The sequence below is a fragment of the Grampus griseus genome, assembly GCF_964374135.1.
Source record: "Grampus griseus genome assembly, chromosome: 20".
Lineage (NCBI taxonomy): Eukaryota > Metazoa > Chordata > Mammalia > Artiodactyla > Delphinidae > Grampus > Grampus griseus.
The window spans coordinates 25827131-25968179 of NC_139014.1; the positions used below are offsets into that span (position 1 = coordinate 25827131).

General features: G+C 46.4%; 1 protein-coding gene across 2 annotated transcripts; it reads left to right on the plus strand.

Annotated features, from left to right (window-relative positions):
• Positions 1–52892: 52892 nt before the first annotated feature.
• HNF1B (HNF1 homeobox B) lies at positions 52893–105600 on the plus strand. Of its 2 annotated transcripts, none has more exons than XM_082679989.1 (9): positions 52893–53249; positions 57847–58046; positions 62799–62985; positions 64441–64676; positions 84013–84173; positions 89094–89229; positions 92868–93062; positions 95500–95618; positions 104641–105600. In XM_082679989.1, exons 1-9 carry the CDS (start codon positions 52906–52908, stop codon positions 104659–104661), a joined length of 1599 nt encoding a protein of 532 aa, XP_082536115.1. In that variant the 5' UTR covers positions 52893–52905; the 3' UTR covers positions 104662–105600. The 2 variants fall into 2 exon arrangements, with proteins under 2 accessions (XP_082536115.1, XP_082536116.1); XM_082679990.1 differs by having other exon boundaries at positions 89097–89229.
• Positions 105601–141049: the final 35449 nt, after the last annotated feature.

The following is a 141049-nucleotide window of genomic DNA, read 5'->3' on the forward strand; positions in this document are numbered from 1 at the left end:
TTAAGTTTAATTAGGTCTGATTTCTTTATTTTTGTTTTTATTTCCATTACTCTAGGAAATATTGCTGCGATTTATGTCAAAGAGTGTTCTGTCTGTTTTCCTCTAGGAGTTTTATGGTATCTGGTCTTACATTTAGGTCTTTAATCCATTTTGAGTTTATTTTTGTATATGGTGTTAGAGAATGTTCTAATTTCATTCTTTTAAGTGTAGCTGTCCAGTGTTCCCAGCACCACTTGTTGAAAAGACTGTCTTGTCTCCATTGTATATTCTTGCCTCCTTTGTCATAGATAAATTGACCATAAGTGTGTAGGTTTATTTCTGGGCTTTCTATCCTGTTCTGTTGATCAATATGTCTGTTTTTGTGCCAGGACCATACTGTTTTGATGACTGTAGCTTTGTAGTATAGCCTGAAGTCAGGGAACCTGATTCCTCCAGCTCCATTCTTCTTTCTCAAGATTGCTTTGGCTATTGGGGGTATTTTGTGTTTCCATACAAATTTAAAAATTTTTTGTTCTAGTTCTGTAAAAAATGCCATTGGTAATTTGATAGGGATTGCATTGACTCTATAGATTGCCTTGGGTAGTACAGTCATTTTAACAATATTGAGTCTTCTAATCCAAGAACACAGTATATCTTTCCATCTGTTTATGTCATCTTCAATTTCTTTCATCACTGTCTTATAGTTTTTGGACTATTAACTTTTTAAGGGCATCATTTTGCCAAAGAAACCTCAAAGCTGGCCTACAGTGGTCTGTGAGAGTTATCTCCAGGCCCCCAAACTCACATCACAGGAAGAGAGCTGCTAAAACAGTGCAGCCCCCAGAAGAGGCATCCTTCATGATGTACGTGTCATATGGTCCATGAAGGACAATTCACGGAAGAGACAAGCAGGAGCCACAGAGGGCAAAGGGGAGCCTTCCAGAGGGAAGAACTGGGGAAGATATATACTTGCTGCTGGAGCAGGTCGTCCATGTAGTTTCTGGCAGAATATGAAATGTACTATGTATGGACAGATGACCATTGAGAGTTGTTTCCTGTTCTTTTCTTTTCCAAATGAGAGTTTTTAACTGCAATTACCCTGTCTCTCTCCATTACAGTTTACTGAGTGCATAACAGTGGTTAAATTTACCATTTAGCCTCAATGGACCACATATGACCAAAAGAGCTCCATTTACGAGGTTCTATTCCAGAGAACCAGACTGGGTAAAACTGTAGCTTGTCATTTTGGGAAAAGAGGTTGCCTGTGTTTATGTAGAGTGGGTATTTTTTTTTTTGCGGTACACGGGCCTCTCACTGTTGTGGCCTCTACCGTTGCGGAGCACAGGCTCCGGACGCACAGGCTCAGCGGCCATGGCTCACGGGCCCAGCTGCTCCGCGGCATGTGGGATCTTCCCTGACCGGGGCACGAACCCGTGTCCCCCGCATCGGCAGGCGGACTCTCAACCACTGCGCCACCAGGGAAGCCCGAGAGTGGGTATTTTTGAAGGTATATTTATGGGGTATAGGTGAGAGTGGATATTGAGTAGGTAAAGGGGGTGGACTGTACTGGATAGATGTTGTTTATGCGACTCAGTATCCACTCACTTTTCTTCTGATAAAATAACTCCTTCATAAAGCAATTATACTCCAATAAAGATGTAAAACAAAAAAAAAAAAAAAGGAAAAAACCTCCTTCAAATGTAGTTTGGTTGGCATCATGATCCTGCCCCCCACATCTAGAGATGGGCCTTGATCCTCTTCGGCCAGTGTGTCTTATCCCCTGGCTATATAAAGAGAGCCAATGAAATGTGATACCTATGCTAAGTCTGGAAAGAGAAGAGCCCCTCACGGTTCTCTCTCCATCTCTCTTCAACAGAAGTTACTGGAAAGAGGACCTGCCTTCCTCTGGATGGCATCTTAAGATGTGAGGCTTGTGGTCACTGGGGGAGATGGGGAGGAGCTGGCCCTTGGTGACGTTGTTAGAATCTAATCTTCACCTGAATCAATCCTACCTCAGACCTTTTCAGTTATGAAAGTTGAGAAATAGCCCCATGTGGTTTAAACCAATTTGAGTTAGGTTCTCTGTCACTTGCAGTGTAAGAAGTTCTATCAGGTACACTAGCTGGATTGGTGCTTTTATCTTTTAATAATAAAACCTGTTATTTATCAAGAGCTTTATGGTTTAAAAAGCATTTGCATAGACAGACCTCTTGATCTTGTCACCTCTCTTGTAGGGCAGTCAGACCTTACGGTATCATCCTCTTTTTACTAGATAAGGAAACTGGGATGAGATTCTACTTTGCCCAAAGACACCCAGCCAGAAATTAGAGGAGCTGGAGCTTGGACCCAGGTCTGACTCCAGGAAAAAGTTCCCCGTTGCAGCAGAGGTTGCTCAGAAGCCATCACAAAATGTAGCAAGTAAAACAAGATAGACAAGCACCCAACCCACCTGATTTCCTCTTCACCTCAAATTCTCCACAGCAGAGCCTGGATATCAGTTCCTGAGCACCAGCACACTTGCTTCTGCGGGAGGGGAAATGACTCCATTTAAGATATCTCTGGTGCAGTCAAGCGGGAGGTCATTTTCCCCTGTGGTTTCATTGATTTTATGACAAGGGCGTCTGTGATCTTAGTTGGAAGTATTTATGCATCAAGGAGAGAAACTCGGGGGACTCAGTCGTGTCTGTAGGCCAGTCACTCCCAGGAACCTCCTTAATTTAGGGATTCCTCTCCCCTGGCCCCCCTTCCTCTCTCCATCTTCCTTTACACGGGGCAGGGCTGCGTGGGTGATGTATTTTTGAGACTGGAGCTCCAGAGCCCACGTGGAGGAGTAAATTACAAGTGAATGCACCTCCAGGATGGGGCAGCCTCCCTTGCCCTGGCGGCACTTCAAAGCTTCTTGAAAATTCTCCAAGGAGAACAGTCTTGGGGGGTGCTTCGTGCAAACCTCTCATGGCTCTGCCGGACACCTGCGCAAGGATTCTCCGTGTTATGCAGGCTTTCACCCATTTGTTTCTCAGGCATTTAGCCACGCCCCTTGGCAGAAGGAGGCACTGAGACACAGGGAGGCCGAGGCTGTAAACTGCAGATGTCCGTGCGGGATTCCGTCTGCCCATCTACAAACGGCCAGGATCGTGTCTTGTCTATCTTTGAATTCTCATCTCTAGCACAAATTATGGCCATAACTGGGACCCAGTACCTTTCTGTGGAAAGGGTGGACTATTTTGTTATCCTGGTCTTTATGCCAAGTTTGATTAAAGTCCAATTTGAATTTCCAATTCCATTAGGCCACAGAGAACAAAGAATTCAAGATGTTCATAGACATGGGGTAGTGTCCAAACTGGCTCCTCAGTAACTTCCAGACGTCCAAATAAAACACTTTACATTAGTAAAATTGCTTACAATTTACAAAGCCCCTTTACTTATATCCTGCCGTTAATCTCTACAACCCATGAGGCTGGCATAGCGATGCCCATCTCAGAGATGAGGAAACTGAGACACAGAGAGGTTGGGTAATTTGCCAAAGTCACACAGCTGGTAAGTGACAAAGTCAGGACTCAAACCCAGGTCTTTTCATTCTGAGTCCAGTGTTCTTTCCACTGCATCATAACAAGGGGTGTATTTTTGTCCCTGCCTTCTGAAGGTCCCTGGAGGGTCTACTGGAGAAGGAGGAAGATGAAATCAAGGATGAGAAGTCCCTGACTTCCTGGAGCAATGGAGAGGGAAGATGAGGGTTGTCTCCACGCTTCTCCCATTTCCTGAGCACCTAGTACATGCCAGTCTTCCAGCTACACGCATACCTGCTTCTAGGGGAAGATTTACAGGGAAGCTAAAGCTTTAAGGCCCTCCCTTGTGCAGACCCCTCTAATGGCCCTGGGTCATGGGTGCCATCAGTTCACTACACAGGACACCTTGAGATACCCTGAGCTCCTCTGTAGAAGAAATGTGATAGAAGTTTTCCAAATTTGACAACAACCCTGAAGAAGTGCCTGATGTTACGAACAATGAGTTGTGAAGCTGAATAATAAGAACCAAATTTTAATCAGCCATGCTAAGGAAAGACTGAATTATCATTGTCTTCTGACTATATAAAATATTACAAAATCTTTGTCATGCTGAGGAGTGATCAAAAATGTGCAGTCAAAATGTAGGAAAGACAGGGTTTTTTAAAAAATTAATTTTATTGGAGTATAATTGCTTTACAGTGTTGTTAGTTTCTACTGTACAGCAAAGTGAATCAGTTATACATATACATGTATTCACTCTTTTTTTTTTAAGATTCTTTTCCCATATGGGCCATGCAGAGTATTGAGTAGAGTTCCCTGTGCTATACAGTAGGTCCTCATTAGTTATCTGTTTTATATATGGTGGTGTGTATATGTCAATCCCGATCTCCCAATTTATGCCTCGCCGCCTTTTCCCCTGGAAACCATAAGTTTGTTTTTTACATCTGTGACTCTATTTCTGTTTTGTAAATAAGTTCACTTGTACCCCTTTTTTTAGATTCCACATATAAGCAATATCATGATATTTGTCTTTCTGTGTATGACTTACTTTACTCAGTATGACAATCTCTAAGTCCGTACACGTTGCTGCAAATGGCAATATTTTGTTATTTTTTATTGCTTAGTAATATCCCATTATATATATGTACCACATCATCTTTATCCATTCCTCTGTTGATGGACATTTAGGTTGCTTCCATGTCCTGGCTATTGTAAATAGTGCTGCAATGAACATTGGGGTGCATGTGTCTTTTTGAATTATGGTTTTCTCTGGGTATATGCCCAGTAGTGGGATTGATGGGTCATATGGTAGTTCTATTTTTAGTTTTTTAAGGAACCTCCATACTGTTCTCCGTAGTGGCTGTATCAATTTACATTCCTACCAACAGTGCAAGAGGGTTCCCTTTTCTCCACACCCTCTCCAGCATTTCTTGTTTGTAGATTATTTAATGATGGCCATTCTGACCAGTGTATGGTGGTACCTCATTGTAGTTTTGATTTGCATTTCTCTAATGATTAGTGATGCTGAGCATCTTTTCATGTGTTTGTTGGCAATCTGTATATCTTCTATGCAGAAATGTCTATTTAGGTCTTCGGCCCAGTTTTTGGATTTGGGTTGTTTGTTCTTTTGATATTGAGCTGCATGAGCATGATACAAAATTAATACACAGAAATCTCTTGCATTCCTATACACTAACAATGAAAGGAGGTATTTTAAAGAGTGTGTTTAGGTAGTTAAATTTTTTAATTGTCATTTTTTTCTGGGTTTTTTGGTATTTATCAGCTTTTAAAATGTGGGGGTTTTTGGTCATTTCTAATTTTACGTAAATGTTCATTTTGTACCTAACTTCTGATTGTAAGTTTGCACTCTCTTTTCTTAAAAGGGCCCTGTCAATTCATAAAAGCATGGTGCCCTGTACAATTTGGATCTGTCCCTTCATAGGTCATCTCATTTCATTATCATAGTAACTTAGTGAAAGAATTACTATTGTTATCTTCATTTTACAGATAAAGAAACTAAGGGTTTAGAGATGATAATTTTGCCCCAGATCCCACAAACTGGAAAGAAGCAAAGCCTTGTATCAGACTCAGATTTGACTTGAAGCCTGTGCTTTTCCTACTATGTTACTACCAGAACCAACATTTGTGGGAATTCGTCCATGGTCCAGCCCTTTAATGTCTGGGGAAACAGTGGCTTTTAACTATGTACACAAATCCTTTGATATTCTTCCCTCCCTAATTCCCCTCCCCTTGAGTGGGGCTGGACTTCGTGACTTTCTTCCAACAAATAGAATATGGAGGAAATGATGGTGCATGATTGGGTCTTAAAAGGCACTGTGGCTTCCCTCTTGCTTTCTCTCTCTTGGATCACTCACTTTGGGGGAAGCTAATTATGCCAGGCAGCCTTACGAAGAGATGTTATGGTGAGGAACTTAGGCCTCTAGCCAGCAGCCACATGGTCTTGAAAGCAGACCCTCCGGCCCTGGTCAAGCCTTCAGATGATGCAGCCCTGCCAACATCTTGAGTGCAATTTCATGAGACACCCTGACCCATAGAACGAGCACTGCAGCCTCAGGAATCCAACCTCGGAGCCAAACATCCCCAATCCTAATGGGCCCTCACACTCACCCACAAGGTGCAGAAATAGGCTGTACCATGTTCTCTGTGACCAGAAACTCGATCTGTATGCAGTGGGCCAATTCCAGCAGGTCTGAGGACACCAGAAAAACAGCAAAAGACACTTGGTCTGAGGGAAAGGGACGCACACAGAGGCTTGGGGCAACCACTGCATGTGTCCTGAGGGGAACTGCCATGCCTGGGTTACTCTTGCATGTGGACAAACCACAGGGCTCTGCACAGGCAAACAGGCTTGACAGTGACTTGGAGATGTGGGAACTGTTCTACGCAGTGGCTGGGATTCATTGAGGGGTCGAGAGCCTGACCAAAAACGAGGGACTTTATGGGAAGGATGCCAAGATGAGGCGTTGCAGCCTTGTCCGGTGGCCCCATTTGAAACAGTCTTCTCTCTGCCCTCCCATTTCCTCAACGTCAAGTCAGGCAGGCTGCATCTTCCTTTGCAGGGTCTCCAGGGCCAGGCTTGCCAATACTCAGCAGAGTGGAAAGTGCCCCCAGGGGATCAGTTTTGTTTTTCCTCTGTGAGGTGAGCTCTTCTGATTTGAAACGAGTAAATTTCCTTGCTCATTTAAAAAAAAAAAAAATCTGCAGACACTCCCTTGGGCTGACAAGTCCACCTGATTTGTCATTGGTATTTAGGGATTATCTGGGACATTTAGAGAATTTTTGTTTGTCTGGGACTGAGAGGGTTTCCCGGGCTATGAAGCTTTCAGTGTTAAAACTCATACAATCTGGGCAAAGAAGACAGTTTGTTACCTATTGGCAGTTAGATAAGTGTGAAGCCAGGTAAATACAGATAGGTTTTTTTGAAATAAAAAATTAATGATAATATCTAACACCTTCAGGAGAGCATATCTTTTTTATTTATTTATTTATTTAATTTATTTTTGGCTACATTGGGTCTTCGTTGCTGTGCGCAGACTTCCTCTAGTTGTGGCGAGCAGGGTCTACTTTTCATTGTGGTGTGCGGGCTTCTCATTGTGTTGGCTTCTCTTGTTGCGGAGCATGGGCTCTATGTGTGTGGGCTTCAGTAGTTGTGGCACGCGGGCTTAGTTGTGGAATCTTCCTGGACCAGGGCTGGAACCCGTGTCCCCTGCATTGGCAGGTGGATTCTTAACCACTGTGCCACCAGAGAAGCCCAGGAGAGCATATCTTAACAAGAAATAAAACCCTTGGTACTGAATTTCTTCAGGAAAGTTCAGCGCTCTTTTGGGGGGGAAGGACAGAGTTCTGTTTCCTAGACTTGACCTCTTTGCCTTAAAGTTCTGTTAGCAGCACATGCAGACGATAACTCACCTGGAGGACCGTGCTTTTTCTAGAAAGACAAGTACGGTGAGAGGTAGGTTGCTCTGTGAGTAGACATACCTGCGAGGGAGAAAGCTGTTTAATTGAGATGGTAGCAGGGCTCTCCGAGGGACACCTGACTTTCACAGGCTTGCATTCTTCTTGAATATGATTATCAGGCTACAAAATTCATTGTGCAAGAAAAATAACTTTTTTTTAAGCACTTAGCTTCATTTCCATTAGGAGTATTAGAAGTCTCCATTGTACTGTGGTGGTGGGAACTTGATCTTAGCCAATTCTGGAGTCCTACTCTTTTCTTCAAGGTTGTGTATAAGTTCAGGGTGGCATTGGGGGTGAGGGTGGGGTGCTAAGGTGCAGGGCAAGGGTGGGGCAGTGGCGTCTGTTACTGAGAGCAAATACTCCTTGAGCCCTTGTGCTACACTAGACCCTAAGTGCTTCAGATGCATTCTCTCTGTTTATCTCAGATCAGCATTGATCTGCACTATTTTTATCCCCATTTTACGCATGAGGCACAGAGAGGGGAAGAGACTTACGCAAGGATGGCATAACTAGTAAGAGGCAGAGCTGAGGTTTGAAACCCAACAGACTGATTTTAGAGGCAGCCCACCCAAGGTCATCCGTTTAACGAATGTTTATGTATCGCTGTTACCTGACCCAGGCCCTCAGGATGGAGCAGTAAGCAAAGCAAACAGAGCCCCCTGCCCTCAAGGAGCCCCCATCCTGGCCTCTATAACCCACTGCCTCTTTTCAGCAGCCATGAGACATCCACTCCTCACTTGGTCCTGGGGGAGCATTTCCCCCGGTTCCCACTCTAGAGGGCTCTGGGTCCAGCGACCTCTTTTTCCTTCCACGCTTCTCCTAGGAAGACAGACACTCGTTCTGCTCTGTACACTGTGCTGGCCAGAGGGACGCTTGCAGGGCTAAGACTTCTTCCAACTGCTCTCGAGCCCAGGGCACCGTTGCTCCCGCCACGTCAGTGCCCAGGGAACGCCTGCACAGGGGCCATCAGGCACATCTAACTTGCACACCAGCCACTCCTGGTCCGGGGCCTGATCCCCAGGACCCACTGGATATCTGGCTCAGATGGGCACAGGGGCTAGTGCTCCACTTCCCAGGGGGTCCATACCTGCCTCTTTCCCCCTCCCCCTCTCCTCTTCCCGGCAGGCAGGAAACTGGCTCTAACTCACCTGCTTTATTCCACGTCCTGAGTTATTTCACAGCCACGGATTTTGAGTTTCAAAAACTAAGGCCTTCTCTGCTCACTCCAGAAAAGCCCTTCCCTCCAACCGGACGTGTGTGGCTGATTCCAAGAGGCACAGGGTCAAGCGAGGAATAACTGCGATATCAGGTGGACAAAATCAGTGTTGATACCGCAGCATAGCAGCCTGTCCTCATCTCGACGTCTCAGGCCCCGAAAATAAGCACTATTCGTGTATTATTAATGTTCACCGTACTTCTTTGGCATACACCCCTCTCTGTGCCTCGGTTTACTCACTTGTAAAGTAGAAATAATAATAGTACTCACCTCGAAGATGGTTGGGAAGATTAAAATGAGTTCAAAGGTTTCAAGTGCTCAGAACAATTTCTGGCCAAGGGTGGGTGCCATGTTAGCCGTTATCATCATCGTGATAATTTCGTGTCCTTTTTGTCTTTCCCTTTACATATATGCCAAGGTAAGGACAATGTTTTAAAAGTTTAGTTCTGGGCTTCCCTTGTGGCGCAGTGGTTGAGAGTCCGCCTGCCGATGCAGGGGACATAGGTTCGTGCCCCGGTCCGGGAAGATCCCACATGCCGCGGAGAGGCTGGGCCCATGAGCCATGGCCGCTGAGCCTGCGCGTCCGGAGCCTGTGCTCCGCAATGGGAGAGGCCACAACAGTGAGAGGCCCGCGTACTGTACCGCAAAAAAAAAAAAAAAAGTTTAGTTCTGTATCCTCAGCGCACACCAGGGTCTGGCACATAGTAGGTATTCAGTATATATTGAATTTTAATTGAATGAACAAACTGTTGTATCTCATTCTCTGTCTCTTAAAAAAATCAGATTCGATGCAGTAAAGTCACTTCTCCCCACACTCCATCCTCTCCCATTCCTTTCAGAAGATGATGTTCCTTAGAATGTCAGAGCTGGAAGGGACCTGGGAGGTCGTGTGGTCTAACCTCAATTTACAGAGAAGGGTTATGAACCCCTGGAAGGGGAAGTGAGGTGCCTGTGGTTACCTGGTTATAATGCAGCAAAGGAAGGATCTGCAATCCAGCAGGCAGGGGCAGTTTCCTCACTTCTTTTGCACCGCCATTCACCGAGAAACAAAGCTCATCCCTTCCTCGTACTCATCACTCACTGACGACACTTCACAAATACTCCAGGCTCCGGGGTGGGAATAGTACAGACCATGATGCTAGATAGATCAGGGTGCAGACCCCAGTTCCCCCACTCAGTGGTTGTGTGCCCTTAGATAAATGAAGCCTCACTTTACTTGCTTATAAAATGGGGACAATAAACCAGAGTCTGCAGGAGTTTCGCGGGGATTAGATGAAGGAATGTGTGACTTTCTAGCACAAAGTAGACATGCTTGTCTCCTCCCCGCCTCCCCCACCCTCCTGCTTTGGTAGCAAAGCAGAGAAATAGGAGACAGGACCAGGACCCTTATTCTCCAGGAGATGATAATCCAAGATATAACTGAACATCTTTCTAAGGATGAAGAAGCTTGAGCAGAGATGTGCTGAAGGGAATGTCACTGGAGAGGGAAAGTGAACTGGGGAGGTTTTATGGAAGAGGCAATCCCAGTTTTGAAGGAGAGAAAGCAGATAGATCCTCACCAGGGTGGATGGAGCACGAAGCTTTTCCGAAGGGCTTTTTAGAGACCCGCTCCCCCAAAAAAGTAGCTTCCCCCCCTCTATCCCCCTCTCCCAGCTTGGCTTATTTGTGGCGCTTACACCACTGACACACACTTGTCTTTCTATAATTGTTTCTCCAACGAGAATGTCTGCTCCACAGTGTTCAGTGCCATAGCTCCCCTTCCTAGAACAATGTCTGGCACATAAGAGTTGTCCAAAAAAATATTTGTTGAACGAATAAGGCGTGACAAGGTGCAAAGGTAGAAACTGGGTTATCTTGGGAAGAAAGGGATAGTCTGACTAAGGAGATAGTCTATGTTTAAAATATTGAGGAATGCAGTGGATAGGGCTAAGGTACAAAGGCTGAGATTTGATCCTTTCCAACAGCAGAGAGAAGAGCTCAGCTGTGGAGCTGGCGCGGTGGCTTCCCTCTCCAGAAGGCCCACATTCCTGACCTTTGGCCCCTTTTACTCTCATACCAGCCGGTGAAGCTTGAGAGACAACCTCCACCCACCCAAGACTCCAGGTGCCTTTAGGTCAGCCCTTTACACAGGGATCATCTGTAGTCACAACTCATTCTCAATTGCATTTGACTCTGGTGAGTGTTGGTCCAAAGAGAGTGAAGTGTTAGAAAAATCGGACCCTCAGAGCCCACAAAGAACTTGGTTGAATCACCAAGCATCTTGTTTGTGTTAGAGGGTGAAGTAACGTCTAGGATCCTTCATCCATAAAACTGTCTGCAGTATTGAAAACATGCTGCAGAAAAACTCCCTGGTGACCAGGAATGTCCCTTCCAACGTGGGACGGGACTGGAAACATTCTGAAAACCTGAACGACCACTAGGGTTGCCTAGGATTGCCTAGGGTTGCTTCTGTCCAGTAGGGGGCGCCATTGGTACAAATTGTGTCAGCTACACATTGACTCCATTATTCTGATTACGGTCTGGCTGTGTTTACAGCTTTGCAGACCCTTGGCCCTGGTTTTTAACACTGAATAGGGGACAGGTGTGCCAGGAGAAGAATGTAGCTTTGCTCAAACACTGAAGGATAACGCTTTCCTGGTTGGCACCCTATTGACTGTAACTAGTTCTCTTCCTACAAAAACTTTTTTGTGGTTTCCAGTTCTCACCATGTCAGATTGGCTTTTCTCCTAAAGAGGTTATTTATGTGACTTATCCCAAGGATCAATGTTTGGTGTCCCCAGAATCACTGTATTAGAGGAATGTGGAGCTGTCTGAATTGAGGGAACCCAAGCGCCATCCACTGGCTTGAGGAAAATCTAGATGAAGTAGGGTCAAGCCCAAGAGATGAACTTACCAGGACTGCAAGGGCGGTTATTTTGGAAAACTGCTCTTGGGTTCCCCTGTAAGCGATACACAGTCATTTGAAGAAGAAAGCTTCACCCTAGAAATCCCAAAGAGGGGTGCACGAGAACTTCCGAATGCCAGATATCGTGTGGGTGTTTACCCCCTTAGGCACGGAGTGGTAGATTTGCATCTCTGGAAGCTCTGGGCTCACAGAATAAGAGATGAATAAAGGGTGCCCTCCTTACCTCCAACCCTTCACCCCTTTCTAAGCAACAAGCCCCCACGGCTGGCTCAGCTCCACCAGATCCTGCTTGGGCCACCTTGGGATGCCCAAGTAACTACATGGGTCAGGAAAGCACCAAGACTCTTGGGAACATGCAGATACTCTGATCTTTTCTGGAGTCTCGGACCTTCTCTGTCCCCGACAAGCTGGCTTCTGGTTCTTCTAGCAAAGGAGGGCAGTGAATTCCCCAAAAGTTCCGGTGCTCCTCGTGGCTTGAGGACTTTGAGATCAGGCATCCAGGCTGACTCGGTGTGTTAGGACGGCCAGGAAGTCCCTTCTGGCCCCTCAACTCCCTCACCCTCCCTCCACTCAACTCCAGCAGATGGAGGTACCAGAGAGAGGCTGGGAAACAAAGGTGGCTTTCACCCAGACCCAGCTGAGAGGGGATGACCGTGGCGGGGTCTGCAGCCCCGAAGCAGGGTGCCGTCCTGTGACTCTGAGCTCAAAAATGTGTGAAATTTCTTTTTGCTGGGTATTCTACATCAAGCGGAACCTGTTCTCAGAGAAACATTCCATTTCACAGACCCTAATGGCTTTCCTCTGTGCCGATGCATTAATGAGGCTCCGGCTTGTTCTAATCAGAAGGAAGCCATGCAGATAATTGCCTGAATTTTTAATTCAGGGTTATGATAGGGGAATCAAAGTCACACTGCAGTTGCTGAGGCTGCCTCTTGTTCCAGGCCATTGACTTTTGCAATTTTCTTTGATTTCCCCCCTCCGTCTCTTTCTCCCCCACCCCCACTTTCTCTCTGTCTCTCTGTCTCTCTCTCACCCTTTCTCTCTCTCCCTCCCTCTCTCTCTCTCTCTCTCTCTCTCTCTCTCTCTCTCTCTCTCTCTCTCTCTCTCTCTCTCGCTGAGACTTGGTGGAGACTGACAGTTTCGGGATGGGGCAGGGTTGGAGGAATAGGGGCAGCCTTGGGGTCTCCTACACAGTCTTTCTTTTTCCTCCTTCTCTTTTTAACCACCCCCGCCCTGCCATGAAAGGGTGGATGCTGCCTGCACCTGTCACCCCAGGGCTGGTTCTAGAAGAGTGCCCGGCACTGGCCTCCCCACGCAGGGTCTCTGTGCCCATAAGCCAAGACAGGAAATTTGCCCCAGGAGAGGATCTCCTTTGGCTGTTTACTTCTCATTTCATATCAGTTCCTTGGGGCAAGGGAGAGAAATGGAAAGGCCAAGGGGAAAGAAATCAGGTGATCAGGGCAGCTCAGTGACTTGCTCTAGATGTGCTGGGACCCAGGGCAGGTGGGAAGCTGGAGGAATCCAAACCTGGGTCTTTCCTGAATTAACTCACGTAACAATCACTGAGTGCTAGAATTCTGAAGAACTTACAGATCTCTGAGAACTTATAGGTGGTGGAAAGAGGTACATGCAAACTGGTTGGATTGTATGCCACCAACCAGCAAGGGCCAAGCGGCTGGTACAGAAGGAGGCTCCCTGACGTTGGGCAGTCTTCCCAGAGTATCCGGCACCTTGGAGTGATAGAGAATTTGCTAGGGTGAGACAGCCTTTCTGGCTCAACTCCAACCAGGCAAGCTGGCTTTTCCAGGAGAGTGACTATTCCTACAAGGAACGTTTCTTCTCCCAGCATCCTCCAGGGCTGACTATACAACACTACCAGCAAATGTTTTCACTGGAAGCCAGGAGTCAGCAGAGTGACTCTGTCCCTTCCAGACAGGGCTGCTGAATCCCTGGGTACCGGTCACATGGCCTTAAGAGCAGAATTTATTTCCACATCTCTGTTTCTGTATAGGTTCAGTATTCTTGAGAGAGAGAGAGAGAGAGAGAGAGAGAGAGAGAGAGAGAGAGAGGGAGGGAGCGGAAATGCCTGCACCATGACTGAGCATCTTCTAGGTACCAAGGCCCTTTTGCCATTATTCCATTTAATCCGGACAAGTGCCTTGTGAAGAAAAGATGACTGCCTCTACTTTGCAGATCAGGAAAATCAGATTCACCAGAAAGAAACAAAAATTTTGCCAACACCTGCACCTCACCCTCCAGTGGAAGTTTTCTTCTGTGGAATCTTCTGTTCTCTTTAAAGTTGTGTTCTCAAGGTTTGGTAATGCTACTACTAACAGTCTTTTCAACCGCAGGCTGCAGGCTTTCAGAAATTATAAGCAGCAGTTAGCTTTATTATGCTAGTGGAATTTGCCCTCTATGGGGCTTTTGTTTCCTCAATAAAATGTCACCTCATGCTTGAAGAGCACCCCTCTCCCCTGCGTGCCCAAGCAACCTTCAGTATGCCCTGCTGTCATCCAAACACTAAAGGAGAAAGAGGAGAAGACTCATCTCCATCCCATTTAGACCAGTGGACCTCATCTTGGCTCTATGATGTTTTAAGACACCACAGAACCTCTCAAGAGATGTTCGTGAACCTCTGTTGAACTCTTTATGCAAAATCACTCTTCATTTCTTTTAATTAAAAAAAAAAAAGGCATGTGCTTTGGAATACCTTTATGCAGAGTTAGGGTCTCATTTATTCAACCATTCAGCAAACATTTAATGAGCACCTACCACTTGCCAGGCTGTGCCAAGCACCAAGGGTGCTGAGATAAAAGACTGAGTCCTGCCCGAAGGTGCTGAGATAAAAGACTGAGGTCACAGTTTATCAGGGTAGATGGATGAGTAAAGACTTACCATGCAGGGTAAGGGCTGAGGTAGAGGCAAGTACAATATATTGTGAACATTGACAGGGATCCTGAAATCAAGCTAACAACATGATGGGTAAACTCCAACAAAATTGAGAGGAACAGCAAGAGCCCTTATTCCTGAGCCCGGGGTATAGACCCAATCAGGAACAAAAGATCCCATTCTAAACTTGGGTCCCTTCCCATCTCAAGAGCCATCTTTCCTTAGCTCCCTGGAGACCCGGACTGCTCCCCAGGTCCCGTGCATTCCAGCTCCAGCCCTGTGAATTTGGAGTTAATGATTAAACTGGGCATCGGTGCCATGGCTTCCTTGGGGTGAGTTGGGCTGCTCAGCTCTGGAAACTGCCAAGCTCCTGGCTCTACCCCAGCCCAGGATAGGCCAGAGACACAGCCAGCACCCATACCCAAAGGCAGCTCTTTTTCAAAGTCGGCTGGCGTCTCAGTGACATGCAGTCCCCAAACCTCCTGCTACACATCTAAGACACCATGGTACAGTAGAAAGGGGGTGTATGAGGAGGTGGGAGTCTTGGGTCCAAATCCTGGTTCTGTTACTAATCAGCTGGGTGACCTTGGGATAGTCTCTTTACCTTTTCTGAGGTTCAGTTGCCTCATCCATAACAAAAGAAGGTTGGACCAGAACGTGCCATGCTCTCTCACACTTCTGTGCCTTGGCATATGCTGTTACCTTTGCCTGGTACACCCCTCCTATCCCCTGTGCCTTCTTACTCATCCTTCAGGATGCAGCTGAAGGGTCACCATCTTCAGGAAATCTTCGCCAACCCTCTCCCTACAGGCTGAGTTAGGTGCCCCTCCTTTTAGCCCCACAGCACTCTGTGTTCCCCTTTATCATAACACTTAGTCCATTGTTATTATTGCTTCATTTGTCCCCACACCCCCACCCACGAGACTGTGAGCTTCTTGAAGACAGAAGCTGTAGTTTATCTATTTTCATATCACCAGTGCATAGAACAGTGCCTGGCATCAAGTGTGTGTTCAGAAATTTTAAGTTTCATCCAATTAGAGTCATTATGATTACCGATATTTGTGAACTTATTTCTACCATTTCGTTTTGTGTTTTCTTTTGATCTTTTTTTTTTTTTTTTTTTTTTTGCATTCTACCAAATTGACTATATTTTCTTTTGTTTGGTTTGGAAGTTTTGTATTTTATTTCCATTCTTTTGGTAGGAACCTTTAAAATTTTAACATAAATTCTTCTCTTACTGACTATAAAGTTAACCAGTATCTCCCCCAATAGAAAAACTTTAGAATACTTTACTTTGTTCTTCCTAAATCCTGTGCCTTGCTATTTTAGTTTCATTTTATTTTTAAACTCACTCAAATTACTTTTAAAAAATTTTTTAGCCGATGATTATTTAGATATAGCAGTATGCTTACATGTATACTTTATTTTTGCTCATATTGCTTCTTGCAATACCACTCCTTCTATCTGGACTCAGTCCTCTTCTTCTTGAAGTGCATCCTTTAGTAGTCCTTTCAGTGAGGGTTTGTGATGATAAACTCTGTCTTTGCCTGAAAATATCATTATTTTGCCATCTCTCTCAAATAATACTTCAGCTGGTTATAAATTTCTACACCAATGGTTATTCTTCCTTTGCTCTTTGAAGATTATTTCCACTGTGTTCTGGTACCTTTGGTGGCTGATGAGAGATCTTGTTTCAGTCTAACTGACATTCCTGTATAGGAAATGTGTTTGTATTTATCTCTGGTAGCTTTAAACATTTTTATGTTCTGTTTTGTTTTGGTCTGTATTATTTTCACAGCTTCATTATGCTGATGTGCCTAAGTGTATAGTTGCTTTTACTTATCCTGCATGGGACTCAGTATACTCCCTTAACCCAAGGACTCATATCTTTTTTTCAAATTTGGAAGCCAGTGTCTCTCTAAATATTGCCATTTCTACATTTTCTCTAGACTCTCTTTTAGAATCTCTATTAAGAGTATGTTGGACCTTCTCATTCTATATTTCATGTCTCTTAACCTCCTTCCATAAAATACATCTCTTTACTTATCCATTTTTCATTTTGGGTAACTTCTTTAGATCCATATTTAATATCACTGATTTTCTCTTCATTTGTAGCTGTTCTATCATCTAGCCAATCCATTAAGTTTTTGGTTTCAATGACCTATATTTTTCATTTTTAAAAATTCAACTTTTTCAGATATCCTGATTATTTCTTAGTATCCCATTCTTAGCCTTTTACCTCTTTAAATTTTTTTTTTTTTTTTTTTTTTTTTGCGGTACGCAGGCCTCTCGCTGCTGTGGCCCCTCCCGTTGCGGAGCACAGGCTCCAGACGCGCAGACTCAGCGGCCATGACTCACGGGCCCAGCCGCTCCGTGGCATGTGGGATCCTCCCGGACCGGGGAACGAACCCGTGTCCCCTGCATTGGCAGGCGGACTCTCAACCACTGCGCCACCAGGGAAGCCCTTACCTCTTTAAATATTTTAAACACACACATTTTATAATCTTTTCAGAATGTTCTATTATCGATAGTTTTGTGGATACAGATGCTCCTACTTACTGTCTCTGTTAACTCTCACTCATGTTGCTTTGGTTCCTTGTGTAATTTGTAAGTTTTTATCATGGGCTCTTCTTCAGCAGAAATTATCTTTTGTGAAGTCTCACATAGGCCTCTTGTAGGGCCCTAGTGGTTGTGCTGGTTTGAACTGGTTCTTACACTGCCCCACCTGGATATTATAAATTCAAACTCCACACTGACATATGACACAGGCTTTGGTTTACAATTTCTCATGAGTGTCTATTCTTCCATCCAGAGTCCCAGGTGGGTATTAAGATTCCTTGTAAATTCCCTAGGCTGGTGAGCAGCTCTCCAGTTCCCATTCATATACAGGGGAGCCCTTAGAATTCACCCCACTTCCTCACCTCTCCTTATCCTCAGGGTTTCTCTTCTATGCCTTCACTTAATATTGAAACTTAGACTCTCCAGAACCTAAAACCTATCTCTGATCTGAGACCCCGGTCAAGCATCATGGTCTCGGTGTCTACTTGCTACTCTAGCTTTGAACCTTTCTCTTTATTTATTTCTTACAAGCTCAACAATGTATTTGGGGAAAAAAATTTTTTTAGTTCTACTTAATCCAGATTTTCTATGAATTTGTAGAGAAGCAAGCCCATGTCAGTCAGTCTGTCTCATTAACCAGATGTCTCCAGAAATTTCTTTATGATGAATGAATGAATGATATCCAAGATTCCAGGTTATAAAGTCTGTAGTTTTAAATGTACTCAAGGGCTTCCCTGGTGGCGCAGTGGTTGAGAGTCCGCCTGCCGATGCGGGGGACGTGGGTTCGTGCCCCGATCCGGGAGGATCCCACATGCCACGGAGCAGCTGAGCCCGTGAGCCATGGCCGCTGAGCCTGTGCATCCGGAGCCTGTTCCCCGCAACGGGAGAGGCCACAACAGTGAGAGGCCCGCGTACTGCAAAATAAATAAATAAATAAAAGTAAATAAATAAATAAATGTACTCAAAGGAGAAACTTGACATCAGAAATAGAAATCCAAGAACCTTGTCTATCTTTCCTCTCTCTTTCTATGGAAATAGACATAGGGTCCAGTGACTCCAGCGGACACATGTTTTAACCCGTAAACCAAAGTTCTATCCCAGTTATATTTGGTGACAATGAACAGAAAATATGCCTAGCTTCTTTGTTATTTAAAATGGAAGCAATTCTATTGACCCAACTTGTGGAGTATTAGAAGAGCTAAAGAATTATTCTAAAGAGCTTTCTGCGTATTGAGATTTATTCCCATCGATGCTAACAGTCAAATGTCAAGGCACATCACTGATAAGCTCTTCTTCATGGGCATTAGAAATGCACAAGGCTTATTGCAAGAAGACTGAAACATGGTCCTCAGAAAATTCCCACTCAAGCCTGAGCAACTAAAGGAAATACTTTCTACAATCTGCCTTTCTAGAATGAAGACAGGCTAATAACTTGCTACACTGCAGGATTTTGTTCACACTGCCTTGAAACCACCCAAGAGAAGACTGTGTTCCTCCATCCCAAAGGTGTGTTCGTCTTGCCCATGAAAATCATTGCAGTTCGGTTCAGTCCTACAAATGTTTATGGAGCTCTCATTGTGGCTCACACACTGTGCTACACCCTGGGGACACAGAGAAAAATAGGACGAGGCCCCTGATCTCTAAATCTCACAGTCTGGGTGATATTGAACATGGATGGGAAATAGAAACTTTTCTGTGGTTTTTTCTTATTTTTCTTTTTATTTTCATTTATTCGCCTACTTAGAATCTTTGACATTCCTCCTAAACAATTCCCCTGCCTCCTGAACAGTGGCAGCAGCGTTTGTGGACCTTACTTCACAGCAGCTTGTAAAGTGTGAGGTGTCTCAACCAGCCTTTCCACATCAAATTCATTTTTCCTTTGAAGCCACAGAAGGGCAGAATTGTAGAACTAGCTAGCAGGAGCCTCCTCTTTCTCTGAAGCCCAGAGCCCCTTCTCTGTACTTCTCTCGGGACACCTGCCACTTTTCACCCTGTATTATCACTACTTGCATATTTGTCTCATCTCCATCACTGGAATCGAAACTTCTTGAGGGCAAGGCTCATGCCTGGTTCATCTTATAGTTCTGTGAAGTTCTGCTTAAAACATTGCTTTTGTCTGATTTGATCTAGTCCAAAGGCTGTTGAGGCCCAAGTCTGTTAAACTGCTTGCTAAAAATTGCACACCAGTGGGGGAATTCCCTGGTGGTCCAGTGGTTAAGATTCCACAGCACTTCCAGTGCAGGGGGCGCGGGTTTGATATCTGGTTAGGGAGCTAGGATCCCGCATGCCACACAGCATGCGCCGGCCATTAAGAAAAAAAAAAAAAAAACACCAAGAGAGTGGCAAAGAGAGTGACAGCAACACCATGTCATCATTATACACTCAGCAAACACCTGTTCTCTAATTCAGTGCTTCTCAGACTTTAATGCACCAGAAATCACTCAGGGAGATTTTTTAAACGCAGGTCCTAATTAAGGAGGTCTAGGGTGGGGCCTGAGGTTCTGCTTTTTTTTTTTTTTTTTTTCCTTTTTCTTTGCGCTACGCGAGCCTCTCACTGTTGTGGCCTCTCCCGTTGCGGAGCACAGGCTCCGGACGCACAGGCTCAGCGGCCATGGCTCACGGGCCCAGCCGCTCTGCGGCATGTGGGATCTTCCTGGGCCGGGGCACAAACCCGCGTCCCCTGCATCGGCAGGCGGACTCTCAACCACTGCACCACCAGGGAAGCCCATGAGGTTCTGCATTTTTAACAGGCTCCCCAGTGACGCCTGTGCTGCTGGTCCACAGACTACCACTGACTAGCAAAGGTCTAATGCAAGACAGATACTGTGCTGTGGACACAGGCCATGTGGGTTGGTGGTAAGAGGTTGGAAAAGAGCAACAAAGTTTAAAAAAGAAAGACCCAGACTGTCAAAGCTTAGAGCTCAAAGGCTACAGGAAAATACAGACAGGAAATATGTGTGGTTATGGTGAAAGTCTGTTCATAGTATCCTAGGTGACGGGAGAAGGAAGAACCAACTATTTCCCTGGGTTAACCACAGGAAACGTCAATGTATTTCCTTGCAGGGCAGTCACTTCCCTCTCTAGTGACTAATGCCAACAATATTTTTTTTCTGAGTCTTCAAGCCTAAGTGTACCAAGGCAGCCTCCTTCAGGCATGCATACTCATGGGCCCAGGGACCCCATCCTCTCCAGTACCCCCAACGCTGCTGCAGTACTGGGGCCATAACTAGACCAGATGGCCCATTAACCAGATGGTTAATCAGATTATATTGACCCAGACTTCAGCCTCTCTGGGTCATCTGAGCCCACCTGGTTTTGAGAAACCATCCTAGACAGGCTGTGAACGCCTGACTTCTTAGTATGATGGTAGGAAGAGGGGGGAATTGTGACAATAAAGGGTGGCCATCTGCCTATTCGTTTTCATATGTGTGTAGCTGGCATTGTTCTAGAGTGAGAGGCCCTTAACTCTGCTACTCTGACTCCATGAACCTGCTGGGGTTTTTTTCTTAAAGAAGGAAAAACACAAAAGCAAAAAAAAAACCTTGTTCCAGTAATAATCTCATTTACATTTAATTACATTGCCCTGGGCATTTTTCTTTCACTGGCAATGATTGTGGCCAATAAACAGTGTCTAGGGCCCTCAGGCCATAATCACTTCCTGCAAGAGAAACTGAGATGGGGTCCCCTGAGCCAGCCCAGAGCTGCATGGGTACCCAGAGTCTGTCCCGTTCCCCATGGGGATGGGCATGCCAAATCTGACAGCAAGTTCTCCAAAGGGTTCTTTGAAATAGGCTGGGAAAGAGAAAGAAGATGAGGAAGTAAGTTCCTCGAAGGGGCCACCCAAGTGTTGTTGCCAAGAAAGATGTAAAGGGCCCAGCTCTCCAATTCTGTGTATTTAATCCTTTCTTTCTTAAAGATTAACGGGGGAAAGGGAGCTAAACTGAGCAGAATGCCTCAAAGTCCACAGACCCCAAGCACATGTTCAGAGGCAGAGCACAAGGATGGTGGCAAGCCTCAACATTAGCATGGGATGGGAGTGGGGTAGCTCTTTCCAGGACACTGGAATTTTGGAGAGGGAGGGGCCTGAGCAGTTGCCTAAATCAGCCCCTTTGTTTAAAAATGGGGAAACCAAGGCCCAGTCAGGGGAAGAGTTGCCCCAAATCACTATGCAAATACCCTTAGGGTATTTTATAGTTTGTTTGTTTGAATAAATTTATTTATTTATTTATTTTTGGCTGCATTGGATCTTCTTGCTGCACACAGGCTTTCTCTAGTTGCAGCGAGCAAGGGCTACTCTTCTTTGTGGTGTGCGGGCTTCTTATTGCGGTGGCTTCTTTTGTTGCAGAGCATGGGCTCTAGACGCGCTAGCTTCAGTAGTTGTGGCACGTGTGCTCAGTAGTCGTGGCTCACGGGCTCTAGGGTGCAGGCTCAGTCATTGTGGCGCACGCGCTTAGTTGTTCCGTGGCCTGTGGGATCTTCCCGGACCAGGGATCGAACCCGTGTTCCCTTCATTGGCAAGTGGATTCTTTTTTTTTTTTTTTTTTGCGGTACGTGGGCCTCTCACTGTTGTGGCCTCTCCCGTTACGGAGCACAGGCTCCGGACGCGCAGGCTCAGCGACCACAGCTCACGGGCCCAGCCGCTCCGCAGCATGTGGGATCTTCCCAGACCGGGGCACGAACCCACGTCCCCTACATCGGCAGGTGGACTCTCAACCACTGCGCCACCAGGAAAGTCCCCCTCTAGGGTATCTTATTTTATTATTATTTCCCCCCCCCAGGGTATTTTAAATGAATTTATTAAAATATAGGGGTAAGTTCTTTTATTAAAATTCCCTTGGCCTATTGTCATAGAGAACTTCAGAACTGACTTATGAAAACTCAAAAGCTGTAAAGCAAACTCAACCATCCTTAACTTTCTTCTTGATATTATTAGGATTCTCTGGATTCACTTGGGGGAAAAAAAAGCATGAAATTCATGAAAAATATATGTGACCATGTGAGTCAGGGGTGGGAAAACTACAGCCCCCTGTTTTGAATACCCATGCATTGAGAATGGTTTGTACATTTTTGAATGGTTGAAAAGAAAAACAAAAAATTACATTTCATGACATGCGAAAATTATATGAGATTCAAATTTCAGTGTCGATAAGTAAAATCTTGTTGGTACACAGCCACATTAGTTTGTTTACGTATTAACCATGGCCACTTTTATACTACAATGGCTGAGTCCAGCAGTTGGACAGACTATATGGTACTCGGAGCCAAAAGTATTTACCATCTTGCCCTTTACAGAAAGAGCTTGTAGGCCCTTCACATAGAGAATAAAGGTTTGGAGTAGGATGTTGGAAGTGATCCCAGGCTTTGCCATCTAAAGCTAGAAACTTCCAAGGGGGGGGTGGGGGGGAGACACATCACTCATGAAGAAAATTCTCTACAGGCTTACAGGGGACCATGTGTGGAGAGGGCAAGGATTAATTCCCTGTGCGGAGAGAGTCAGAACTGTGTCTTTGTGAGCTACCTCTGTCACTTCTGGGCCTTCCATGCATTCAGCAACCTACATTAGCCCTGAATGTCCCTCCATTAGAGCCTTTGGTGGTCCACTCCACATGTCCCTTTAAGACCACTGCAGTTCCTGTGTAGGTGTCACAGGTATACCTACAATCTGAGACCCTGTGTCTGCTATAGGTATCCAAATCAGGAAGCTGTACTTTGATCTGGTATTAACAGTGTCAGAAAATACGATGAATGAAAAAGCCTCTAGAATTTCCTCCTCTGACTCCCTTGGGAAGACTTAGAGACAGCTACCTCTGAGCCTCTTTGAACCTTGAGCAGCATTTAGCATCATACTGCAATTAATATATTGTGTTTTAAGTACTTATTTGTGTCTCTGTCTCCAGGAAGACAGGGGCCTGATCTTTTCACCTCTGGATCCCCCAGGACCTAGGAACAAATGTGGCACATAGTATAAGTATAAGTTTGCTAGAGCTTTTAACAAAATATCACTGACTGAGTGGCTTAAGCAACAGAAATTTATTTTCTCACAGTTCTGGAGGCTGGAAGTCCAAGATCAAGATATCAGCAGGTTTGGTTTCTCCTGAGGCCTCCCTCCTTGGCTTGTAGATGGCCACCTTCTCACTATGTCTTCACAAGGCCTTTTCTCTGTATGTGTATACCTCTGGTTTCTCTTCGTCATCTTAAATGGACACCAATTATACTGGATTAGGGCTCCACTCTTATGACCTCATTTAATTTTAATTATCTCTTTAAAGTTCGTATCTCCAATTACAGTCCTATTGGGTGTTAGAACTTCAGCATGTGAATTTGAGGGGGACATAATTCAGTCCACAACACTGAGTGCCTAATAAGTGGGGGTTTTGGGGGGGGGCGGGGAAGAAGGAAAGAAGGATGGATCCTATGCGCTAAAATATTTGCAAATGGCAGAGCATGTTACAAATGTAAATACTTTACTGTCAGGCAGTAGAGTAAACCATCCCCCTCTTTAACTTCCCCTCTCCTCCTGAAACTAACTCACGAGCCACCAGACATTAATTCTGTTGAGTTTCAGGCAGCAGACATGAGAAAGGGGCCTTTGCTATTCTGGTTTCCCCATGGGTATTGACCTCAAAGCCAAAGACTCTCCGGCCCTATGCAGTTACCTTAGGTCCTCAGGGCAGTAAGATACATGTTTTACATTATCATCTGATGTGTATACTTCACAAAACAATGCCATTACTCTGCCATACAATCAGATTCTTTTAAAATTAACTGCTTTCGGGCTTCCCTGGTGGCGCAGTGGTTGAGAGTCCGCCTACCGATGCAGGGGACACGGGTTCGTGCCCCGGTCTGGGAGGATCCCACATGCTACGGAGCAGCTGGGCTCGTGAGCCATGGCCACTGAGCCTGCGCGTCCGGAGCCTGTGCTCTGCAACGGGAGAGGCCACAACAGTGAGAGGCCCACGTACCACAAAAAAAATAAAATAAAATAACTGCTTTCTGTTTGTGAACCAATAAATTGATTTTATAACCCATTAAATGGGTCAGGCCCCACGGTTTGAAAAATCTTGCTCTATTCCTTCAAATGAAAGCAGAGAAGCGCCCCTTCCCTTTTTTCTCCCAGTTATTAGCCTCCCCTATTAAACTTAACATTTTACAGAAGAGTTCTACAGACGTTGTCTCATTTGATTTTACAGCAACCCTGAGAGGTACATTTTATGGCCCAGATGAAACTGACAGAAATATTAGTTAATTATGCCCAAGGTCATTCAGCCAGAATTCTATTGGGATTTGAACCCATGTTCTCTGACTCATATTCAAAACAGTTTTTGTTTTTTTGTTTTTTTGTGTTACGCGGGCCTCTCACTGTTGCGGCCTCTCCCGTTGCGGAGCACAGGCTCCGGACGCGCAGGCTCAGCGGCCATGGCTCACGGGCCCAGCCGCTCCGCGGCATGTGGGATCTTCCCGGACCGGGGCACGAACCCGTGTCCCCTGCATCGGCAGGCGGGCTCTCAACCACTGTGCCACCAGGGAAGCCCAAAACACTTTTATATATCATCCTGAGTAGTTTTATTTTTGTAAAAAGCAGGAAATTTTGCCCGTTTTTCTTATTCGCATTTTTATTTTAATGTCATAATTGACTGTTCTGACCTTACTTTTTTTTTAATTAATTAATTTTATTTATTTATTTTTGGCTGTGCTGGGTCTTCCTTGCTGCATGCGTGCTTTCTCTAGTTGCGGCGAACGGGGGCTACTCTTCGTTGCAGTGCATGGGCTTCTTATTGCGTTGGCTTCTCTTGTTGAGGAGCACGGGCTCTAGGCGCGCGGGCTTCAGTAGCTGTGGTGCAAGGGCTCAGTAGTTGTGGCTCACGGGCTTCGTTGCTCCGCGGCATGTGGGAACTTCCCGGACCAGGGCTTGAACCCTTGTCGCCTGCACTGGCAGGAGGATTCTTAACCACTGCGCCACCAGGGAAGCCCTGACCTTACTTTCTAATACTAGAAAGTTTTAAACCTTGGTGTAATTTGATTCCTGGTTAGATTAAAGTAGTCTCAAAAATTTTATAACACCTGAGTAAAATTTTTTTCTGGTTATTAAAAAAATAGAAATAAATTATATAAAATTTGGTAAAATATAGAAAAGTTGAAAAAATAAAATCATTCAAAATCTGAATACCCAGAAAAAAATCATTATAGGCACTTTGGATATTTCCTTCCAGTTTTTGTTTTTCCTCTACACAGCCATGTTTTTAGTACTTAGTTGACGTCATGCTTGATTTTATTAACTGAACATTATCCCAGAAGTCTTTTTCCATGTTCTTTCAAACTCATATTTTTAATGGCCCCCAAAACATTGCATGATGTGAATGTGCCACAGTTTGCTTAACCATCCCCTAGTGTTGGACATTAGGTTTGTTTCCAGTTATCACCTTTGTAAATCAAACTTAAGAAAAGGAATAATGACCTTAGTACTTTTCATTGCCCAAGTGTTTTTCCTGGGTCAATTCCAACATTTTCTAAATCTTTTTTGGAAATAAGGGCTAGATGGAGACCTTCAATATTACCTAGTTCAGTGTCTTCAATTTAAAGGTGTGAATTCTTGCAGCAGTTCCCATGGGGCTGTAGAACATTATAGGTGGATGATGGACAGGGCAGAGTCAAGGAAACCATGCCCTTGAACTTAAGAATTCAGATCATCTTAACACTTAGAAATGAAAAATAATTTTATTCATTTATTTGGCCGCACTGCACCGGCATGTGGGATCTTAGTTCCCCCACCAGGGATCGAACCCACGCCCCCTGCACTGGAAGCGCAGAGCCTTAACCACTGGACCACCAGGGAAGTCCCAGAAATGAAAAAAAATTTAAGGAGACTCTGGTCGAAGGGCTATATTCCCACCAGTCACCTGTAACATGGCCCCCACAGCAGGGAGTCTCCATGGAAGGAAGCACCAGAATTTGGGGAAGAGGAAGTGATTGCCCCAAATTACACTATAAGGTAATGAGAGAACAGGGCCCTGAACCCGGATCAAACAATTCTCAACTCAGTGCTCTCTCCACCCCACTGAAGAGGTATAGTGTTAAGTCATAAAGCATAAATGAAAATATCATAGCACTGACCTTCCCACCCCACAAATGGGAAAACAGTATTTGTGCACTGAGGTTTACAGTCTAGCTAAGTTGGAATATAAAAACCAGCAAAGCAATAGCTTCAATGTATTATAAAAATCAAGAATAGATAAATGGAGCAATTTCTATTTAACAGGTTAATTAACTCCCCATGGAAAGAACTAGAGATGCAGCAATTAGAGGAAGAGAGTTAACCATAAAGGCAAGATTTAAGCAGAAATTTTGTTTAGGCTTTACGCCAGAAATATATTTGGTAAGAGTCACGTTTTAATATCAAAGACTTGAGCCCTACTGGAGTACCTGCTTTAACAAACACCCAGAAAATAAATATCTGCCTTTGGTTGGTCTGTAACTATGCCCAGCCTAACTTCCACGACCTCCACACTGCCTTGCCAATTGCTGGCTTCCAGCACAAAAGTTCCACTAACTGCTGCATCTTGGTTCCTAAAGAACCTGCCTATTGCTGAGCTACATTACTAACGTTACTAGTCCCCGCACCTTCCTTTGCTGCTAGCTTTGGATCAAATGCAGGTTACACTACCAACTCTGTGAATTGGTATCAGCTTTCTAGAAGGCAAACTGACATTGCATATCAAAAGCCACAAAGATGTCTGTACCCTTGGGCCAAATAAAAGAAAAGTCAAAAGGAAAAGAAAATTTATTAAAGATGTCCATCGTGGTGTTGCTTAGAACTATCCAACAACAGGTGAACCACGGCACATCTCTATTAAGAGCTACCATTTGTTGAAGCAGTTCTCTGACAGGTCTGGATCTGCTTCAAAACCTCACAGCAGCTCTGTCACAGATGTGGAAACCAAGGCTTGGAGCACTAGGCAGTCACTAAATGGCTAGTGTGGCAGAACCAAGGCTTGAACCAAAGACTTTATTCCACTCATCCCTAGGATTGCTTAGGACCAAGACACTGGAGCGAGCGAGTGAGTCTCAGGAATGAAGCTGGACACCACAGCCTCCGCGATGAGTGTGAAGATGTTGCAGCAAATGCAGAAGAATCCCTCCTGAAAGGACGTTAAGAGACCAGAGAAGGACTGCAAATTAAACCCACAGCTTGATTATAAAGTTCATAAAGTTATGTGAAAAACTGAAAGCAGTCGCAGAGGAAACTAGCTGGGCTCGCATTTAGGGGAGGAAGTGGGTGCGTGCCTTATTCTATTTATATGTCCTGAAATGTTATGCCAGAGTCTTAGCAGCAAGCCTTAAAAAAAAAAAAAACCTGCCTCGGCCACTGGCCACTGACTGGAGACTTATAAATCACGTGGGTGTTTTTCTCTGTCGCCTACCTTTGAGTAACTTCTCCACCCTGCCAGTTCTCTCGGTTTCATGATGCCTGCACCTTGTTGAAACCACAACCTCCCCTCTGGGGATTGCTGAGCGCTCAGCAGGGAATCACGCGGAGGGCTTTTTCAGTAGAGGTGAGAGGATATTGGAATATGACATCACTATTCAAATAGTGAAGGAGAGAGGGAGAGCACCAAACACACTCACATGCCAAGGAGAAAACCAGTGGGCTTTTATGGCTCTGTTTATGGGAAGCGGTCCACCGGCTGAAAGGTCAGGAGCTGACGTGTCCAATGGCACTGGAGCATTACATGAAATTGCAAAAATAGAACCTTATAAAAATTCATAAGCTCATGAAGCACCCACTTGACTCATGGGTTAGGGGTATGGTGGCCAGGATGTTGTCAGGCTCTGGAAAAAAGGAAGCAGAGTCGCTGCATCCTGAGGACTTAGCACTGTCCTACAACCTTCTAGTAAAAGAACGCTGATAACTAGTGATACTCACTGACTGCTTACCATATACATGCATTTGCTGGAGCTCCTCTTGTATTAACTGATTTAATCCTATGCTAAGTACTACTGGTTTACCTTGTACTTTACAGATGAGCAAACTGAGGCTTAAAGAGGTTAAAAAAAACCTTGCCCAGCTGAGATTCAAGCCCAGGTCTGCCTGACAGCAACCGCTGTTCTCTGCAGCCTCTCACTATGCCACACTGCCCGATGGCCTTGACCTCTTCCTGTCAATGACCCTGTGTGGCACCAGGTACTGCCTCCTTCATATGGAAGACACTGCCATTCCTTTAGATCACAGGAAACACTGCCTCAGACCCCCTCCCCTGAGCTATCAGATCTGAGTGAGAAAGTTCACTGAGCTTCCTGCCTTTTCAGTAAAAGAAAGAGGCAATGTGTCCTATGATGGAAAGAGTGTGGCCTTTGGAACGAAATGGATCCAGGTTTGCATGCTGACTCCCCCATTCGGTAACTTGAATTCAAGTGACTGAACATCTGTAAGCCTCCATGTTCTCATCTGTGAAGTGGGGGCCCACTCACAAGTGGTTAGGATTGGAGTCCAGTCCAGTGCCTGGCCTGGGATGCGAGTATTTTCACTTGGTTAGGAATCTGTCCCTTACTGATTCTACAGGAACCTCTACTGTCTCAGTGGCCCCTCTTCCGTGAAACTGCTAGGAGAGAAGAGTTGGTTACTATCCTCAATAATAAGGCAGCAATCACCTGGCATGCACCTCCAGGCTTCTACCTTTGGCCCCTTCCTTTCCCTTCACAAACTTTGCCTGATCCATCCACCAGTGGAATTTCTCTTTCCTTTGATGGGAGTTCTCTCCCTTTCAGCTCTCTATTCCCCATTTGTTGATTTATCTATTATCTATGATTTATCAATTAAGATAAACGTCTTAAGACGTTTATCTTAATCTTCACTGTGATGTCCTCTTCATCTTGATGGCCTTATTTTACCTATCTTTCCCAACCCACTAGCATCTATGTGCCTTGCCTGTCCACACTGTCCTTTGCGTACCCTGGAGTCTGTACAGAGAGAATTCCACTAGGGTATGGTCTGCAAGGGCAGTGACTATATCTCCTTTCCTCACCTTCTTATCCCCCATGGCCTGAGCACTGTACCTGGCATACAGTAGGTGCTCAATAATTGTGTGATAAATGAGTGAATGAATGAATGAAAGAATGAATGATTAACGTGTAGTCTGTATGGCCTGAGTGGAGACTGAGTCATTCTGTAGACGTTTGCAGAGGACCTGTTGTTGGCTGTGGGAGGATAGTCACAGACAGAAGGTCTCTTAGGCTCCCTGGGAGTCAGGCTAGATTATGTGCAGCTTCTCTGTTACGTGTTTTTTTTTTTTTTTTTTTTTGTTACGTGTTTTATATACATCCTCTCATTTAATCCTCAAAAGAACTCTATACGTGTCAGTGAAAGCCACATTTTACAGATAAGACTAACTTGCCTGTTACCCAGCTAAGTGGGGAGTCTAACCCAGGCCACCCTGACTCCAAAGCCAATGTCACCTCCTTACATGGCAGACCACTGAGCATAGGGGTTAAGTGCATGGGCTCTGAAAGTCAGACAATTTGGATTCAGAGCCTGACTCGACTCTTAGCAGCAGTGGAAATTCTGACAACTCATGGGTCTCTTCAAGGCTTAGTTAGCTTATCTGTAAAATAGGGATGGGAGTATTTCCCACCTCAAGGATTGTTGTGAGAATGGAATGAGACAATTTAAGTAAAATACCGTGAGCCAAGCACACAGCAAGTCGTTTGCGGCAGCAGCAGCAGCCGTAGCAGGGGCAATAGTAGTAATTGTAGTAGTAGTGGAGGTACTAATGGTGGTAGTAGTGGTAGTGATGGCAGTAGGAGGAGGAGTAGTGGTGGTGCTGGTATTAATAGTGGTTGTAGCTATAGCAACTAGTGATAGTGGTAGTAGTAGCAGTGCTAACAGAGACAATAGTGATAGTATAGTAGTAATAGTAATAGTGGCAGTAGCTGTAGTGGTGATAGTGGTAGTAGTGGTAGTACTAATAGTGGTAGTAACAGTAGTGGTAGTAGTAGTAGCAGTCATGGTAGTAGTAATGGTAATAGTAGTAATGGTGATAGTAGTCGTGGCAGTAGTAGTAGTAGGGGTAGTGGTAGCAGAAGTAGTAGTGGTGGTGGTGGTGGTGGTAGCAGTAGTAGTAGTAGTAATGGTGATAGTAGTGGTAATGGTGATAGTAGTAGTAGTAATAATATCAGGGTGATTTTAATTTCAGTGTACCCAGAAGCCAAGGCAGTAATTTGAGGAGGTCAAATGGGTTTGTCAACTTGGTGTACTTCCACATTAACCTGGAGACTGAGTGAGTACAGGAGTGGGAGAGGGTGGAATTGAAACCCAGCACCTAGGGACTTCCCTGGCGGTCCAGTGGTTAAGACTCTGTGCTTCCACCGCAGGGAGTGTGGGTTTGAACCCTGGTCGGGGAACTGAAAACCCACATGCCGCGCACGGCTTAGCCAAAAAACAATAAAGAAAGAAAGAAACCCAGCGCCTAAATACTGGAGGCCCTGAGAATGGAATAGGAGAGCTGCAGTTCCCAGGCACAACCATAGAGGGGAGCAGTGACTCAGGACCCACAGTGTCTGAACCCCCCAGGGAAACACACGTGGGTTAGGAACAGAGACCATTTTAGAGACAATTTTATTCCTAGCATTTAAGGCAGACTTCACGAGAGCAAGCTTGCACAGAGGAAAGCAGGAAGGGCAGGGGCAAAGCGGGAACACAGCAGTAGGGGTGATGTTCCACCTGACAGGTAACACTGGGACAGTGTTCGCTCGCGCCCCTCACTGCCCGCTGGGGTGGAAGCAAGGGGGCCCCAGGTTATGAGCAGTTCCCATTTCTTTCTCACTCGTCTGGACCCTAATATGGGAGTTTGAGAACCAGTGGTGTGGAAAGACATGGTGGCCAGAGGATGAGGAGAGGGCTTAAAAGGTCTCAGAGTCATATTTAAAGAAGCCACACACACACAGAGGCGTAAAGTATGTGCCGAAGGCTGAGTACTTGCTGTGGGTGTCAACACCAGCCGAGAAGGTGGCTTTGGAGCAAGATGGATCTGGGTTCAAATTCTAGCTTCATCCCGGAGCTATGAGACCTCAGACGAGGGGGGTAACATTAGTACTAAACTGGTAGTGTTGTTGTACAGATTAGATGAGACAATATCTGTAAAGTGCAGATGGTAACTTCAGTGACTGCTCAGAGAAAGGCAGCTATTACTATTACTATGATTACTATTCCATCAGCACAATGATAGAGAAATTGCTTTTACATCCACTCCCCCAGTCCTATCAGTTATATGGTCTTACGTGGGAACTGTCTTATATTTCGCTCAATTTGTGCCACGTGTGACAGAACTGACTTCCGGACAAGATTTCCAGGCCCCTGAGGGTAAGAATAAAAACACACATATCTCTCTTGACTCTTGCACAATTCCGAGTATAATTCTGCACATAGAGTATTTGGGTGATCAGTGAACTCATCTATTGGTCAGTTGTGAACCTGATAGCTTACAAGTTTTCCACCATGGCATCTAACAAGGCATTCCAACAACCGTCTGTAAGCATCTGCTGTATGCCCAGAATACTGGGGTAGTCCACTCTGGGAAGACTGTCCTAGGTGTCCTTCTTTCCTCATTGCTAAGCGATGGCTCTGGGGGGTCCATTGTACCTCCTTCCCCTGCTGTGACCAAACCGACCCCACTTCTGGACAGGAACACTGACATGGAACAGAAGGGACAGTACAAGAGACTAACTTGGTCCAGTGAATTTAGGCATTTGTTTTTCAAGTTCAAGACCATTTCTTCGGGGACTAGACAGAATTGATGTATCAGTTACTCTGACACTGAAGGACAGAAAGAACTGCAAGTCCTGCTTACATAAACTCAGGAGAACCCAAAGGGGCAAAGGTCCATTTTAAATATCCTCCTCGGCCTCACTGCTCTTTCTGCCTTACTGGTCTCTGTTTCATCATCTGGAAAATGAGGATATGAGACCAGCTGGTCACCAAGGTCATTTGAGGACCCTGGACGTGGCTCCATGTGGAGCCTGAAGGTAGCAGAATTCTGGTTCCTCTCCAGTTACGAACTCCCCATGTGACCAGGACCCAGAGTCATCCTCTCTGCCCCCCAGCTTCTACATGGGCAAATGACCTCTAAGGTTGCTCTAGGGACCATTCCAGCTGGGTCTCTGATGTCACTTCTAAGGTTCTTCCCAGCCCTGCCTTCTCTGCTGCCACCCCTGACTCCACACTGTGGGGGGGCTTGAGTAGGGAGTTTCACTTCTCCTTCTTTCTCTCACTGCTGGGTAATTTCATAATGACACACCCCCTCCAGAGCCAGTCTGGGGCACTTCAGGTAGATGGAGGCAAATACAACTGTCCCTTGATGTCTGTTTCCTTATTCACAAAATGGTAGCACATGCTTCATTTTCAATCGGCAATGTTACCCTGAAAGAAACTTTGAATGGCAACTCCATCATTCAATATCTCAAGCAGAAACTTGCATAACTGACTCCTTTTTCACAAATTACAAAATGAATAGCCTTGCCTCTCCTCCTGTGCTCCTGCCCTCTCTTCCGTCCAGAAACACAGGGGCTCTTTCGAGGGCATTTACCCCTTTAGAGAGGGGGAAAAAGATGGGTATTAATATGAGCTTTCTTTCTCTCCCTGATTCACCCTCATGTCATTGCTGGCTGAACATTTCCCATACGACCAGGCACATTTGAATAATTAATATTCAATAAGCTGAATGGTTGACCTTCAGCAGCTGAGTGACTCCTAAAAATGAGAGTGTTGTAGGAGAAGGCAGCATCTCATGGAGGAGTCTAGGACGGCACCTGAGTCCATGTCCCTTGTTACAGTCACAGAACGTGGATTAGGTCAGAAACTCCCATGACTGCGGCGTGTCACCCAAGTCTCTTCGGAGAGCTTCTTGGGTAGGAGCTGGGCTCAGGTGAAGAGGCAGTGATAAATGAACCATACCTTGGAAGTGGCCATGTGACTGAGATAAAAATGATCTGCTCTGCAGATCATGAAAAGATGAGACCCAGCAGGGCTGAAATTCAAACACCAGGGGAGTTCCATTCTTTCATTCATTCATTCAAAAAACACTTTTTGGGAACCAATAAGTGCCAGGCATTGTTCTAGATTCTGGGATTATGGCAGTGAATGAACCAGACCTTGCTGCCCCCCACCCCCAAAATAGAAGCCCTGCCTTCCTGGGGCTTATAGCTAGTTGAGGAAACAGACAATAAACAGAATTAAGTTGTTCAGTACGTAGGTTGTCAGGTGATGATTAATGCTTTGAAGAAGAAGAGAAAAGGCAAGGGAATAGGGCTCAAGAATATCAAGCAGGGGGTGGGCTACAGTTTTAATAAAGGTGGGCAGGAAAAACCTCACGGAGAAGATGACAAATTAGTAGAGACTTGAGGGAGATATCTGGGGAGAAGTGCCCCAGGGCAGGGAAACAGCAAGTGCAAAGGCCCTGAGGCAGGAATGTGTCTGGTGGGTTCCAGGAACAGCAAGGAGGCCCTATGGCTGGAGTCAAGTACCTCACAGCAGGCTTTTGCTCTGAGTGAGATGGGACACCACCAGGATATTTACAAGCAGAGAAGAACATGATCTGACTTTAGATTTAACAAAATCCCTCTGGCTGTTCTGTAGAGAATAGACTCTAGGGAGCAAGGGCAGAAGCAGAGGGACAAGATTAGGCAATAGGAAAGATGCCTGGGGTGACTGAGAGGATGTTGATGGAGGTGCCAAGAAGTGGTCAGATTCTGGGTTTATTTTGAAGGAAGATCCAGCAGGGTTTGCTGAAGGGTTAGATACAGGTATAAGCGAAAGGGATGCCTCCTTGTTTGGAGGCACAAGGAGGTAGAAAGATGGGTTTGTCATTTACAGAATTGGGAGGGACTGCAGGAAAAGCAGGTTTGAGGAAGGAAATAGGAAGCTGTGTATAAACAGTAGGAAGGGGGAGATACATGTGGCATGCCTGCCCCACCTGAAGGGGGTGGTTCAAAAAATCTTACAAAAGCAAGTCAGCCAGGGAATGCTGCACAAACAATGTTGCGAGGTGGGGAAAGTTCTGATTTTCTGAGTCAGAACACCTGGTTTCGAGTCCCGTATTTGCCACTCTCTAGCCGAGGGATTTGGGGCATGTTACTTAAGCTCTCTATGCTTGAATCTACTTATCTTCAAAATTTGCAGAGATATGTATACACACGTGCACACGTGTGTGTGTGCACGCACACACACACACATATATATGTAAAATGCAAAATATTACTTTGTAAAATGCAAAATATTACACCTAATGCTAGAGGTACAGGGCTAGGAGACCAGACTCTGGAACCACAAAGAACTGGATGTGAAGCCTCTTACTATAAATAAGAGGTTGGGCTAGCTTCTCAACCTCTCAAAAGCCTTGGTTTCCTCGTGTGTAAAGTGGAGATGACACAGCCTACCTTACAAGATTGTCATGAGGATTCTTGAGATAAAAATGTTAAAGCATCTAGCAAAGAGCTTGGTACACAGTAGGTGCTCAATAAATTATGGCCATTATTACACATAAATGTAACTGTTATTATAGGTCTACTTATTTATATGTTGGCCTTCTGAGTGTGTGGTCACCTGTACCACAGGGTGGCCAGACAATATTATTTCAGGGAAACAGACAATATTATTTCAACATGCATTGTAATATATTAATAAATAATTTATTATGTGCCTGTGGCCACCCTGTGTATACTCTCTGAGATTGTGAGCTTCCAGGAAACTGCTGGGAGCTGAGAAATAATAAAAGAGGTTAAACATCCAGTCAAAACTTCTTGAGACAAAGGATCTTATCTTATTTCTCTTTGTATCCGCCACTGCCGGACTGGTCCAATGACTACACTGAAGAGGTACTTTATAGAGAGGTAGGACCAAAGAAAGGGGTCTTAGAGCTCATTTTGCTCAATCATCTCCTTTTAAAATTAAGAAAATCAGAACCCAGAGAGGGCCAGTGACTTGCCAAAGTGGCCCAGCAAGTGAGTAGCAGATCGAGGGCTGGTGTTCAGTGTTCCTGACTGTGAGGTCGATGGCTTTCCACTGTACCTCTCATAAATGTGGAATGATCAGATCCAGCGGTGGCTAAATCAGGGGCATCTCATGACGTGAACCCACATAAGTCTCTTCAGTGGGCTCATTCAGTCTGACAAAGATTCAGAGGGTTTCCTCGTAGGGACAATAGGACGGAGCAGGGGTTCTGGAATGGTCCTCTGAGCCTCCTGGATTTCTCTGGGGCCGGCAGTATTTGCACTGGCCTAGACATTTTCCACCAAACCTCCCCGCAAATATTTGAAGGCCTTGATACAATGCCACACAAATAACCGTATCTAAAGCTCTCCCGTGTAAACAGCCTCGAGTCCTTAGTCAGCAGTGACCAGAGGAAAAAAGCAAAACCCAAACTTAGATCCTTGAAATCGTTTTTAAAAGGTAAACCTCAAAGACCACCTAAAAGGTGACACATCTTTGTTGTGGTTAAAGTCACAAATGTTATTTACACTATTCATTGAAAACTGGGAGAAGAGTGTGTGTGTGTATGTTTTCCGTGATACAGAAGAAATTCCCTGTGGTAGCAAATGCTGTTTTAAAAAGCAACTTTTAAACTTCGAAAAAACATCTGCCTCTCATTCTATCCCAGGCATTGCATGTACCACATGTTAATAACCCCTATCTGATAGGGCTAGGGGAAAGACTTTAGAATTAGATTAAATGGAAAAAAACATGTTCTGTTCTGGACTTATGAGATGGTTCCTGTAACAAGTTTCCCATCCTTGGCAGAGGGAAGAAAAGTACTGTTCCCTCACACATTATCAAATCTGGCAATAGCAGTAAAGAAGCTTTGGACAGGGAGATGGGGAGAAAGTCACATGAAATCTCAGTAATAGTAGTTAAAGTTTAGACCAAAGAAGCCACGGTGGTAACCACATGTTAGAAGTCCCAGGACCATTGCCTAGCCTGACTACCTACCAGTTACCATCTGTCACTCCCTGACCTTCAAATAGTCTTCCTACAATCATCCTTACTTCTGCTCTACCTTCAAACGTTGTAAATTGAGAATCCTAGCTCATCTACTTTGTTTATCTCAGCTGATCATGGATTCGTCAGATCAACTACTCAATTGTCATCAGAAGCCGGGGACAAAATAACCATAATGTAGTATTATTGACAATAAGAGCAACCAACATTTACTGAAGGCTCAGTCTGTGACAACACTGTGCATTCTCTAATCTTCACCAAAACTATGAATTTACACTACTTGAAATTATCTCCATTTTTACCCATGTAGAACCTAGGTCCTAACTAGTACATTATTCTAATTTAAATACATGAAGACTCTTTATAAATGATTGGTAGCATTTCCAGATTATACAAGTCTTAAAAGATTGTATGATCTTAGTTAGTAACTTGCATGTTTCTTCCCATCACTGATACTTGATTGGGAGTAATTCATAAGCCATAACTAGGATCATACTATAAAAATGTTTGAAACCTTTTCCTCATTTAATATATTGAAATCTCTTTAAATAAATAAAGATTTCAAAGTGTCAACAGCGGCTGCGATTAAGGAAAATTGCACTTTCTCATTTTGCTTTAATTTTTTACAATGACTATATATTACTGAGAACAAAAAACAAGAAAGTTACTTTCATTTTTAAAAAATAAAAAAAGATTTTGGTACTGCACATTGACACAAATCCATTGTCACAAAAAGTCAGAAATAATCATTTGCATCTGCTTAGCACTTTATGGTTTGAAAAGCACTTTTGCATACTATATCCCTTTAATCCTCACAGTAATCCTATATGATACAAAATATGATGCCCACTTTCTGGGCAAGGAAACTGAGGCTTGCAAAGTTTATAGTATGTATGACTCAAGGTTATACGTTCCTATAAGGTAGAACTTGAACTTGGGCATCTTGACTCCAAGTGTTTCACGTAATCCACTACCCCAAGTATCTTCCTAAAATTACCAATCCACGTGCTCCGGGTCCTAAATATTTTCTGAATTCTGCTCTGTCACCTCTTCTTAAAGTTTACATTTTGAGTTTTCACTCCAGGGATCTACTATTTTGAAAAGGATATCTGTATTGTAACAGCTGCTCTCAATTGCTAGAAAGACAAAGATAACTTGTTCCTAGCTAGACCCTCTGCAGAAAGATGAAACACGTGTTGCAAGTATGCGCATGCCACCTCCTAGAAGGTCCTCCCTCCCCTCCCTGGCTGCAGACTTCCCTGAACCCTGATTGATCGCAGAGCCCAGGTCAAGGAAGAAACTTCCAGAGAACAACAACCACACTCAGCCCTCACTGTATGTTTCCCACGTGCCAAGCTTCTGCCACTTTCCTTTTTATTAAGTCCCAACAATAATAGTGTACCCATTTTCAGATGCGGAAACTGAGATCTAGAGAGGTTAAGTCACTAGCCCCTGGTGTCAGTCGGTAAGGGATGGAATGGAAATTCAGACCCAGCAATCTGTCCCACTGCCGTGGGCTTCCAACGGAAAAGAAGGAACCAGGGATCCTGTTTTGGTTTTTTAAAGTACAACACACACACACACACACACACACCTGTGTGGGCATACAGGAAGGAAACAGATAAACTGAATAGCAAATGCTTAGAGAAAGAGGCAGTTGGGGATTGGGAAGCAGGTAGTAAATAGGTGAGAAAGGAGACTCTTTATCCAGTTTTGATCATTTTAATTTTTCGTAAAGTTTGTTAGGTTTTTTAAAATTGTGGTAAAACAAACATAAAATTTACCATCTTAATCATTCTTAAATGTACACTTCAGTGGTATTAAGTGCATTCACAGTGTTGTGCAACCATCACCACTATCTTTCTCTAGAACTTTTCTCATCTGGCAAAACCGAAACTCTGCACCCATTAAACAATAACTCCCCATTCCCCACTCCCCCTGCCCGTCAACCATCACTCTACTTTCTCTTATATAAATTTGATTGTTCTCAGTATCTCATGTAAGTGGAATCGTACAGTATTTGTCCTTTTGTGACTGACTTCTTTCACTTAGCATAATGTCCTCAAGGTTCATCCATGTTGTAGCATTTGCTGGAGTTTCCTTCCTTTCTTAAAGCTGAAAAATATTCCACTGTCTGTAGAGATCACATTTTGCTTATCCATCTGTGGACACTTGAGTTGCTGTGGACACTTGGGTTGTGGACACTTGGGTTGCTTCCACACCTGAGCTATTGTGAATAGTGCTGCTGTGAACGTTTGTGTGCAAATATCCCTGCTTTCAGTTCTTTGGGGTATGTACCAAAAAGTGGAATTGCTGGATCATATGGTGATGTTTATTAGTTTTGTAACTTAGAACACAAAAGCTTTTTTAAGTGAATACTCACATAGATTAGAAAAATGTTTAATAATGAGACATGGCAGACAATGGTGAAAATGACATGCTTCAGGGTCAGTGGGGTTGTCGTGGGCACCAGGAACACCTGTCGGGCGGTGCCATTCCTGAGGGCACGGTCAGTTTGGCAGCCTAATCCTCCATCCCAGCCCGTGCCCAGCACCATACCTGTCTTCTTGTAGGTGGGCAGTATAGATGCTCTAAATCCCATTGCCCTCGAGAGATGACTTCACCAGAGCATCTGGGCAAGTGGCAGATCTCGAAGGAAACAAAAGGACTGCTTGGAAAAGGTGCCCCCGTGACAGTGGAGGACAGGACTTTGCCACCTGCTTCCTCACTGTGTGACCTTGGGCGCTTACCTTCTTGAGCCTCAGTCTCCTCAGTTTACCTGAAGACGTTACACACCTTGAATCATCACAGGATTATCATGAAAATTCACCATTCATTTATTCATCCGTTCAACAAATATCACATGCCTGCTGGCCCAGGGTTAGATCACATTTGAAATAGGGACATTTCATTCAACAAACAATGCTTGAGTTTTCCTCTTGAATAATTTTGTATAGTATTTTTGTATTCTTTTGTTTTATATTCTCTAATTAGTTCTACATTGAAGCACCCTAGTCTCATTCCTTTTTTTTTTTCTAAATTTTGATTGTGGTAAAGCATACATAACTTAAAATTTACAATCTTAATCATTTTTTTAGTTGTTATAAAATATATGCCAGATTCCCTGTGTTGTACAATATTCTTATTATAAATTTATACCTAATAGTTTGTTCCTCAATCCCCTACCTATTTTGTGCCCCTCCCCCCTTCCCTCTCTCCACTGGTAACCACTAGTTTGTTCTCTGTATCAGTGAATCTGCTTCTTTTTTGTTACATTCACTAGTTTGTTGTTGTATGTTTTAGATCTGTTCCTTTGTTTTTAAAACAAGTCTCTAAAAAGAAAAAAAAAAGTGCTCAGGTTTCTCTAAGAGCTGCAAACATGGCTTTCTTCCAACGTCTCTATAACCCAGAGGATTGTCTCCCATGACTTACAGGAGAGAACACGTGGGTCAGGAACTTCTGGGAAACTGTGGGTCCCTCTGCTCTCTGAAGAGCTTGCCGGCTTTTCTAATCCATAATGGTCACCTCCAGCTGCAAGGAGAGGTTAATGAGCTGTGCGGGACAGTGATGGGAAACGGTCAGCCTCTACATCACTCCTGACACCACTGCTAAGCGAGGGCCACGGAGGGGAACTAGCCATAGGGTGAGAGAGGTGGACCAGAAAACAATATCCACTTCATTAGCCGGTGACTCCGAATGCGTGGAAAGAGGCCAAGGTCCAGCCTACAGACTGTGACGGAACACTCTTACAACGCTGTGAGGTCTGGGCAAAGGCCGGCAGGGAGAATGCACACTGCCTCAGTTCAGGGGGATCTTGGGACATTTCCCCTTACTCTTTGCCTCTCTCTCTCTCTGTCCCTTTCTCTCTTTCTCTCTCTCTCACCCTTTCTCCCTTCCTATCTTTCATCTCTTTTTCCTTCCTTCTTTCCTTCCCGTTTATCTTTCTTCCTTTCCTTTTAAAGTTTTATTAATCTTATCTCTTTTTCTCATTATTCCCCTTTTCTTTTCTTCCTTTTTTCCTTTCTCTCATCCTACACCTCCAATCAATTTCCTCTTTTTTCCAGATCTTAATTCTGGAGAGGCAGATATCTGCTGACCTGTAGCCAGTTTCCTGCTTATCAAAAAATACAATAAGATGGACTACTTTCATACATTAGAGCACGGGTCCCAAAGGGGAGTGTGCGAGGTGATATATTGTGGGTACAGGATGAAAACACTGCATCTGACTTTTACATTTATGTTAACTCCATGGCCTTTTAATTTTCGTCTTTGGTTTATTATTTTTTTTATTTATTTTCATCTTTGGTTTATAATGAGCATGAAATATCGGTACAGTAGCACATGTGGTAAGTTAGTTACTTAATAGAAATAATGGTATTGAGGGGCTTAAACTTTTTTCCTTTTTAACTGAGAGGAGAAATTGGGGGAAACATTTACAGATTACAGTTTTATAGAAAAGACCCTTAAAATTTAATAATACCTGGTTCAGCGCATCCCTATGTACAGTCAGTGCCTTGACTACACACAGAGGGGGGCTTCCAGGCACACACACGGCCTGAGCTGTGAGGAGGGCTGAGGCTTGACATCCCGAGAAGTAGCTGTCACCAGACCACATGGAGTCTGAGTCTCAGCCCTATGTCACTGATTTGGAAAGTCTTCCCTGGGAAGACTCCTCACTTACAAGTGTCCCCCTACTCCCTTTCACCTTCCCCGCCCTATGATTTTTCTCCATGGTACACTGTCACCCGACATACGATATACTCCCTCGTTCATTGGTTTGGTTGTCTGTCCCCAGCCCTCGCTGCAGTGAAAGCTCTGTGAAGACAGGGCCTTCGTCTGTTTCGTTTGCTGCTGTATCTCCAGTATCGAGAATCATGCCTGACACAGATAAGTACTCAATGAGCCAAGAAACCAAGGGCTGAAAATGACTGAGTTAGGGGCTTCCTTGGTGGCGCAGTGGTTGAGAATCTGCCTGCCAATGCAGGGGACACGGGTTCGAGCCCTGGTCTGGGAAGATCCCACATGCTGCGGAGCAACTGGGCCCGTGAGCCACAACTACTGAGCCTGCGCGTCTGGAGCCTGTGCTCCACAACAAGAGAGGCCGCGACAGTGAGAGGCCTGCGCACCGCAATGAAGAGTGGCCCCCGCTTGCCGCAACTAGAGGAAGCCCTCGCACAGAAACGAAGACCCAACACAGCCAAAAATAAATTAATTAATTAAAAAATAATAATAATAATGTTAAAAAAAAAAAAGACTGAGTTAGACCAAACATGGCTTAAGGGGATTCCTTGGAAATGGGGTCACTGGATCTTCTCTTTTTTCTTTTTTTGAAAAATGGCATTTTATTTTTTTTTAATATTTATTTATTTATTTGGCTGCTTTCGGTCTTAGTTGCCACACACAGGATCTTCGTTGCCGCGTGTGGGATGTTTAGTTGCGGCATGTGGGATCTAGTTCCCTGACCAGGGATCAAACCCAGGCCCCCTGCATTGGGAGCACAAAGTTTTATCCACTGGACCACCAGGGACGTCCCTGGATCTTCTCTTTTTTATCCTTTGCCTTCCAAAGGCTAATTTCATAGCCACCGTGATGCTTAATTATGCTGAGTTAAAATACCCTCTGACTCCCTGGCCTGACTGAACTTCTTGAGGGTAGGAATTGTATCTTTAACATCTGTAAATCCCAAGCATGTCACATATGGTAAATGCTTAATAGATGTTTGTTGAATGAATGAATAAGTGAGTGTCTTCTGGGCCTTGGACATGCAGAAAGGTGGAGGGAGCACCGAGCACATGGAGTTACTAAGCAAGCACTTACAGAGTGCCTGTGGCCTGCTGTGCACTGTTCTAAGCACCATTGAGCAAAACAGAAAATGTGGAAAATTTATTTCCTGTGCCGTAGAGATTTACAATCCACTTAGGGGAGAGAAAACATACAATCACATAATGATTTAGAATAGCTATAAGTGGATTCGTGCTTCCAACAGACACAAAATAATAGGTTAAAATGTGATCAGGTAGGTTTGTAGGCCCTGCCAGCCGGTCCCGCCCGTGAGTATTGAGGACCTACTCTGTGCCGACGCTGCATTTGGTCCTGGAAACACAAAGATTAGTGAACATGCAGCCCTGCTTTGGAGGGGCTTCTGGTCTAGACAGATGGTGAGGTCATTTCAACAACACGGGCAAAGAGCTGGGGCAGAGATGAGCACAGAGGATGCTGGGAGCAGAAAGGAAGAACAAATAGCCTGGGTTTCTCAAGCTCGGCCCTACTGACACTTTGGACCAGATCTTTCTCTGTTCTCTGGGGAATGTCCTGTGCATTGTAGGACATTTAGCAGCATCCCTGGCCTCTACCCACCGGATGCTGTAACCACCCCCAGCCATGACGACACACAATGTCTCCAGACGTTAGGAGCAACTACATAAGTTGTGAGGCTCAGTGTAAAATGAAAATGTGAGGCTCCCTTATTCAAAAACCAGGAAAAAAAGTGTCATTAAAGATCTAAAATACAAAGATTTTTCATTTCTTTTGTGGTCTATCCTCCCTCTCTTGTTTTCTCTCCCTCTCTCTCTCTTCCTCTCCCTGTTTTTAAATTTTCTATTTAATGCCGCATTCCCTGGGGAATGGAGATACTAACAGGGTTAGTGTCTGGGGACCCCGCCCTGTGATTCAGTACACACATGGGCACCCAGCCCACCAGCTGCCAGTTTCCCCCTTGACCAGCCACTGGACCAATGCATTGTGCCCCAGCTGAGGGCATGGAAGTCAGGTCAGGCATCTCCCCTTCCCAGGGCTGCTGCTCCAACCCATGGCAGACAGACACTTCCAGCTTGGATCGGGGATGGCCACCATCATGTCCCTGAGATGCCATGGGACTCCAGCACCCTATCCCAAGCTCCCTGTGCCCACACCAGACCCCTTAAGGGTGCAGAGGGCAGCAGTGGTGGCTGGATGGGAGTTAGGGAGAAACAGGCCTGGCGGGGCCAGGAGCTGGAGCCCCAAACCCACCCCAGAAAGTCAAGGAGGCAGCGGGAGGCGGGGCCTCTTGAGCTGAGGGGCCAAGCCCCCCACGCATGCTCCATTTTCCCATCAGGCTGCCCTGATGAACAAAAGTGCAAAAATAAAATTATTAAGAATTCAAGATGGCAACTACAGAGCATTAAACTTCAAGCGCACCCATGAAGCTAGTCCTGCCAGTCGTTGGCAAGTCTCCCCAAGGGGCCAAACCACCCTCAGCTGAGAACCTCTGAGCTCAACCTGTGGTTGAGTGGGGCCTTCCTAAGGGGAGTTGAACCCTCAGCTGATCCCAGAAGGTCACAGGGGAAAATAATTATTAGAAGGGACAGAAGTAATCAGGAAAGAGTCCTGTAGCTCATGAATTTTAAACCAAGTTTTCAGGGAAGTTTGTAGAATCTGGTTTGGCTGGAAGGCACCCTTCCAGGTGGAGGAAACAGCAGGTGAGAAGGTACAGAAGTGGAAATTAACAAGGTACTGGGAGGGTAAGGGGGTTGAGGATGGGGGTGTCTCAATCTTACTCTGATTATTTCTGAACTTTCCCTTTGCTCCACTGTGGCTTCTGGTAAGATGCTGGACTTCTTGGCCTCCTCCCGTGTGCTGTGCCGTGCCTGGCCCCTCCTGAGGCCCCGGGGGATGGATGCTTGGGTGAATGCACCATTAGCATCTTTGAGGAGGCTCCTTCTATGGCAACCCTCCTCGGTGCCCTGGTTTCTATCCCCTCTGCTCCTGCCCCACTACAGACCATCACTCACCTGCCTGGAGAAGGGCAAAGGCTCCCTGAAGGGAATCCATCAGGGAACACACAGGGCAGCGTTCTCCCTAGGTGTGTCACTTTGGACGATAATAATCATCACAGCTAAGAATTATTGAGAGCTATTGACAGCTACTCCTTTTCTAAGCACTTTACATGTGTTGACTCATTTACTCTTTACAGCTTCCCCGTTGGGTAGATGTCATCTCTATCCCCATTTTAAAGATGGGAACACTGAGGCACGGGGAGGTTTAGGAATCTGCCCGTGGGCACACAGTTTGTGAGTTGTGAACTCAGAATCTGAATCCTGGCACTCTGGCTCCAGAGCCTCATATTTAATTACTTCACTCAATTAATTGTCTTATCTGTAAAATGGAGGTAATGAGAGTAACCTCAGATAATTGTGACGATCATACGGTACAATAGTGGAAATCATTTAGCACAGTGAGGTAGGCACTTAATAAATAGCAGTACTACTGTTGTTGTTATAAGCATTCTAAACAAGAAATGATCAATAAATAACAGCACACACACACACACACACACACACACACACACACACACCTTTGAAAACTTTCCAACACTCCTCATTGCCTAAGGAGAGAAGTTCAGAGTCCCAGGCCTGGCATCCAATGTTTGCTTATGATCAGCCCTGAGCTAACTTCCCAGCATCATCATGAGCAAGATCCCTCCATGGTCCAGACACCTCAGCTTGCCCTCTGCCCCCATCACCTCCTCACCTACTTTCATGCCTCCAAGCCTCTGCTCAATGCTTTTTTCTGCCTGAAATGTTCTCTGAGTTCTTGTTGTCAAAATTCTACTTACCCTTCAAGGCATCTGAGCCCCCATAGAACTTGGCTGGTTCCGCTGCTATTATTAGCACACGCTTCTAATTATTTATTGTGCCAGGCGATTTACATATATTATCTTTCCTGCCAAATTCGACACTGTTTTCCTTTTTACCACTGAAGAAATTGACATTCAGAGTGGGAACTTGCCCAAGGTCACATCTAGGAAGCAGCAGAGACGGGTCGCAAACCCAGATCATCCTGACTCCAGGTTCCACACTGAGTCCCCTGTCATTTCCGCCTCTCGCCAGGAACAGAAAATGTTTGAAGCCAGACAGCACTAAATCTCAATGTAAATCTTGAGCTTTCTGAGCATAAATTAAGAAAACCAAAAGTAGAATAATAGTACTGTCTCATGGGGCTGTTATGAATAAATGAGACGCTTTATGTGAAGCAGTCAGCACCGCGCTTATTGTAAAGGCTGCTCCATCCTGTCTAGCAATAGAAGTGAGTGTGTATGTGTCTATCTCTCCCCCTCCAAAACCAACTCCTTCAGAGCAGGAATTAAATCCATCCCAGCAGTGCTAGACACCTACCGCAGTGCCTAGCACCCCGTAGGTGCTCAGTAAATGTTTGCTGCTTTGTCTCAGCAGCCCTGCACGCTCTTCACCCCCAGGGCTGGGAGCAGGGTCTGTGTCTAGTCACCAGAGCATTAAAGAAGACCTTGGTCCTCCCTTACCTGAGGCCCAGAGGCCACTCTCACGCCCAAGTGCATGTCACAGACCGGCACTCCTGACCAGACAGCACTAAGCAGAGCAGGGGCGGGTCCACCATGAGAGGAGAGGAGATGCAGGTGGGGAGGCACAGGGTGACACCAAGTGGGCAATGGTTCCTAACTCGTGGAGTGGACCCAATTTCTTTCCTGGCATCTTTCCAGCTATCCATTGCTTGAGCATGACCTTGGGACTAGAATTGGGGTATATTATTTTGTCTAATTCTTAGATATTGTATCTGTTCCTGGGCTGTGCCTTGTACTAATCTTGTTATTGTACAAACGCAATATTGTAGAGAGGACAGTGGAGTACAGCTTCAGAAGACTTGGGTCAGTAGAGGGTGGTTCTGGGGCTTCCCTGGTGGCGCAGTGGTTAAGAATCTGCCTGCCAATGCAGGAGACACGGGTTCGACCCCTGGTCCGGGAAGATCCCACATGCAACAGAGCAACTCAGCCCGGGCGCCACAACTACTGAGCCTGCGCTCTAGAGCCCACGAGCCACAACTACTGAAGCCCACGTGCCGCAACTACTGAAGCCCAAGCACCTAGAGACCGTGCTCCACAACAAGAGAAGCCACCACAATGAGAAGCCTGCGCACCACAACGAAGAGTAGCCCCCACTCACGGCAACTGGAGAAAGCCTGTGCGCAGCAACGAAGACCCAACGCAGCCAAAAATAAAATTAAATAAATAAATAAGTTTATTTTTTAAAAAAATAGAGGGTGGTTCTGGAATCTTCAGTGGGTCCTTTTTCCTTTCTGAATCTCAGTTTCCTCGTCTGTGAAATGTGAATACTAATGCCTGCCTTGCCTTCTTTGCAAGATTATTCTGAGGACCAAATGAGGAGGAAGCTCTTTGTACATCATAAAATGCTGTGCAAATGTTATAGCTTTTTACGTGGTTGGTATGTCCTCAGACAGGAAAGAAGACTTTGATCTCTCTCTCTCTCTCTCTCTGTCTCTCTCTCTGTCTCTCTCTGTCTCTGTCTCTCTCTCTCTCTCTCTCTCTCTCTCTCACACACACACACACACACACACACACACACCACACAGAGACACATGCACACAATCACGAGATTTCTCTGCACTGAGACTGTTCAGGGTACTTCTATATGCTCCCCCTTCTCTTTGGGTTTGGAAGATGCAAAAGAGCCAGAAGGAAGGCACTTAATATGGAATTAGGGGGTCTTCAGTTCAAGGCCAAGGTCCACTCCTTAACTGTTTGTGGGTCCTTGGGCCAATCCTTACGCTTTTAGAGCCTCTATTTCGTCATCATTAAAGCGGGGCTGACGCTGCCCAGCTCACAGGTTTGTGGGAGGTATACAGGGGAGAGTATAGCAAAGACACCTTGCTAACACTTCTTTGAATGTTAATCCGAAAGCAGAGCCCAGGAAATCTTAGTAAAGAGTATGGCTTTTCTTTCTTTTCTGAACACTAGCCTGGCCCGTATCGTTGATTCGATAAACACTTATGGAGCCCCTGGTGTATGCTGGGCCCCTGCCAATCTCACTTTTCATGTGTGTAGTAGTAGAAGGGCTAGATTATTGCTCCAGAGTGAAGGCTGTCAATGCCAGGTGTAGTATTTATTAGTTTAATATCATACTAGGTCTCTCATTTTTAATTTAATCTTTTACAAGCTCCTGGGAACACCCTATTTCTAAAACTGAACCGGCAGAAGGAGGTAGGTTGTTGAATCAAAATGAGAGAAATCTCCTCTACCCTTAGGAGTTTTCCTGGCAAAGATCATCTGATAGCAGCTTGTTTGGGAAATAAAAGCACAGAGCTGGAAGGGATTTCTAGAAAGGAAGTTGAGGGCTGGGGTGGTAGTACTTGAGATCTTCCTGTATCCATTTGTCACAAGCTTGTAGCTATCCCTGAAGGGCTTCACAGGTAGTACACACCCAGTGGTGTTTGTCAGTGAACTTACACCAGAAGTCTTGCCTTTAGGAGGAGGGAAGGAAGGGAGGCGGCAGGGAGCCCGTGAGCCGTGTGCTATGATTGAGAAAGCACTTGATTTGAAACCAAGTCCAGCTTGTGCCAGCCCCCCTACAAGGTGTTTTGCTGTGTTATCTAATTTAATCCTTCCAATAACCCTAGGAGGTAGAAATTCCATTATTATCACCATTGACGCATGGTGATAATATAAAGACTCAAATTAAGTAACTTGCCCAAAGCCACACCCACAAACAACTGCTCTATTTGACTCCAAAGCCAGGATCTCCCCAGTGCCCTGTGCTAATATTGATATCTCTTAGGAAAGTCATTTCTCCTCCCTGAATCTGCTTCTTCATCCCAACGATGAAGAAGTGAAGTGAGATGCCCCTCAGGTCTCTTTCAGATATATGGATCTCTGCCTACACCGGTGCTTTATCCAAGGGTTGACAAACGGTGGCCCACAGGCCAAATCCAGCCACGCAGCTGTTTTTAAAAATGGTTTTATTGGCACACAGCCATACGAATCACTTACGTATTGTCTGTGAGAGCGGAGTTGAGTAGTTGTGACAGAGTATAAGCCCACAAAGCCTAAAATACTATCTAGCCCTTCGTAAAAAAAGGTTGCCCACCCCAGGAATATGCTAGTCTATAAGTTTCAATGGTGATAAACTACACATGGAGAATGGGAAAGAATGTACAGGGCCACACATCAGCTGTAAACAGAGGGGGCAGTAAGGAGGTGGCTGCCAATGTTTACACTTTACACTTTGGAATTGCTTATTTACTTTTTACCAAGTTAGCATTTACAGCAACATGCACAAATCCTAAGTGTGTAGCCTGATGATGTATCCACCATTCTGATCAAGATACAGAACTTTTTCAGCACCCCAGAAAGCTCCCTCATTACCCATCCCTGTGAATACATCCCCCAATAACCTCCAATTTACCCTCTATCACCATGGATTAGTTTTTCCCGCTTTTTAACTTCCTATAAATGGAATCACACAGTGTATACCCTTTTGTGTCTGGGAAAGGTATTTAAGCTACAACTTCATTGCTGACAACTTGGAAAATTAAGAAGTATAAATAAGGACACAAAAATCACCCTTAGGGCTTCCCTGGTGGCGCAGTAGTTGAGAGTCCGCCTGCCGATGCAGGGGACACGGGTTCGTGCCCTGGTCCGGGAGGATCCCACATGCAGCAGAGCGGCTGGGCCCGTGAGCCATGGCCGCTGAGCCTGCGCGTCCGGAGCCTGTGCTCCGCAACGGGACAGGCCACAACAGTGAGAGGCCCGTGTACCACACACACAAAAAAAATCACCCTTAATGGCATCATGCAGGGATGATCACTTTTTCATTTATTCAACAAGGGTTTCACTGAGCATCTTTTATGGATCAGGCACCTCTCCGGGCATTGAGGAGTAAGGCATGAGATGGTCCCTGCCCTCTTGGAGCTTCCTGTCTGTGGTGTCTTTTCTCACAGGCTAGTCAACAGTCCCATGTCTGGCACTACCCAGAGTTCTGGCCTGAGGTCATGGATCATCAGCCCAAAGGCCTGGCAATGGACACCCTGGTAATTCCGGAATTTCAAATCATAGCAAAGTTAGGGAACTTAAATGGTCATCCAGACCAACCGGCCATTTTTCAAAAGCAGAATCAGAAAAGGTGCCCAGCCGAGCCTTTGGAGGTGAAGGGTTATCCCGAAAAGAGTGTTGTATCCAGAGCTGGAAACTCAGGCTCTAACACCACAGCCTAAAACGTTCTCTAGGCTGCAACACTGCTCTCTAACAGTAAGGCTCCCAGCCTCCTTCCGACTAGGATAGGGCAGTATTCATGTTTTCCTCTAGAGACGATTTCATTTTGAGGCCTTCTAGAGACTCTCCCGAATCCATGTGAAAGCCTTGGAGAGTAGAGCAGCAGAGAACGGAGGGGACCAGGCTCTCCCTGCTATAAGCAAATCAGGGTAAGCCTGGAAAGTAGGGGGAAGATTGTGTGCACAAGAGCAGGAAAGAAATATCCTTTATGCCGTGAAGTTACAGGAGAGACTGAGTCCATGGCAATCACACTTGCCATTCTGTGAAACTTCCAAGATGGTGCCCAGAAAACCTTTATTCAGTAATGAGCCATCTGGATTTTAACTTATCTTGGATCAGGGACTACATTTCCCATAGAAAATCTTGGGATTTGAGCAGCGAATTCATTGTTTGAGTAGAAAAACCTAATGCGGCCTCTTCGAATTCAGTAACCCTTAAAAGAACAAGCTGGGAATAAAAGAGACCAAAGAGATCGGCCGCCTCTCTTCTTGGCGTGTTTTCATGATGTGCTGCCTCTTTCTAAACATGTGATATCCAGGAACCTGCAGCTACTAACTCATTTAATCTCCACAAAAACACAGTAGAGTATTATCATTATTTTCCACCTAAGGAAACTGAAGCTTAGAAAGATTACATAGTGTGCCCAAGTGGCACAGCTGGCCAAGCAGAGTGGAGAACCCCAATTTAGGTCTGTTTGACTCCAACATCTGCTCTCTATTCTCTGCCGTGGAATCACAGCAGAATTCCCCCTTTTAACTTCCCATCTCCCAAAGCAGTGAACCTGGAGCCCTTTCTCTTTCATCCTAAAGCCCTGCTCAAGAGTCCTGAGCCCCGGTCTCAACCCTTCCATTAACTTATTACAGTAGCTCCAAGCCACCTCCTTCAAATGTCCTATGTCTTCTTTTCCCATTTCTTTAAAATGGGGCTACTATATCAGCCCGTCACTACTTTATCCTGCGTGAAGCATAAACAAGGGTTTTTGAGCTGTACTCTGGCTTGCTCTGTTTAGGGGAAGCTTAACCAAAGGGTTTATTGAGATAGCTCATTTGGTTAGCATTTGTGACCCACATCCTTAAAAAGAGAAGTGGGATACTTACACTTTTCTTTTTAAATTTCCATATGAAGGGGTAGATATTGGATCTGCTCACAGATCCATAGTTGCAGTTACTTGGTTGGTGAGCACCCACATTGCATCAGGTGGTGTATACAAGGTAGATCTGGACAGGAGGGTTACAGGAAGTTGCTGGATATGAATAGCCAGATTATCTGGACACGCATAGGAAGTTTCCCTGTACTCTGTGCAACTTCCTGTACATTCCCATAGTTGGCTTGGGGTAGGGGGAAGAATGGGTTTTCTGACACCTGAATTTTGAGAGGTAAGGAAGCTTGAGAGTCGGACGGGGCACACAGCAGTTGGAACTACAAATCAAAGCTTTGTTGTTAAAAGGGAAGTGATGGCTGGTTTTTTAATGGGTTTTCCAGCTAAACACAGAAACTGATCTTCATTACACTTGACTGCTTCTATCCTGATAGTCAGTGAGAGACAGAGAAAAAGCGATTGTTCTCCAGGGACATTTACTCTGAACACTTCATTATCCCTGTTGAGGGGAGCTGGGTTGGCAGAAAGTGTTCTCCCATTGGGCTGAATTGTGAGGGGCAAGGATCTGCCGTATGTCACAACAGACTAGAAGACAATAAGGTGAAATGAAGAGCCCTTGTTTCTATGAACCTATTACCCCTTTCTCCGGGAAAGACACTGAGACGGTGTAAAGGTCCCCCAGAGCTCTGTGCATACAACCACCCCTTTCTCATGGGTGGCCCAGGCGAGTGGAGCAGTCCCCGTATTTAAGAGGCAGCCTAGCTCCTTAGCAGCCTGACATCTGGAGTTTCAGCCCTCACACACCTGGGAGATTTGATCCGGAAACAAGCAGACAGGGCTGCAGACCCTCCCCACCCCAACCCGTGCTGAAATTACCCCTTCCTCCTAATTGTCTTTTAAAGGTGGGAAGGGAGGAGAATTTGCTTAGAAGCTCCTTTGCAAATTCCCTGCTCATTCTGAATCTCCCGGTCCCTCCAACCCCAGCACTGGATCTACCTGATTCTGAGAATCCTAAACCTCCAGAGGGGCTAGATTTTACTACTGGAAACTGGCTTCCTACCTTCCCGGAAGGAAAAGCGTGAACACTATTGTTAGACCACGGGGTTTCACAGGTGGTCTCATTCATTGCGTACAATGCCCCATCCCCTGCACTTTAGGTTTCAATATTGCACAGATGATGAACGTGAGGCCTAGAGAGGGGAGGGGGTTGTTCTCTGCCCCAGGAACTATGGGACTGTGAGCGATGGATCCTAAAAAGCCCCTGTTCTTCTGCAGGTCCAGTCCAGCCTGTAGGTCTGGGTGCGACTCCTGCATCCTTCCTTCCCCTGGGCGCCTCAGGGAGAGGCAGGTGAATCTCCAATAGTGCTGAAAGGTTCCCGGCTTCCTTCCTGGGCCAGGCCGGCGTGGAAAAATACGTCTTTCCCCCGGCGGCTTAGTCCGCGCCTTCCCAACTTGGCGTGGGAGACGCCTGCCAGGGCCACCTTGACCTCGCCTCTGCAGAACACCGCCCCTGGCCCCGGGAACCGCTGTGTCCTGGAGCTGCGAATAAACCAGAAATCAGTGGGCCCAGAGAACGTGCAGCTCCAACTGTCCATCCAGCTGCAGGCCAAGCTTTGCTTTCACTGCCAGAAAGGAGGCCCAGCAATCCTAGTTTTGCCCCGAAAGCGGAGGCGCTTTGATAGTCCTGGTTTAAACCGGGGAACCCAGTGGCCCAGGCGTCCAGCTTTCCGCGGCTCGGCCAGGCTGGGTGCTGGTGCAGCCCCGCTGCTGGGGGAGCTCAACTTTGGCTACTCCCTCTGGTCATAAATTAGTCGGTTCCTCCTCCCAAGTGTTCTCCGGACCTCCTTCCCGCTGGCCTACGCTCTCGGGCCGGCAGTTGTGCAAATCCAAACCGCTAGACCCAGCTGGTGAGGGCCTGGGGTCCGCAGAGCGGTAACTCAGGTAGAAGTAAATGGGACCACCGCCCCCGCAATCCACACTCACCCCACCTAATACGCCCCATTTCCCCCAGGTCTCCGCGTCCATTCCCCTGCGGTCAGTTTATCCTCCGCCCGCCTGGCTCTCCCGGCCCATCGCCTGCGTCGGTTGGGACGCGTCGGAGGGTCTCTGCTCTTCGCATCCTCCTCCATCTCCTTCTTCCAAGAGCGCCCCAGCTTCCTCCAGCTCTCACCTGAACCCCCGAAGCGCAGTTTCTTCTTCTCTCCGGACTAAAGCCGGACCCGCAGCCGGTGGAAAAGTCCCGGAGCCTTCCACACTAGGCTGCAAGCTACTTGTTTAACAAGTCCAAAGGTCAGCTAAAGTTTGGCTGATAAACAGAACCAGGACAAGAATCTCTTCGGCCCCCTGGCGTGAGTACAATGGACCCTGGCAGCCCCGCTCCCGGCCCGGGTCTCTTGCTCTCCCCGTCTGCCCCTCACGCTCTCCCTCTCTCGGTTTTCCCCCCTCCCCACGATCATTTGCATCGGGCCGAAAGCCGGGCCCTCCCCGCTAATTTGCATATCTTATATGGCCTAATGGTGGCGATCATGGCAAGTTAGAAGTTTTCTGACTCCTCTCGGAGGAGACTCCGGACCCCGGGGAGTAACAGGTGTTTGGAGGCTGAAGGGTGGGGGGGTTCCTGGACTTGGGGTTCGCTTGTGAAACTCCCCTCCACCCTCCTCTCTCGCACCCACCCACCCCCTCACCCCCTCACCCCCTTCTTTTTCTGTCCTTGGAAAATGGTGTCCAAGCTCACGTCGCTCCAGCAAGAACTCCTGAGCGCCCTGCTGAGCTCCGGGGTCACCAAGGAGGTGCTGGTCCAGGCCTTGGAGGAGTTGCTGCCATCCCCGAGTTTCGGGGTGAAGCTGGAGACGCTGCCCCTGTCCCCTGGGAGCGGGGCCGAGCCGGACACCAAGCCGGTCTTCCATACTCTCACGAACGGCCACGCCAAGGGCCGTCTGTCCGGGGACGAGGGCTCCGAGGACGGGGACGACTATGACACCCCTCCCATCCTCAAGGAGCTGCAAGCCCTCAACACCGAGGAGGCGGCGGAGCAGCGGGCGGAGGTGGACCGGATGCTCAGGTAGGCGCGGGCCGAGGTGCGGAGTGTGCGCCCGAGACCCTTGAGCCCCCGGCCTTGTGCCTGAGCGACACTGCGCGCGACCGCTCTTGCCAAGCCTGGTTCCCACCAGAGAAGTCCCCCGGGGGGCGCTCCGCTTCTCTCCCAACACCTGGAACCGTCCAAGTCCCTCAACTGGACGGCCCGAGCCCCGAGGCTTCAGGAACGCCTGCCCAGGCCAGCGCCCGGGACCCGCGGGGCCCTCCCGGCCGGGCTGGGGCTCGGCCTGGGAGAACCCGAGCTGCGGGGCCCTTTGCCCGGAGGTTTGCCCACGCGGCGGAAGGTGCGAGTGGGCGCAGTGAAACCGCTGCGATTCCCAGGAGACCAGGCTCGGGCCCACATCAGCCCCAGGCCAAGCCTTTCTCCGAGGTACCAACTCCGCGGTCCGGGGAAACGCCGCCGGCCTGGGACACGGCGTCCTGCCTCTCTTGGCAGAGGGACAGGCGGCACCCGGGCCGGGATCTGGGGGGCAACTTATCTGGAGTGCGCTCCCATTTACAGCGCCCGTGCAAGACCCCAGGGCTATCCGGAATCCCCAAAGCCCGTTTAGATTCGCGAAAGGAAATGTTTGCACGTTGTCAGGTTAGGGTGGATCCTCAAGCGGCAAAAGAAACCACGTCACTAAGCAAGCGAGGGGAAAATGCGGCCAAGACCCCAGTTCGCAGCGGATTTGGTGGGAGAAAGGAGGGCGTTTCCGGATCTCGTCGCCGACACCCCGGCGTCCCTGGGGAATCCGAGCAGGCTGGCGGGAGGTCTATCTCCCGGCCCCGGGTCTTTTGCTAAAACTCCCCGAGCGGCCCAGGGCTTTGACAGCTGGTTACTAATTATCCAAGGAGCCGAGCGGTCCCCTTAGACCGCACGTCGCTCCCGGCCACTCTGCTTTAGGACCAAGCCCCTCGCTTGGCCTCGGACCCTTCAGAGCCGCGGTCCCTAGACAGGGCCAGGACCAAAGTCGCGCCAGGGACTCGGGCAGCCTCGGTCACCCGCCCGCAGTGGCAGTTTGGGATGGGATATGACCTTGCATTTGAATTTGCTACCTGGGGACCCGGCGGCTTACTCTCTAGCAAAACAGTCAGGGGAATTTCTAGATTTTTTTTACTTCCGGAAATTATGTTGCTACAGTTCTGAGGTTTGAGGTTCTTCCCTCGCGGTTTCGCCCGTGGCGGCGGTTTCTCCCCAGCCGGGGTTAGCGTGCAGGAAGGTGAGAGGGGTCTGAAGAGGAGCGGCTGGGGCGCCAGGGCGGCCCGGAGGTTGACCCGGGCCCGGCGGACCGACCGATCTCCCGCCGCCCACCGGCGGGCCCACCCCCACCCCGGCCCCGGTACCTAGGCCCATCTGCCTGGCCGCAGGCGCCCGCCTTCCAGCTGGGATTTGGAAGGACGTGGGAAGCCCGAGGCGACCTGGGGCGCCCCTCGGCACCCAGCCCCACGCCGGTCTGGACGCGGCAGAGATGTAATATAAACTGCAGCACGTGGAGTTCGGGTGTTATTAATTTATTTCTATAAATCATCAACAGAAAGATACACAAAAAGTCGTGATTAGGTTGAACGGAGAGGCGGGTTATTCATTGGTGAAGTTGTAAACGCGGCGGCTTCGAGGGGGAAGGAAAGCAGAACGCGGACGCGGGGCCGCTCGCTGCTGCCCGAGCACACGCACCGCGCTGCCGGGCCCTCCCAGCCGAGCCCCCGCGCCGCCCGGAGACCCGGCGCCAGAACCGGGCTGCCCCAGGGCCGCCGACGCCGCAGGCCCGGCGGGCAGAGAGCCAGGCCCGGCCCGGAGCCCTGGACCTCAGCGCTCTTCGCTGAGCAGAGCCCCCGGCTCCAGGGGGCGGGGAGCGAGACTAGGGGGCCCGAGACCCCCGCTGAGGCGGGGGGACGCAGGACAGACCCCAAGGTTTCGCTCCCTTTCCCCAGCGGTTGCTGCCTTCCCTCCCCCAACTTCGGGAGTGGCCAGACTTGATTAAAGTAATTTTTCAAGAAATCGCTAGCGGTCCCCAGGTCACTGCACAGTCGGCTGCTGACCGCCAGACGCACGCACTCCCTTTTTGGCCCACCTCGCTCCCCTAAGGCGGAAAGAAAAGAACGGGGCAAGTCACTCTGGGGAGCGCCCGGCCGCTCTTTCCATCTCCTGGAAGAGAAAGGCGAGAAAAGCAGGCCGGGGGCTGCGCGCTGCCGGGTCCCCGGCCCCAGCTCTAGGCTGGCGCGCGGTGGAAAGTTGGAAAGTTGGTTGCTCCCAAGAGGCCGGGCTTGAGGCTTCTTAAAGAAGAATCACAGCGATCTGAGACGGGGTCCAGGACCTCTCTGCTTGTGGGCGGCCGAGGCATTGTTTGGAAAGGAGCGTGCTGGGCTGGCCAGGCGGGCGCCGAGGTCGGGCGCTTGACACCTGCGTCCTGAGCACAATGCCCGGGCGCGCTTCTCCCGTTTTGTGTGTTTATCGGGGTTGGGAACCCCTGATCACGGGCTGTATTTTCAAATTTCAAAACGGAACCGACTCTCGGGGCTCTATCCGGTGAATGCATGAGAATTCTGTGGTCAGAGCTGTAAAGGTGTAACTGCGCCATCTTATCCCCAACTCTGGTCCTTCAATGCGGGCTGAAAGATTTGCTATGGTTTATAAGGTCTTACTGGTTTGGTTTTGTTTTAAAACCTTCCCAATTGTTAAGCTAATTCACTCTTAACAACGGAATCATTCGCTTTTAGAACATTACACAATTTCTGTTAGGTTTCTTAGACACACGAAATAAATACAAGTAAAAAAATATTAAGCAAAACTAAAAAAATCAACGAATCTGTCGAAGCAGCATTAACTTTCAAAATCCAAATACTTTTTCTAACTTTTGAAGCTATTGTTGGTGTCCGTTGAAGGTGTTTTTCTACCCTGAAAATATCTGTGGAAATATTCACCAGAAATAAGATTTTAAATGAGCTCTGATGTTTACACGGGTATGTGCAAAATGTTACATTACTCTCCTCTTACTCAAGGTGAATTCTGCATGCTTGAAACTGGGACGCAGTTCCTCATTTTTTGTTCCTGTTGTTAGTTCATTATTTTGTATTACATGGAAGTACCTTTATAAATACTTGAGAAATATATTAAGCTATATGTAATTAATCTTTTGTTTGTATTTCTCAAAACATGTCTATCAAAGCCTGTGTTTTCATAAATTTAATATTAAAGGCTTGCTAAAATGATCACAATTTTTCAAATGCTTACAAAAATCTCAGTTTAATTACTGGATTTTTAAAACTTCATTACACAAACATAACTTTAGTTGACATGTTATAGATACCATTTAGAAATAAATCGGTTATTTCATCTGCAACACTGTAAATGTTGCTTTTCAGCATTGTGTTTTATTACCTCTGAAACTACTTTTTCCCTTCACTTTTTTTCATGTTCTGTCAGGCTATTATATACATGAACATACAGTAAAGGGATGCTGGGTTTTTTTTAAGTTAAATATGTAGCTGCATTAAACAAATAGTATATGTGGATGTATTGTTTCTTGAATATTTTTGTTCTATACTGTGCACTGTTTTCTTAATTTCTGTTTTCAATTGTATCTCTCACTTTTAAGTCACCTATTCAATAAGCAAGAAAAGATATTGGCAAAGTTGAAAACATTTGGAATCAATTCAAAGGCACTAATACAGTGTTCTAAAGAAGCTTTTTGCATTACCTGTGTTTATGAGAAATGTAAGCTCTTATCCCAAGCTTAAAATTTATGAGAAAGATTAACTTCCAGACACTCTTACCCTGTCAGAGGAGAAATGTAAGAATACAGGAAAACATGGCATTTGGAATTATTCATATCTTATTCCGAAATTGAAATTATTCTCCCTCCTTTTGGTCTTATTTGAGAGGCGGGGCTGTGAAGATTTTTTTTTTTTTTTTTTTTAACTTTACTGGCCTCACCTCAGTGCAGTGATTCTTCAGCCCCAGGGAGGAACATCATTTCTTAAAACTTTTCTGAAACTCTGGAAACTGTTTAACATTTGGCTAAGAAGTCCTCCTTGCTTCTCAGGAGGTGGACACAAAAGTTTTACTCCTGTTTTAGAAGACAAGAAACGGAGACACCCATTCTGAAGGAAAATAATGGGGGGGCAGTCCAGGTGAATTTAGAGATTCTGCCCTCTGTCATTGTCGGATCAGCCAGCCCAGCCCCAAGCTAATGGCACCTGCACTGTCCAGTGGGCCTCTTGCCTTTGTTTAAGTCTCTCACATTCCAGGAAAGTGAAGGAAAGCAAGATAAAGCAGGAACTTCTCTTTCTGCTTCCCCAGAGACAGTGCTGGGGTGCTTTCCCATTCCTGAAGCAGGGAAATCATCTTCCTCTTTGCCCTCCTAATCTCAGATGAAAGGGATGGAGTACACTATATAGGAGCTTTCATCTCCTCTTTTGTTTAGGTTCTATTTTGGCCTCTCCCCAGGATGTAACTGGGACAGGAGGAGAAACAGGGGAAGGTCAGAGTTTTCCACAGAGTTTAGGTAAAACCTCTAGAAAGAGGGTATTTCTCCCCGACCTCTTCTACCAGCATCCTAACCATCTGCTTATCTGTCTAGCGAGGACCCTTGGAGGGCTGCCAAAATGATCAAGGGCTACATGCAGCAACATAACATCCCCCAGAGGGAGGTGGTCGATGTCACCGGCCTGAACCAGTCACACCTCTCCCAGCATCTCAACAAGGGCACCCCTATGAAGACCCAGAAGCGCGCCGCCCTGTACACCTGGTACGTCCGAAAGCAACGGGAGATCCTCCGACGTAAGTGCTTTCATCCTGCCTCTGCCTCAACCAGGAGTGACCTTTGCCCTAACTCTGACCCCTGTGGAATGCCTCAGTTTCCTCTTCATCAACAAGGTCTGCGTAGCCCTTGGCAAATATAAGGAAGCTGGCATGTGGATTTGGCCTTCAGCGCTGCTGTACAATGGGTCGACTTATATCATTTTCTTCTCCCACGATCCCCTAGTACCCAGCCAGTTGCTTTGACAAGCCCTTCAGTGTGTGCAGTGCACCTTGAATATTTTGGTCCCTGCTTCCAACATCTTTCTCTTTGAAACCGAGTAGGTAACAGTGGAGTATCGTCCCCAAAGTAAGCCAAGCATCTCCCCTTGATACATGACCATGGGTCAGTTTCCAAGGAAGACATTTAGTAGCAATCAATAACATTGATCACTATTATCGTTATTTTCCTCCTCTCTGAAAAGAGTATAAAAATTAGAAGGCATTTGTATATACAGATATATTCAGAACCCGATCCTGTTATTTGGGGGGGTTGGGTAGGGGGGGTGCAACTGAGTTCTGAAGCAACTTAAGATGCTTGCTCACATTTACCAAAATCGGTGGAGTTTTGAGACCCCCAGCCGGTGAGCCTATCGGACGGAGGAAGAAGCTGCTAAAGCAGGACACACTAAAAGCATCTGCATTTGCAACTCTGACCCATGAATTCTTGTCATTCCCATTGTCATTCCCCAATTTCCTTTTTGTCCCAAGATTTCTTCTACCCAATAACACAAAGATTTTTGTTTCGAAGTCTAGGGAAGTTTGAACTGCCTTTCAATGATAAGAGTATCAGTGACCTACTGTTTTTACTTTAGGAAGGTACACTTTTACATTACACTTTGATTATTTCGATCCAGCCCTTTTTCTAGGAAAAATTTATATGAGCTTTCACTCCTCCCACACACTATCCTCTGGGCGGTGGGCTTCTCTGTCAAGTTATGAGTTTCTACCACTTTCTGGGCTGGGTTTTTCCCCTCTCACTGGAGGCCTACTTTTTAAAATCACTCTTGTTTTCTGTCACACACTGACCTGAAGTGATTGTTTCAGTATTTATTGTCTCAATGTCTGTGGGCTGGAAAAGACTTCAAGGTGGAGGGAAAGGGTTTAAGGGTTCATCTCTTATTGTCGTGGTTTGCTCTTTTGTTGGAACCATTAGATGGGTAGGTTAGAAGAAGCAAAGTGAGAGCTCTTTGCTACTGAGGGGAAGAGGCCCCTTTTAAACTCTGGGGTGATCCACCATCCATGGTGACTAGGTCTTTAAGAATTTGTGTGTCTGACATGAAGCAACTCCCTGTAATTCCTGGAAAGCCTAAGAAAAATTTTTCAGGAGCCATAGTCTCCAAAGGCCAGAGAACCCTTGGGACACGCCCTCACTCCAATACAAGCCTCAGGCAGCATCTCCAGTTTGAGCTTCCTCTCTGCGTGCCATGGAATTTCCCTCAGAAAGGAGGAGGACAGCCGGAAGCTTCTAAAGAGACAAAAGTCCCCCAAAGTTTCTCAAGATGCTTGAGAATGACATTTTGCAAAAATGTATGACAGTCTCTGCAAAGGATTTTAAAATTATTATTATTGTTTTAAAGTCCCATGAGACATAAAGCTTACGAAGCATCCCTTCATTCTGTAAATATTATATGAGCACCTATGAGGTGCCAAGCACTTGCTGGGCTGTGAGATACACACGTCCTTTTCTCCAGGGATTTACAAGCTAATGAGGGAGATGAGATGTTTGAAAAAATAATGACAGCTGCTTTCTAAGAGTTGTTATAAAAGTATACACAAGGGGCAGCAGAGGAATTGCTAAATTGCCTAGAGACATCACGGAGGGCTTCCTAGAGGAGGCGACATTTCAACCAATTCTTAAAGGTTGAATATAAGACATGCACGCATGGGATAAAATATAGGAAGTGAGATGAATAAAAGAGGGACACAAGTGAACGTGGCAAGTGGTGAGAGTGGGGAAGATAAAAAAAGATGACACGTGATAAATTTTCTTGAGAAACTAAAAATAATAAATGGTAATATTCATGAACCCATCTATGCAGATAAAATCTCCTTGTCCAGGCTGGCTCCTGAGCCTGTAAAGAGGTTGCCAAAGCCAACTGCTTCAAGTTAATTTTTATGGGCAATGAACATTTTCTGTGCCCCTCCCCCAGTTAATCTGGAAGGAAGTGGGGGAGAGTTGGTGGTGGATGGAGGACATGGGGGAGTCTAGTTCTTCAAAACAGGCAGCCAGCAGCCAGAGGCAGCCCCCACAGCGTGGGCAACTGCGGGCATGTCTCGCACCCACCACAGGCAGAACTTCAGGAGTCAGTTCAGTTACCTCCACCCAAGGCCGATTGGAAGGTTTTGTGGGTGTGTTGTTTGGGTTTTGTTTCAAGCGAGAGGTGACGCATATGGTGCATCCCCATGCATATGCATGGTGATGCAATGGTTATGAGTTTAGCGTCTACAGGTTGGGTTCACGTCCTGGCTCCCGCCCCAAGCCCATGAAACTTTAACTGGTCTGAACCTTAATTTCTTCATCTGGAAAATGGGGATAACAATACTTCTTGCACAGAGAGGTGTGAGAATTAGATGAAGTGACACATTTGGAGGATTTTGTATAATACCTTACTGTAGAAATGGTTCAGTAAATGTTCCCTGTGACGACATCTGTTCACATCCAATGAGGAACCTCATACTGATCCTGGGCCCTTGGGATCACCCGTACTGGCTTTGGCTGTTATTCATAGTAACTCCACAGGGCCACAGGGAGGAGAGGAGTCACTGAGACAGACACCCACTGAGCAGGGGACTTCCTTCTCCCACTAGGATCCTCCCCAGAGTCACTGTACTTACATGGCTGCTATGAAGACCAAATAATACAGGACGTGTAAAAGCACTTTGAAAAGTGTAACTTCCGTCGGAACTTGGGCGATCATCATTATCATCACCGTTATCCTGACCAGGGGCAGATGTTCTAAAAGACTATTTAGTGCCCGTAGGTCTTCACCCAGTCCCATTCCACAGGCGGGAAAGCTGAGGGACCAGGAATTAAGGAACTTGGTGGGGACCCTACATTATTTCATTGAGTCAGTAACTTCCTGCCAGTAAATTTGGCAGAGACATTCTCAGGTATCTAAAGGGATCGTTGGGAACCAGTGAAAACAGAGCCCTAAGTGGCCTGAGAATCATCCAAAGTGGGCGGGGCCCAAATCAAAGGTCCCAGTGACACGTTCAGTCCATCTACCTGGGAGACAGCTCGTTAACTTGGCCGATCGGCAACTGGTTAAACAAAGGCCAACACCACCTGCGTCTGGGGTACAGGCTTGTTAGGGGCCCACTGCTCCTTGTGATGGACCAAAATGGAAGTGGATCCTTAGATGGTAGTGAGTTTCGCATTGCTGGAGGTGGATGGGCTGGAAGGCCACGTGGTAGGGTATTGTGGACGGGATTCAAGCACTAAGCAGTGGCCTGACTTTGGACCTTGAGGATTTTCTGAGACCTGTGGGGATGACTCCAGGAAACAAGAAAGAAAAACATCAAGGTCCAGAACCCAGGGACCAGGAGATGAATCTGTTACGTGTCCTTGTTCAGCAGGGTCCTTGGCCTCTATGCTTGTTCATCTGTAAAATGGAATTAATCACCCTGATGAACCCTTTTTCACGCACATGTGAGGAAGAGGACAACGAGGCTGCCTCTTCCATGAGTAAATACCAAATCTCATTGCAACCATAAAGGCTAGGAAATCACCACCAGGCGAACTGCCGTCTTCCATTCATTCATTCAACCAAAATATATTGAGGGTCACAGTGTGCCTGGGTCCTGGGAATTGGACTGACAAGGGACATCATGCCATCTATATTTACCTTTCTCCAACTCATTAAATGCCACTCCCAGGAAGGTCCTGTGTTTGCTATCTCCTGCATTTCCCATCTTTCAAATGTGAGGGCAGGTCTGTAAGACCTTTCCCTCTTGGGCTGTTTCCCTCCTAAATGGACCCCTGGACACACACACACACACACACACACACACACACACACACACACACACACACACACACACACACACCATTGCCTCCGAAATGATCTGAGCTCTAAAGAGCTTCTTCTCTTTCCAATACAAAGGTCCAGTTATATTTATTTCAAAGCAGTAGTCAAAAGATTTGGGGTTTGGGGTTTTTCAAAGAGCATAACATTATAATGTTGATCCCTAGGAATTATGAGGAGAGTGGTGGGGGGAGCTATTTTCAGCCTCTGAACACTTTGTCTAAGTGCAGATTGTACTTTTGAGCATTTTTTCCCCTAGACCTGAGACTTGATGGAGTTCATCTCCTTGACATCAAAACACAAGAGTTCAGGATTCAGAGTGTTGCTTCATGTCTGAGAGCCAGTGAGCCAATGAAATAATAATAATAATAAATTGTCCCGCAAACAATGGTCGGCCACGTTTGAGCTCCTCCAAAGAAAGGAAAGGGGTGGCTTTGGTGGGGCCACCAGAAGTGGGCAGTGAGGGGCCTGAGCCGAGCCTACCCCCTGCGCCCCCATCCGCAGTAACAGCAGGTCCCAAAGCTCAGGGGAGAGGAATAAAGGTGTTTGTTTCCGTTGGTCTATCTGTCTGTGTGTCTGCTGAGTGAAGGCTACAGACCCTATCAAATCTACTCCTTTCTCTTTTCAGAATTCAACCAGACAGTCCAGAGTTCTGGAAATTTGACAGACAAAAGCAGTCAGGATCAGCTGCTGTTTCTCTTTCCAGAGTTCAGTCAACAGAGCCAGGGGCCTGGGCAGTCCGATGATGCCTGCTCTGAGCCCACCAACAAGAAGATGCGTCGCAACCGGTTCAAATGGGGGCCCGCGTCCCAGCAAATCTTGTACCAGGCCTACGACCGGCAAAAGAACCCCAGCAAGGAAGAGAGGGAGGCCTTAGTGGAGGAGTGCAACAGGTAACACCACCAGAAGCTCACCCGAGCAGGCAGGCAAGCACATGGACCTGAGCTCCATCCCCTCAGTCCTGGAATGTTGAGACATTAGTTATCCAGATAAGGGGCCAAGTCACGGTTTCCCAAAGTGTGTTCCACAGAACCCTCATTTCAAGCCATTAATAAATCAGTTTGAGAAGCATCATTCTGCATACTTCCTCTTAGGGAGTTACGACATACATTAATATTTTAAAGGCTGCTCTGAGAAGGCCTGCAGTCAAGAAACCCACTTCACTTTGCTGAATTGGTTGTTAACCATGGGAGGTCTCTCTGTGGTATACCCCTATGAACTATTATCCCAGAGAATGCTGGAGAATGCTGGTCTAAAATATAATGCCAGTGAAGGGAGAATCATGTGTTTGACCTCCCTTACAGACCAGGGAAAAGCTATCCCTTAGCCACAGACTGACTTTGGCCTTGACCAAATGTTACACACATTGGTTCAAAGGAAACTTAGCAGGAGAGCAAGAATTACTCAGATCTTCCCTCCACTCTGCCCACACTGATTAGAGTCCTTTTCGTAGAGTTCATTTGTTCTTAATGACATGGAATTTTAAAGAAAACTATTAGAAATCCTCAAGATATCTTTTTGCTTCATTCCTGCCCCATCCGCCCTGACTCCAACTTTGACTTTTAAAAAATCTGCTCTTTGCTCTGGTTAAGACCTCTCTCTGGGCTGGACTGGCTCTGGCAGTGGGAGGATACAGCCAGGGAGGTCAGGCTGGGGAGTGGGGAGGCGAAACGATCCGCCCATACATGTCACAGTGTCCTCAGCTGTGCTCTGGCCCCCTGCTGATGAGAAGGACCCCCCAGTATCCACTGGTGTCTAAGAATCTCTCTCACACCTGGCACTGGGGTTTCATCAGCAGTTGATAAAACTAGAGACCAGCCGTCTTTTGCGTGGCTTCATTTATACCTCACCTAGCCTGGCCCTTGGAGGGGGTTCTGTTGTGTGAATAAGGAATCTCGCTTCCCTGGTACCTGTGTGTGATGTCCAAACCCCAGAAGACCAGAAGTCGTTTCAGGGTGCTTTGGAAGGGCTTAGACAGAGCCGGGAGCTTGCCTTTTGTAGGGTGGGAAGAATAACCACATCAGGAGGAGTCAGGAGGCCCACCTGGACCTTCTCCCTGAGCTGCCTGCCCCACGGCTTCCTCTCTTTTTCGGGAGCCACACCAGAGGCTGCACCCCTGACTCCCGGGGCAGCGAGCCTGCTCCATTCCTGTGTTCCGCCCCACTCCTGTCATCTCATCAGATAACTACACGGGCTGGCCTTTTCTCAGGACAGGCTTTCCCCCACTCTATCTGTGGCCTCTTCACCCTCCTTGCCAAGGCCCCCCGTGATTGTGCGTCTGGGGCAAGACGCCGGCGGGCCGGCCCCGGCCGCCCTTGCTCACCACCTCCCCTCCCTCCTGTTCTCAGGGCGGAATGTTTGCAGCGGGGTGTCTCCCCCTCCAAGGCCCACGGCCTGGGCTCCAACCTGGTCACTGAGGTCCGCGTCTACAACTGGTTCGCAAACCGCAGGAAGGAGGAGGCATTCCGGCAGAAGCTGGCCATGGACGCCTACAGCTCCAGCCAGACGCACGGCCTGAACCCGCTGCTCTCCCACGGCTCCCCGCCCCACCAGCCCAGCACCTCCCCTCCCAACAAGCTGCCAGGTAAGCCGGGCCCCAAAGCCTCGGCGACCAGACCCTCCGGCTTCTCCCCACGGCTCTCAGGGTGTCTCAGAGGAGGCAGTGCTTTTGGATGGTCCTAGGGCTGGCCTCCTCCTGCTGCTGGAATATTCTCGTGAGAAGAGCGTGTGGCTCTAGTTGGGTTTGCTCTAACTCCTCGCTCGGCCTCCGGGGAGCCCTCCGCCCGCCTCGTTCTTCTGCAGGCTCCTCTCTCCTGCCCTTGCGGCTGCTGACTCAGCGGGTCAGGGCCGCCAACGGATGAGACGGAGCAGGCTGCCTCGCGGGTGTGCCGGTCCACGCCGCAGGCAGAGGGGTCGCCCCTCCGCCCCATCCAGGTGCACCCCCAGGGCTCTGTCCAGCTGCAACGGGAGGAGCCCAGGGCCCTCTGGGGAAGGGCCACTCTGCTTGCTGGCGTCTGTGCTCCGCAGAGTTAGGGCGGGGCGGGTCACTTGGAATCTTGGCGGCGATGAGTTGGACACAATTGGTTGAGTACCTGTGTGTGCTGCCGTGTGCCAGGCCCCCGGCCAGGATTAGACGCCTCTGCTCTGGGCTGTGGGCTTGTCAGGATGGAATCCTACACCTTCCTGGTGGGAAAGCACCCCACTAGGCTGAGGGCTGCCTCGGGCATAGGCTGGGGATGGGATGAGTACATCTTCCCCTGGGGCTTCGTCCTCCCAGGAAAGCCGGCTTCCCGGAGTGGATGTGTTTACTGAGGTCAGTTTGGTGCCTGTGTAGACAGACTGCGGCACAGCCTGCTGCCTGCTCTGGGGAAGGGTTTGCAGAAGGAGAGCCGAGCACCATTTCTAACTCGGGGGACGGCTCTGAAACTGCTCGTCCCCTCACCTGCTGGTTGCCCTTCTGATGGGAGAGGCCTGAGACCTGGGCGCTGACCTAAGTGCTGGGGGCACAGGCTCAGAGCCAGCAGCTGGGCCGTCTCCAAGCATCTGTTCCACACTGCACCTCATCCGCCCAGCATGACCCTTTCAAGGGTCTCTGGGAGCCTGCTACTGTCCAGCGCGAAGCCTGGGGGGCCAGGGAGGGGAGCTTCTCTGGGTCCCGTTGCCACGGAAGGGGAGGGCTCAGCCACATGAGAAGAAAGTTGGGGTTACTCTTGAGAGGGAGACAAACCTCCAGATGAACGCTGGCCTGACACTGGCAAAGTAACTACCCCTGTGCAGTAGTAATCCCCGGATCTGGAGCGGGGAGCTCCCGGGGGGCGTGGCTGGGGTTAGGGGCGTTACTGAGAAGACAATGGCTATTGTGCTGGGACCTGTGATCTCCACACCAAAGTCAGGGAGCCTGCAAGCCAAACAAAGGCCCGGCAGCTTTCTGACAAGCTGGGGTTGTGGTGAGGTCACCAGGCGGTTGTTGGCTTAGGCATTCTGTATGGTGACAGGAGACCCAGAGAGGCGGGGCTGGAGGGGCTGGAGCAGGTATTAGGGACAGGGCAGGGGTCGGGCGGGAAACACGGCCCTGAGACACCACCGAGTCCTCTGAGGAGGCGTATCCCACTGGAAGTGGATTCTCTAGGGTCCCAGGAAGTCGCAACCATTTTATAAATCAGTGAATATTAGAACCGGGAGGAACTTGGAAGAAGGAAACTGAGGCCCAGAAAGAGGTAGTGACTTTGCAGAGTTCCACAGGGTGACGGTAGCAAAACAAGGGCTAGAACCCAGGCGTGCCGATTCCCACCCTGTACTTTCCCGCAGCACAGACAGGCGCTGAGTCTGGGCACCACGTTGGTGATGAGTAAGACACGCACGCGTCTCTGCCCCTGGGGGCTTATGGTCTAGTTGGGAAGACCTCCTGCTGCCGTAGAGTCCCTAGAACTGGCTGGGGATCAAGGTTATCTTTGGGGAGTTTGTGCGTCTTTCTAGCAATTTATGGAGCAATAATTATGGGCCACTGTGTATTTTCAGTGGCTACCTTCCCTTCTCCCTTAATTTTCATTCAGGGTTCATCAAAATAGTCCAGGGACTGATTCTCTGGACTTAGTTTTGAATCCTGATTCTAACCTGGTTCTAATTCCCATAACTGCAGTGTGGTCAATTCACATAACTTCTCTGAGTCTGAGTTTCCTATCTGTAAAATGGAGATATAGTACCTACCTCATAGGGGCCATGTGAGAATTAAACGAGAGAGTGTGTAAACACCATCTTTCCCAATAAACCATAACTACTATTATCATTATTATTATCACAGAAGGCTAAACAAGCGGCAGTGGAAAGAGTGACGGGCAATAGAAATCTATTTCCTTTTCAATTTCATACACGGGCGTTGTTCCTAAGAGGCAGTGAGGTGTGTTCTGGGGCTGGGGTGCAAATGCCGGGATCAGGCCCTGGCCCCCTCGCAGACTGCTGGTGGAGGCAGCGCATGGGTTGTGACAGGCTCCTAGGGAGTGCACCCAGGGCCAGCCTGACGGCAGGGAAGGTTTGATCTGAACTTCTCACGATATATTTCCCAGCACGGTCCCTACAACCAAGGTATGGTCTCTACCCAAGCCCCAAACCTACCTGGATGCAGAAAAGGGCTCTGTGGTGGCCGAGGAGAAACCAACAGCCCGAGTCAGCACTAGCAGCCCCTAAGGCTGAGCTGGGGAGATGAGGTCCCCACCCCCTCCCCGCTTTCCCCTCCAAACACCAGTCTCTGAGCCAGGAGGACAGGAGGCACCTTTGAGACAAATCTTTCCCTTGACCCCTCTTCCTGGAGAGGAGAGCATCCCTTCTGTACCTGAGCCCCTTCCCTCCCAGCCACGCTTACGGTGCTGTGGCCCACTTGCCCACGGTGACCACAGTGTGACCCTGGTCCTGGAATGTCCAGCACAATAGGAGTGGCAGAAGGAGCCCTTTGCCTCTGTCAGCAGAGGCTGATTGGTTACAAGGTGCCCTACAAACACACGGTCAGCAGAATCAGCTGTTTTCAGCGTCGCCCCTCCCGCCTTTACAATCACACGCCAGCATGCAGCCCCGGGTTGTCATGGCTTTGTCTTCCTCATGCATGCTTAATTGACAATTAAGTTGAGTCTTTGAACCAGCCTGGCTGCCTCTGATGGGGCTTCATCTTTCCAGTGAGTGTCACAGGGGCACCCTTTGTTTGCTCTTCTTGGGGGCCTGGAGTTACTGTAGCAGGCTGCGGGCAGCCATTTATCTTCAGCCGGGAAGGGCTTTATCTGCACTCCCCATCCCAGCTCTTGCCAGCAGGAGCTGTCCCTGGTTATAGGCCCTGTGACAGCCTATTCTGAGGCCATTGAGCAGGCCCGGAGTGATGGCCCTGACCTCCATTCTGGAGCGGAATCAAGAGAAAGGCCCCCCAAAGGTCAGAGAGCAGGGCTGTGGCCAGGAAGCAGACTGGTTGGAGACTGGTGCCTGTATTGATCAGTCCGAGGAGGAGGAAGTTGGCATGGGATGGAAGCTGGGCTAGCCTTGGCCCAAGCCCTGGGATCGGCTGCACGATCTGCGGTGGCCTTGCGTACTGTCCCCTTCGCTCCAGTCTGTGGCAAACTCGCCTGGTCGCCTCCAGCAAACTCACCTGGCCGCCTTGCGACAGCAAGAGAGGGGCAGAGGTCTTCATCAGCCATCATTCACCCCACACCTAATGTCCTCCCTCTTGTATCATCTTTCGAGAAGGAGATAGAGGCTCATTCTCCTAGTAAGACAGTGAGGCCCAGAGGCAAGAACAAGACCTACCAGGATAACCTTTGGATGTCCTGAGCCACGCAGCCTCTTTACCCAAGAAGAGGAGACGTTTATTTCTGTGGCTGCTTTCTCCTCACTCCCTTCAAATTCTACTGCTGCCTCTCCAAGCCCAGGAGCTGTGATTGCCCCCATGGTCAGATCAGAGCTTGAGGACCTGAGAATCCAGCCTCCTGCCTCCCCCCGAACCCCTCTTACATCTCCTCCTAACTTGCCTGCAGAAATCTAACCCTGGGTCTTAGACAAACCAGACTCTGGGCCAGGATATCATGTGGTCGCTGTGGTTTTCCTTGACACTGAAATCTGCAGAACCCAAGGAAATCTCAAAAGTGCCCAGTGGCGGGGTCGTGAGTCAATCTGAATAATGAGAACAGCTAGTGCTGATCGAGCGCTTCCTGGGTACCAGGCCCTGGGCTGAGTGCATGCATCATCTTATTTAATCCTCACAACTTTGTAGGGTAGACACCATCCATAACCTTACCCCTTATTTTACAATCAAGGAAGGTGAGATATTTCGTATGTCAGTAATTGGCCCAAGTTCATATACTTTGTAAGTGGCAGAGACAGGTTTTGAGCTGTTACACACTGACTTTCACTTTGCTTTATGCAGATGCCAAGGACTTTCAGGCATGGAAATCAACACACACACACACACACACACACACACACTCCTCCCACAGTTCCTTCTTCTCCTATATTCTTACTGTTCCCCTCTGAATGACAAAGGGGCTTTGTGAGGTGGCTTAAGGGTGGGGTCTCCCAGTCTGGCTAGTTTGCTGCTTCCACCTCCCTCTCAGCCTCCCCCCACCCCGCCACCAACTGTTGCCCCTGACCAAGGTGGATTCTGTGCCCTGCCCAGGGAAGAAATCAAAGCCCCCTCTTTCACAACCCCATCCCCATCTGGGTGGGGATTTGAACTGCCCTTGTAGTCGGCACCGTCTGGGGCACTAAATGCCTTAACAACTTAATGGGGCTTCTGAGACAGTGCAGGCACCTCAGCTCACCTCTGGAGCCCCGCCCACTCCCTGGGCAGCAGACGAGTGGAGGGGGTTTATGAGGGCAGTTGTAAAAATATTCATCTCCGCAGCAAAGACCCCCACAGTAAATAAGCCCCATTGTCCCTAAGTAGTAGGTTCTTTGAGTTCAGAAGAGAAACAGATCCTGCCTTGAGTCATCTGCTATTGTAGAAAACACATTTATACTGATGTGGAGTTCCGTGGCGGCCACGGCTCCAATGTTCTCCTTGTAGGGACTTTATCTGACTGCCATTTTATCTGTTGAATTCGAAGGTCATTTTATCTTGCGGGTACCACCCCCCGGCTGCCACTAGATTGGGCAAGACAATCAGGATACTAATGAGCTTAAGAGGCCCAGCCTTCAGAGCATTCTGCTGGCAGCCTCCCCCTGATAGCGGACCAACCCTGGTCTGCATACAAAGAACCCCGGCTGCCCGGGCTGGTGGGACTCCAGCCTCCTCACAAAGGGGCCAAGGAGATACCGGTGTTCTATCACTGAAGGCAGCCCTACCTGCGTGCCTAATCCCCCTGAAGGACCCTTAGAGAATTCAAGGACTCCTTGATGCCTCCTGTCCGATCCGAGGAGGAAGGAAGCTGCCCGCAAGCACATTGCCCCAGCCCGCAAGTTATGGGAGAAGTGTCCTTGGAGTCCTGTTTGTTGAAGGTTTGATGGAAACTGACAAGAACTGGGAGAGAATTAAGCAGAGGGAGAGAGGCAGAGAGCTATGCAAGGGTCTATGAAGCTAACTGCTGGCCGGGAAGCCACAAGATCAAACACAAACGGGGAGAGGGGAAAAAAATATGTATATATGAAACATAAAAATAAATATATATGAAACATATATATATATGAAACCTAGCCCCAAAATAAAGTCAAATACATTCAATCCTGGTTATCATCCTAGCTGTGCATAAGAACTGTAGTACAGGGGATGGCAAACTTTCTGTAAAGAGCTAGATAGTGACTATTTTAGGCTTTTCAGGCCATACTGTCTCAGTCGCAGCTACTCAGCTCTGCCTTTGGAGAACACACCAGCCATGGACCGTATGTGAACGAATGCACATGGCTGTCTTCTAGTAAACTTCATTGATGGGGATTGAAATTTGAATTTCCTATGATTTTTGCATATCACAAAATATTCTTTTTTTATTTTTAAAAACTATTTAAAAATGTGAAAACCATTCTGAGCTCATGGGTCATACAAAAACAGGCTGCTTGGCCTGCAGATCACAGTTTGCTGACCCGTGCTCTAGGACAACGGTTCCTAAATCTCGCCACATCTTAGAATCAACTGGGAGACTTCCAAAAATCCCAGTGCCTGGGCTGTACCATAGATGCCTGACCGTCAACAATACCGACATTTAATATATGCTAAAGATACTCTGGAGAAATGCTGTTATAAATCCAGGTGGGCGTAGCGACAAAGTCATGGGTATGGAGGTCGACATGAATCCCAACCTCAACTTGGCCACTGATCAGCTGTGTGACTCTGGACTCTGAGCCTCAGTTTCTCAGTGCATAAAATGGAGACACCTGCTCATGCAGATGTGGGAAGGATTAAATGAGATAACATATGCAAAACACCCCAGATGTAGCAGGCTCTCATAAATGGTACCTATTACCATACCTTGCGGAGCCCAGTGGTTTGGGTTTCTTTTTCCTCTTTCCCTCTGTTCCTCTTATAGGTTTATTTCAACCTCAATTTTGAGACAATTTGAGTAGGTCTACTAGATACTCATCTTGGTGTTTGCAGTAGACTCAGGCTGGCTTCTTGTAGTAACTGAGTCTCAGGCTCTCATGCTTCCAGGAAGGACGGCTCTGTGACATCCAGAAGGCATTTACAAGTGCCATGTCCAGCGCCATAGGCTTTCAGTGCAAAGACACTAAACAGTGAGAGAAAGCTGGGAGGAACCGTGGATGGTGGAGGGGATGGCAGGTCATGACCGTATAGCAAGGTCAGGTATGTAAGATGACCCTGAATTTCCTGTACCTAATAAGGCATTTCTCTCCTTTAATGAAAGGAGGTGTGAGTACCCCTGCTCGTCGGTAGTTAGCCCTGGGAACCTGCCACTTAGAGAGGGTGTGGTACTTTCCTGGTGGAGGCCAAATCTGAGAAGCTTCATGACCTTTGTTCTTGGAAGGAAGCTCCCCCAAACTTCACGCAAAAGAGCAGTAAGAAGGGGTGGGGTAGACACGATTCCCGCAGTGAACGCAGGAAACCTCAGATGCTCCTGAGGGCTGATTTTCTGGAAGCGACATTCCTGTACCTGAGAGCAGGCATCTGCTTAAGATACCTCCCCAGTACCCTCTGCTCTGGCTTCAGCAGCCCCGTCCAAAGCACACCTGTGTGAGTTCAGCCACGGAGGAGCTGACCAGCGAGGCTCAGTCTCTCTAGTGCTCTCAGGAAGTCAAGACATTTCTCAGGACGTGACCACTGCGTGTCCCTCCCAAGCTGGAGACACACCATGCATGCCGATGACTTTCCCAAGGGAAATCCACATCCCCCAGGCGAGCTGGTCGCAGGCAGTCCACTGCCAGGACCGCACTCAGATGCGTGTGTCTGGGTAGCAAGGTGTGGCACCCCAGACAGGCTTGGGCCTGAATTGTGGTTCTGTCCCCGTCTGGCAGTGCGGCCTCAAACAAGTTACTTAGCCTCTTTGAGCCTCAGTTTCTTCATCCATAAAGTAGGGATCGCAATACCTATCTCCTTCAGACTACGGAGGGGCTTAAAGGTGATAAAGTGCGCCCAGTGCCCCACACAGTGCCTGACCCAGAAGGGGTTATTAGGTTGACTCAGGGCGTCCAGAGAGAGGAAGAGCTTTGGTTCTCCCTGGGTTCTTGACCGGGCTGTGGTTTGCAGTTTCACCCTGGAAGAGTTACCCTTTTTATGAACCCTGCTTTTCATTTGAGACATCAGGAACAGTGAAACCCAAGTATTGACAAGATCTGCGGTTCTCAGGTCTCCTCCCCAGGCCACATGTAAGGCATCTGGGGAGTTTATTAAAAGTACCCATGTCTCCCCCATCCACACCTTTTAGAATCAGGATTTGGAACAAGGGGTCAGGCGTGGGAAGTTTCAACAAACTCCCTAAGAGATGTGGATATACAATCAGGGCTGGACATCATAGGCTAGATGAGAGAAGGCTAGAGTCTCAAGGGGTTGGCGACAGTCGTGAGGGTCCCCTGCTGAAGTAGAAGAGATGAGGCAGCTGGGCTGAGGGCCCCAGACTCGGATCCAGGAGCCCTGAGGCACTGAGGGGCAGGGGTGACCTTGGGCAAATCACGTAATTTCTCCGGGAGTCTGGCAAATGGGACCTTTCAGCTCTGGCCTTTCAGCCCTGACAGGTTATTATTTGGACGCTGGGGCCCAGGGCTCTGCTGTTTGAAGTAGCAGAGGGAGCTTTGCCATTGTGACACTTTATTGTGAAGCTCATCATCTGTCTCTCTCCCTCCTGGTCTCCCTCACTCCCTCACTTCTTCCCCATTTCAGGAACTGTGTGCCTTCCACCTTTATTAGGGACCATTAGAGCTTTACAGCACCAGCAGATTGGGTGGGGCCAGTCACAATAAACAGATTTAAAATGGGTGTAAACGAGGCACCTATAACTGCTGGAGGTTAACACTTTCAGGGCCTTTGAGTGGCAGCCTGACTGCCCAGGCCTGCCCACCACAGGGTGCCTCTCTCCAGTCGGCACCTGTTGGATCAGGCTGGCAACGAAGTCCAGTGAGTCCTTGCTCAGCAAGGATGGGAAACCTCTGAACAGCATCTCCCATTTGGAGAACATCAGTTTGCATGGTGAGCACAAAATTGGTGCTTAATGTATCTCAAGGTGTCTTACGGATGGAAACAGAAATGAGCCTTCTCCTCCGTCGTCTTGAGAATCCCACTGCCAGGTAGAGCATAGGGTTTGCATCCCTACCTGTCAAAGACAGAGAAAAAAAACCAAGAAAGTCTTATTCTCACCATGAAAAAGGTAGTCCCTGAAGTCTCTACAAATCCAGCTCCCTATGACTTTTTTTTTTTGGCTTTTTTCACCACTGAGTCTCTAGCCCAAAGCCCTGTACCTGGCACGTGGTAGACCTTTCATACATTTGTGGAATGACAGCCTCTCTTGTAGAGGGCTTCCTGTCCAAAAGCTTCATGCATAAATCCCCTGCTTTATAAGTGTGTTATTCACTTTCAAGCTGAGCATGGAATTCGTTTCGTTCGACACAACGTATGTACATATTATTACGTAAAGCATATTCTCCCCTTTGTAGAACCAAGTCATTCAGTTCCACCTCCATGAATACTGCTTAACTAAAGTATACAGTTCACCAAAAGATCCCTCAACGTTAAATGCTACCAGGAGGTTTTCAAGGAACATGTTATTATTTTTTCTCCCTTGTGTTCTGCTCATTTAGCTTCTCCTTGTTTAGTGTATTAGCTGAGTTTAGATGACTCGTTCCGTTCAGTTCTACTAGATTACTTCCTTTTGTAGAAAAAGTTTTTATTGGGGTATGGTTGATTTACGATGTTGTGTTAGTTTCAGGTGTACAGCAAAGTGAATCAGTTATACATACACATAGATCCACTCTTTTTAGATTCTTTTCCTGTATAGGCCATTATGGAGTATTGAGTAGAGTTCCCTGTGCTATACAGTAGGTCCTTATTAGTTATCTATTCTATATAGTACTGTGTATATGTCAATCCCAATCTCCCAATTTATCCCTCCTCTCCCTCCCTTACCCCCTGGTGACCATAAGTTTGTTTTCTACATAAGTTTTGTTTCTTATCTGTTTTGTAGATAAGTTCATTTGTACCCTTTTTTTACATTCCACACCTAAGTGATATCATATGATATTTGTCCTTCTCTGTCTGACTTACTTCACTCTAGATTACTTCCTTTTATAATCTCTTACCAGCATCCCTTGGGCAAGCAAAGAGCAAGAATTACTCTTCCTGAGTTTCTATTGAGCAACTGAGAACTAGAAAAGGGATTGGACTTATTGCAAATCAGTCATTTGGAGAAACGGGAAGGAAACTCCCCAGCTCTGGGCTGCCACCAGGTCTCTGGGGGGACCCCTAAGCACGTTACTGGTGCTCCTGGTCAATGGAAGCCAGTGGTCATCCACCTTCCAAGGTATCAGTGCCCAACACCTGCTGCTCCCTGCGACCGGCATCCCTGAGCCTGCCGGGTGATCAGTGGCTGTCTGTCATGCTGATGGTGATGATGATGATGATAATGATGCTGGAGCTGCCCTCCACGACGGTGCTGAAGGGGCTGAGGTGTGGCCAGGCAAGCGCCCGTAATGAGCTCTGACACTTGCCGGGCCTTCAAGGATCTTCTCCCCGGGTACCACTTCCCAGTAGGGTCCTGCTGATGAATAGGTCGCAGTGGAAAACCTCTCTCTTCTAAGGCAATTTTATTAGCCCTTCAGTCACAATACAGATGTCTGTTTATGGGACCTCACTTTTATGTGGACACCCAGTGGCTCAGTCTGCTGATGACTTTATGGCCTTCCCCGTTCCCCAGACCCACTAGGAGCATCGTCATTCTCCTCGTCAGCCAGGCCTGGGGGCCTTTGTTGCAGCCGCATTCCCCCTGCCTGCAAAGGCAGCCCCTCAGAAAAGACACCCCAGGAGCCAGACGGTGGCAGGGCTGTGTCTGCCTGCGCAGACTTTCAGCCTAACGATGTCCATCATTAACCCTTCTTAGTTTTACCCTAGATTCCTTTGGAGAAAGGCCTTTGAGTTACTCAGGTTGCCACAGTAAATCCCCAGTAATTGATCCTACTGACCCCCAAATAAACCCAAGGGGCCTAAAACTGGGTTCTGACACGGCAAGTCTAAATTTGGGGCTCCCACCAGCAGCCCAAACCCTTTAGAAATGGTCAGCCCATCAGGACCCTAGGTAACAGGTATGTTCTTAGGCCTCAAGAAGTAGGGAATGGGTAGGTCCTTGCAGGCATCCCACTGGCCCTTTGCACTCTGGATAAAGCACTGTCCAAGGTGTCCGGTGTGGAAAGGAAGAGCTGCGACGTCATACTTACTCCTCAGCACCTCCACCTCGTACCTTCCAACATGAAGTTGCTGAAATGCATCCATGCTATCTCTTCATTTTGATTAGATGTTAATCTCTCTTTCCCCTCTCTCCTTCTCTGCTACTCCTCCTTAAAAATACCTGCCTCTCGTCAACCTCAGAAAACCCGGGAGATCAGCGAATAAATTATACCATTTATAATTGCTCAGTCAGAGTTGAAGTGCAGTCAGAGTTGAAGTGCAGGCCATTCATTCATTCATTCATCACATGCTCTTATCGAGGGGGCAGAGCATAGTCTGTACAAGGTGCTGAGGAAGGAGATCATGGAGAAGACAGATGAGGTCCTGCCCTCACTGGGCTTACATTCCAGTGAGAGATGCCGCCAAGAAAACAAATGAAATCATTTCAAACTATTAGTGCATCACGATGGGAGGCTCAGGATATGTGGAGTCAATGTGGGGCTATCGGGGAAGAGCGAGAGGGGCCAGCTTCGGGATACTACTGCTTCGCTGGGAGACCCTTAGCAAGAGATGGTGGAAATGACTTCTTCCTCTCTGAACCTCAGTGTTCCACTCTGTCAAATGGGCATCTGGGACACACTGAGAAGCAGACTGTGTAAAACACTTACAGAGGTGAGGCCCTCTCAGGTACTCGAGGGTTGGCTGGGTTTCTTTCACGTGTAGCAGCATCTCCCGGATGAAGTGTTCATTGCAAACCCTCTCTTGTTTGCCTGCAGAAACCAACTCTCTGCTAAGGAGCAGGCGTGGTAGCCGAGATGGGCTTAGCGGGAAGGACAGGCAGCCCTTTCTACCTCCCCACGTGTGCCATTTTTTCAGGTGCACATTCATTTCTGTTCTCAGCCGAGATGCTTTTGATGGAAGCCTTTGTCTTTTCTTGGTTACATTTGCTTTGATTTTTATAAGAAAACCAGTTTGTGGGCTTCCCTCAAGTATCACTCAACTTTTACTCCTTGAGTTCAAGAGTGTTTACCGTCCCCGCAGGCCTGTCTGTGTTTCTCCTCTTATGAATTGGGCTCCTAACTAAGCCACCTCGGGTAGAAAGGGATCTGGAATTGAAACCAGCCCCATGTTTAAACTGCTTTCATCTTGCTTCAGATTTTTCCTCCCAGACTTTCAGATTTTTAATCTCCTCAACTCTTGGCAAACATTCATCTTTATCCTCAGAGAGAAGGAAATATTAATAAGAACCGGCAATAGTCCTGCGTGACCAATGAGGAAACTGAGGCAGCAGTGCCAGCTTATTTGAAAGCTTTCATTTTTGGAGTTCCCAGTTTCACGCTGGGGGAATTGTTCACATTCTTTTATCCTAAAAGTTCACTAGACTGAATCACATGTGTCTCTGCCTCTCTCCTCAAGAAAGTGACTCGTTTTGGGGAAAAGGGGGAGTGGGTTTATAAGGATGCAGTGCTGGACCCATCAAGACTGGCCTCATTCCTCCTGGTGCCCCTACCCCCAAACCTCTGTTTTGGCTTCATAAGAAAGACAGCTCTGTCTACTTATAATTGATGGACACGGTTGTTTCCTTTTTGGAAGAGCTTTCTCCTCTGCGCTCTCCCTCCTGCCTGATTTTAAATTCCCAGTTTCCAGACCCAACAGTGCTGGGCTGCACTCTGCGTGAGGTTAGGAACACAGGGGAAGAATGTGTGTGACAGAGCCCTGGCCGGTTGAGTAATGTTTACTCTGTTGGTGGCTGGGACGCTCACTCGAGCTGGCAGCGGTCCACCAGCCAGAGGAACATTCCTGCATTATCAGGGATGGGAGATTGGCTTTGAAATGTCAAGAGTGAAAGGCAGCCCACCAGATTCTGGGTGCAGCTCACAGACCCCAGTGAAAGGGACCCCCAGGCTTCAGGCTCAAAGGCCACGTGAGGTCAAGCTGAGCCTCCCACTGCCCAGGAGACCCCCACCTCCCTCTTTGCTTCTTTCTAAAAGAGCGATTCTGGTCATGCTTTCTGGGCTGACGCTGCTGTTCTGTTTGCCCAGCATTTTCTTTCTCAGGAGAACCCAGTGCTTCTCTAACCTTATTTTATTCATTCATTATTCTGGCTTCCCAGGAAGGGAGATCTGTATGCCCATTTTACAGATAAAAATGCCAAGGCCCAGAAGTTGACTGGCCCAGAATCATCAGAGAGTCAAAGCAGAGAGATGAGAGAGTATGAATTTAAAGTGGCTGGACACTGGTGCCCAGTTGATTTCTGGAGTTGTGGAATTGGGGTCTCAGCTGGTTGTTGTTTTTTTTTTTAGCCACACCACATGGCTTGCGGGATCTTAGCTCACCAACCAGGGATTGAACCCGGGCCACGGCAGTGAAAGCGCCGAGTCCTAACCACTGGACCGCCAGGGAACTCCCTCAGCTGGTTTTTTTAAACCATTTTTTAAAATTGAAGTGTAGTTAATTTACAATGTTGTGTTAGTTTCAGATGTACAGCAAAGTGATTCGGTTATACATATATATTCTTTTTCAGATTCTTTTCCCTTATAAGTTATTACAAAATATTGAGTATAGTTCCCTGTGCTATACAATAGGTCCTTGTTGTTTATCTCTTTTATATATAGTAGTGTGTATTTTTTAAAAAATATTTATTTATTTATTTGGCTGCACCGGGTCTCAGATGCGGCACATGGGATCTTCATTGCTTCGTGCGGGATCTTTAGTTGCGGCACGCGAACTCTTAGTTGCGGCATGTGGGATCTAGTTCCCTGACCAGGGATCCAACCCGGGCCCCCTGCATTGGAAATGTGGAGTCTTAGCCACTGGACCACCAGGGAAGTCCCATAATAGTGTGTATATGTTAATCCCAAACTCCTAAACTGATTTTTGAAGCTCGTAGAGAGCCGGATTAGATATCCAGGGCTCTATGGGGTAGTCCAAGTCCCTGAAGCACAGGTTTGTTTATGAAAAGTTTCTGTAGTTAATTACACCCTGGACAGCTCCTCTCTGGGATCCTCCTGGGAGGCAGTTGCTTCCACCTTTGAACACAGGGGCACAGTCAGTCCTATAGAACCCAACATACCCATCATAAAAACCACCGTGCTTTGCAAGGTCACACAATAAAAACCACAGGGCTTATGGGAAAAAAATGGGGTTAAGGGCACAATACTCAAAAGCTTTGTCGTTGACACCTTTTAAAAAAGATAAGAATCTAATAAAAACATTAGCAGAGTTTTACACCTGTTAAATGCCTAAGAAATACATAAACACTGTACAACAATAAATATGGCTCTTTACCTTGAAAAAGGCCTAAAGTTTGCCCATTGAAGTGAGCATCGGAAGGGCTGCAGCTGGTGAGTTATTGTGAGGTGGGGGACGGATGTGGCTTACAGTACATGCAGTGAACTAATGGTAGCTGGTAGATGTTTGAAGAGTGTGAGAGAGAGAGAGAGAGAGAGAGAGAGAGTGTGTGTGTGTGTGTGTGTGTGTGTGTGTGTGCATTTAGTGTATTCCTATGTGAATGGATAAACAAGTTCCTACTGTATAGCACAGGGAACTATATTCAATATCCTGGGATAAACCGTAATGGAAAAGAATATAAAGAAGAATGTATATATGTGTATAAATGAACCACTTTGCTGTACAGCAGAAACTAACACAATGCTGTAAATCAACTATACTTCAATTTTTTAAAAAACAAACAAACAAAAAAGCAATTGTAGTTATTCCTATGTGGCTCCATTCAGCTGGGTGCAGATTTCTGAATCCCTCAAATATGAAATTCATGTTGTACTCAAGTTATTCCCTAATATATCAATAGAATTGGAACCAATCCACACTGTTAATACCAATATGACCGCAGAACTGACTGTATTTTCTCCTTCTGCCAGAAGGGATGCTCCCTTGTTCTCTGGGGCAAGGATCCTCAAAGCACCTGAGGGCTTATTCCCTCATTCAATGAATATTCACACATCAGCCGCTCTGCTAGGCTCTGAGGATGTGCTAATGAGTAAAAAGCCATCTCTTTAAGAGGGAGAGAGAAGGAAACATATCCTCAGGGCATTTTAGTGCAGGGTGACCAGCTCCTGCTGTAAGAGTCTCTACTGTATGTTAAATACAAAGGATGGAACAGATAACTACCAGGATGAATCAAGGAGAGCTTCACAGAAGAGGTGACATTTAGCCCTTTTAAATGATGGGACATGGAGAAGAAGGGAAGAGCTCTCCAGGCACAGGGAACAGCATAAGCAAAGGCACAGAGGCAGGAGATGGCAGGGTCTGGCTGAGGAGTGGCAGGGCTCTGACATGGCTGTATGGGATGTGGTGACAGATGATACCAATAAGGCAGACTGGAGTCACAACAGCCCAATTCTGCCATTGAGGTGTTGGGGCTTTTCCAGAAGGCAGTGAGGAGCAGCGTTAGGTTTCCAAAGAGTGCCGTGACATGGTGCAATTTTGTTCTAGAAAGAAATCCCAGCCTGCAGTAGTGTGAAGAGTGCCCTGGATTGGGTGCTGGTACAGGAGGGCAGCGTATGGAGAGGCCGGCTTCTGGAACCGTAAGCTTCCTTCATGTTTTGTCACTTCTGACCAGTCATGTTGGATAGAAACCAAATGATTTGTCTCTGTCCCACATGCTGTCAGGAGTTCGGAAATGGCATCATCACCCACGGTGCTGAGGCCTGGGAACAGGTGAGAGTAGACATCTCCTCTCCAAGGCCTCAGGGCTGTCTCTAGATTCCAGCTAAGATGCCTTTGCTGCTGGACATACTTGCTGTGGTTCTTAGGGCTGCTGATAGGATGTGGCCAATGAGTGACTTGAGCCAGGAAGTGAGTGGAAAGTACATGACCACCTTCTGGCTTTGTCATTTCTCCTGCGGGACCTCTGTGGCTATTAGCCTGGCATCTTCGGTCAGTCACTATTAAACCAGAGCCCTTGTCGTATGTTCATTTTCAGAGCCTGCGATGGTGAAGGGAGAAGGGAAGATGCCATTCCACTTCTTACAGGCTCCCTGCCACAATGCCTGGCACAGGATAGGTGCTCAATGACGTTTTGTGAACTCAGCCTTCCTAAAAATGTCTTTTAAACAAAGACAATCCCCAAATAGGAGGAACAGATGTGTCTCGAGTAACTGTTGTGTGCCAAGCGTGGCCTGGGTAATTTCACGCCCATAACTCATCCAATGACCAAAGGGATGGAAATCATTAACAATAAAGAAACTGAAGCTCAGGGAGGTTAAGTAATTCCCCCAAGGTCACACAGCTATTATGTGGTAGAGCCAGGATTTAAACCCATGTCACCTGGCACCAGAGCTTATTCTACTTTGGTTCTCCTTTCAAGCGCTCTTCTGAGTTTGTGAAATACACAAGGACCTGGCCTCTCCTTCCTCTAAGGAGAACACCGATTTCTGGTCTCGTAGGCAGAGATCTTGTGATACACCCTCCACCTCCGCACCCCCTTTTAAGGCGGCTGGCTGATTACAGCCACCCTCTCAGGAGCCTGAGTGATTGCCAAATTCCTGGTGAGAGGAGTGTCAGTGGGAAAAGTTACAGGTGCACCTGGAGCGGATGAGCAGCCTCGTGCCCAGCTCTCACCGCACTCTGTTGAGAGTAGTGTGGTGATGATAGCCCCCTCCCCACAGTAGGCACTCCTCTGGCTGAGAGATGAGGGAGCTAGAGCTCACCCAATACACTGATGGCAGAACTGAGTTCAAAACAGGGCTCCCTTAATCCCCAGCCAGACGCTATCTCTCAACCAGAGGTCCTTAAAGGGAGGTGCAGAGGTCTAGGCCCATCTGTCTTTGAGGAGAGCAGCTCCATCATTATATTTCTCATATAATGAAGTTCCGCTGGGGGAGCGGAGAAAACAAGGTTTACAAAGCACAGCAGCCTTGGGCTATGCTGCCGGGATTCTAACAAATGGCTCTTGCCTCCCTCCTGCCAGGCTCCCTTGTGAAGAAGGCTTTTGTTTCCTGCGGATATCTTTGGTTAATTATTTTTAAATAAATAATTATGTAGCCTGGGATAGGGGAGAAGTCTCCCCACGACCCATATTCGATCACCAGAGGACTGGCCCTCTTCCTTCAGCCAAATTAAATAGGCGAAAACGAGCGTCTGTTTGACTTGAGACTGAATCAATGATGGGGACAAGCTGGGAGGTGAAAACACACCTGACTCCCAGCGTTATCACTGCTCTCTCAGGAGCAGAGCATCTTGGGGAGGTAAATAGCTGGTCAGGGAGTCAGAGGAAGCCGGAGAAAAACAGGGTGAAGTCCAGTTTCTCCAAAAGGAAAGAACAAGAGGGCCAGGGGCCAGTTGCTTCCAGGACAAAGCATCAGTGGTTGCAGCAGAGTTGGATTCTTTGGAAATGATTCTCCGTGGAAAGGTAATTCCATTCAGTAGTTAGAACCTACTGTTCATTGTCCAGAATTCTAGAGTCTTAGGGCAAATATCTTGGGCTCCATCCCTACACCAGCTCCCTTCCTGCAGCATCGCTAGCTAGCCGTGTTTGCCGTTTATCTGGCATTCTGCTGAGAGCTTTATAGATGTTATCTCTAATCCAAACTAGCCCTATTAAGGAAGCGTCCTCTTCACTTTATGAGAGGAAACAGCCACAGAGGGAGAGAGTGATTTTTCCCAAGATCACGCATCTGTTAAGAGCAAAGTCAGGATTGGAACCCGAGTTTGTCCAGCTCCAGAGCACACAATCTTCCCGTTAGCCCTCCTTGTTAGAAAATCCTTCGTTTAATTGATCTGAAATCTGTCTCCTCCTTTTCTACTGGACCCAGCTGCCTTCTGAGCTCACAAGTTCCAGATCTCTCTTCTCCTAAATAAGTATCTTGCTGGGAACCCGGTGGCAAATATGAGTGGAGAAAAAGGACCTAATTTAACCCAACGGGATGGAGTAGAGGGTGGTAAAGAGGAGACCTAGGGGCTACAGGTAGGTGCAGAGGAAGTCAGACAGGACTGGGCAGGCAGTGTGGGCTTGGAGACGTGGAAGTCTTTCTTCCTCTTAGCTTCATGGTTCCTGTTCACCACCACCACCAAAATAGAGTGCTCCAGACCTATCACTACCAAACTCCAGTGCCGGCCGTCTGCCAACACCCCCACCCCCAGCAGCCCCTTGAATCAAAAGATGGGGAAACAACCAATAGAAGAAGCCCACAGAGCATGCATCAAGCCACTTCGTAGTCAAACAAGTTGCTCCTGAAGGTTAGAACCCTGCCCTAGCGTTTGTTTGTTTTCTCCCCAGCCCTCTTAAGCTCTAGGTCACATCAGCCTTGGGGAACGTCCTTTGCACAATTCAAGGAAAACCAGCTTGGATCTCCTCTTGGCAAGCTTTGTCTTCGTGAATAAGAGGCTGCTGGTTAGGGCAGCTTGCCTGGCTCCCGGGGGTGCGGAGGGGGACTTCTGCAGGCTCCTCGAGCAGGTGGGGCTCCAGGTGGGGCAGGAGGCAGGGCAGGGGGCAAGCGGACCGACAGAACTCGGATACTTGATACAGTGATGTTTGATCCTGGGGAACTGGGCAAAAGGGAAAACGAAGGAGAAGTTGGTCCTCCTCTCCAAATAATTCCATGCCTAAGGCATTTGGTCTCCATCCCTTGCAGGTAGGAACAGGGTCCCCCGAACCTTTCTGTCCAATCCAAAGCATAAACCAGAACACTGTCTTTCTCAGCTTTGAGCTGAGGGTGAGATGCCCCAGCTACCCCTGGCTTCGTCTTTGGCTGTTTCACGGGCACATCAAGCAGGACTTGGACTCTGCACACTGGGCCCAGGTTCTCTTCCCCCTTCAGCTCCCTTCAGCCGCCTGGTCTCTGCCCAGCACTGTCCCTTTCCTGAGCACAGACCTGCGCTTTGGTTCCCGAGCGAGAGGGAGGGTCAGAGCAGTGACGTTGCACACATGCTTGGTTCTCCCCTCCCTTGCAGACCAAACTGCAGTGGTTTACTAGGCATCCGCCTCCTGCCTGTGCTTGCTGCCTGCCCCACCTCCTAGCAGACACGCCTTCCCCTGGGCCCTGGAAGTCAGCCAAATGGGACCCCACCAAAGGAATGTGAGTTCCAGAACCGAAGACTCCTAGCTTCAGCCCCATCCTGACCCTGCTCCGCCTGTGTCCCCCTGGCCTCTTGGGCTTGGCCAAAATGGTGGTGCACAGAGTCTGGTGCATTTTGTTGTGGCCCTTATAAGGGTTGCTGGGCCAGTCCCTCTCCGTAAAATCCATCAACTCATGCTTTGAAGCCCTGCTTGGCCAAGTGATGCCAGGGAAACATTTCTAGAAGGCATTTTGAAGAACAAAAGAAATACGCCAGCCAGAAAGAGAAGCCCCTAAATCCTAAACGAACTATGCTGAAGCAACAAGAATCAGAATCCATTCATTTGTTCATTCGTTCGTTCATTCATTTGACAGATATTTATTGAGTGGCTACCGAGGGAATACAGCCATGAACAAAACAAAACAGATAAAAACATCCTGCCCTCATGGAGATTACATTCTAGAATTCAAGCAGAGGCCATGCAACCTCTACCCTAGAGAAAGACAGCGGATAGAAGGCAGCTTTTCTTCCTTGTCATCCACCCTAGAAAGCAAGCGTTCTCGGGTCAGGTGGCACTAATCTTCGCTGTTGGGTCTGCCTTGTTTTGCAGGAGTGCGCTACAGCCAGCAGGGAAACAATGAGGTCACTTCCTCCTCAACAATCAGTCACCATGGCAACAGCGCCATGGTGACTAGCCAGTCTGTTTTACAGCAAGTCTCTCCAGCCAGCCTGGACCCGGGCCACAATCTCCTCTCACCTGATGGTAAAATGGTGAGTACACCTGGGCCATTGTAGCTCTGGAGCTGATAAGATAAGAGGCAAAACAAACACAACTTCTCACAAGGCCTGCCTCAAACAATGAACCATTGTAGCCCCACAGGGGAAAATGGGGGCCGTCCAGAGTTGGAACGGAAAGGTAGAGCCGGTGACCCAGCCTTTGGCGGGTGGAAGAGGTGTTCGGTTTGAACCCAGCCAATAAATCTGACAGAGCCCTGCTCTCGTTTTATTGATTGAATGCCTCATAAAGGAGCAAAGCGGGTGGGACACTGTTTGTTTTGGGGCTGCCAGTGACATTTGAGTTGATAAAACGCTCATTCATCCCCCCCAACCCAGGGCCTCCAAAGCCAGTTTTTTAACCCAGAGAGCACCTCACTTTGAAACAAGCCCCCTCTTCCTCTTCACACCCCCCTGGTCCTGGCAAGGAGGGTAGTTAAGTCAGGATTGAGTGGATGGCGAGAGGTGGGGAAGCTTCTGGCACGGGGGTTTTGAAGGACACTGGACGGCAGTGAAGATCACAGCACAAAATGGCAGGTGGGGTGGGGCGGTGCTTACAGGGTGAGTGGGAAACACCAACTTTGAAGTTACAGTGACCCGGGTTCAAATCCCAGCTCGGCATTTAATAGCTGTGTAGCCTTGGGCAGGTTCTAGCTCTTTCTTTCTCATCTATAAAAAGTAATAACACTAGGGTTGTTGGCAGAACAAAGGTGATAACACGAGAGGCACGGTGTTGGGGACGGTAAATATTCAATGAACGACAATGCGATTGTTGTTAGGTGAATGTCAGTATTATTCTCCCTAAATGAAGTTGTCTATACCCATAACCACAGCCCAGCCCCAGATGTCAGTTGAGCAGCCCCGCCCGGTGAGGAATAGACTAGTTGATGTTGAATTTTCGACGTTCTAATCCTCAAGCAACACAAGTGCAGCAGGGGAGGGCGGCTTCCAAGAGAACGCAGCATGACGACACTAGGAAGGGTAGAACGTGGAAAACTTGATTCTTTGGGTCATGCTCTGTGTTTCACAGGAGGGAGGAGCCGTGGGTTCCTGGCTTCCAAGCTCAAGGTGGAGCCGTATGCCTTCCTTCAAGGTGTCTGACCTAGAGGCGGGGGTGGGGGGGGGGTGGGGGGTGGGGGGTGGCGGGCAGGGAGCCGATGCCATTCTAGACCTTGACGTGTGTGCCGTGTAGGCAACACAGGAATGGTGAGTCACAGGTGACTGAGTCCCCAGCTCCCTGGAGGAAAAAACAAAGTGTAATATCCGAGGGGAGCGCCAGGCCTGGCCAACTCTAGTTTGGGGACTTGAGCTGATCAATCCCTGGTAGTGGTCTCTGCAAAAGGAAACAAAAGATCCTCCTAGGGGAGCCCTTTTGCAGCCCCCTTGCCCACCTCTCATCCCTTAAGCTTCTTCTTTGGCTGCCTTGTGAGACCCAAATAAGTTAAAGGATTGCCCAGACTTCCCTGGAGGAGGGGGGCGGGGCTTGCGGGAGAGATCTTGACTTCCCAGCGGAGGAAACAGGTCTCCTCTCCTATTGCTTGAAGGTCCTTGGGGTTTCCCTGTGAACCCTCCCGCCCTTCCTCGTAACAAGCAAACTGCCTCACCCAGGCCGGGGCGCTCCAAAGGCAGCCGCAGGAGACGCTTTTTTCTTCCTCTTCTGCTCGGCAGCGCCCTAATGAGCAGTATGTTATTGGATTGATGATTGACCAAGACAGCACACCTCAACGTTAGCAAACACCTGGAAGCTTGTTTGCAGGGACCAGCTTTTCTCTAGTTTCCAACACCCTGGCTCATATGTTATGTCACTATCACTGGATGCCCAAATTCAAGAGTCTGTTTTCGGTTAATATATAACAAGCCCATCACAGATCCTGGTCCACCAAAGACAGGAGTGGAGTATGGTTTAAAATAACGCAGCAAGGGAACTAGTGTGTCCACGTCGTGGGTTCTGTTGTTTATCAGCCATAGGATGGACGTTGCTTAACTTCAGTTTCCTCATCTGGAAAATGGGGGATAACAATGCCTGCATCACCAGGGTGGTGTGAGGCTTGCCTATAACTCTGCCGTTGTGGGGATAAGACCCATCCAGGGAATGACAGTCTTCGTGTGCTGACCTGTGGTAGGATGTGCATTTGAAATCTTCCCACAGGGATTGGTTTTGGAAATAATGGTGATCCCTTTGAGCTTTCTTTTGTTCTATTTGGCCCCCACCCCATGCCCAAATGGCATGCGTCCACAAAGAGCTGGCCAGGTTTCAGACTGCAGTCTGTGTCTGTTGAACCTTGTGTTTTAGAAAAGCCCATGCTGGATACTTCCACAGTATCAAAGCAGTAGAGCTTAATAGTGAAAAGCTCAGGCCTGGAGGCAGATCGCCTGCTCTTCATGGCCACTGTACCACTTGGGTACATTTCTTAACTTCTCCAAACTTCCGTCGTCTTGTCTGCAAAGGAGAGTTAATAGTACCAACCTTGTAGATGGTAGGTATGTGAAGCACAAAGCAAAGGACTGCAAAAGGCAGCGTTGATACCATTCAAACTCTCTGGATTATCCTGTGAGGATCATGACAGATATTCTTGGCAGCTCCCTGGCTTCCATCAGTCCTGAAGGCAAATAGAAGAAGATGGTTGCATTTTAGAGTGGGAAGGAGCTTGACCAAGGTGCCCCCCAAAATAGTAAGTGGACGGGACTTAAAGCCCAGCAGCACTGGGTTTGAATCCTGGCTTCCTCGCTTACGAGTCAGGTGACACAGAGCTGCTCTCACAACTCTTCTGAGGCTCACTTTCTTTCTCTTTTTTAAAAAATTTTTATGGAAATATAGTTGATTTACAATGTTGTGTTAGTTTCAGATGTACAGCAAAGTGATTCAGTTATACATATATAAATATATATTTTTTCACATTCTCTTCCATTGTAGGTTATTACAAGACATTGAGAGAGGCTCAGTTTCTTAATCTGTGCCACAGAGCAATAATCATAACGCCTTCCCTATGTGTGCCATTAACTATTGAGAACAATCAGTGAAAGCACTTTACAAGCGCGAAAACCATACACATTTAAATTGTTTTTATCATTAGCACCCACGTTTCTCCTTCACCGTTAAAACCAGACATTGAAATGGCAGAGATTACTGTCACTCCATTGACTTTCTCCAAAGGACTGCATTACTCAGGGCAAGTCTGAAGGCAGGTCACTGACTTTTTTTTTTTTTTTTTTAATGACTCTGACATTTTGAAAAACAAGTCCAGCAAACAAGCTGGTTCTCTCTTGTTTGATGTGGTCAGAATTCCTTCTTGGTCATGTGACCCCTAACTCATGTCTTGATGCTCATTTTAAAAACACAAACAAACCTGTTTGGGTTTTTCTTTCTTTCTTTTTCAAATTCACCTTGGAAGCTATGGGGTTGATCAGAAGGGCAGGCAAGAGAGAGTGTCTTCCCCCCTGGGTGCTGGTGTGAGACCTATAGTCTAAGGAGCTCTGGGTCACAAGGGAAGGAAGAAGGAGAGGGCGACTCAAACATCTGATGTATGTATCCCAACCCTAACCCACCTGTCAGCATTCCTGGTGCCATCAAGAATGTCTGAGTTATTTCAGAGTGAGGAGGGACAGTCCTTTCTTAGTAATACTTCTAAAAATTATTTTAAAACTATAAATAGTAAGCTACTTTATCATGAATAAAAGTTTGTTGTGTGTATGTGTGTGTAAAACTGAAAACTCCTTATAATTAATGGGGAAACATTGGAAGCATTTCTGATAATACAGAATCAAAGTAAGTACATCTATTACCTCTGTTACTGGTTAATACTACTGGGAAAATTCTAACCAATGCAATATGACATGTAGACGTATTAGCACTAGCAAGGAAGAGACCCAATTAGCATTATAGGCCTGTGATGCCGTTATATATACACTTGGGAAAATGAAGAAAATCGATAAGGAAAAGACACTATTAGGAATAAATAGAAGGACTCAGAGTGGCCTTGGACAAAAATACACAAAACTCAGTAGGTTTCTCTTACTAATCTGTCATTAACATATAATGGTGAAACAGAGTAGGGGTACCTGGAGCCAAGCCCCATTTAGTAGCTTTGTCATTACAATAGTAGCTTCCTGCCCAAAAAAAAAAAAAAAAAAATTTTTTTCAATGTATAGATGTATAGTAGAGATTTGGGAAAAGTAGAGAAGCCCAATAATGGCTGATCTCCCCCAGAAAAACCTTAGTAATAATTATCCGGTAAAAGTCCTCTGTAAAATGTAAGAACTTGAATTTTAGAGTCAGACAGACTTGGGTTCGAACACAAGAGTTACCATTTACTAGTTGTCGGATCTCAGGCAATCTGCACAACTACTCTGAGCCTCAGTTTTGTCATCCGTGAAATGGAAATGGCAGAAGTATCTGCCTCGTGGCTCTAGTGAGGTTTGTGAGTTAATGCATGAGCAGTGCTTCCTAGAACCTGTACTCAGTGAAAGCTTCCCTGTGCTCCTGCCTGGGCCCTAATCTGCTACGCTAGGGAATCCCAGGGCATTTCTTCAGCTACTATTTTTAGCAATCACATGTCTTTAGCACCAATAGTATAGAGGGCATAGAGCAGAACAGAGGATACTTTCAACATGAGCCAGAGACAATCACATGATACACATGGGCTGAGGAATCTCTAAGGCAAGCTAGTAATTCAAAGGTAGTCAACAAACAGGCACATGAGGGAAGGGATTATGGTCAATATTACTTACCACTCCATCCTCTGTACCTAGAACGGTGCCTACCCCTCACTTGGTGCTTAATAATTGTTCCTGAATGGATGAATGAATGAATGAACCAGTGAATTAGCCGTGCCGAGGAATTGCTGAGCCACGTCCTTTTGGACACTGCTCTTTGCAACCCTGATTCTACTCATGCTGCTCTTGTTTTTTTCTCTCCAGCAGATCTCAGTCTCAGGAGGAGGTTTGCCCCCGGTCAGCACCTTGACGAATATCCACAGCCTGTCCCACCACAATCCCCAGCAATCTCAAAACCTCATCATGACCCCCCTCTCTGGAGTCATGGCCATTGCACAAAGTAAGCTCTGTTCTTGGTCAGATAACTTGGGGGCAGGGAGAAGCAGCATGGGAAATGAGTCAACCTGATTTTAAAAAAACAAAAACTGAAGAACTAAAGAAGATCCCCTTAAAACTCACCCAACACTTGTAGGTTTGATTCAACTCGTTTCGTTCCTTATTTCTCTCCTCAGCAAGATTTGGATTGTTTAGCCTAAAATAAGAGAAAATTATGGAACGGAGTTGAATCCTGGTCACAGCTCACCAGCTGTGCATTGTGGGTCAAATCATTGAAGCTTTATGAGGGTCAGTCTCCTCATCTGTAAAATGGGTTGGCAATCCAATGACCGTGTGTGTAGACATGCCTGTAAATCGATAAAGCATGAGTATGTATAATACTGTAGCTTATACTTTTGTCTGGTGTTCATTCCTATCCCTAAGTATGTGGTGGGTTTTCCAGGAGGTTGGGTTGTGTTGATGTTTCTTTGTGTTGGCCAAGATGGAGCAAGACATGAGGGGCTTCCTTCTTAAAGGGGAATTTTGTGTGGTCGAACGAGGCCTCCTTGGCCCACGGTGAAAACATACTGAGAAGGGACTCTGCAGGAAAGTGTCACAGCATCTCTGAGCCTTGACAGATTTAAGGAGAAATAGGTTGTGTATGCCCAGGACTGAAGACAGGGAGAGGGGTCAGGTCCTTCCAGCCCCAGCAGCTCGCATCCCACAGACAGTCCATCCCCATCCATCACAGATGGGCCATTTCAGGGCACAGGAAGGCTGACGCGGCTGTGCCAGTGGATGTCTCCCTCAGAGTAATAACGTTGATGTGTATTCAGCATATATCAGCCTTATGGTAACAGCTCAGGCCAAGTCTTCCTTGTGACCCAGGGAAGCATCCCTGAGAAGTCTCGGGAAAGATCGAAGGGCAGTACATTGCTTATCTTTCTTTCACCCTGGGGATCGCCTCTCTTCCTAAACCATCTCTAGTCAGGGTAGCAACTCAGATCACTTCTGAAGAGAAGGACTTGTGCTCTCCTTGAGGGCAAAACAGGGCTAGGCCCCTAGGAGACACAGGAGTTTACTGAATAAATCAGTGTGGCTCTCTCTGTCCTCAGCAGCTGGGAGATTGATGCCCTCCCCATTGAGTTCTGTAAAGCGAAGTGGGAAAGGAGAAGCCTTTAGCGGACTCACAAAATAAAGTATTTAAAATCTGCTGCCTTTTCACGGGGCCCTCTCCAGCAATATGGTAACCACGCTAACACCAGGGTTTGAGAATGAGATAGGATAACTGAAACCAGCTTGCTTACCTTCTAGAAGATTTGAAAAGGCCTACGGATAAGATATCCCACCTATATTTTTACAACCAAAATGATACACAAACTGTCCCACTTACCTTCTCTCTTCACACGTCCAGCTTTGGCTGACACACACAGTTATATATTTTCTTAGGCACTATCGGAATTAAAATTTTCCCTGGAGCTATTACATATTTTTCTGTTTTGTTCCTCCTAATTTCTCTCATCCATACTTCTCTACCTTCTTACAATAATCTTAATCTCCTACTGCAGACAGCCAACACCAGAGTATGTTGACCTTAGAAGGGTGTGTGTGTGTGTGTGTGTGTGTGTGTGTGTACTTGAAGCGTGATGAGGGTCACCAGAAAACGTGGCTGAGATGCAGTGGTCCTACCCCATGGAGTGTCAGGATGAAGAATCAGTTACGAGTCCAAACTTGTACTGCTCTCCACACGACAGGCCAATAAACCGAGAGATGAGTTTTGGGGCAAGGAATAGCCAACTCCTGTCCTGTTGAGTATGTGGGCCCTGCCTGGCGACTGCAGAGGCCCAAGGAGAATGTGATAACAGATTACCCAGCAGTGCCAATTCCTCATTCTCTACTCACCTACTGGACTGGATAACATGCTTCTTAAGCAGGAATCAGTGCCCAGAAAACAGATGGAAAGGCCAAGAGTCACACTTCGCAGGAGCTCAAATGACATCAGTGGCTCTCCATACTGGAATTGAGGCACATCAGGGTCACAGACTGTGTTGAAAATAAAATTCCTGGGCCTCACCTCTAAAGTGTCTGACTCATTAAGTCATGGGTGAGGCCGAGGAATGTATATTTCTTAAAGTGCTCCCCAGGATGATTCTAAAACACAGGCAGGTTGCAGAAGTATGCCCTCCACTGTCATCCACTCTAGACAGCATAATTTGCTTTTCTGGGCAGAGATTTCCCAAAAAGAGCAGTGGCAATGGGCTCGGGGAGACAACAGCAAATCCACGGGGCTTCCTCGGGTACTGCGACCTTACGTAGAAGGTAGGAAAGGGAAACAGGAGATCATGGTATCGGGTGAGACACTGCCTAGAGGAGAAGCCGAACCCCTGGGGAATTGGAGATAGCACTATTCTGAGCGCTCAGAGGACCCCACCTCCCCAGTCCCAGCCAGGAGAGCCAGGAGGGGGCTTATTCCTCTTCCCTTCTGCTCATGGGTCTCACCTTTTAGGTTTCTGATAACAGTATCAGCTGGGTTCTGAGCAGGCCATCGTTGAGGTCTTTGTGCTATCTCCACGGAGGACTGCCTCCTCCTGTGAACCTGCTTATGGAACCCTCTCCGTCTCAGGAAAGGCTCTCTAGGTGTCTTTTCCACATTTGCCTAAAAGAGACCTTTCTCTGGGATTCCTCCTTCATCGCATTCTTCCCCCCACTTCCCAGAAAGCAAGGTCAAAGGAACCTTGGCAGTTCCAGGAAAGAGGTCGGGGTGTCTTTCCCCTGATCCTCACATCCCCACTCCCACCCTGCCTCAGGTGCCTTCCCCAGAGTCCCGCCCAGGGAGACGATGGAGGGTGGGTACCAGGGACCTGATCTTTGCAGTGCTGGCCCCAGTTCTAAAGAGACCTTAGGATACAGACACAGTACAGAACCACGGAGGCCCTCATCCTTCCAGAACAGAAAGCAACACCTACTGGAACTGCCAACCTTCAACTTACTACTTACTCCTTCCAATACCTGGTCCTTTTGAGGCCAGCAGCCCTGTGCTGCCAGATAAGATATACCCTTTTCATAGACTGATTGAGTTGCAGTGTTTTATCCCCTCTCTGTTCCAGGCAAGAGAATGAGCATCTGATCTCTTTCGGGTTTTGCACAGCCCGCTAAATGAGGGGCTTCAGGCTCCATACCTCCAGGACTGTGGAGGGGGTTTTGCTTTTTATCCAAATGTGGGTCCCTGAACACTCCTGCCCCCTGCTGGACAGATATATCTGGGCAGTAATCTGCACCTTGGTGTGGATGCCTTTAACCCTGCTCCCTCAGAGCCAGGCATGAATGGAGCAGGCAAGCACAGGGCCCTGCAACCTCAAGGGAGCTAAGTTTGGGAGGTCACAGGACAACTTTGGGAGACTCTCAGGTCTCCTTCAGATCTGTTGAAAGCCCATTTGCATCCACAACTCGCTGTGGAATTTGAGCAAGTCAACTTAATCTCTCTAAGCCTCAGTTTTTTGGTCTATAAGATGGGTCTATAAAATTGCTTTCTGTGCAGTCTCTTACGTAACAGGCTCAGCCCAGTGCCTGGCAAATAGCAGGGCCTCCGTTGATGACCATTCACATCTGTTCACCTGTCCTCCTCCCTGAAGCCATCTCTAATCTTCCCTCTTGTTCACACAGGCCTCAACTCCTCCCAAGCTCAGAGCGTCCCTGTCATCAACAGCGTGGCCGGCAGCCTGGCAGCCCTGCAGCCCGTCCAGTTCTCCCAGCAGCTGCACAGCTCTCACCAGCAGCCCCTCATGCAGCAGAGCCCGGGCAGCCACATGGCCCAGCAGCCCTTCATGGCCGCTGTGACGCAGCTGCAGAACTCACACAGTAAGGACACGGGCAAGTCAGGGAGGGAGCCCAAAGGGACCTCAGCAGCCGAGCTCTTCCCTCTATGGGTCTGAAGCTTCTTGGAAGCTTATTGGTCTGGTCACTTTTCCCTACCTGTGATCAACAAAGCCAATATCTCAAGCATAACTCTTATGCAGTGCTGTGCCTTTTCTGGTCCTCTTCTCTACCCCCAGGATTCCTGGGGGAAGATTTGATGAAGACAATTAAGACCTATATGGAAAGGGGAGCTGGAGATAGAGAGTAAGGGTAGCTTAGATGTGGAACGAACTCATGCCCCCTTTCCCACCCTGGCCCCCGTGGAAGAGACCCCCAGTCAAGCGCAGCCCCTTTTCCCAACGAGCCTCAACTTAGCCTTTTCAGTTCAAAGTTCCAGGCAGCTGTTACCAAATGATCAGACTTGGCATATAATTTGCCTCCTATTTGCCTTCTCTGAAACTGAAAAATCTTCCAGAGTCCCCACACCCTCCAATTTCCACACCCCAGACATCTCCAATCAAGAACCATGAACATGGGCAGAAAATACCGCCTACACATCATCCTGCACAAGGAATATTAGAGTTTCTGCCCACCACACAGAGGCTGCTTCCCACCTCCAATTTCTACACCTACCCCAAGTCTACCTTTCAACCATTTAGTTCCCACCCACCCCCATCCCCCGTGTCTCTCCCCCTACCCCCTCCTGAGCCCCAGACCCCCAGTCCTCTGGCCACGTCAGGCCGTAGTCCCTGGCCTCTGAGTTTGGGGAGAAATCATGGAAAGGATGGCTTCCCTGCTTCAAGCACAGTTACCACAGGGACACCAGGGACGTCTGTGGAATAGAGTGATAGCCTTAGGGTCAGACAGACCTAGCTGTCTGATTAAATCCTGGCTCTGAGCCTTACCAGCTAGGGAGCCATTGTTAAGTTCCCTAGCTACTCTCAGCTTCAGTTTCATCCTCGTAAAATGGAAATAGTGCGCATGTAGAGTGATTAGGGAAATGAAACAAAAATAGGTATGAACTGTGTTTGGTAAGTGTTAAGAGTTGTAAAAATGCAAGTGATTATTTATCAAGGGACTCCTTAATAGAAGGAGGCAGGGATGGGAAAGAGGATTTCAGTTTCTCCTCCGGCTGCCTCAGGCAGAGCTGTGGGTCTGAGGGAGACCAGCCAAGTTCAGCCTTCTTCTATGCTCAGGGCTCTATTCCCAGGCCTGCGGAGCTGGTTTCTAAGTACCATCTCACATTCCAATCACATTTTCAAGGCTTTAAAAAAATCTACCACAGCCTGTAGCAGAGTCTGGGACCACAGGTGTACCACTGCCCTTCCGTCCAGGGCCAGTATGCTCCCCACTTGCCCCCACCCCTCACCTGGACAGGATTCCTCAGTGGCGAGGCCCGGGTATGACAGTCGGAGAGTGGTTACCAGTGACCTGTGGACTGCCATGGCCCAGCTGGCCTGGCTGGCTCTGAAGAGATAGCTCACGGTTGCCCCAGGCCAGGAAATAACCAGCCTCCCTCCAAGGGAAGGGCAGGCTGAGGCATGGGGCTGTGACCTTCACCCCCATTCCCAACTGGAGGACTCCTTGGTAGAACAAGCTGGTCCCTCCCTCAAGGCCAGACATCCACATGCTTTCTGGGTTGGTCACGTGACCTGGAATTTCCATGACTCTTATGGACGAACTAGCGTGAGTCAAAGGTTCCAGACTTGGTGGACACATGCTAGAAAAACAAAAAGTGGGCCACATGCTCCTGGAGGCTTTCTTGGTATCTAGTCTCATTTTGTCCATCAGCCTTCATATCTGTGTGATGTCATAAGGCATTCTAGCGCAAACCGGAACAGCCCAGAATTATACAAGTAATGACATCCGTGTCCATTTACAATTACTAATTAATCTACAGTTGCTAGCACGAGACCTGGTACTTGAGTCACGGCAGAAACGGTAGGCAAACAGGCCAGCTTCTTCATTTTGCCAGCTATTTAGAACTTTTTTTTGCCCTAAGTTCTCAGATGTACCACATATGCCTAAGGATCACTTGTTGATGCCCAGAAGTCTAATACTCTGTTGAAAGTCAGGGGGAAAGAAATGCTCCCACCCCAGAAGTGCCAGCCACCACTGCACACCAGGCACTGTGCAAAGCTGCTGATCTATTTGGTATGAAGTGCTTTAAACACAAGCTCTTCTAATCCTATATCATTCCCATTTTAGAGGTGAGGAAACTGAGGCTAACTGAGTTGATTAAGGAGCCAGGATTTAAACGCATGGCCGTTCTTTCTATCACATCGCACTGCCTTGCCAGACATAACCACCACCACCACCTTCCTTTTATCTGCCTGGGGAAGCAGGAGCAGTGGTGTGGGCTGGAGGTGGCGGGGGTCTGTAGCTATGCTCACGCCTGTGTGATCTACACGTTGATTTTGTCTTCACTCTGTCTCTCTAGTGTATGCACACAAGCAGGAACCCCCCCAGTATTCCCACACCTCCCGGTTTCCATCGGCAATGGTGGTCACAGATACCAGCAGCATCAGTACGCTCACCAACATGTCTTCCAGTAAACAGGTAACGCTGGCAAGAAGATGTGGGGGGAGGGGAGGGATGACTATGGCTACTCATGTGCAGAGAGTGCGGCAAGTGTGGACTCAACCACAAGCGTGATCCTTCTGAGGCTCCCCTGGTACTTGCTAAAGAAATCCCTGAGGTCACAGGGCAAAGAAGATGGGCCACAGCCTGAAGGGGAGGGACTTATTGCTCCCCCCAGCATCCCTGACAAGAGCGCTAGAGTACTGAAGTTTTATCAGTTGCTAGAGACTGGATTACACAGAGCCTGTAGGCACTGAGATTGAGTATCTCCAATGGATTGATCAGTGAGCCACAGCAAAGGTATTTCCAAGGAGGGCTCAGAAAGTCAGACCCCCTGCAGAGTTCCCTGCTTTGCAAGAAGGTCCCTGAGGATTTCCCACCAATAGAGAAAGTGACCAGTGAGTTCTCAGGCTGATTCACCCAGTCCAGGACCCATGTTGGACCCCCAACGCTGTAAGCTCTAGAGAATGATGCAATTCTGCCAACCCATGGGGACTCCCCAGTAGACAGCCTGGCCTTGCCAGGGACCTGCATTTACTTGGTGTTTTACAGAGAAACTTAGAATCCACTTCCTGGTGCACTGAAAGTGGGGAATCCAGAGGCTTAGTCACCATGTCAGTTGATGACTAATGCCCACCTCCACATAGAGGGGATGGGGAGTCAAGATGACCCACGCTGAGGCTGCAGCTTGGACAGCTGGACTGGAATGAGATGGCAAGAGGTAGAGAACAGAACAAGATGTCTGCACACAGGTCACAATTCCAGAGTAACACAATAGGACCTTTTAGTAGCTGGGGTCTGTGCAGTGTGGGAACTGTTTGGCCTTTATTGATTGCTAGATAAGTAGGTGACAACCTTGAACTTCATGTCCAATGCTCTCGGCAGGGTTTGGTCCTGTTGACGGTCTTTTTTTCCCTCAAATCCCACCTCATCCAGCGCCGTGTGTTTCTGAGCAAGTTCTTTCACGGGCTCAGCCTTCTCTGTTCTTCCTCTGCCCCCATCTCCTCCTGGTCCGCCAGCGTCAGACAGGTGGGTTCAATTCCTGGCTTTGCCACTCGCTTGGTGACCTTGACCTCGGTGAGCCTTCACTTTCTTCATCTCTAAAACAAGTCATAACATCTGCTTGTTCTGAGGATTTGATGATGTCGTGTAGATTAAGCGCCTGGCACATCTTGGATGCTGAATACAACTTAGGCATCCAGGCTCTGGAATTGGGGATGTTGGGGAGGGAGAGGTGTGTGGGACCTGCTTTGCTACCCTTCTCTCACCCATTGGAAGATGAAAGGACAGCCCCCATCACCCTGCCCTTCGACTCCCATGTGATTTCCCACTCTTTGTAGCGAGCAGGGAAAACATTTATCTGTGCTCACAAATCTCAGTCAGGGGGGCAGCCAGGCGCAGCAGCCCTGCTTGGGAATACCTTCCCCTTTGAAAGGTTTATCAATCCATCTGCCGCTTGGTCAGCCCTAGATGGGGCTGTGATTAATGATTCCTGTCTTTCCCAAGTTGACTTTGATGCTTGCTTGTTGAAACAAGTCCTCTGAATTCAGGAAATGGTCTCTTAATCAAAATGCTTCGAGATGCTCTCTGAGACTCTGTACCGGCCCCCAGCCGGCTTCTCCCCTCCACCGGACAGAGTGGCCAGCCGACCTTGAAGCCGCCTGGACGGCCCTCTAGAACTACTGTGAAGTTGTTTCCGAGTCCCTGGACATTTCAGGAGTCTATGATGGACTCACTTCTAGGATGATGATAACATTTAGTAAGGATAAAACTTCATATAGCACTTTACAGTTTACACTGATACTTCTCATGAATATTATCTCACCATTTTCTGTTTTACCAAAACCTCCTAAGAAGTACAAAGAAATGAACTGAGGCTCAGAGATGCAGGGTCACCTGCCCAAAGTCACACAGATGATATTCGGGAGCCAAACTTCTGGACTTTGGTCTTTGATTCTAAATCCTGGACTCTTTCCACTTAAATAATACTTGTCTTCCAATACCCATCTTTAAAACACCCGTGGTGATCGCTGCTCTTGTGGTCTTTACCGGTCAGGAACATGAGTAAAAATTAAGCCCACATACTGTATTCCAGTCAGGAAACTTTCTTCCTGCAAACTACAGGAGAAGAGGAAATAGGAAAGACAGAATGAAGTAAAAAGAGGGTAAAGATGCTGTCTCCTGGCAGCAGAAGGAACCCAAGGTGAAGAAAAGTTGTACAAACTCTGTTCCAAAGGCAAAGGGTCAGAAGTGAGTTCTGGAAGAGAATTGGTGGCAATTCTGCTTTTTTTTTGTTTTAAAGTAGTATTTTCCAAAAAGAGTTTCAAGGCTATTGCTAGGAATCAGGGGCCCATGGCATGAGGAGAAGATTCCATGGTCACATTTGTTGGGGAAACAGCTGGGCTCAACAGAAATCCCACAGGGCAGGGCATCTCAGAATCTTTCCTGTGCTGATGTGGGCAGTGAATAGAGACCCATGCTGGGCAATGCTGCTTTAGAGACATCGTAGAATGCTAGGAAAAGCCAACAGGCCTGAGCCAATCCCAGCTCCTTCACCCCTGCTACACGACCTTGGGCAGTTAATTCATGGCTGTGAGACGAAGTTTCTTCATCTCTAAAGGGGAAAATCCCACCTCCCTCTTACAGAATATTCAAAGTGTCTGAAGACCATGCATAGTACAGAGTCACGTGCTCGAAGTGATAGCTTCCTCCCTGTTCCTACCCCCTTTCTGTCTGTGATCCTTTAGGAGACACCTTCCATTAGCTCCTTCAATATTTAACTCACTGCTTGGTCTGCATGTGATCAAACGAGGTTCTGACAATAACATTTCTCAGGGTTAGAACCGTCTCTCGAGCGCATCCTGCCTCTTGGGCCCAGGCTCCAGATCCCTGCTTCCCATTCTCCTGCTGGCACCAGGATGCCCTCTCACCCATCTCCCAGGAGAAAAGCAAATAGTTCAGGGCCTCTCAAAGCACCCAAGCCCTTTGTGTGTAGCGAAATGCCTGGGCTTTAGTAGATGTTCAGTAAATATGAATGAATGAATGAATGAATTCAGATCTAGCATTTTTTGACTGCCTCCCGTTTGCCACACAGCACTCCAGATGCTTGTCCATCTTAATTTCCTGGCTAATCCTCCCACCCATCCTGCGAGGTAGAAATTTGTATGCCTGATTTATAGAGCAAAAACCTGAACTTCAAAGATGGGGAAGAATCTGCCCACACTCACATGATGGTAAATCTGGAGTTGGAGTTCCAGACTTTGGTTCTTCTCACTCCACATCCATTAAACAACACTCACCTTCTAAGATCCATTTTTCTAACATTTAATTTTTTTTTTTTTTTTTTGCGTGTGCCATGCCACACGGCATGCGGGGATCTTCCCCTACCAGGGATCGAACCCGTGCCCCCTGTGTTGGGAGCATGGGGTCTTAACCACTGGACTGCTAGGGAAGTCCTAAGATCCATTTTTAAAGTACTCATAGAAATGACCCAAGGTTATGCCAGTATAAGGCTAAAGCCAGCGTTTGACCTTGAAGCTGTCTGATCCCAGTGTTTTCCATTGTCAAGACAGACATGCCCCAGGGCCTCGCGGATCATGTTTCGGGAACCTCAGGCTGGAACTTTCTTGCTGGGAATCCTCCGTCCTTTCCAGAGCTTATGCCCCATCCCCCCCTTCTCAACCCTTGGGTGCTGGAGAGTTACCACCTAAGTGGGTCTCTTCCTGAGCCTCCTGCAAAACGACAGCCTGCCAGCCTGAAAACCAGACCACAGCCAGCACCAGCCTTGGCTAGAACGAGTGTGGGCGGGCTGTGAGCCCACTCCTACTTCCACAACTTCTCTACCCACCGCTCCACTTCCTAGTGTACGTAGAGAGAGGTCAGGAGAGGACCCCCGGAGCAGTCACCGTCAGGGGTGCTGACGAGAAGGAGGTGGGCAGCCTCATCGTCATAAATGCCCTGCAGCTGCCCCCCACCCTCCCAACCTTCCCCACTGGCAGCGTGGGCTGATGAAGAGCCGACGTGGGTGCGAGGCAGACCCGGGCTCAAGATTCTACCACTGTCTACCTGTGTGACCAAAGGGAAAAGTCTAGCGTCTCTGAACTTCAGTTTCCTCACCTTTAATATGAAGATAACGATTCCTCCTTCATGGGATCATTGAAAGGACAAAACACAATAAAACTTGTAAAACACTCAGCTCAGCGCTTGGCTGGAAACACCCAGTCCGTGGCAGCTGGGTCGATCTTGGCTTTCCCTGATGGTAACCTTGAGTGTCTCTCGAGCTTAGGAAGGAGGATTTTAAATGGCAAAGGGCATTTATTTCTCCCTGGTGTCCCACTCAAGATAAAAGGCAGTAATCTTTCTTTTTTTTTAATTTTACAATTCATTTAATGGCAACGGGTAATCATCAAATTAGCAATGGATATCTTCAAAAGTTATTACACTAGCTGTGCTACCATTTCTCAAGGTTGATCGGATACCTAGAGTCACAGACATTTCCCACATAAGATTCATCATATAAATCAGACTTGGTTTATCACCAGCATTTATAAAACCAGACCTAGGAAAAGAACTAGGTCTGGGGACACATGCATGGTCTTAATATAGCGAATGTTTAGCCTGCCCTGATTATTACAAAATCAGAACAGCGAGAATATTCGCAGAAAAGGCAGTAATCTTACGTAGTGGGTAAGAGCACAGAATTTTCTGTCCTGAGACCCTGGGCACGTCACTTAAAACCTCTGTAAGCCTCAGTTCCCTCATCTACAAAACTGGAAGTATAATCTTTACTTGTAATTAATAGAGCTATAATTAATCTAACTTAATAATAATCTGTACTCACTGTCTCTACTTCCTCACCCCCAGGTCTCTTTTCTTTCTTTTCTTTTAACGCAGGTATAGTTGGCTTACAATATTCTATAAGTTTCAACATAGCGATTCACAATTTTTAAAGGTTATACTCCATTATAGTTATTATAAAATAATGGCTGTATTCCAATATCTGTGCTGTACAACAGATCCTTGTGGCTTATTTATTTTATTCATAGTAGTTTGTACTTCTTAATCTCCTTTCTTTTTCCACCCACCTTCCCTCTCCCCACTGGTAACCACTGGTCTGTTCTCTATAATCTGTGAATCTGTTACTTTTTTTATTATATTCACTCATTTGTTGTATTTTTTAGATTCCACATATAAGTGATATCATCCAGTATTTGTCTTTCGCTGTCTGACTTCTTTCACTAAGCATAATACCCTCCAAATCCATCCATGTTGCTGCAAATGGTGAAATTTCATTCTTTTTGATGGCTGAGGAGTACTCCATTGTATATATACCCCCCCGCATTGTATATATACCCCCCCTGCATTGTATATATACCCCCCCGCATTGTATATATACCACCCCCCCACATTGTATATATACCCCCCCCGCATTGTATATATACCCCCCCGCATTGTATATATACCACCCCCCCACATTGTATATATACCCCCCCCGCATTGTATATATACCCCCCCCGCATTGTATATATACCCCCCCTGCATTGTATATATACCCCCCCCCCCCGCATTGTATATATACCTCTCTTGAGAACATTTCAGTCTGGCTTTTGTCCCCACGTTCCTGAAACCCCTCTTGGCCAGCTCACTGATACCTCCTTGTCACCAAATCCAGTGGTTATCTCTCAAGCTCTATCTCTGACACAGCCAATCACTCCCTCCTTTTTTCACTTGGATTTTAGAACATTACCCATTCCTGGTTCTCCTCCTATGACACTGGCCACTCCTCCTTTCCTTGGCTGGCAACTCGTCTTTGCGACATTTACTTGTCAAAGGGCACTGGGACTCATTCTTTGGCCTCTTCTCTTCCATGTTTGTCCCTGGGCAATCTCCAGTCCCAGGGCTTTGGATCAAGTGGACACAAAGATGGATCCTATCATTCTGTCTCCAGTACAGACCTCTCCCCTGAGGGTCCATTCACAAACCTGTTGCGTCTTTGGCACATACAGATGCATACCTAACATACCTGACAAGCTCTCAAAGTGAACCTGCCGCTCTTCATTTTGTCCCAATTCCTCCTGACCCAAATTGCTTCCTCCTTGGGCTTCTCCATTTCCAAACATGATACCAGTTCTTCCAGTGAGATTCCTGAGGGTACCCTTGATCATTTCATACCCCGCATCCCACATCCAGTCCATCAATAAGTTCTGCTAGGGGTCCTTCAAAATGCATCCTCAGTCTGACTGCTTCTCACCACCCCATCAGTCTTTCGCTCCTGCAGCAGCCCCTAACTTCCCACTTCCAGTCTTGCCCCACAGGGGTGGGTGTGCTTTGTTCACCACACAGCAGCCAGAGTGATCTCTGGAAAAGGGAAATCCATCATGTCGCTCCCCTGTCAAAATGCTCCACTAGCTTCCCGTTGCAACCAGACTGAAACAGGGACCTCCAAGGCCCTATGTGGTCAGACCACGGCCCTTTCTCCCTCTGTCACTCAGCCTCAGCTGAACCAGAGCTGAAGCAATCCCACCACAGGACTTCTGCTTCTGCGGTATCTTCTGCCTGGAATATTCTTTAATGCATATCTTCACCTGCGTTCATTTCATTCAGTTCAAACATCACCACCTCAAAGAGTGGGGGGATCACCTTCCAATGCCCCTCCCTAATTTATTGCCTCTTCCCTCCAGTCACTGAAACCTCTTACCATGCTTAATTTTCTAGAGTGTTCATCCCCTCCTAAACTTCTATGTTATGCATTTTGTTTTACTCATTCATTGTTCAAAACCCTCACTAGAATGTAATCTCAGTGGGGATGGGGACAGGGTTTTGTTCACAACTGCACACACACCCAGTGCCTAAAAAAGGGCTAAGCATATGGAAGGACCTCCAAACCGTGTGAAATGAATGAATTACCTACCTCAGAGGCCTGACGTGAGCATTCAATGCCATGATGCGTGTCAAGCCCTTACTTAGTGGTGCAGCCCGGCACACAGTAGGACCTCAATAAATGTCAGCTCTTCCCCATTACGGATCAAATCTTCTTAGGGTGAGGACGTCCTTAACAATCCCCCAGCCACTACACCCTCCAGACGAGGGCTCTGTAGTCACTCAGAGGTCCTCGGGCAAGGCCCCCGCGCCGCTGGGTGAGCCAGGCCTCCGTTCTGAGGGAGCACAGTGCACCCCTTATCAGATGTTTGTGTTTAGACTCTGAAGGGGGCAAATAACCCTAGTTCCTTTGACAACATTTAGGGCTCTGCCACCATTTTATTATGTGAGCAAACATTTGATAGCTGGGGAGCCCATCCCTAATGACAGGTCATAGAATCTTGCTGGCGTCTCCTTATCTGCTCTTGGTGTTTGCTCTTCTATTGAAACCTGCAAGGTCACAAGCCATTTTCTCTCTCCTCCACCTGAAATCTGAAAATTGGAAAAAGGCTGATAGTGGGGAGTAAAGAAACTCGAGAGTGGGGGTGGGTGGGGGAAGGAAGAGGAGGCAAAGGGTATCAGAGGACCCTGACCAGGGCCTCAAGAATGAAGAAGGGCCAGTAAGCCGTCTCCTCCCACGGACGCACAGCTCAGTCCTGCTCCGAGGAGCTCTGGAGGGGGCACCCCGGGCAGCCCAGTGTTACCAAGGACAGTTACACCAAGCACCGTGTGGAGTACTGCACACAGAGCAGCCCCTCTGATCCCCCAACGACCTTCATCTTATAGGTGGAGAAACCGAGGCTCAGAGAAAGGAGATTGACCAAGAAGAAAGCTAGTAGAAGGCTCCTAACCTCAGCATAATAGAAAGAACGCGGGCTGGGAGGTCTCCCAGAACTGGTTTGAATCCCCACACTCTCCTAGGTCTGAAACCTTGGACAATCCACGGACTCTCTTTGACCTTGTTTTCCTCACCTGTAAAATGGACATAAAGGCAGCCTCATACAAGGCTATGGCTGGGAGCACTGATTAATGAGATAACAGTGGGATAATAGGCCTTTAATAGTAGTGGGAGGTGTGCGTGTATGCGCGCGAGCAATGCACGCGTGTGTGTTGGGTGAGGTCTTGAGAAAATAAGCCACGAAGCCAAAGGGCAGAACCTTCCCCTGAGATGACAACAAAGGGGAAAGAGAAGGAGGAGACAGAGAGAGGAGAAAAGGGACTCCCTGGAAGGCAAGGGCGAGCAGTGGTGTTCCAAGACAGCTGAGATGAGCAAGGCCCAGGGCTCTGGGAGCAGAGGCTGCCTCGGATGGGGGTCTGGCTCCTCTCAAAGGCTCCTCCATGCTGGGTAGGTCTCCTGCCCCGACGCACCGGGAAGCCTGGCATCAGAGGCCTTCAGCCCTTAGATCCTGGTCCTCTGAGCTCTTGTCCTGACGGTAACAAATGTTGTAGAAAGCACTTTGCAATTCCCCATGCTTCTTCCCTGATGGATCGTTTGTGAGTACGTGGTGATTTTCTCATGCGCTTTATGGCCTCGTGGCTCAAAATATATCAGCAGCATCCGCCCAAGCTGGGAGCTGATTAGAAATGCAGGTTCTTAGGCCTACCCCAGGTCCACTGAATCAGAATCTATCAGTACATTTTAACAGGATCTCTGCTACTCACGGGTCCATTACAGTTTGGGAAGGGGTCTAGGGGAAACCCTGCTCTTAGAGGACTTAGGAAGAGATCCTTATTTCCGCCAGAAGCAAGAGCTCCCCATCCAGCTGCCATTGCCACCAAACTGAGCAGTTTATTTATAAACTCACAGGAAGAGGAGCCCAACTTCAGGATAAAGGTCGGCGAGTTATGACTATTTCAAGGTCGGCGGCAATTCACTTCTCTCTTCTGAAGTAGCCAGGGAAGCCGGCACCTAGGTCTTCCTAAAGGGAGCGTGTTTCAGGCTCAGCAGGCACGGGGTCCCCAGGCCTCCAGCCTCAGCTCTTTGCTGACTGAGTTGGGTCTCAGCTCCCCCAGAGAAGCCAGACTAATGGCCCAGGTCCCAGCAGATGTACACAGCTGAGCCGTCTCTCCTCTCTCTCTGCAGTGTCCTCTCCAAGCCTGGTGATGCCCACACATCACTTACTTTGTGCACAGCAACAAGGACCCTATTTTCCACACCATCACCCTCCAGGCAGCTGTCGCAGAAAAGCGCAGTGACCTGACAAGCAGCACCTGCGAGAGGTCCCTGCTCACCTGACGTCCTGCCAGCGCCTCGGACAATCCGCTCTGAGAGGCGCGGCCCGGAGCCCAGCTTCCCTTCTATGCAGTATTGTCACGATGCCTCTCCCAAGACGTCAAGCTCTCCCGTCCGGTCTGTCCTAAAGGCGGGAGATGAGAAACCGAGGAAGAGGAAGAGAGAAAGCCGGAGCGTCTACATTATGCTCCTTCATCGAACAAACTGATGTGAAAACTTGAATCTGTTACTGAAGTGAGGCGAGGAGGACACGTGCTATTGAACTGAGCCAAACGCACTGTAAATATCAGCAGCTCCCTCCCTCGCCCCCCTCCCGGCTGATCTGGAAATTTCTTTTAAAGAAGTAAATTTGTCCAATGGGTGTAAACTATAAACTACTGTAATTAAGTGCAATTTCCCCTCCACTTCCTCTCCCCTCTGCCCCGTGTATAATACTAAAGTGTCTATCCGTTTCCTTCGTAAAGGTCAGAGTTGAATTTTCAAAGTGATTTGCCCCCTCTGTCTTCCCCCACGGAGAAATATCTAAGGTGGAAGTGAAGCCCCTGCCCCCTTCCTCGGGCCCGGGCACACACAGGGACTGTGTATTTTGGACTGTCTGCTAGCTCACTCCAATCTCCTGATGTTAAGACACACCTCTGGATCCCTGGAAGGGCTGAGCATAGTGTCAGAGTAACGTCCTCGCTTCCGGTGGGGTTGGGGGATCAGCCAGTACCTCCCCAGGAAACCCCAAGACAGGGACACTGGCTGTTTGATAGCACAAAGAAAAGTTGCCCTTTCCGAAAACCTCCCATTAAAACAATTTATTTTGTCACTGCCCAGAGTCTCATATTTCTGTCTGTCTCTGACTCTTCCCCTGCCACGGTTCCTCCAAGAACCCCTGGCCCCTGGTCTCCTTGGAGTTTTCCACTTACTCCACCAGGCTCGCTGCTGCATGCCCCAGTGTCTTCAGGCTGGCTTTACCGCTAAGGTAAGAAAAGGCTGTAACCCCAGTCAGACTCCAATACCTTTGTCTTTCTGCGACTCACAGAAGTAGACATGGAGCCAACTCTTGGTGACTGTTGGTCACAGGAACAGAGAAAAAGTAGGAAAAGTGGAATCCCCGTGGGTAACATTTTCAACCTCCTTTTAAGCGTTAACTCCAGCTCTCTTCCCTTCCGTAGGGCTGTTAGTCAGGAGAATGGCTCTTCCTTCCCAGGCAGGAAGGCGAAAAGCCAAAAGAGGCCTGAACACTCTGCCAGCAGGGACTTTGCCACAGATGATCCAGTGTTGACTCCAGGAAGAAGGAGGCTGGACCTGTCCTCTTTGCCGTCTCCTCTTACGTGCAGCGTAGACCTACCAGCATGTGGTTTCTGACTTCTAGACAGAGCAGTTCCCAAGCTGGGTGTAAGCAAGGGCATCATGCCAACGAGGCCCCAAGCAACAGGTTTTTCAAAATCTCAGTGTAGTGGAAGACGTAATTCTTAGTGAGCCGGGCAAATGTACTGAGTGCCCGGGGCAGGGATGGGTAGGTTTGGAAACGCTGACCTCCTTTGGCCCCTGGCTCCCCCAGACAATGTAATTTGGGCTAAAGTGGTCAAGAGAAAATTCAAGGTTGGGTTGAAAAGGACTGGGGCCAAGGCCGAGCACCATGTATCAAGAGAGGCCAAGATTGGCTGTCTCTGGTTGAGATGTCCTGTTGGTTGGCTCCTGTGTGTTCCAGGAAGAGGAAGGGAATATAGCTCTCGAGCTCAGGCCTCAACTGAAGCCCTGTGTTTGGACTCACGTTGTTTCTGGGACAGCCAGTATCTGCATTTGATGGATTTTAGATCTTGTGTTATTGCAATAACCCTGAGAATCCAGAAGGTCTTAACCATCCAAGAGGCCATCTGGGAGTTGGGGGGTGGGCAGGTAGGGGGAAATCTCTAGGGAGTCTTCTTTACCAAACCCTACGTGATCCAAGACTTGTAGAAGGTGACCCTGACAGCTGAGAACACCTCCCTTCTAAATCAAATCTCCCTTCCCACTGGCCCTAAGAGGGGCAAGGAGGCTCACTGTGTGTGCCTTCAGGTGGGCATTACCCACTCTGAAGATTCATTTGCAACTAAAACCTCCCCCTACCTTCCTCCAGCATGTTATAGACCAACATTTCCGGGGTCTCTCTTTACACCCTGAGCCTAGGCTAACAGACAGATGGTTCTGTTTTTACCATGATCTGCCTCCGTCTTCTAGGATGAGATCTGAGGAAGGCAGATTTCATTTTCACACCCGTGGATAAGAAATGAAATCGGTAATGAAAACCTGCCCTAAAATGGATTGACTTGTCCATGCCAAACAGTGGATCATCTCCCCGCAAAGGCAGAAATAACTGGAGTGTTAGCTACTGGATTCAGGTGGATAAGAACACAGTGTAGACAGCCAGGGAACTGAGCTTTTGGGTTGGGGGCAGGTCTTTTTTTTTTTTTTCTTTTGCTGTACGCGGGCCTCTCACTGTTGTGGCCTCTCCCGTTGCGGAGCACAGGCTCCGGACGCGCAGGCTCAGCGGCCATGACTCACGGGCCCAGCCGCTCGGCGGTTTGTGGGATCTTCCCGGACTGGGGCACGAACCCGTGTCCCCTGCATCGGCAGGCGGACTCTCAACCACAGCGCCACCAGGGAAGCCCCGGGGGGCAGGTCTTTGATACTCATTCTGGAGCCAGAATGCCTTGATTAGAATCTCCAACTTCACCACTGAACCCTGTGCTCATTGTCTGCCTACATAACATTGGGTGATAGTAGTACCTACTGTACACAGTTGTTGAGTGATTGAGTTCATATAAGTTAAACGCTTAGACGTGGGCCTGGTATGTTGTGAGAGCGTGTGTGTTAGCATCCTCTCATCCCAGAGTGCCTCCTCATGCAGTCTTCTGGACTTGGCTGATCTTTCCAGACACCCTCATCACCAGTGTGACGCTTGGTAAAGAAAACTGCCAATCGCTGGTGAAATGATTTTGCTCATGTCTATGGTATATGACCAATCAAGCAGTGAACCGAGGATGAGTCAGGGAGGAGGGGTCTGAGGAGAACGGAAAGGCTTGACTGGGGAGTCTGTGTCCTTAGGGAAAGAAGAAGGTAAAATGTGGTGATGGGGCTTCCCTGGTGGCGCAGTGGTTGAGAGTCCACCTGCCGATGCAGGGGACACGGGTTCGTGCCTGGGTCCGGGAAGATCCCACATGCCGCGGAGCGGCTGGGCCCATGAGCCATGGCCGCTGAGCCTGCGCGTCCGGAGCCTGTGCTCTGCAACGGGAGAGGCCACAACAGTGAGAGGCCCGCGTACCGCAAAAAAAAAAAAAAAAATGTGGTGATGAGTGGGAGGACCACAGAGAGCCAGGTGGCTGGGACTAAAGGTGGCTTCATGTCCCTAAAGGTTGGGGAGGGGGCGGTCATGGAGGAGGAATACAGAGAGCGAGGAAGGGGGTGGGTCAGGAAGAGGCAGGAGTGAACTTCTTCCCAAGCACAATCAGAGCTGATGCATCCCCTTTGAATGAGGAAGTAATTCAAATAAATGCCATTGAAATCTGTTCTGGAAAATAAGCGATTGCCAGTAATGGACCACATAGTGGCATATAACAAATCCATGTTTTTGAATACTTTAAACACATCCCAGTTGTATCAAACAGACTGAATATTCACGAGAAGTTACAATCAGCTAAACCAAATGCCTATAAAGCCCCTCCCTGTCTCCCTCCCTCCCTTTCTTTCCCTGTCTCTGTCTCTCTTTTGTACAGAGGTCATTCCAGCTGGGCAAATACTAGATTGTCAGCCAAGATTTATAACATGACAGTATTTTATAAATGAATCTTTGGGGCATGCAGGGCTTCTCACACACCTGGATGACCATTTTTTTCCTGGTGTATATAAAATGGTATCTGCATGTATATAGAGGAAATACTTTCTAAGGAAGAATGAGCAGAACAAACATGAGGGGAGACAACATCAAAAGCAGGAATCCTCAGAGCAGGTGTCATGCAGTCAGCATATGTATAAATATGTTTATGCCAACAGATCACCCGAAATTTCTTCTCCATTTCCACACATTTAATTTTCTCAATAGATACACACTGTTATAGTCCCCAAAGGCAGGTTTCCTTCCTGTGGCCAATTGTCCAGACATCCTTAGTAAACCAATTATATTAAATGATTCCCAATTAATTATGAAAGAGATAAAAAGATAAAGCTAGTATTTTTTTTTTTTTTTGGCTTCGCTGCATGGCATGCAAGATCTTAATTCCCTGACCAGGGATTGAACCCGTGCCCCCTGCAGTGGAAGCGTGGAGTCTTAACGACTGGACTGCCAGGGAAGTCCAAAGCTAGTTTTCAAAAGACAAAAAAATAAAAATAAAAAATCGCACTCTAAGGAAAGCATGCCTGATTTCCTGAGCCAAAAGGCCTTAGCCTTCTGTATATCCCTTTGCTTTTGGAAATATCATCTAGTCCAAAATAACATTTCCCATTTATTTATTCAAGAAATACTGACACCTACTGTGTGCCAGGCACCATTGTTCTAGACACTGAAGATACATCAGTGAATCAAATAGACAAAAATCCTTGCCCTTGTGAGCTTTACATTCTGGTTAAGGAGATGGGTAGTAAATGTGTGAGTGTGTGTATGTGCGTGTCAGATGATTTTTTTAAATCTAGGAAAAATTCGGCAGGGAGGCTCGAGTAGCTATAGAGCTGAGTGAGCGGGAGTGTGGGAGTCCGGGTGTGAGCAGAGTGCGGGTAGGTGATGACAGATGACAAGGACCTTGTCACCATTGTAAGGACTGCTATAAGCTACTGGAAGGACTTTTATTCTGAGGGAGCTAGAGGCCATCAGAAAGTTGTGAGCAGAGCAGGGGCAAGATCTGGCTTACGCTTTAACAGAATCCCTCTAACTGCTGAGTTGTAGGGAGGCGCCAAAAGTGACGGCAAAGAGACCATCAGGAAGCGATGCATCATCAGAGCCTGAGACCAGGGGGTGGGGGTGGAGGTGACGAGAGGCTGTCTGATCGTGGATGTGGTTTTAAAGGGAGAGGATTTGAAGGCACGAGGGTTTTCTGATAGTTTAGATGTGGCATCAAAGAGGATTCCAAGATCTGAGGCCTGGACAAATCAGGAAATAGAAATTGATGTTATAGAAAATGGAAAACAATATTACCTGGGCAAAGACTCTTATCTCAGGCATCTTGTAAAGTGGTACTTTAGGAAGCATCTGGGTAGTATGTCATGCTGTGATGTCTGCTGTTATCATGTCCCTGATATGATGTCAGGACTCTCCAGGTGGCAGTAACCTGACATTTGATCATCCAACAAGCGTTTATTGAGTGCTTACTATGTGCTACATACACTTCTAGGTATGGAAAGAAAAGCAGTTTAAAAAATGTTACTCTTCCCATGGAGTTTACATTCAACTGGGAGGGAGCCAACAATAACGAAATAAACAAATATACAGTATGCCGGGTATTGATTGACAGGCAATGGAAAGAAACAGAAAGCCAAGGGAGGGGATGGGAGCTGGGAAGGAGGTGGATTCATTTTTGTAGGGGGATCCCCTTGCTTTCCAAGGTGGGATTTCTTGGGGGCATCCTGACTAAAAAGAGAATGCATTTCTTTTTTTTTTTTAAATTGAAGTATAGTTGACTTACAATGTTGTGTTAATTTCTACTGTACAGCAAAGTGATTCAGCTATACTTATATATACATTCTTTTTTTGTATTCTTTTCCATTACGACTTATCATCAGATACTGAGTATAGTTCTCTGTGCTATACAGTAGGGCCTTGTTGTTCATCCATTCTATATATAAAAGCTTATATCTGCTAATCCCAACCTCCCACTCCATCCCTCCCCCAACCCCCTCCCCCTTGACAACCAGAAGTCTATTCTCTATGTCTGTGAGTCTGTTTCTGTTTCGTAGATAGGTTCGTTTGTGTCATATTTTAGATTCCACATATGAGTGTACCATATGGTATTTGTATTTCTCTTTCTGACTTACTTCACTTAACATGATAATCTCTAGTTGCATCCATGTTGCTGCAAATGGCATTATTTCATTCTTTTTATATCTGAGTAGTATTCCATCGTATATATGTACCACATCTTCTTTATCCATCTGTCTGTCGATGGACATTTAGGTTGTTTCCATGTCTTGGCTACTGTTTATAGTGCTGCTATGAACGTAGGGGTGCACGTATCTTTTTGGATTAGAGTTTTGTCTGGATATGTGCTCAAGAGTGGGATTGCTGGGTCATATGGTAATTCTATTTTTAGTTTTAAAAGAGAGTGTATTTCTGAATCACCTACACTGGTGGTCAAAGACTTGTTCTCCCTGCTGCCTCCTTCTGTAGAAGACTGTATTAGTTTCCCGTGGCTGCTATAAGAAATTTCCACAAGCTCAGTGGCTTAAAACACCAGAAATATATACTCTCACAGTTCTGGGGGCCAGAAGTCCAAAGTCAGTATCACTGAGCCCAAGCCAGGGGTCAGCAGGGCCACATTCCCTCCGCAGGTTATAGGGGAGAATCTGCTCCTTGCATCCTCCAGCTCCTGGTGGCTTCCAGGTTCCCTAGCTTGTGGCCACATCACTCCAATCCCTGCCTTCCTGGTGTCATTGCCTTCTCTCCTGTGTCAAATCCCCCTCTTCTTCCTCCTCATAAGGATCTATGTCATTGCATTTAGGGCCCACCCAGATTATCCAGGACATTCTTCCTTCATCACATCTGCAAAGTCTCTTTCCTTTTAAGATAAACTTCCAAGGATTCAGACCTGCTATCTTTGGGGGTCGTTATGCAGCCTAATACAGACTTTACCACAAACCCAGAAAAGAGAACTGAAGGTGATAGTTTCTTTGGCATAACTTTTTCAATGATAATTCCTGATTATTTGTGTAAAATAGGTTGCCTTGCCCGGGAAACACAGATGATAACGAGAAAGATGCTTGTTTCTTCATCTTTATGAAATCTACTCTCTATGGGAGCCACCCTTTGGAAAAGCTTGAATCAATAAGTAAATGAAAAACTTAAACGTGGTGCTCACGTTTGTATCATGGAAGCAAAACAACGGGCTGCAACTGTAGTGACGGTTAACCATTCATCCACCCCTTTGTTCACCTGGTAAATATTTACTGCTGCCATACAGAGTCATGGTGAGGAGCTCAGGCTGGGGGGAGTCAGGCAAATCGAAGTTCAAATCCTGGCTCTACCACTTACTAGCTGTGTGATCTTGGGAAGGCTACTTAACCTCTCTGAGCCTGTTTCCTTCTCTGAAAATGGGGCTGTTGTAAGGATTAAATGAGATACAAGGTGGATCAAGTCCTTCACCAGGTACATGAGAAAGTGTGCACTAAATATTAGTTATTTGCGTCCAGTTTTTTCGGACTATGTGAGAGAGAACATGATGGGCCCCATCCCCGCCATCACTGAGTGCCTGCCCCCAACTGGAGTGTAAGTTCTATGAGAGCAGGGACCTGGGAGTTTTATTCACTGTTTTGTCCCCAGCATCTAGTACCTGGTACATATTAGGCACTCAGTAAATATTTTTTGAGTGAATGCATGTGTGTATGTGTGTCATGGAGTTTACTAGTTTTACAACTGGAAAATGACCCCAGTGTGCACCTGCTACCACCACCCTCAGCACCTCTGTCTGGGGTCTCCCAAGCTTCAAAGGAAGGAGCAAGTCACTGTTATATCTGCTATAAATGGGGACAAGGAGAAAGGAAAGAGATGAAAATGGAGGTCCTAGGTATCGCCTTATGGCTAGTACAGTACTAGGGTTACATAGACCAGCTTGGAACCCATTCTGGCTTCTGAGCTGGCCCTCAGAAAGGAAAACCAACAACAAAAACAATCCGCTTCTGTCTATCTGTGAATCTGATCTTTATACCCCGTCTGCAAATATTCCTATCACCCATAGGAATATAACCCATATAACCCATAACCAGATTGCAGACTTCTCCAGGACAGGAGCCCTAGGTTATGTCTGTCTTTACTGGCCTAACCCAGAGCTTCATCCCTTTGACTATACCCATTGTGCATTTTCCATATGCAAAGCATCTAAGTGTGGTAGAGAGACACATAATAGATGCCCATTCACTCATTTATTCAACAACCCTCTTTTGCACACTGACTTGAGCCAGGCACAGGGGTGGGTGCTGGGGATTCCAAGATGCCTTGAAGGAGTTCCCAGCCTGGCCAGGGAGACAGAAAATTTTGCAAGTTATTGCAATGAATGTGCTGTGTTGGTGTTAGAAGGTAGAGTGGTAGGACAGTGGAGGAAATTCTGTCTGGGTGGAAGTCAGAGAAGTTTCCTCGGAGGACACTTGAACTGCATCACAAAGAATGAATGTCAGGGGACTTCCCTGGTGGCGCAGTGGTTAAAAATCCACCTGCCAATGCAGGGGACACGGGTTCAAGCCCTGGTCTGGGAAGATCCCACATGCCGCGGAGCAACTAAGCCCGTGCGCCACAACTACTGAGCCTGCGCTCTAGAGCACGCGAGCCACAAATACTGAGCCTGCGTGCCACAACTACTGAAGCCCGCACGCCTAGAGCCCGTGCTCCACAACAAGAGAAGCCACCGCAGTGAGAAGCCTGCGCACCGCAATGAAGAGTAGCCCCTGCTCGACACAACTAGAGAAAGCCCGCGCGCAGCAACAAAGACCCAACGCAGCCAAATAAATAAATAAATAAATAAAATAAAATAGAAAGAATGAATGTCAGTTCACCAGGCAGATGGGGGAGGGGGTGGGGAGAAAACATTCCAGGCTGAGGATCCATAAAATGCAAAGTGAATGTCCAAATCAGTTCCAATGTAGTTTCAGCCCAAATCTTCTGTCCTCTGCGTGCCTGAGACCCCCTGCCTGAACTTCTCTTGCCCCGGCTCTGCAAATCGTGATCTGACACAGTGAAATATGTTCTCCAGGCTGCAGGGTCCTCAGGTCAAGGTAATGGGTCACTAGCCAGCCAGTGCCTCTGAGGAGTGAACCAGGGCCTGAGAATCAAATATGTGGGCCCCCCATTTCAGATGAGCAGAGGTAAGGCATGGCATAAGGCATGTGATGTTTACGTTCAGAAACTGCAAAGCCACTAGCTTGCAGAGTGTCATTACGTCTGCAGGTGGAGGGTAATTTTCCTGTTACTCAAGGACTCCTGATCGGGCTCTGATTGGTCTCTGGGGAATTGTTTTATGACCCAGAGCCAGGCAGCAGATAGATAGGAGATGTGGTTTGCTGGGCAGAAATTTACAAGGCAGGAAATTGCTTCACTGGACACAACCATTCATAAGAAACACCTCTGGGAAAAGGAGCCCAGGCTCCCGGCAGGTCTGCCCCCGGCCGATGTTTACATCAGCAACAACCCGTGTTCCTGGTTACACAATGTGGCAGCGTCACTTTGAGTGGGGGATCTTTGCCCCTTGGAAGAATAAACACATTCCTCACTCGCAGAGGAATTAGCAGACCTCACAAGACTTTTCAGTGGCTCTCCTGGAGGTCTTAATGTCATAAGAAGGTGACTCTACACATGATTAGCTCTACAATCTAACTTACTCCAGATTCGGTTGCGTTTTCTTTTACGTGGCAGTGCAGGCTAAGATGAAGATACTCCAGCACTGAAGGCTGGAAATGGTGACAGTCCAGGCAGTTGCCAAAGCCACACTAGGTTTCTTAGGAACAATCCAGGGGTTTAGGGGTCATTGGTCAGTCTTTGGGGAGGAGGGGACAGGGCTGTGGGTTGTTTAGATACATTCCAAAGCCCACATTTCCATTGTCCCACCAGCTCTTAGCTGAGTTCTAGAGTCCAGATCTTTCAGAACGAGAGCCATCAGATCTGCACAGGTCATGGGGAGGAAAGATAAAGGGCTGTGGCCAGAGTCTCCAGAACCATGGGGGTCTGTCTGGCAAGTTACTAGAGGCTCCAGCCCAGCACTGTTCAGTAGAAGCAAGAGCCACGCCTGGGCCCTACGCCCCCGGCCCTGCCCCCATAAACCCCATCGCAGTCCTGGCCCAGCCAGGGGATATTCCACAGGCTGCTTCCCCTCTCCAAGGCCTCGGGTTCTGCATCTGTGACATGGGGGAGAGCCTGGTGCCAGTGCCCGTTGCTGCTCGAATGTGAGGATTATGTGAAACCATGAATTTCCTCACTCTCAGGCGTGTTTGCACACTTAGTGCATTGTCTCTGGGGCAGTTGGGCAGGTCAGGGGACTCGGAGGGGAATTTCATTCTATGTGTTTTTAACCTTCCTATGAGGAGTTGCAGGCAATTCGCCATGACCCCGACTTAGTTCCGGACCTACTCACTGTGTCCTTGTGCTATTGGGCATGACATCCAAGGCAGGAGGGGTCAATGGCAGAAGGCCCTGGGCTTGCCCCATCTGAGCTCGTTCTATTTGCTTCCTGGAGACCATTTCTTTAATTTTGTCTCCCCCTAGCAAGTTCTAAGGCGGCCCAGGCCATGTTACTCTTGTTCACCACTGTACCTCCAGTACCTCGTGTAGCGCCTGGTGCATAGTAGATTCTCTATAAAGACTCGTTGAATGAATAAGCAAATGCATGAGTGAATAAGTGAATCGGTGGTACTTCTTTTAAAAGTTGAAATCCATTGATAGAGTGAATCCATAACAAACCCACTACGGACTTCAGATCACCTAACTTGCGCGTCATCACATCAGCAGACAGCCTTGATTCCTAGTTTCCTTGTACAGGTGGAGCGGTTGTGTCAGGGAAAGCAAAGCCTACCGAGGCCATTGCAAGGACAATCCTAGCCGAGGACCCTTTAAATAATTGATTCATTAAGTATCCATTTTAGTAGTTATTTTCAACCCACCTCAGGATCTCATACTTACTGCCCTGCTCATTCTCTGTGAAAGAGGCTGCGAAAAGGTTTAGAGCCATTGCCCCTAGACATTTGAAGAATAGGGTTACTGGCCACCTGATCTCCAAATTCTGCTAGAGGCAGCAGGATAAACCCAGAGGTGAAGGGATGATCCCACAGGGTCAGACTGGAGGAAAGTGTGGACAGGGCAGCACAGGACAGACCTAGAGGAGTGTTTGGGGATCAAGGTCATGGGCCATGCAAGTATGTTATGGGCCCACTTTGGGTTGGAACATGTGTATGGGCCTGATGTCCTAAGAGGCATGCTTCTTCTCAAAGTGGGGTACAGGGCAATGAGTCAGGGGGTCCAAGAAGCCACAGGAAAGATAGTTTGTCTTCCCGGAGCATCCATTTTATTCAGAGATAAGTCATTTTAACTGCATTTTTATATCAAAGCAAATTGATAGGTCGTGGTAGAAAATACAAATTTTACATGCATTTTTAAGATCAAATATGGGTCTTCAAAGAAATGTCCTGTTTGCAGTGATCTGAAACCCCAGGCTCCTTGAGAAATGTGAAATTCACTCTTCCCTGCCACATGGCAATTGAGTAGAACAGTTTCAGAAGCACTGGCTTAAAAGAGTCAAGCAGAAAATGCCACCCAGTGACAGTGCCTCTTCTGTCCACGCACGCTGCTAGACCCCCAGTCCATGCATTGAAGGTCCTCTTGATGAGACAGTGGCCTTGGTACAGCAATGGCCGCTCACATTATCTGGCCCCCCTGGGACCCTAAGAGATCAACTTGCTGTCCTTCTTCTCCCAGGTTCTCGGAGATATAAGAGGAGGAGTTACAACCCTGCTGTCATTTTCTGTATTCCTGGTGGCCAGCACAGATGTGCTGAGCTGTGTTGGGATGGCCCGAACTCCAGACAGGTGCCTCCGTCTCCTTCCTTCCTTCCTCCTGAGGGCAGTGACAGCTCTGGCCTCACATCCCTGGGGAGCCCAAACCAAACAGCACGGGCACAGCTAAAAAGTGTGGCTCCGGTTGGAGTCCCCGTGGGGACACGTTTCACTTCCATGGTTCCCAGGACTGAATGGTTGAGAAATCCTTCCCAAGTAGAGACGCTACTTTTTTATTCACATTTTTGAGACAAAGTCACATAGGGAAAAGCTAGACGTGCAGATAATTGGTAAGTGGTTAGCTCCACTCTGGAATCTACAGAGATCCGCAGTGAATGGGTTTCTGGGTCTGGGGGTATCCACAGTAAGTTTACTTTTTGGGAAACTTTGGTTGCCAGATTCCCTGGGGTCTCCAGCCCCAGCTCCTTCCTCTGACCTCCTGGCAAGTGAAGCTTCTCTGGGTCTCTCTGACTCTAGCGTAAACCGCTGTGAGTGGGAATGGTGTCTCATTCATCTTTGTACCCACCACTGCTTAGCGGAGTCGCTGCACAGAAGACGCCCTCAATAAATATTTGCTGGTGATGAGTATGACAGCATTAGGCTAAGTCATTTACCAAATATTTATGTTCTGTGCAGTCTGCTGGGCATAGGGATTCAACGATGAATAAGAAAAAATCTCTTCCCTCAAGCGGCTCATGGCTTAGTAGGGAAGGCTAATAGGGACTATGAACGGTGCGGGCAAACTGAGTGGCATCAGCCTCCGCCCACACACACACCGCATCCCCAGACAATGATGGTGCTGCCTGCACTCTAGCCAGTGGCCTCAGCAGCTAAACTGAGGACTTCTTTTTTTTTTTATGTAAATTTATTTATTTTTGGCTGCGTTGGGTCTTCGTTGCTGGATGCAGGCTTTCTCTAGTTGCGGCGAGCGGGGGCTACTATTCATTGTGGTGCGCGGGCTTCTCGTTGCGGTGGCTCCTCTTGTTGCAGAGCACGGGCTCTAGGCGCGCAGGCTTCAGTAGTTGTGGTGCATGGGCTTCAGTAGTTGTGGCTCGCGGGCTTTGTTGCTCCGCGGCAGGTGGGATCTTCCCGGACCAGGGCTCGAACCCGTGTCCCCTGCACTGGCAGGTGGATGCCCAACCACGGCACCACCAGGGAAGTCCCTGAAGTGAGGCCTTCTAAATCCATTGAGGTGGGCTCGGCCTCCTGCAGCTAAAGTCATGGGGGACCAAAAGGAAGGTCACGTCCGAAGGTGGGCTTTTACGATCACAAGAATGCCCAGAGAGGGCTGGGCTAGAGGTGACCTCTGCATCACCCTGTAGGAAAGTGAGGCCAGGCTAACACCTGTTGAGACAGGTAACTCCCATTTGCCCATTGTCCCATGTTTGCAGAGGAGGAGATGGGGGCTCCGGGGAGTGAGAGGGGATGGGTCACAATCAGGTGAGCCTCCTTTGGACGGCACCACAAGCATTAGCACGGAGATAGGGTGGCCGTCCTGGAAGGATTTATAACTCCAGATTTCAAGGTCTTATCGTAAACAAGCTCTTTCTCAATCTCAACATGTGTGTGGGGGGGGCGCGGGGGGGAGGCAGGTAGGGACAGACCAGATGGAGCGGTGTTGGAGGTGAGACTCTAGCAGAAATGTGTTCCTTTGCTTGTAGCAGAAGAGGGACATTTAGGAGGGAAAGAAGGAGACAGAAATGGACCTGTTCGTGGTTAATCGTACATAGGACATTGAACTGGTTAATAATAATGGTTAATTCCTTGTCTCATTCCCTGTGGTCCAGGCCTGAAAGGTTACAAACATGCTTTGGGAACCCTAAGGCAAGCCCTGAGAGCCAGCCCAGTGGGAGCATTGTGTTACCCAGGTTTCTAGAGACTTCTCCACCCCCCTCCCCCCGACCTCCCACCAGGGTTCCTCACCCAATGCATTTTATTGCTTGCAGGAGAGGCTGGGGAGCAGAGCTTCTGAGGCAGGAACACAGCAGCGCTGCCCCTGGCGGAAGGCAAACTGCCCCCTGCACTGCTTTGGGGATGGGGGAGAAAGGGTGAGGCACAGTGCGGAGACCCAGGGAAGCAGTTGGTGGAGGATGAGAAGGGAGGAGGAGATTGATCCTCAGGTGGGACCCTCAGGCCTGTGGCTACTGAAGGCACCAGGGCTGCCTTTGTCACCTCTTTCTTCCAGTCTCCCCTTGCCATTCATTCTTACCTGATGCCACCTGAAAAGAAACAGTGCCCGAGGGAAACAGCACACTCTGCCAGCCGCCCTGGGCCACGCCCCCGTGGCCCACCCTGAATGGAGGGGGCTAGGTGTTTCCTTCCGTCACAGGCTCAGCAGGAGTTGAAAGCTGTCCCTGGGAGGACCCCCGGGCAGGCCTCCCTCCTCCTGCTTCTCCGGAGAGACATCAAACACCCCAGGCCTGGGTGGCCGGGCGGAGTTAACAAACACAGCCAGGCTCGGGGGAGGCTCGCAGCCCTCTCCTTCAGGCTCCCCACTCCAGCCTGAGCAAATCCCCCCTGGGACTTCAAAGCCAGCTGCTTGTTTGCCTGGCCACAGGGCAGCAACAATGCTTTCCCTTTTGACCTACAAAAGCATCGCTGCTGAAGGATGGCTGGCCTGGGCGCCGACCTGGAACATGGAACCCTGCTTAGGGGGCTGTGAGGTGGGCACTCCTGGCAGTCCAAGACCAGGGAATAGGAACTGTGTCCCCAGGCCCCTGGGCGAACCTCTGGAAAGACTGCCCCAGCCGGGACTCAGTTCAGAGAAGGCAGGCTCCACCCTACTGCAGCAGGGCGTAACTGGTCACATCAAGGCACTGGGGAATGGAGACCACAAGCCCGTGAACTTGCTGCTCCCCCAAAGGCCACCCTTGTTTCCAGGGCCTGCTCATCACAAACGTGGTGGTGTGGTGAGTGTGCTTGTCTGGGCCAGGTGTGTGTGTGCCCACGCGCAAGCGTGTGCACAGGAATGTACATGTCTCAGTGATCCCAGATGCCACCCACGGTTCTCTAGGAACCATGCCCTTGACTCATATTCTGAAAACAAATTCTTTTTTTTTAAGATTTTTTAAATTATTTATTTATTTATTTGTTTTATTTATTTTTGGCTGCGTTGGGTCTTCGTTGCTACGTGGGTTTTCTCTAGTTAGGGCGAGCGGGGGCTTCTCTTCGTTGTGGAGCATGGGCTCTAGGCATGTGGGCTTCAGTAGTTGTGGCTCACGGGCTCAGTAGTTGTGGCTCACGGGCCCTAGAGCGCAGGCTTAGTAGTTGTAGCCCACGGGCTTAGTTGCTTCGCAGCATGTGGGATCTTCCCAGACCAGGGATCAAACCCGTGTCCCCTGCACTGACAGGCAGATTCTTAACCACTGTGCCACCAGGGAAGCCCTGAAGACAAATTCTTATGCTTGATCTAAAAGCAAGAGCAGAAATGGTGTATGAGAAGCAGTAAATTTTTAATATAAAACTTTATTCAAAAATATATTTTATTGAAGTATAGTTGATTTACAATGTTGTACAGAATTGTAATTCAATGAAAGGTGTACAGCAAAGCGATTCAGTTACACATCTATATATATTTATATCTATATGTATACTCTTTCTCAGATTCTTTTCCCTTATAGATTATTACAAAATATTGAGTATAGTTCCCTGTGCTATACAGTAGGTCCTTGTTGTTTATCTATCTTATATATAGTAGTGTGTGTATGTTAATCCCAACCTCCTAATTTATCCCTCCCCCGCCCTTTCCTTATGGTAACCATGAGTTTGTCTTCTTTTTTGTTTTGTTTTTTTTTTGAATTTTATTTATTTATTTTTGGCTGCATTGGGTCTTCGTTGCTGCGTGTGGGCTTTCTCTAGCTGCAGAGAGCAGGGGCTACTCTTTGTTGTGGTGCATGGGCTTCTCATCGTGGGGGCTTCTCTTGTTGTGGAGCACAGGCTCTAGGCGCGCAGGCTTCAGTAGTTGTGGCACACGGGCTGAGTTGCTCCACGGCATGTGGGATCTTCCCGGACCAGGGCTCGAACCCGTGTCCCCTGCATTGGCAGGCGGATCCTTAACCACTGCGCCACCAGGGAAGCACTGAGTTTGTCTTCTATGTCTTTGGGTCTATGAGAAGCAGGAAATTGATTCAACCCATCAGCTCCAAAGGTGGAGAAACCTATCTTAGGACTTATTTTCTTACTTAGGCTTTATTTACCCTTCAGCTTACTTCCACCAGGTCAATGGTGAAACACTCCCATTTTCAGGGACCCTCACTTTGAGGCCTGAACAGTGATCCCAGATTGTAGCATCCAGCACCCAGCTGGACCTTTAACAGGATTTTTTTGGTAATAATTATGATGATGATGACTTTTCCCTGAAGAATGGTCCCCACATATTGTCCATCCCAAGCAAAAGAGGGTATTGAGAGTGTACAGGTTCTTTCTGAAGATACGGCCCCATGATAGAGGCGGTATAGGGTTGGGGGACATGTGTGGACACTAAACACACCGAGAGGGAATTCCCAGACAGTCCAGTGGTTAGGACTCCGCACTTCCATTGCAGGGGGCATGGGTTCGATCCCCGATCGGGCAACTAAGATCCTGCAAGCTGCGCATCACGGCCAAAATAAAATAAATAGATAGATAGATAGATAGATAGAGGCACCCAGAGTGGGGTTCACATCCTAATGCTGCCACTTACTCCCTATGTGAACATTATTTAACACTCTGAACCTATGTTTCTTTGTCCGTAAAGGGGCTAAAACCTACTGGAAGATTCTACCCTAAGAATCTTCTTAGTGATTATAATAAGAGGAAATCATTTGCCAAAGAATAGCTTTGGGGCAGAAACGCAGGCTTGGGGCTGCAGTTCTCACACATATGGTATCCACTGCAGCTCCCCTCACAGTTTAGAGGGGCAGCATCCATGGTGGTTTAGAGCCCAGACACTGGAGTTTGACTGCCTGGAGTCTGCTCCCACCTGCCGCTTTTAGCTGTGTGACCTTGAGCAAGCACATCTCTGTGCCTCAGTGTCCTCATCTGTAAAACAAGGATAATAACAGTCTCTACCACAAAGAACTGCTGTTAAGGCGAAAGGAGTTAACATATATAAAGTGCTTAGAAGAATGGGTGGCATATAGTAAGTACCATTGAATGCTTCCAGTTTTTATTATTGCATTGTCAATGCTGCAGTCACACAACACTGCCCTTGTAAATACAGTCCAGGCAAAATTACAAATATTTGATGAAGATGAGGGATATGTGTTGGGGTGGGAGAAAGCTTCCTAGTTTGTAAGTATGGATTTGTGAGCAGAACAAGGGCAAGGGAGATTTGGGTAGCTAGGATTTGAGTCTCAAAGACATACCCTGAGATTCTTTTTGATAGTCACATAGAGGGGTGGATGGTAACCCCACTAAGCCAGGTGATAAAAAGCTGAGCAGAGGACTCTGACTCCTGCTTCCCCTTCCCTTCCTATGGTCCTTCCATCATTTCTTAAAAAAATCATGAGATTTCTGGTTTCGTGTAAGAAATTGAATTGTAACTCTATAATCAAAAATGTCAAAGTACCAATGCTCTGAAATTTGAATTTTATCCTGTCCTGGGACAGCAGTCCCAAGTGACTTCACCCACCCCTGACCAACCAGGTGTTTCCTGGTAGTCTGTTGGCAGACTCCAAGCTGCAGGTGATGCTTTATTTGTCTCCATAACAGAGTAGATTTCTGTCCTGGTTCCCTCCCCACAGACTTGGCTCTGACCTAGACCTAGAGAGCTCCAGGAGAGGGTAGAGGAGATGGAAGAAAAAAAAACCCTAGCATGGCTGCTGGCCTAAATGATTAGTAATTCAGGACAACCCTTCCTCGCATTTTCCAAGTCCAGACCTCACACTATACGGAGAGCAAGCTTTAGCACATGTATAGATGGTTGATTATGAAGTAGGAACACTTTTTAAGAAATTTATTTATTTATCTTGGCTGTGTTGGGTCTTCGTTGCTGTGCACAGGCTTTCTCTAGTTGCGGCGAGCGGAGGCTATTCTTTGTTGAGGTGCGTGGGATTCTCCTTGCAGTGGCTTCTCTTGTTGCAGAGCACGGCCTCTAGGTACACGGGCTTCAGTAGTTGTGGCATGCAGGTTCAGTAGTTGTGGCTCACAGGCTCTAGAGCACAGGCTCAGTAGTTGCGGCGCACAGGCTTAGTTGCTCTGTGGCCTATGGGATCTTCATAGACCAGGGCTCGAACCTGTGTCCCCTGCATCGGCAGGCAGATTCTTAACCACTGTACCACGAGGGAAGTCCCTCTTCTCTCTTTTAACATACAAATAACACATTTTCAGTAATGTAGTTCAGATGAAAAATGTGTGGGCTTAGCTAACCCTAAACTTAAGTGTGCAATGTGCCATAGTTGCTAAAAAGACAAAATTCTAGACTGCATCAATGGTGTGTCTGATAACTGTCCAGATCATGGAACATAAGAGTCCCACTTTGTTTGCAGTCAGACCCCACCCTAAAGTCTGAGCATTGTTTTTCAAAAGGGACATGGTTCAATTAGAAAGGATCGAAAGGAGAATAATCAGAATAATGAAAAGTCTTTGGAAACTATCTCATTCAGACAATAGCAAATATCCTAGAAATGAATGGTCTCAAAGGGAAGACCTAAGGAGAACAGATACATGGACAGGTGTTATGGACAGGAGAAAACACACTGCTCTCTGGACCAGTGGGCAGATTGTGGATCCGTATGAGAATTATTCAACTGTTTGACAGTGAGGTGAACCCACCCTGGCAGTTGGTAAAGGCTGGAGGATGATCTCTCAGGAATGTAGTATAGGCATAACTCATTAAAGAGGGGGTTGGATAAGATAAGAAACCATTCAACTCTAAAAGTCTATGAATCTGTAAAAACCTGTAAGTAGGCCAAGTCTTCTGTTTAGGCAAAACAGAATATCTGCCTAAAACTCCCACTATTAGAGTCATTTAATTGAATAAAGACATTGTTTACTCTGGAATATCTCTTTTTAAATGCAATATATTATCTGAGAAAGGTGACACATTAGCACAAATAGATAGCTAGAAGGAAAATCATGGAAATAACATTCAACTGGGAATCAGATTTGGGGTTGAATCTCCCACTCATTAACTATGTGGTCTTAAGCAAGTTATTTACCTCATTGAGTTGCTGTTTCTTCATCTATTAAAAGAGAATAAAAATACCTATTCTCAAACACCAAAGACATTTTGCTGGTACAGATCTAGTAGGTACAACATAGCTCTAGAGCCAATAGTTCTGGTGACATATCACAGTTCAGGTAGTATGTTCCTTTGACTAACAGCTATCAGTTTTTACCACTTTCATTCAGTATTTTACTGGATATCCCAGACAAAACATTAAGGCAAAAACAAACAAACAAACAAAAAGTATAAGGATTGGAAAGGAAAAAAATTAATTTGCTGCTATTTGTTGACAATATGATTGTCTTCATAGAGAATCCAAGAGAATTTGTAGATAACTTATCAGAATTATTAAAAGAATTGTGCAAGGTTGCTGAATTCAGGATCAGCATACCAAAAAAATCAAAAGCATTCCTATATACCTGAAAAAACTAATTAAAAAATGTAATCTTTAGGAGTTTCTGTCACCATATCCACAAAAACTAAAAGGTATTAGTAGCGGATCTAATAAAAGAAGTGTTGATCCATATGGAGAAAAATAAAACTTTATTGACAGACAGAAGACCTAAATAAATAGAGCAATATACCATGTTCATGGATGGGAAAACCCCATATTATTTATTTATTTAGGAGAGACACTCTCTCTCTCTTTTTTAAAAATATTTATTTATTTATTTATTTTATTTGGTTGCACCAGGTCTTAGTTGCGGCAGGCAGGCTCCTTAGTTGCAGCTTGCTGACTCCTCAGTTGCAGCACATAGGCTCCTTCGTTGCGGCACGTGAGCTCCTTCGTTGTGGCTTGTGGGTTCCTTAGCTATGGCTTGCCAGCTCCTTAGTTGCTGCAGGCTCCTTAGTTGTGGCATGTGGACTCTTAGTTGCAGCATGCATGTGGGATCTAGTTCCCTGACCAGGGATCGAAGCTGGGCCCCCTGTATTGGGAGCACAGAGTCTTAACCACTGTGCCACCAGGGAAGTCCCCCAATATTATATTTTGATCCCAAATTACTCTATAGATTCAATGCAGTTCCAATAAAAATACCAACTTGGCTGTATGTGTGTATAGGAAACTTACAAAGCTAATCTTAAAATACAAGAGGCAAGAATAGTTAAGACAATCTTGAAGAAGAAGGAGGAGGCATTTGCTTTACCACATGTAAAAATCTTTTAATAAAGCTATAATAACTTAAATGGCATGATTTTGACACACAGAGAGATAAGTAGCTCCAATGGAATGGAATAGAGAGCTCAGAAATAGACCCATGAACGTGAGAATTTGGTATATTATAGAAATGGCATCACAGGTCACTGGGAAAAGGATGGACAATTCAATAAATGGTACCAGAGCAATTGATTATCAAAATGGAAAAATAGAGCTTCCCTGGTGGCACAGTGGTTGAGAGTCCACCTGCCAATGCAGGGGACGCGGGTTTGCGCCCAGGTCCGGGAGGATCCCACATGCCACAGAGCAGCTGGGCCTGTGAGCCATGGCCGCTGGGCCTGCGCGTCCGGAGCCTGTGCTCCGCAACGGGAGAGGCCACAACAGTGAGAGGCCCGCGTACAGCAAAAGAAAAAAAAAAAAAAAGGAAAAATAAAATAAAATTAGCTTCCTACCTCACACTATATATAAAGAGCAACTTAAAGCCTTTTATATAAAAAGACAAAATTTTAAAGCTTTTAGAAGAAAATATTGGAGAATAGTTTTGTGCCCTTGGGGTAGGGCAGGATTTCTTAGGTAAGACCTCCAAAGCACAATACTATAAAGGATAAATTTGACTATATTAAAATGAAGATTTAATACATTAAATAGGTTTAATGTATTAATTATATTGAAATGGAAAAAACACTACAAACAAAGTTAGAAGTCAAACCACAGAGGGGAAGAAAATCTTTACAATGAATGCTACTAACAAAGGATGAGTTCCGGATTATATAAGGAATTCTAACAAATCAATAAGAAAGAGACCAACAACCTATGAGAAAAATGTTCAAAGAATATGAACAGGTGGAAATGGAAACCCAATGGGTGAAAAATATATGCAAAGGTACTAGACCTCACTAATATTTTGAGAAATGTAACTTAAAATCACAATAAGAGAGACTTTTGTCATCACTAAGATGACAGTAAAGATTCTTTTTACAAAAGGCATAAACGCACAAGGATAAAGAGAAAGGAAAAGGAGACTACAGCAAATTTTGGAAATTTTGGAAGCTGGAAAGCAAATAATTGAGAGATAACTGGCTCAGTAAACCTAAGAAAGCTGAATCCCAATCCAGAAGTGGAGAAAGCTGGGAAGTAACCCATGTTATTCTACCAAGTAATTCAAACAATGAGGATGAGTGAAGATGGAGTGAAATATATCTAGAGCAGATGGAAATCTTTCAAAAGCCAATAGGTTCCCAGATTTTTTTCTCCTTGCTTCATGCAGCCAGGACTTTGAAGAGAATAAAAGAGAGAGTCTCTGGAAAAGCAGACAACAGACAAAGCTGAGGGCAGGTTATTATATGGAGAACAAGAGGATTAAGTGCATGTTCATATACCAAATGCTGGTGAAGTGAAGGAAGTGTTTACCCTCCAGGAAGGAGGTTGGGCAATGCTCCCCTAGGGATTCTGACTAGTCCAAGAGAAAAAGCTTAACACTTCTGACATCAGGGGTTCACCCAAGGAAATGGCACAGCCAGGTAAATCTACAGTGAGCCCCATAACTGGCAAGCCCTACTCTCAAGTTCAGAGCTTTCAATCAGTTTTTAAGTTGCCCATATTTAAATATTCGAGAGCATCCAAGAATCACCAGACTCCTAAGGAAGACCTCTAACATGAACAATAGAGACCAAAACAAACAGGAAAAAGCAACCTGGAGAAAACAGATTCTATTCAGGAAAAGGAAGCTAAAAGCAAATAAACAAACAAAATATAAACAAATGAAAAAGACTACAATGATTATTCTTAAGAAGTAAGAGTCGATAGTACATCCATAAAACAAGAGCAGGAAACTGTAAAAGGAACATTCAGACAATTTAAAAAAACAAAAAATTAGAAATTTTAAATATATACGATAACATCAATGGAAAACTTAATGAATGAGTTGGAAAATAAAGTTGAAAAAATTCCCAGAAAGTTGAATAAAAAGACAAAGAAAAAAAAACATAGAAGAGAAAATAAAATAAGAGGACCAATCCAGGAGGTCTAATATCTGAGTAATGGGAGTTCCAGAAAGAGAGAACAGAGAAAACAAAAGAGAGGAAATTCTCAGATAAACAATCCAAGAAAACTTTCTTAGGAGTAAAGCATGACTTTCCAGATGGAAAGGGCCCACCAAGTATCTAGCATATTAATGAAAACAGGTCCATCCACACAGGCATATTATCAAACACATAGAAACACAGAATGGATTCAAACAAACTTCAGAAAAGTAGTTACTTCTGAAGGATGAGAGGTGAAGAATAGGAGTGGGGAGGGATGCAGAGTGGGTTGCAACCAAATCTGTAAACTTTATTCAAAAAAAAAAACTGAATAGGGCAAAATGTTAACATTTATTAAATATAAGTGGTGATATATGAATATCTGGAATAATCTCTGGACTGTTCTGTATATATTTTATAATTAAAATATAAATGCAATGGGGCTCAGGAAAATATATAAGAATAATCATAAAGGCCTTATTCACAACAGCTAAAAACTGGGGAAAAAAATCACATGTCCATCACAGGAAAATGGATAAGTCATGGTATATTCATACAATGGAGTGGTATTCAATTAAAAAGAGGAATGAATTACTGATACATGAACCATGTGAATGAATCTCAAAAACATGTTTAACAAAAGGAGGCAGATACAAAAATGTGTGGCATCTGGCAACGGGCAAAATGAAACTAGGGTGATAGAAGTCACAATTGCCTAGCAAGGAGAAGAGGAAGCCTGGGGGGGTTGAATGGAGAGGAGCAAGAGGGAACTGTCTGGGGTGATATAGCGGTTCCTTACCTAGTTTTGAGTGGAGGTTACATAAGTGTATACAATTATCAAAACTCACTGAACTGAACATTAAGATCTGCATTTTATTGTCTAAATTATACTTCAATAATGAATGAATGAATGAATGAATCGATCAATGAATTGAAAAGGAAAGGTGGCAAAAGGGAAATTCAAAATTATGTTTCGGATAGAAGCTCATATCACTCTGTGACCCTGTGGTGTCCATAATGTAAATCCCCACTCTGGGGTGGGAGAGCCAATGTTCATAGATGATCTAGGTCTCTTTCGTATTTTCATCTTTTTATCTGCTCCAGAGTCCACGTGCAGCAGTACCAGAGTGACGGTCTGCTTCAGAACTCTGGGCAGAGCTAGGCAAACTGATTCTATTAAACTACACAGAAGTTAGAAAGAAAATTCACAGAACTCAGACCTCATCTTGGCCAACCTCCATCTGATCCATGAATGTCCCAACCAACATCCCTGACAAAGGGTAAGCCAGTCTAATGCTTGACCCTCTGCAGAGGCAAAAAGCTCCCTCCTTCCCAATAATAATAACAACAACAACTGCCCTTTACTGAGTGCTAACGGTGCCCTGCACTGTTCTAAGCCCTTTGCATGTATTGACCCAAATCAGCTCCTTCCAAATTTGGCCAGCCCTTCAGAAGAAGGTTCAGACAGGACTCCAAAATGTCCCTCCGATCCTCACAGGTCTCTCAACTAAGGGGGAATGAGAATTTTCATCTTGGAATGGGTTGCCCATGGAGATTATAAGAGAAGAAAGAGTCAGTATTCATTGTGTTATGTGCTTATCACCATAAACACAGTCTATGCTGGGCTCTGAAGAAATAGCAGTAGTAATAGTTAACATTTATTGAAGCATATCCTCACTTTACATGCATTTACCTCACTTAATCCACATAACAATCCTGTTTTTCTACAGATGAGCAACTTGCTGCTTTGAAAGATTAAGTAATAATCCTAAGGTCCCAGAGCTAGTAGCCAGCATTCTAGCTCAGGCTGTCTGACCCAGAGGCTGAGCTGTTAACCAGTCTGCCCAAGTTTTCAAAGTTAATATGTTTCTGAGAAGAGTGTCATGGAAAAATCTCTGGACCAGGAGGGAGAAGACCTGAGCTCTACTCCCTCCTCTACTCCTTTCTCTGTGAGTTTGAGCAAACTGCTTTCCTCATTTCCATAAGTCTGAAACAAGATGAAACTAGATGACCCCTAAAGCCCAGGCCTAACTCTAATCATTTATGATCCAAGCTAAAGGTGTCTATAATCCTTTCCCATCTTATGAATGTGCCCAGCATAACATTTCCTGGGGCATCCAATTAACATACGGAGATAGTGATGATGGAGAAGAAGAAGAAGAAGAAGGAGAAGAAGGAGAAGGAGAAGAAGGAAAAGAAGAAGAATGAGAAGAAAAAGAAAAAGAAGAATGAGAAGAAAAAAAAAAGAATGAGAAGGAAAAGAATGAGAAGGTAAAGGAAGGAGAAGAAGAAAAAGAAGAAGCGGAGGAAGAAGAAATGCATGAATGAATGAATGAGTGAAGTGAAGAAGAAATGCATGAATGAATGAATGAATGAATGAATGAATGAGTGAAGTGGAATCTTCAGCATTTTCCTTTGCAGAAGGCTGTCCCTGGTCAGCTATTCCTAGAAAAGGAAAGAAGGTTCTTGTCTCACTTGCTTTTCACCAGTTGGCCTCAAATCTCGGGGCATAAAAAAATAAAGCCAGCTCCAACCCCAGCGCTTTCCCTCAAGGCCCAGCTGTAGGCTAGAAGCAGAAAGTGAATATGTGAAGAGTGGCCAATTAGTTCCCTGAGTGCCCTCCTGACCTCTGACCCCTGCTGGGCCACCCCATCCATTAGCTGTCCTCTTCCCCCTCCACCCTCCTCTCTCGCAGTTTGAATCGCTGTCCCGCCATTCTCTTTCAGCAAAGAAACATGCTCAGGCATTCAGCCAGCCGCTGCCACTTTCTGTTCTTTTGTCTCCTCCCTCTGTTGCCCTTGTTGCTAACCTGGTCACCACTACTTGACCCTACAGCTGGGCTCTCTCCCCTTCCTGGGGTGGGGAGGGGCAGTAACTGGAGGCAGGGCTTGCTGGGAAGAAGAAGGCGAGCTCTTGCTTTTCCTTTCACTTGGGTTTCATTCCACAAACTTGAATTTTAGTCCTACTCCTCAATGCAAGAAAGTCCCTGTAATGCTTTCTCTGGGCTGATGATTTCTTTCAAAGGCAAGCATTTTGAAAAGTCCATGGGGGCGAAGGCAGTAGTATGTTCCTTTGAGATGTTGGTTATTCCTCTATGAGGTTGGGAAAAAAAAAAAAAATATATATATATATATATATATATATATATATATATACATTCCACTGATGGGGAGGGGAAAGGCTAGTTCAAGATTATGGGTGTGTGAGTACATATCTGTGAAAAACTACAAACCAATCATCAAAAGAGGAAAACAAACTACTTTATGGCACTTGGAAAAAATCTGCCAAGTGTTGATTACATCCACTAACTCTTTAGAATTCTAGCTCACAGAGCAAAGGAGCTGGTGAGTGAGTTTATTAGAAAAGTGTAAGCACTTGGGATTCAGAGCCATTAAATCCAGGTCCTGCCACTTGCCAATTACACACATCATCTCAGTTAATCCTCATAATAAGCGTGAAGTAGATATTATTAGCAATTATCTCCATTTTACAAATAGAGAAATGAAGGCTAAGAGAAATCAGATTATTTGTTCAGGATTGTATACATGATAAATGTCAGAAAAGGAATGTGAATGAGGTCTATATGACTCCAGAGTTTTTAAAAGCTATGCCGTACTTCCTCCAAGTTATAACGTACCTAAGTTATTAAATCTTAATGAGCTTCGGTTTCCTCACCTGTAAAACAATCACCTGTAAAGCACCTAATAGTGATGACTAACCACTCCTGAATGCTTTCTATATGCCAGGCATTTTCTAAATGCCAGCATACCTTATCTCACTAAATTCTCACAAAGTCTTAATGAATAGGAACTATTTTTATCCCCATTTTACAAGAGAAACTGAGGCTTAGCGGTGAAACTAACCCAGATCACACACGGCTATTAAGTAGTGGAGGTAGGATTCTGATTTGAGCCTGTTCAGCTCCAGAGCCCATGCTCTTTCCACTTTCCACTCTGGGACAGCTGCCTCAAAAGGGCCTACTGAGAAAGATACAGTGTATACACAAGAGGGTTCCAGGAATGTAGGGAAAGCTGAGGGTGACAGGGACAGCTTTATGGAGAATGTATGGGAAATTCACTAGATGGAAATTCACTTTAATGCCAGAAAGGCTCAGAAATACATCTGTTTCGTAAACTGAAGTACATACCTAATTAGGTACCAGTGTTTATGATGAAGAAGAGAGCAGAGTCCTTGTCATAACCATGTCCACTAAATAGTAAGGCAGGTGCTGTGTCTTACTCATCTTGGTCCTACTTCCCCCCTCCTGCCCCCTCCCGCTTCAACAGCATCTAGAATGGTGCCTTGCACCTAGTAGGCACTCACTTGATAGATATTTACTAAATGAATAAGTGAATGATACCTCAGGAAGGACTTGGTTGGGGGTAAACAGCTTTCCTGGTCTGGGGCTCCTGCAGCCCTGCAGCTGGAAGACCCTATTCTGTCTCATCTTTCTCCCTGTAGCTCCCTGGCAAGCCCACAGGCTGCATGATAGGGGGCCCACCCTACCAGAGATGATTTATGGTTCTTTGTTATACAGACCCTTTCACATTCCTCCCCCATCTTCTTTTTGCAGTCAATTAATCATGATATTTAAATCAAACTTTGGGTAGTGAACTATGGCTCACAGTCTTGAAGACAACTGTTCAGGACAACAGACCTAGTATTGAGATCTATAAAAAAGACCACCTCTCCACTGGGATTATCTTAGAGTCCCCTGCTTTTTCCCAGGACCCAAGGAAATGCCTTTATTTCTACCTTAAAGAATGCCAAGTACTCAGCCTGAACAGTGAAAAGGAAGGGAGCAACAGGGAGCTCCCAGTTGGCTATGGGAGGCATTGCTTGGGAATTTCTCCATAATCAAAATAGTAGAGTCCCCAAGGAAGGTATTTCAGTCTGGGCTGCAGGATACCTTTGCAGAGATAGCTAAGGTTATCTTGTTCAGTGCTCCGGGAACCCCAGTTTCGTTGAGTCAATCTGCCGTCAAAATGATGATGTGAAGTGAAGTGAAACTTTCTTGGTTCTTCATGCTATTACTATAAACTGAAGTTACACTAATCAAAATAAACCCTTTATCGTGGCCATTAGAGTAAAACAGGAGTAAGCAGTTCCTTCCATCTGTCATTAAGTCTATTTTCATCACATCACTCACAGGATACTCTGGCATTATCTTGACTATGTCAATATAGTCAATAGAATTGAGACTTAAATTCTTGGGCAACAATCACATACACTCTCATACAAAATCTTGTACAAATGGGCACTTTTGATTTTATTTATTGATTGTTACATATCATCACCTTATTGTGAAAAGAACTATGGCCGTTAGGTACTAACATGCCATCCATGATTTTTTAACATGATTTTTTACAACCCAGATGAGTAGGTGATGCCTTCTCATTTCTTACTGCATGATGCTAAATAAACTCACTGCTTCTCTCTGTGCTTCATTTTCCCTCTGTTGACAATTAGGAGATGAATATTTTGCTGTCTATCCTCCTAAAAGACAGAAAACTCAAAATGCAATGTAAACAACAGAGATATTTCATAAACTAATGTGTTCAAAAACAGTTCGGCATACATTTTAATTTCAGTGAACCACATCATACTTTAGATGTGCCAAGGAATCTTGAATAATACTCTTTTGTAAAATAATCAAGCCCCTTGTACACTGGTTTAAAACATTCATGTTTTCAAGTAATAAATTTGCTTAAAAGAGAGGTTCAGTTAAACTTGCCAAGTTCCTTGAGTTCACTCTATGCACTTGGTGGTATAAAATATTTTTATTACATATATTACCAGCCGAAACATTTATTGTGTACTGTCCTTCCCACTCCTTAAATGCCAGCATTTACCTTTGACCTATATGATGTGAACATTTTATTGTTCATTCCAGATGATTCTGTTTCTGTTTTGTTATCTGCAAAATAGAAGTCTATGCTGTATAATTTATAAAAATATTGAATCACTATGTTGTACACCTGAAACTAATAAAATATTGTAAGTCAACTATACTTGAATAAAATTTTTTAAAAAGTAATCTATCCCAAAGCAATCAGGTAAAACAAAAGACATGCATTGAAAAGATACATGGAGAACAAGATTTTTTTAATATTAACTCTTTCTACACTTTGTTAATGTTCATACTATTCTGATTTTGATTTTCCCCCAAGAATTTTGTCCCCCAGACTGAATAATAATTCTATATTAGCTCTACAGTTCTCAAACTGTGCCCCAAGGCACCACAAGGTGCCACAGCAGCAAGCCTATGGGAGAACATAGAATATTTTTTAAAGTTTCAAGAGCAACACAGTGACACTCAACATCTGTCAGAATTCATGTGAACTTCTAGTACACAGTAAATCATGGTTTCAGCATTAGACCATTATCCTTTTGCTGTTATGTCTTTGAGAAGCTGGGTTTTCTGCAGTTGTGATGAAAAGCAAGTACTGCATGAATATTGGTGTGGAACGAAAATGAGTGTGCCCGTGTCTGATCTGAGCTCATGGTTTGAGAAGTACAGACCTCAACAGGCTCATCTATCCCATTAGCAAGTAATCGTGATTATTTTACAAGAAAATAAGAATATATTTTCTCTTTCAATTCATAAGTATTTTTAATGGCTACTAAATTGTGAAATCATAAATAGATGTTAAGAGATTTGGCTCTAACAACTCAATAAATTGAATTATTACGTTATTTCTTTTGGCCTGAGTTGCCATGAAAAAACTACTGAAGACACTAAGAGCACAGTTAATCAAGAAAGTTTGAGAACCTTGGTTTTTTCAACTGTAAACTGAGTCTAATAATAGTATCTACTGCCCAGGGTTGCAGTGAGATTAAATGGGTTAATGTACGAACGATATTTAGAATAGTATCTGGCAAGCCGTTGCAGTAGTAGTATTTGTTACCTAGGACGGTTTTCAATCTTTCTAAGTGACAGAAAAAAAAAACAAAACAGTTTTGAGTATGTCTCTGCATCAGTAACATCAAAGATTTATAACTGCCATCATAATCAGAAATTTCTATTAAATGAACTATCTGGGAAGAAAACAGAAATTACTCCATTTAAAAGTTTTTTATTTCTTTGATTTTTATGTCTCCTGGCATTTAAATTTTCATCCAATTATGTTTTTTTACCAACTAGAAATAGAATTTGTCTCTGCCACATACTAGAGAGCCTTTTATTTTATTTTTTTGAATGTCACATTGATTTTTATTTCAGTTAATTACCTATGTTTTAGTGTGCTTTTCTTTTTATATATAGAGTATTTTGAGTGAGTAATAGTCTTTAAATGGTTATAGAACTCTCTTGCTTAGTTTTAAGTACAGAAAAACTTCATTTTTAATTAGCTACATATTTTGTTATTTTATTTTATTTTTATTGAAGTATAGTTGATTTCCAGTGTTGTGTTAGCTTCAGGTATACAACAAAATGATTCAGTTATACATGCATAGTTTTTTAAATTGCTATCAAAAACCCTTTTTCAACAGGTTTACATCTTTTCAAAAAGAATTTTTGAAAAAATTTTGTTCAAGGAAACATCTAATAAGGTTTTTGCCCTCCTGCCACCTCCTACTTCCCAACAATGACTTTCCATACACCATTTTGCCAAGGAGGCAGGCAGAATTAACTTGCTATACATTGATTACAACCTTTGTTTTGCTATAGCCTAGCAAACTCCTCAGAAATGCTTTAATAAGCTTTTCTTTTTAACTTTTTATTTTTATGTAATCTCAGACTTACAGAAAAGTTGTAAAAATAGTACCAAAAATTCCCGTATACATCTCACCAAGATTTCCCAAATATCGAGATTTTACCCCATTTGCTTTATCATTTACTTCGATCATTTTGTTAACATGGCGCCTGCCGATTTCTCCACTATAAATTTACTACTTTTCTCTTTGTAATTAATAATATCTTGTGAGAGGACTTCCCTGGTGGTCCACTGGTTAAGACTCCACACTCCCAATGTAGGGGGCACGGGTTTGATCCCTGGCTAGGGAACTAAGATCCCACACACCGTGGGGCAACTGAGCCCACGCGCCTCGACAAAGAGCCCGCGCGCTACTACGAAAGATCCTGCAACTAAGACGTGATGCAGCCATAAATAAATAAATAAATAATTAAAATAATAATAATGATATCTTGTGAGAACATGCTTTGCAGCTATGTAAATATCCTGTTCCTCATCCAGATTTCACCTACTCATTCTACCATCCATTGATTATTCAATTATTACTACGATGGTTGCCAAATAGTGATTTTTCTAATTCCATCATTCCTTCTAAATTTATTAGCTGACATTCTATTGAGACTCACTTTCCCTTCCCCCACATTATTTACTCTTTCATTTATTTATATGCCTATGTGTTCTTATTTTACGTGGTGGGTTGTAATACATGACTATCAGTATTTATTTTTATGTTTAATTGTCCCAGATTTGGCTGGTACTAATCCCTTCAGTACAGCTCTTTTTGTCATTCTGACCTGTCCTACCATTCTTTGAGCATTTCCTAATTTACTAATTTAATACGATGTTCAAGGTTCATCTTGTTCTTTCCCAGCTCTAGCTCTAGAATCCGCCAGTCCTCCAAGGGGCCCTGGCTCCATTTAGCAGCAAACAGAGTTTAGAAACCAAATTGCTCCTGGGGTGTCATTGCTTCTGGGCTTTCTCAGTGGACAGGGCTGTCATGTCCAATTCTAATCCAATACTATAGAATTCATTCTACTCTTCTCTCTTTCCATATTTGTAACTCTCTTTTCTCTCAGTGAGAAAATTGAATCTCATTGTTTATAATATATTTTATACATTTACTTCTTCACCCAATCTCAGATTACACAGAAAGTAGTTTTAGAATTGCTATCAAAACGAAACAAAACCCAACCACTGCAAAAAAACAAACCAATTTCATTTTAACATTCATTTACAGTTCATTTTTTCTTTAGTCTGAGAGTATATAGCAAAAAATATCATATTCTAAAGTTACTTGGTTTGAGTTAGTTTTCCCTCCCACACAAAAACATGTGCTTTTCAATGTGTTTATATTATTCATTTAAAACCATTAGGTTGATTTGTTTGTGCTCCATTTTCAGGCTTTCCCCCTATTTGTGTGTGTGTGTGTGTGTGTGTGTTTTACTTAATATATGAATTATTAACATGGATCCAAAAGACAGAACTATATAAAAAGGAGTATTCAAGAGAAATGTCACTTTCTACCTTCTACTTACCCTTTCAACTCATCCCCAACCACCTCCTGCAAGTAACAGTAATCTCATTAATTTCTGGTTTATCCTTCCTGGTTTGCTTTTTGGTCAAAATGCAGGCACTTGTGTATTTTTCTCACTTCCCTTTTTTTCTTACACAAAAGGTAGCATACTACAGATACTCTTTTGTACTTTGCTTTTTTTCACTAAACGGTATATCCTAGAAATTATTCCTTATCAGTTTGCAAACGTCTTCTTCACTCTTTTTTACAGATGTGTAGTGCTCGATTATGTGCTTGTACTATAGTTTATTCAACATCTCTCCTCTACATGGGCATTTAGGTTGTGTCCCTTATTTTGCAAATACAAACAGTGCTGCAATAATTAACCTCATGCATACGTACTTTCATATTGTTGGAGGTGTATATTTAGGGTAACTTCTCAGAAGTAGAATTACTGGGCCCAAAGTGAACACTTTTGAAGTTTTTTAGATGCTTAATAAGGTTTTAATATAGAGATTTAAAATAGATCTGTGATAATATTTATTACATATTTGTTTACATAGGTATTTTGTTTTAGATTTTGAGTTACCAGACTTTCATATCTTAACAAATGTGTTCTGGTAATTATAAGCAATTGAATAACAAAATTCTTCCTAAGTAGTTTTAGATTTTGCATGTATTTATTTAATTAGATTTTAGCTCTGAGAGTAATGATGTGCAAAAATAATGGGGTGGGGGAGGAATCCCTTAGATCTGAAAAACAATACTTATATAAGGATGGATCACATTCTGCCTGTGGGAATGATCAGGGACATAATATTTTTACATCTCTAAGGAGGAGGTATTTCCTCCCAACAGAGTTGATGATCTGAAGTCACTGGAAACATGATGAATAGTAAAAGGAGCTGGTCTGCTGGTGCTACAGGGCTGGTTAATTATACTGTAAATCATGCGAACACCGACATGTTGAACAAAAAGCTTCTCTAGACATCTTTTCCTTCTCACTAAAAGAACAGTTCTTTAAAGAAATAGACAGATTGATAATTCTCTTAGACTGAGGATGTACAAAAATGCTGGCATTTAGCCCTAGAGAGACAGAGAAGCTATTTATGGCTTTGAAGTCTGTAAGGCATTTAAAAAATGCTTTGTAAATATGCTTTGACACTCTTGATTAAGCATTGGAGGAGTAAGGACAACTAACTCCCATCTCTACCGTCTATAATCAGTATAATAACATTATTCTGGAGTTTTATTATTTGTGTCTTTCATTTGGGAGTCTTCCTTTATATAGAGTCCAGGATTCATCAATAATTCTCTACCCCTTAGAAAGGTAACTATTTCATTTGGAAACCTTTGTGGGCTTTGGGCTTTCACAGATGGAGATCAAAGATAGAAATTAGTCCTCTGCTCCACTGCTGACCAATCCTGTCAACAGAACCTCCCTGTCCCCTTGTTTTTTCCACCGTAAAAGGAAAAGAATCTCTCTGTGGCACAGATATTGATATTTTACCACATTTGCTTTCTCATTTATACTTTATTGTATTAACATAGCATCTGCAAGATTTCTCCACTGTAAATTTGCTCTTTTTCTCTTTGTAATTAATAAATACCTCATGGGACATACTTTGTGAATACGTAAATATCCTGTTTCTTATAGGTGGTGAAGAGTTTCAGGAAGAGGCCTCAAATTCACAATAGGGGTCCTCACTAGATCTCCCTAAATACAGTATTATTAAAACCACCTCAATCCAAACAGTCTATACCCAAAGAAAACCACAAAGTTTCATTTGTTACTGCTTTAATTTTGGCATCAATAATACGAGGCCATGCATCCTTGCTTCAAGACCTCAAATTTGGGAATCATACAGATTGAGTTCAAAATACAGCATGGATACTTACTACCTGGATGACTTGAGAGGCAAGTGACTTAATGTCTTTGAGCTTCAGCTTCTTCCTCAGAAAAACGAGAATAATTATCAATTGCACGGAGCTGGTATGAGAGTTCAGTGAGCTCATATAATGTGAAAGGCACTCTGAACTGTATGTGGCACACAGTAGGTACCAATAAATGGTAGCTATTAATAAATAATAATGAGGGTATTATTTTGGTTAGTTTTGAACCCCGGTGAACTTTCTTTTTTTTGGATGGAGATCTGCTGCCATATCATACCCTGTACTGTTGATCCAGCCTTAGGTCAGAGCGGATTTAAAAACAAAAGGATATCCTTCCCTGTAAATTCTCCCCAGGTAGTTTAATTGTGTGGCCTATGGACCCAGAGTTTATGCCAACTCTTTACTTCAGAGTGGACTGTCCACTTAAGAGTTTAGTAAGATGATTCCAGAGCCCTTTATTCCGACAAGACTGGAGTGCCACCGTGAGGTCAGCTTTGGTCCTGGCGATGTTTACTTGAATTCTGTCCTGATTACGAGCATATTTGAGTGGTTACATTTATATTGCGTTAAACTTCCATTAAAGCCTGGAAAGAACATGTTATACTTTTGACTCTTAACATTTTGTACATTGGACTCTTGATGGCAAAACAGAAATGTACAAAAAGTGTAAGAATCTGGATTCCTTAAGTACCTGCTTAGGATTTCTAAAGTACAAGACTATGGGTAAGGCTTGAGAATTTGATATTGAAAACTTAGCCCCAGGGAAAGTGAGAGTTTTGTCTGTGTGAATGGCTGCTGTGTTTATTATCTATAGCCAATCACTCTCTCCTCAGCTTATTTTTAATTAAGACCCTGAAGCTGTGATCTAGAAGTTTCTAGCTCCCTTTGCAAAGAAATAATTCCTATTTCCAAATGACCATTAGAAACTCCACTCAGGTGTTCCACAGAAATCTCAAACTCAGACCTTCTCAAAATTAAACTTTATTATGTTGTTCTCACACTATCCTAGCCCTCCAATATTCCCCATCCCCATAAACAGAGGCCCCCTCACCCAGTCACCAAAGTTTGAGACCTGGGAGCTACCTTAGGCTTCTCTCTCTCCGTCTTCCTACATCTAATCACTAAGGGAGTGCTATCAATGTCACCACCTTAATGTCCTTTAGATCTGCTCCTTTCTCCTCTTCCCTTTTGCTACTGCCTTCTTCCCTCACTAAACTACTACCGTGATATTCTTCTGGTTTCCCTGACTCCAGGCTTGCCTCCCTTCCATGTTGCTGCTAGAGTGATCTTTTAAAATTAAAAAGCTGTTTATATCACTAACTTGACATCCTTTAATGGCTCTCAATGCCTACAAGATCAAGTCCAAGCTCTTTGGCGTACCCATAAGGTGTACAGGAGCTAGTCCTTACCCACCTGTCTGATTCCACCTCTTGCTGCATCATCCACTTCAGGTTTTGTTGAACCACTAATAGATCCCCAAACACAACAGGCATTTTCTTTATTTTTTGGCTGTGCTAGGTCTTCGTTGCTATGGGTGGGTTTTCTCTAGTTGTGGCGAGCGGGGACTACTCTGCGCTGCGGTGCGCGGGCTTCTCATTGCAGTGGCTTCTCTTGTTGCAGAGCACGGGCTCTAGGCGTGCGGGCTTCAGTAGTTGTGGCTCACAGGCTCAGTAGTTGTGGCACACGGGCTTAGTTGCTCCGTGGCATGTGGGATCTTCCCAGAGGACCAGGGCTCAAAGCCATGTCCACTGCATTGGCTGGCAGATTCTTAACCACTGCGCCACCAGGAAGTCCCACAACAGGCATATTCATACCCTCTTACATTTGTTGCTACTGTTCCCTTTATTTAAAAGAGACTTGCCCGTCTTGTCTAATTTGCCAACATCTTTTTTTAAGGGTTTGCAAGCTTTATTTCCTCTATAAAACTTTCCTAACTTCCTACAAAGCCCATCCCATCCTACCACCACTGAGAAAACACTCCCTTACCTCCTATAACTTATACAGTGCTTAGGGAATTTTCTTGCTCTGTTTGAAAACAGACTCTAACAGACTTTAGTCCCTATCCTTAGCAGACTTTAAGCTACTTGAGAGCAAGGACTGTGTCTATCTCTGCATCTCTAAGCCCAAGTCCATGCCGATCACACTGTGAAAACAATGCCAAAGTTTGTTGAATGAGAAGCAGGGAGTGGAGGAGAGAAAGATTTTCAAAAACATACTTTTAGGACATGAAGTGATCACTCTGTCCATAACAACAAGATATCCCAACCAGCTCCCACTGCAGCATTATACAAAATTTGTGTTCTCACTTGCTACAGTTGAGAAACCATGTGTGTCTACCAGTCAGACCATACTGGTTTTTGGAGAAATTCCACTTATACAAAACCATGATTCAATTTCCTCACCACTTTTATTGACGATGGTTTTTAATTGTTTTGCTTTGTTTTTTTCCCCAAGAGGAAATGGTCCCTTAATGAGTCAGCTGGACATTGTCAAGGTAGAAAATGATATCAGTCTGACAGTTTCATTTGACTTTATTCGCTCATTCAGCCAAAATTTATTACAAAGCACCAAGCAAAAGATATAGGTCCTTTCCTAAATCCACACGGTTGGCAGTTTCAGGAATTTTTGTCTATTTTATTTCACTTCATTAATTCAACAAGATTTATTGACCACTTAAGTATGAAACAGTATCCATGCTAGGCCAACATAATATGAAGATAAATGAGATACAGGCCCAGCCCTCAAAAAGCTTAAAGTCTGGTATGTGACAGATGTGGAAAACAAAATTACAATGCAACAGGAAAAGAGCTAAAATAGAGGCATTTACAAAGTGGCATGAAAACTCAAAGAAAGAAGAGGGACTATGTCAAGGAGGGGACATTCAGGGTAAGCTTCAGAGCAGACAACATATAAACTGAATTTTTTAAAAATAAATTTATTTATTTTTGACTGCATTGGGTCTTCATTGCTGTATGCAGCTTTCTTTAGTTGCGTCGAGCTGGGGCTGCTCTTCCTTGCGGTGCATGGGCTTCTCATTGCAGTGGCTTCTCTTGTTGCAGAGCAGGGCTCTAGGCGCGTGGGCTTCAGTAGTTGTGGCATGAAGGCTCAGTAGTTGTGGCTCGTGGGCTCTAG

What these genes read in the sequence shown, in the direction of transcription:
- HNF1B (XM_082679989.1), top strand. Translation starts at nt 52,906, where the DNA reads ATGGTGTCCAAGCTCACGTCGCTCCAGCAAGAACTCCTGAGCGCCCTG. An exon ending in CCCTCCCAACAAGCTGCCAG is followed by an intron (nt 64,677 to 84,012) that starts GTAAGCCGGGCC and finishes CTTGTTTTGCAG; the next exon opens with GAGTGCGCTACAGCCAGCAG. An exon ending in AGTCATGGCCATTGCACAAA is followed by an intron (nt 89,230 to 92,867) that starts GTAAGCTCTGTT and finishes TTGTTCACACAG; the next exon opens with GCCTCAACTCCTCCCAAGCT.